Source organism: Stegodyphus dumicola, chromosome 1, assembly GCF_044657685.1.
Source record: "Stegodyphus dumicola isolate Sdum_Otavi_A_Nest chromosome 1, ASM4465768v1".
In the NCBI taxonomy this organism is placed as follows: Eukaryota; Metazoa; Arthropoda; class Arachnida; order Araneae; family Eresidae; genus Stegodyphus; species Stegodyphus dumicola.
In genome coordinates this window covers 247,197,334-247,321,036 of record NC_140768.1, presented here as the reverse complement: position 1 = coordinate 247,321,036, position 123,703 = coordinate 247,197,334, and the positions used below count along the sequence as shown (strand labels likewise).

Genomic DNA, 123,703 nt, shown 5'->3' with positions numbered 1-123,703 from the left:
AGCTTATTGATACTTTTCTCATAACCCTGTTTGATAAAAAGGTTTCTAGATTATTTATTAAACATAAAGATATAACTTCAAAACAGTCCCAAATTCACTCTCATTTTCAATACAGTCATGTCACATGATAAAGTTATATTAATATGGGTAAAATTTTAAACAATTTTAATGTAAAATATGCTTGATAAGATGTCATTCTTCTCATATACAAGGTGTGTCAAAAGGGCGTTGCCAAACTCAATATGCCGGTCTGTCATACTATGGCAAACAAGATTTACATAGGAACTTGTCTCCGGAAATGCGAATGGCGACCGCTAGAGGGCAATGTTCGCAGGCGTAGAAGGGATGAAAGAAAGGATGTTGAAAGAAGTGTTAATATAACTTTTTAAAAAAACGTGTTTAAATCAAAGAAGATGTTCAAAATTCCTTCCTTTCGCCGCAATGCATACATACTTCACAACGTCCACGCATGCATTCATGAACCCGTTCAAAATAGGCAGGTGTGTCATGGACTAGTGCTGCCGCTTCCATAATCCTAGCGAAGAGATCCATGTCCAATGTTAGGTCGTCTCGTTCGCCATCGACTTCATGTATACCCACAGGCAGAAATTTAGGAAGTCATGTAGAGGGATCATGGTGGCCATGCGACTGGTCCTCCTCTGCCAGTCCAGAGATCTGAATATGTCCTATTGAGGTATTCACGCACACTGCTGCTATAATGTGCAGCGCTCCATCTTGCTGAAACGTCAATTATCAGATCCGGCAACACTCTTTCTAAAAAGGGCGATAGTCTTTCCCATCGAAGCCTTGGGGTAATAGGTAAGGAGCAATTAACATGTCACCGACAGTACCAGCCTTAACGTTAATGGTGCAAAGTTATTGACGTCCATGGGCATGTGTCTTTCATGCACCACGTCCATGTTGTGCAGGTTCATAATACCATGCCGTGTAAAAGAGGCTTCATTGGAAAACAAAATCCAAGATGGAAAATCCGGTTGTGCGACCAGTTTGTGCAAATACAACGCATTGGGGATAATCGTCATCGCACAGTGCCTGTACTGTTTGGACGTGGTAGGGATGTAGTGTGTCCTCATGCAATATGCGCATAAATAACGTTCGGTTGTACATCGTTCATAAATAACTTCTACACGCAAAACGCGTTCGGTTGCTCGGAGACATGTTTGCGGATTTGTCTCAAATTTCCGTAGCACAGCTTCCTCTACGAGAAGTGTGCGTTCTCGAAAGACGTGGCTACTTGCTTTGAAAGCTCCTGCTCACGCAATCTGCGATTCAGTTGTTCAAACAAAGCCCGACTTAGCCAATGTCTATTTGGGAAGCGATCAAGGTACATTCCCCCTACCGCGGCTCGTCCATTTCCATCCCTGGCACCATACACGTAATGCATATCGGCGAATTCTGAATTAGTAAACCGATTCAACCTTCTCCTGCAAAGTCGTCGCTTTAAATGGTCACACTTCCCATTCTCCCATAAGACTGCCCTCTAGCAATCGCCATTAGCATTTTTGGACAGAAGTTAATATATAAATCTTTTTTATCATGGTATGATAAACCAGCATGTTAAGTTTGTCAGCAACCTTTTGATATATCCTGTATAAATTTATGCATATCCTAAAAAACGAAAAGCATAAATCAGACGGTAATTTTTAATTGTGTGTAAAGATGGATTAGCACATACAAGAACCAAAGGATATAGTTGCACAGTGCAGCTAAGAATGCTATTCTACTGAAACATAAACATAAACAACTGTTGCCATTTACACAAACTCAATAGTAAAATAAAGCATGTTGCTGGTAACAAGATTATTTTAAAAATCATAACATAAAATTAAGCAGTGAGAAAATAAATAAGGCAAAAGAAAAAATATTAAATATACATCCAACATTAACTCCCATTGCATTAACAATAGATTATTCCCGATGCAATGGCAATGCTAAAAGTTTTACTGCAGGTCTTTTAAAATAACCATTAACAGTTTTTTCTGTAACAACTCTAACATTGCCATCCTTTCCAGGATGAATTTCAACAATACGACCTAAAGGCCAAACACCAGGAGGCATGTTGTCCTCCTTAATTAATACAATATCACCTACAGACAAATTTGGAAGTTGTTCCTTCCATTTGTATCTTTGTTGTAAGGAATTTAAATACTTATTCTAATATCTCTTCTAAAAGCCTTGTTTCATTTGCTGTAATAATTCCCATCGTTTTAATAAAGTGGGTTTGGGAATATTAGAAAAATCCTGTTCTGGGATACTAGTAATAAAATCCCCAGTTAAAAAGTGTGATGGAGTCCAAGCATCTAAATTAGCTACATCATTGTGATTAGTTTTAGATAACGGGCGTGAATTTAACGCAGCTTCAATTTGAGTTAGTAAAGTAGTTAATTCGTCAACAAGATAGAAGGGTAACTAACCCTTTATTATTCCAATAAGATTTAACAAAACTCCGCCTGGGAGTGTACAAGCAAAGCCCGCACTTGGACTTGAACTTAAAAGACTAAGAATTAAACTAAAACTAAGATTAACTAAAGAAGTATAGCCGAAGCTATCAAGGTTCAATCAGAGTGGCCCCTTAACTTATTTTACTACGAAGCTTTAGCAAGGGCCTGAGTACGGCCGAGCGTAATAACAGCTTTGAGAGAGAGAGAGAGAGCGGCCAAAAAGGCAGATGCGCGTAAATCAGAAACTCTGATCCACTCTGACTCAGTAAGTAACTTCGTGGTTTAAATACCGCTTCTCCTCATTAAATATTCAGCAATTTCCAAAACTATGTTCTGGCCGGAAGTAGAAAGTTGAAGTTAAGAATTTGACAGGAAAGGAACTTTAACTTAAAACTTAACTGTTAATAATATTAACATAATCCTTACATAGCTTCCGACCAGACTTTAAATACTCGAAAAATAAGGTCTCAAAACGACCTTGTTTAAGACTTTAAAGTCTGAAAACTTACGTTAACTACACTCTTCCAACTTTTAAATTAACTAAATGACTTTAAAGTTTCGTTTTAGGGCCAACTTTACAACAATTCTAAAAGCTAGACTAAAGCTAGGAAAAATAAAATTTACAATTGATCCTTTCTGGACATATATCTTGACATACATCTTCATGAATGGACACTTTATTCTCTTATAACTATGTCAGGTCTTGATCCTTCCATATCTGGAAGGAAATGTCATTAGTAATGCATTTTACAAAGCTTTTCTTTAAATCCTAACTTTACGCTTTTATTTCATCATTTGGCTCTCATGCACTTTCATTCATACTATAGTTTTATTTCACTCACGCTCTCCAGCAAATGTACTGAAATGTACTTAAGGTCTTCTATGTTGTGTTACCGCGAACAAAACTACCGCTATACACCTAATTTTGTTAAATTTGACACACCAGACCTTTCAAGACTCCCTACACGAAACCTCTTTCCTAATGTAGTAAGCGAAAGCTTAGATTTGACTTTTAAACGTGTTAACTGGAGAGCCTAATATTAAACACATATATATAAACATTCAATTCTTCCACAATTCCAATACACAGAGATAAAAATTTATTTTCTATGTCATTTTAACTTTACGATATTTCAACACAAAGATTAAACATTTCTACATGAACATGAACATTTAAATATTTACACATCATTTTTGAATTCATTTTACATCAACAGTCATAGTTGCTTAATTACAATTTACCAATATTTTCACGAAATCTTAACTTTATGTTAACAGATTTTAGTATTCTAATAGTCTTCCGACTAAACTTATTCACAATTTACTTCTCGCAACTTGCGAGTTCTTAACAAAAAGTATTTAACTCTTGTAGCTTCTCTCCAAATTACTAACATAAAAATCTATGCTTACGAACATTTACAATCAAAACTTTCGCTATCTGCGATTTAACTTTTCTAAGCATCTTTAGCAACTTATAACAAGATGATATAATTTGAACTTCAAAGAAAAAAAAGCAAAGAAATTTTCCCTTTGTATTTTTTCTGTATCCCTGCATTCTGACGTTACAGAACTGTTCAAGTGTAGGGAACCTGATTACCTCCAATCTTCTTCTCGAGCTTTGATGTTCCGCTCCGTTTAATTCCACTCTTTTTCTTTTTTTTCCCCCTTGTCTAGGAATCTGGGACTCTTGCGGGCGGGTTGCGGATTCTGGAATGCCAATTTCCTTTTTTGCTCCAGTGGAGATATCCGTCCTTCAAGGTCTTTGAATCTTCTCTTGGCCCTTCTAACTTGTTGGTCCGGCACGGTTGTGTCTACAGGTCTTTTCTGGCTTTTCGGTCTCCATGCTGGTCCTCCTTGAGCCTCTCTTGTAGTTATTGATGCTGAAAACTATGCTTTACGTCTAGTTTTCATTCGTCGTTGAATTTTCTCCTTTCCTGGAACCTCGTCAGCAGGCCTTCCTCTTGTAGTCAATGGTACTTGAGTTTTTGCAGAATTCTCGGTTCTGACTCGTTGATCTGTCGGTGCTAACTTCCTCCTTTTTTGTGCGCTTGTAGCATTACTGGAATGGGTTTCCCTGGTCGAAGTTTGCTGGCTCTGCTTTCTTTTTTGTGTTGGGGGACTCCAGCTGTGCTCCTGAGCTGGCGGGCTTCTCTCCTTACTTCCAGGATCCTGTAATAAATCCTGAAATATTTTAAAGTCAGTGCGGCTGTAATAAGGTTTTTTACTGATTGATCTTTGCAACCAGTTGTTGGCCATTTTCGGCCTTTAAATAAAACGTGGCTTCTCTTATTCTTTCCACCATGTACGGCCCTTCAAACCTGGGCTCAAACTTCGCAACTTTGTTTTCTGGTGCCGATGATAACGAATATTTCAACTTACGAACTTTCTGTCCCACTTTATATTCAAATTCCCTTCTATTTCTATCGTAGTAGATTTTTTGTTTTTAATATATCAGAGCTTTTAATTGCTTCGTCGATAATTTTCTGAATGTCTTTTAACTTGAATTCTTCTTGTCTCTGTTGTACAAAGAACAGCTTATCCAAAGGCGTTATGATTTTTCTTCCTAAAAATAACTCCGCGGGGGTCTTCTGCGTAGTATCGTGCTTTGCGGTTCTCAAGGCAAAACCTAAATCATTGACACAGCTGTCCCAACGGTCATGAAAATTTTTCACATTTTCCCTGATAATTTTTACAATATTCTTATTTACGCGTTCCGCTATATTCGACTGCGGTCTATATGGTACCATTTTTACATGGCGTATGCCAAGTCCTGTGAACAAATTTTTAAATATACTATTAACAAACTGTTTTCCGTTATCTGATATTACTTTTAGTGGGGCCCCGTATTTTAATATATATTTATTTAAGAACGAATCTGCGACTATTTTAGCTGAAGCTCGTTTAAGAGGGACTATTTCTACCTATTTTGAAAAATGGTCAACGATTGTTAAAAGATATCTGTTTTTATTTATTTTTGTTTTAGGGTAGGGTCCGAGCAAATCTATGCCAACTATTTCATTTGGAAAAGTGGTCTTTATGTTTTTTAAATACCCGGCCGGGCTGTAATTAACATCGTTTATTAATTGGCACACATGGCACGACTTAACATATGACGTAACAACTTTCTGTAACTGCGGAAAATAAACCGCTTCGCGTACCCTTTTTAGTGTTTTTCGTATTCCGAAATGTCCGGCAGATGATAGATCGTGCAACTCCTCTAAGATACTTAAACGTAGACTCGCTAGGATTACTGGTCGGTATTCCTGATTTTCCTTCGTTACCTTTGTATAAAATAACAATTTGTCGATTATTTCGTAATGCTGTGCCCTATTGCGAATAGCCGTTAAATCTACATGTTCAAATTTTTCAGGGTCTTCCAGGTATGCGTAAATATCTTTAAATTCCGGGTCCTTTTTCAATTCTTTGACTATTGTTTCACGGGATTCAATAACTCTTGAGGTGAGCATAGCACACTTGATTGTGTTTCCCTCTTCATCAATTTTTATTCGCGAAAGGGCATCGGCGACCAAGTTTTCTTTTCCTGGAGTGTGTTTTATGATTAAGTTGAACTCTTGTAATTTTAAAGTCCACCGTATCAAGCGAGGCGATAATTTTTTTCCTGAATACAAGCGACCCACTGCCGCATGATCTGAGCAGACCGTTATCGGTGAACTTCCGAAGTAGACACGAAACTTCTGAACTGCTAATAACACAGCGAGCGTTTCTCGCTCAGTAGCGGAATAGTTACTTTGAGTAGCATTCAAAGTTTTCGAGAAAAAAGCTATAGGTTGCCTATTTTGGGAGAGCACCGCTCCAACTGCATAATCGGATGCATACGCTGAAATTTCTAGACCTTGCTCGCCTTCTGGGAATTTAAGAACTGGGGCATTGATTAGGGCATTCTTTAGTTGTTCAAACGCGGTGTTCGCCTCGGCTGTCCAAGAAAATCTACTTTTCTTTCTTTTTAGCACTAGAAGAGGCTCAACTATTTTCGCAAAGTCCTTTATGAACATTCTATAATAGGAACATAAGCCCAAAAATGAAGACAATTTCTTAGCTGTATTTGGGGGAGGATAACTTTAATTGACTTAATTTTTGAATCATCAGTCTCTATGCCCTTATTAGAGATTTTGTACCCGAGGTATCGCAATTCTTTTGCCGCGAACTTGCATTTTCTTGCATTTATTTTGAAATCGGTCTCGTTAAGTAAGGCAAAAACTTCTTCCAAATGTTTCAAATGTTCCTCTAATGTTTCGCTGGTAACTATGATATCGTCAAGATAAATAATTGTACTTTTACCTAAAACTGGCTTCAAGACTATGTCCATAGCTTTTTAGAACGTAGCTGGCGCTCCGCTTAAACCAAAGGACATTCTTAAAAAGGCATAGACGCCTGATTTTGTTATGAATGCGGTCTTCTGAACATCCTCCGGCTTAACGGCGATTTGGAAGTAACCCGAAGTGAGGTCTAGGGTTGTCATGAATTTAGTCGAGCAAATGTTTCTAATTATTTTTCAATTATTGGTAGGGGATACGTGGGATATTTTGTTATACTGATCAACTTACGATAATCAACTGCAAACCTATACGTGTCCGGGTGTTCAGGCGGTAGTCCGTTCTTTTTTCTACAAAGGACCACCGAATTTTCTACAAAGGACCACCGAACTTGGGTACGAACTCGTGCTAGGCACGATTATTTTGTTTTCTACCATTTTTTCAATATGCTTCTCGATAATTTTTTCTTTCGTTTTATCATATCTATAGGGTTTCGACCGCTCTGGAGGGGCATTCCCAGTGTCTATGGAATGATTAACTACCTGACAAAAACCAGGTTTGTCGTTAAACAAAGAATTAAATTTCCTTACCAGTCCTTCAATCTTCTTTTCCTCTTCCAGCTTCAAATGTTCTAAATGCAATTCCGGCATGAAAACTTCATCTTCTTCTACCGGGTCCATGTGCACCGGAAACGTAGAATTCTGAAAATTAAGATTTGCGCCGGATGCGCGTAAAAAATCGATCCCCAATATAACCGACGTGAGTAAATTTTTCATGACTAAAAAATTAATTTTTAGAACCTCGTTTTTAATCTGAACATGCAGTGCGGTTTCCCCCAAACATGCGCACTGTTTGCCTTGGGCGGCAATTACTTTCTGTCCCGTAGCTTTAAACAGTCTGTAACGACGAAAATGCTTTTTAAAAAAATTCTCCGATAGGAATGAACATTGTGCTCCTGTGTCCAGGAGTGCAGTGGTTGGTACATTATTTACCAGAATCTGTACCTCGGGCATAGCTAGATTATGTACCACCACCGTATTTAAACAAATTTCTGAGGGGTCTTCTTTCCCACTCGGTGACCGTTGCCCTTCTCGATCACCGGTTTGCGTTTAAATTCTGGTTACCTGCCGCCTCTTTTCGCTGATTTCTATATCCACCGCCCTTAGATTTATCTGCGCTCTTGTTATTGAACTTTTCACTTTTTCCCGTCTGCCGATACGCCTTGTACTGAACTTGTGGTTTCTTTTGGGGAGTAAATCTTGAGTACTGGCCAAACTGACTTGCACGCGCTTTCTCCGAGTTTCTTCTACTTTGGAATTTCACTGCAAGTTGAAATAGAACTTCTAATGTTTGCGGCTTAGGCACTTCTAGGAAATCTTGCGCTGACGGTAGAATACGAGGTAGAATCAGTTCGATAATTTCTTTATCGGACCTTTTTCCGTATAATAGATTAAAAATATGAACTTTTCTTAAAATGAACTCCGTCAAATCCTCGAAACCGCCTTGGTATTTACTATACAATTCTGATTCAAGCTTCGCACGATCTTTAACGACTGGAAATGCTTTTAGTAATGCAGACTTGAAATTTTCCCAGTTATATGATTCAGATCCTGGGTCCCCCAACAAGAACTTTCCTATACTCTTCTGCCAGCTAAGGGCTTGACCTTTTAAGGCTGTAGTAGTGATGATCACTTTTTGTAGCTGATTCACAGGGTGTAAGGTGAAATGTAGGTCCAATTGCTCCAAAAATGTCAGGACTGAGCCCTTGCCGTCAAAAGTTGCTGTTGGTTTCATAGATGCATGCAACGTTTCAACGAGGAATCCAAACCCTTCTACTGGATTCGTGGATGTTGTAGGGACCTGAAAGGTCAGAAGGGTCAACGTAAAGTTCCCGTTCTAACGACATGGTCCGTTAAAAAAAAAACTTTTCGGGCGCCAAATGTAGTGTTCCTCTCTTTGGAATTCTAAGTTAATGTTGAAAGTGAGGAATCTAAGAACTGATAAGCGAATAATCGCTTGCGTTCGGTGACAAGAAACAACAAGATAGAAGGGTAACTAACCCTTTATTATTCCAATAAGATTTAACAAAACTTCGCCTGGGAGTGTACAATCAAAGCCCGCACTTGGACTTTAACTTAAAAGACTAAGAATTAAACTAAAACTAAGATTAACTAAAGAAGTATAGCCGAAGCTATCAAGGTTCAATTAGAATTGGCCCCTTAACTTATTTTACTACGAAGCTTTAGCAAGGGCCTGAGTACGGCCGAGCGTAATAACAGCTTTGAGAGAGAGAGCGGCCAAAAAGGCCGACGCGCGTAAATCAGAAAATCTGATTCTCTCTGACTCAGTAAGTAACTTCGTGGTTTAAATACCGCTCCTCATTAAATATTCAGCAATTTCCAAAACTACGTTCTGGCCGGAAGTAATAAGTTGAAGTTAAGAATCTGACAGGAAAGGAACTTTAACTTAAAATTTAGCTGTTAATAAAATTAACATAATCCTTACAATCATTCTTTTCAAATGAAATTTTATGGACTTGATCCCTGAGTCCCACAAACCACCAAAGTGGGAAGAAGCAAGTGGAATCATTTTCCATTCCATAGTATTGAGCCAAATAATTTTAAATCAATTCATTGCTGTTAAGTGAAAGTAGCAGAATGTGGAATTCGGACAATTTTTTTTTGTCCCAACAAAGTTCGTACCATTATCCAAAAATAAATATGGAGGAGTACCACGCCTTGATACAAATCGCCTAAGAGCAGCAATGAAAGAATCTGCAGTTAAGTCGCTAACTACCTCAATATGGTAAGTTTTGGTAGCTAGACATACAAACAAAGCTATATAACCTCTAGTGGTCTTAAAGCAACCTTTGTAACATTTCAAAATTACAAAACCGGCATAATCAATACTTGTGCTAAAAAATGGTCTCTCAAGTGTTACTCTTTGTTTTGGCAAGTTTCTCATTAATTGATTATTAGATGACAATTTATATCTGTGACAAACAATACATTTATGGATAAAAGACTAAATAAGTTTCTTACCATTTATAATCCAATAGTTTTGCTTTAATGTTAGCTAGTCAACTGTGCCCTGCATGCATATAAGTTACATGATATTGTTTAACAAGTAACAAGGCAATCCGGTGTTGACCTGGGATGATTATGGGATGCTTAACATTGAATGATAAGTCAGAATTTTGCAGCCGACCTCCCACCCGTAAAATACCGTCATCATCCAGAAAAGGAAAAAGTGAGTTAAACACTTTTAGAACTTAAAAATGAATTATTTTTTAGATTCTTTATATCTTTATGGAAGTGCATAAACTGGATCCATTTAATGATCGACTTCATAGCTTCTTGCCTTTCATTAGATGAAGGTACTACTGCAGCATTTTTAACCCATTATCTTCAGAACCAAGCACCTGTTCTTTTCATATAGAAATAAATCTTAAGCAAAAAGAAATTACATTAACTATTTTAGATAAAGAAGAACAGTTCTGAAATAAATTATCCAGAGTATCTTTAGTCAAATAAGCTGTTGTACAAAAAATTGATTTTGTTCCTTGTTCAGCTAAGACACTAGCATCACTATTGGTCTCATTAAGTGACAGAATATTGTAGAGGCCACTTTGAACTACCGAAAATAAATTTTATTTCATTCTTAGTGTTCGATAGTTCAAAGTGGCCTCTACAGTACAATATCACGATTTTAGAGCTATTTAAATATTCTGTTTGACTGAGAAAATATAAATTTTTTAAAGAAATATTTTAATGCACAGATTAATATTTTTTAAAGAAATTTCCTGTTTCAACTGCTTTGATGTACCCAAAGAATAAAGTCTCCTTTATTTCTGTTTCGGTGCATAAAAGAGATAAAACTGGCAGAGAGAAAGAATCTTCTTTCTTTTTAACCTAAATTCGTGAATGGATTATTTAGACCAAAATTATTTGGTGGAAAAAATATTATTAAATTTTATTATTCAGCTGCAGGAACTTTTGTTATGAACTTATTATATATTACTTAAAATATTTGTTATGAACTTATTAGCATTACTTCCATTCCTTTGACTACTGCTGTCTTTTGAAAGGTGCCACATCTTCGAGTACCAACAATATCACAGAGGAAAAATTAATGTATCTTCACAATGAGAGCAATCTTGTCCTTAGCCTGCCCCTGAAGGGACTGCAGCAAATATCAAGATCTTGCTACATATGTTTCAAAATATGACAAATATGGCCCCGAGATATTTGGAAACTTACAATTGGTGAGGTTCTTGATTGACATTCAATTTGATTTCATAAAATTTCCTCGCTACCTTACCTAACAAAAATACTAAGGTGCACTATCACAAAATGACTGCAGAGATCTAAATTCCCTATGAAAATTCACAGTGCTAAAAGGAAGTCTTTGTTCGGTCTACAAAAGGTGATGTCACCCATGCACACTAACTTTAGTTTCACTAAAAAGTTCTAATTAGCTTCATTAACCGCTAGTTCTATTTAGAATCTAGCATTCAGCGGTCTGTCACCTAAAGCTCCATCCACAGAGCTTTGATATAACAATAGTGCCAAGTCACAAAAGCTCCATCTTCAAAGTTTACTGCTTCCAAATATCGTCAAGACTTATTCTCTAAACATTTCTCCCAAAGCTGGACATTGCTTGTTTTACGTATTCACAGGGAGCAGTCAAACTCATCGGTGATATAGCATCTCATTATCGAGAACGTTGCAAGGGTACACTGCAGGCAAAGACAGATGCAAGTATAACAACTGCGATAGAAAGAAAGGCAAGAGAAAGTGATACTCCCACCTCCTTTGATTTCGGCTTAACATTCTAACCTCCGTTATACGGTCCAGAGCAGCTATTCTTTAAACTGGCTATTCTAAATGAAGATTACCCTCTATCGAATTTTAAGTTATACATTATATTGGAAATTCCAATATAATGTACAACTTAATTGTATAACTTCCAATAGCACTGTCATGTCGCGAATTTTAATTATTAATATGTTTTTAAGTTATTATTATTCTAATATTTTTATTTGTATTCATGTATATTTTAATCTGGAAAAAAGTATTTTTAAATTGTTAAAGCCTTATTTAACTGGTAGTTCTTGAAAGCGTAGTGTAACAACGACAGGAAACGGTTGCAAGAGTCATCTGGTTTATTGGTTTATGGCCTTTTTACTAACAGTGGAGGAAGTAGGGTGTTGTGTTGTCGCCTTTTACTAATGGCGTTCGAAACGAAAATCGTCTGCTTTTCGCTTTGTTAAGTTGCAGTTCTGCTTACTTCAAGACAGTGGGGGTTGAACTAAGTTTAGGTAATCGGATTCTCGTAAAGTTTAGTTCCGCTTGTTAGTTGGGAGGTCCATTTTTTTCTCACGTTGTGTGTACAAATGTTTTTCGGAATGCATTGTCAGATTTTCTGGAGTTTGATTCGTCATGGGTGTATCATTTTCTGAGTTTAGATAACGTACAATTCCGGCATTGAGATTTTAATTTTATGATTTTTGAAAGCCTATGAACTCACAGAAGCGGAGAAACCGAGATTTCCTGGGTGCTTGCGCCAGGCTGGAGCTCATTATTCGGATTCTGATTTTCAGGCTAATAGGAAGGAGAGAAAGAGGGGGGCTTGACCCCTTTCGGGTCTTCCTCTCGCGAGAGCCGGCTATTGCGTCGGATTTGGAGTCTGATTTGAATCCTGTGATGTGAAGTTAAGTTGAAAAGGAAAGATCGGGACGTTTGTTCTGTTGCGGTCTTGCCTAGCAGCGGATATGATTTTCTCTCGGCGTTTAGCTGGCGAGAATTTGCGTTGGCATAAGGCGTAGAGCTCAGCATACAATTTTGATTCTCTTGTTCCAAGAATTGTAATGCAGATTCTCGTGGTGATCCTGATGCGGCATTCCTGTTTTTCCCGACTTCCTAATTAGATTTTGTTCCAAAGGTGCTCTATGTTTTTGGTTGGTTTCGAGGCTTCCAGAATGAAAGAGACTCGTGTAGGATTCGTCTAAGGTGTGCGATGCTGTTTATTCTGCCTGTGTCAGCTGCGTCGATTTTTTCATCCTTCCGCGCTCTGGAATTTATTAATTATAAGGACAGCTTCAGTGGTGTTTCAACCAAGTCATCTTTAAAATTCACAGGAACTGTCTGTCTCCATTAACGAGGATTTGTGAATAAAGGACAGCAGGAATTAATGTGGTGCTCGAGTAAACTTTGGACGATCTGTGGAGCTGTCAAATCGCCTTATTAATCAGTATACGAAGGTATTCCTGAGTAATGGGAGTGTGCGGTCACTCCGTGAGTGATTTGTTTTTATGTCTACCTCTCTATCTTTTCAAATTACTTAAACGAAAATTATTTATTTTATATATGTAAACTACTAAATGATTAGAATATTTTGAATGACCAATTAATTTAAAGTCTGCAAATGAAGGTTTAAAGATTTGTTTTACCAGCTTAATTAGTGAGCTATTGAATGTCAAAAATAGTAAATTAATATGAGTATGTTAATCTTGGAATGAGATATGTGTTATTTTTCATCTTAAGGTATACTAATTTTTGTAAGCTGTAATTGCGTGTGACATTATGTGTTACTTTTCATAGTAAAATATTACTGATCAGTTATCCATTATTTAGTAATATAATAATATTCAAGAATTTAATAAATGTGTTTGATATATATTTTATGTTTCATTTGTTTAATTTAGTGTATAATTTACTGTGGTTTGTCATGTCCCTCCATTTGTTTGAGCCGGGAGGCTTTTAAGAAACATGGAGTTTTATTGAATTTAGGTTATTGATTTTTCCCTAGTCGGCTTCACAACGCGCCCTATTGTACTAAACCAATACCAGTATACGATTGATTGTTGTCGATATGATCTACGATTGTTTATTTGATTGATCTTTTGATATTGTTTTGATTATGTTTTTTTTTTTTTTTTTTTTTTTTTTTTTTTTTTTTGTTAATTTGTCCGGCACCATAAGTTGAGTTTAAAGTTTAAAAAAGGTATTAAAACCCCGAAATTTTCAGATATTTAACAGGACATGCTGAGGTTTGAACAAAGTAATACAATTATTTCATTATGCACTAATTCCCAAACAAAGCCACTATCAAATATTCTCAAATTGAAGATCAAATTGAAGAATTGAAGAATATAATAAGATCTATAGTTGGGAAATAATACTTTATTATATTCTTCAATTCTTCAATTTGACGAAGGTTTTCTAATAGAACTTCTGTATTCACTGCTGGGAAAAGTGTTGACGTTAAAAATTTTGTTAGATATACATATATTTGTATTACATACTTTATATCAGTTGTTATAATATTCACAGGCGCGTGGCCAGGGGGAATGCCCTAGGCGCCCGAACACCCTCCCACTTCACCACTACCTATACTTAAAAAAAGGTGCTAAATAATTTCAAGAGATACTTAAGTTTTTAAAATATTGCTTTCCAACTTCCCAAAAACATGATTCATTTGATTAACAAAGAATGACTGGAAAGTCTGCTATTTTCCATTTAGGAGTAAGATCAGGAAACGACATCCTTTCTCAGCAAACAAGTGGTAGGAAAATACTTCGAAGGTTAGTTGAAAAGTAAGTCGTAAAGCTTTAGTTCTTTTACGGTTTTGAATATCCCTCCGCATCATGTCCAGCTTTCCCTCTAGCTATAAAGCTAAATGTCAGTAACGGAAAAAAAGCCGTATCCATTCGGACTAAGCATCTAAAAGTATAATGGTTGAAAGAAAATAAGTATTTAAAAGAAAAAACAGAAAGAAATAAGAAAGAAAAGAAAAAATAAGCTGGGGTATTTACTTTTGAGTTCTGCTACTTATTATTTAAATATTGCACAAAAAAGGGAAGGAAACACAGTAAAATAATTTTGAGTGACTGTTTTTCACATTAATTCCGAATTTCAGTTAAGTTAATAAATATAGCAAAAACCAATTTGCCCTTCATTGCCCAGAACCTTTCATTTTGGCATTTTCTGTTGTTCACTATAAACGGTGTTTCGCTTTTCAAATTGTTGCCACCAAATCTTAGAATTATATTTAAAGAAATTAAATAAAGACTCTGCGTGAATGTATGTATGTTTCTCGCATTGTGAAAAAACAGCGCTACCTAGAGACATCAGATTTTGAATAACGTAGTCCTTTACTCGAACATGGGCAACTGAAAGTCCAAATTTGGAGTTTGAAATTTGTTTTAATATCTATTTCATGTTTTGTAAAACTTTAACGAATTTTTGATTGACAAACTCAACGATTTCAAAGCGAGCAGTGGTAACACTGTACGGGGGGAGGGGCACTTTTATCTCCAGCGCGCGAGACTGTGTATCATAAATTCTGGAGATACGTTCTTTTTAATTTATTTTACGATATTGCTGTTGAATTGAGTTTTATGGTTTAAGTGCGAAGAACATGATATTTTATAAATATCATGTTCTTCGCACTTAAACTAGCACAAAAAAAGCTAAAAACGCCTCTATTTGCGTAATATAAAATCTGAAAGCTTTCAGATTTATTTATTTATTTTGTACCCGTCTGTATTTGAGACAAATAGTCATATAATTACCGATTAAAAGGAAGTGTAAAACAAGAGAATTTAAATATAATGAAAAACGTATATAGCCCATTAGTGGGCAAAATGCTTGCTGTACCGTGCTAATGATTGCTGAACCGTTCTAATTTGACATAGGTTAGAATATCAGGGAACCAGCTAAACGAGCTTTTATGGTATTCCTTATATATAAGGTAAATACAAACCAGTTTCCCTTAGAAAGTCTTCCACAAATGGGATGGCATCCTTTCCCTATGCCAGTCTAATGGGAAAGCATGCCTTCTCATAGACAGATAACCTTTGTATGCTTTTCCGTATTAATTTAAACAAACAGTAGCAAACATATATGAAATACTACTTATATTGATAAAAATTTGATGCAAATGTAAGATCACATACATCGTCAGCATCAAGCCGAAACCACTAATCAACAACATTCCTTTCCTAGGGAGATAATTTTATTGGCATGGGCTTTATTTCGCAAAAATCGTTGTTCTACACTATAGGTCTAACATGCTTATCAAAACGAAATGCATTTTACTTTTTGATCACCATGCAAAACAGAAAAATAGCAGAAAAAATTCAATTGTATTGGCATGGACTTTATTTTGCAAAAATCGTTGTTCTACACTATAGTTCTAACTTATCTAAAACAAATGCATTTTACCTTTTGATCGTTGTGCAAAACATAAAAATAGCATAAAAAATTCAGTATTAATATTAAAGGGTATCACCGTTGTCCTCGTATCGGAATGCGAAAATATTGTTCAGTTTTTTCTGGTTCATTTACATCATATAATAGTTTCGATTCATGTCCTAAAATTTTAAAATGATAGTTATACATTTTAAAACTCTATAGTATAGAACATCGATTTTTGCAAAATTCTTAAAACTGCATTTTTTTGCAGCTTCTGTTCCTTTTTAAGGCACATAACTCTTTGCTCTTTTCCTATGTTTAAGAACAAAGGCGTGTTGACGAACAGAACTGAGGCATTTTACTAAATTGTGGGAATGACTATAGGAGGTCCAATTAGGCCTTACGGGTAAACTATGAGGGATCCGGTCAAGTTGATCATGAGAAAGTGAAAAGTAACGCATCATACCTAACGTCTTCAAAAGTTACTGTGTTTCTCCTACAAATTTTGTTGTGTGGTTGTGTTACTAGAAATAATGCTTTAACTTGTGTTGAGTTAATATGAATCCCTTAATATGGGACGCCCTGAAAAAGAAAGCATAAATTAGAAAAAAGTGTAAAAAAAACTGAGTTTCTTTTCTCCAAAAACTTAAAACTTGTACATTTCTAATGAAGTGAACTCTATCGGAAGCATGTCTGTTGTGGGAAAAGAAAAGCGATCTTGCTCCCTCATTTGAAAATTCTGACTATTATATAATTATATATAATATTTATAATAATAGATGTAATTATACCAAATAAAATAAAATTTTAATGCATTCACGCAGTATGTGCTATTGTGTATTTAAACGTATTTATCTAAACTGAAAATTTTGGTAAGTGGTAAAATTGTTCAATTTTTAATTACCTGCGGTTATGTATTGTATTCGAAACATTACTGTTTTATTACTGTTTTATTATCTTAATTCTATTTAACTATACTATTCAGAGATATCATACAGATAGTTAATGCTTCCAAGTTACGCAGTTACAGGAAATAATTTTCATAACAAAATTATTTCTTTAATGTATCATATTAAGTAGGGGATAGTTATTTTAATAATTATTTGAAGTTTTTCTTCTAAGAGCAGCACTAATCACAAAAGAAAGACTAGATTAAAATTTGCTAATAATGTCTCAACCGATGTTATACCATCTATAAAAGTGATCGGTATTTATAGAGCTGTAAAAGGAAAATGTCTTATACTTATCCGTGTGCTGTGGCATATTTCTTGCTCCTATATCAAAGAATTTAATTGTTTAATCTCCTATGCTCTGTTAAAAATTGTAAGAAATATGAGAATCATTGATGTAGTGACGGGATAAAAGTACAAAGACCTCTTTCTAACGCTTTTGCATTGAAGAATCAACTGTAAACAAGTTAGCCTGAGCTGCTTCTGTCAATTAAAAAGACCGACGCGATATGTAATTTGATGAAAAAGTTTAAATGTGATCGAGCATAAAGTGTTATTGAATTTTTCATAAAATCCTTCTCCATAAACTAATAAAGTCAGAATTAAAATAAAAGTTTAAAAAGAATTTTATACTGAAATAATAATCCCAGAAGGCAATTTTTTTTTTTTTTTGGGGGGGGGGGAAGGGTAAGATATCATTATTGTTTCCAGTTATATATCCACATATTCGAATACAATTTATCAATAGGAAAATATATATTCCATTTTATGTTTTAAAAACAAATTAAATACAAGGAATCCTCTTTATGGTGACCATCGTCTTTAGAAAACCACTATAAAAGCAATCGGCATATCGGAGAACGACGACTATTTACTTAGATCAAAATTGTCTACAATAAAAGACTGTCGTTTTTTTTTTTTTTTTAAAAAAAAAGACAGTCTTTTTTTTTTTTTAAAAAAAAAAAAAAAAAAAAAAAAAAGACTCAGTATTTAATGCAATCAAATTTCACACAGATAAAATAATTAAATTTTATATTCAAATAATAAATTTCAATGAATCGTTTAAATGAAGATAGCGAATAGAAAAATTGTAAATCCCTCAGCAATATTGAGTAGAACATAAAAAGCGCAAAATCGCAGTTATCTGTAGCTTAGCAATTGTTAATTCTTATCTTGCAGGGAAAGCATTACCTGAAATCCATTTTTATTTAAATTTAAATCATTGTTTTAAATTAAAAATATTATTACGTATATTGAGATAAAAACTAAAATGAATGTATCACACGAGAAGTTTCAAACAGTGTTTTCAGTATTCTTCTTATGCTGTTATTAATATATTCGCTCTTCTGAGTAGTATTATTGAATGGTTAAGTTTAAATATAACTCTATTTTTACCTTATAGTGTCTTACGTTTTGGTGGCTAATAAAATTGCATTTTTGGTTACATTAAACTCGTATGAGCAAGTCTCCCTATATAAATTAAGTGGACGAAAATAATATTAGACCTTCTCCGTACAAGATGAGCCATGTGGCATAAGGCGTACCATAATTTTTATCAAAGCTTTTTCGATATAATTGAAGCCCTAGGGCATACTGTGTGCTCAACGCAACCAGATGCTCATGTGCATAATCAATGGGGTGCGCAATGTAAGCGAGATATTATGGCTCTGCTGAATTCAATCATTTCATTTACTTCCATTGTAACATTCATACCAGCATATCATTATCCTATCTCATTTAGAAAGAACTACAGTTAAATTTCAGAGACGACTTGTTGATATTGTGGAAACCTATAACATGGTCCAAGAAATAATTGAGTTTTATATTTCTGAGAGTGAAAATGTAGAAAAGAGTTTTGAGAGTAAATTTGATCATGCTGGGCAAATGTGTAAAAAATTAGATGTAGAGTTTAAACTGCCATGAATCATTCGAAAGCGAAGTCTATCGAAATAATGCTCATTGCAATTCTGTGTTTAATTATTACAAAACTATTTTGGCAATCCTTTTACTTAACCATCTCATTTTCGATTTAAATCTCAATTTTCAAATTTAGAAAAGATTGCGTCATCCCAGTTTTGCATATTACCACTAGTTTACGCTTATCGTGTAAAGGAAATTGCTGTAAATGAAGGTGACATATAAAGATGATTTATCCTCTCTGAAAAACACACACACAACTCTTCTAAAGGAAGAGATGAAACATTGGCGACGGATTATATCTATTCCCAGAGCAAAACTCCCAAACGCACCAATTTTGGGTTTAAAAGCTTCGAATAAAATCTTTTTCCCAAATAATCCCAAATAATGATGTGCTTTTGCCCATAGCAGCTACACTGCCGATAACATCTTGCGAATGTGAACGTTCGCAGGTGCTTGAAGAGGTTAGAAAATTATAATAGAGTTATTATGACGGAAGAGCGCAGAAATTCTTTGGCATTAATGAGCATTCATTATATCAAAGAAATATCAACTGACAAAGTTATTGATATATTTGCCAGTTTACAGCCCCGAAAAATGGAATTCGGGAATATTTTAATTGCCGAACCAAAATGAAAGGCCTGAAAAATGTTTATTATATAATTATATATAACAGAAGTTTAGAATTTATATATTTATTTGCCTTTATAGTTGTATTATGAAACCAAAGTAAGATGAATCTCAAAATTATTTTAGTAATAATTTTTAATTAATTTAAAAACAAAAATATTGAGTTACGCATTTAATATGTTTGTAAGGTAATAATTATAAATATGATAGTTAAATGCAATATATCCATAATTATGTTACATAATTTTATTAGTAATAAATTTCATAATATAATTATTATTTATATTAAGATCACTGCCATTAACATAATATATTCGTCACGTAACAATTACCTACATACTTGAAGGTTCTGTAATAGAAAACAGTATAGTCATAGGAGTCATAACGGGTACCCTCCCCTCCCTCCTCCGTAATTTGAGCTGGCTACGCCCATGATTCATACTGATTTGTCAAAATATACTTTTAGGGCCAACATGTCTACGAAAAGTTACTTGATTTCCTTTTGAAATAAGGTAAGTTTACAAATAACTAATCACAAAAGCAATATTTTAGTGGAATAATCTTCATTTTTTCTAGTATCTAAACGCAGCCAACAAAAAATAACAACAAAATTTCACATTCTTTTTCTGTTTCATTAAGATTTTTTTTCCAACTCTCTGAAGTGAGCATTTTTATCCAAACAGTTTAGAAATTAAAAAATAAATACTTACAGTAAGTATTTATTTGTTACATTTGTCTACACTTAATTATCATTAATATTTAATTAATATAAGCTCAATAATTTTGTATAATAGCTTGCCTTATTCTCCTTTGCACTATAATAATACACAAATAAATATACTCAAGTAAAGAAGATAACAGTTTTAGTTATAATCAATTTAATGTGCATATTTCTTGGTATACATTATACTTTAATACATAAGCAATACTACTTTTCTTCTGTATTATTTCCTGCTGATTCATCGAAATTATTACTAACCTTGTTCTAAGGTTTCTGCTTTGAATTAAGTATAATAAAAGAATAGCTGTTAAATTTCCTTGATTTCAGCGAAAGTAAATACTAGACCTAAATGCTTATAACTTTTCCCCAAACATGTCACGTATATTTCTTCCTAATATTTTAACAATATTCAGCCAAACAAGTTGTTCTCATTTATATTTTTTCAAGGATTTTAAATTTAAGAATTCTTTCAATTTGTAGCAAAATCTATTCCCCACAACCACTTGAGTTTTTTTCCGACCTACAGATAACCAGAAACTGAGAGAAACTCGAATTTACTTTCCGTTTCTCGGCACATCCTCGATTTCGGCACATGTGGAAACCTTGTAAGATCAAAGTGCGAAAAGTAGGCAAGGGAAAAGGAAATTTCACTGATTTAGCGGGCCATTAAGTTTTCCGTTAGCAGTTTTGAGAGTGGGGACAGCTGTGCATTCCAAGAAAAGATTTTCCTTCTTCTTTCAAAGAAGATACTCATCAAACAAACTGCATTTCCGATACCAAACTCTGAAATCTTTCAAGCTTTCCCAAGCGTATAAACAGTAAGCTCAAAACAAAAATTCAACTCATTCTCAAAGCGATGGCAGAAGATTCGGTTTGATGGAATTCATTAATATGTTGTCGATTTTGAAGCGGTTTTAATGTGCCTGAACATTATTCAGAGCTAATGTCCTCTTCGACCAATTATATCTCTAAAATAAATATTTCTTAGTCTTATGTACATAACATAAGTAAATCAATATAACAAGTTATACTAATACAGATTTACTTTTATGTACATTACCAATAAATGCATGCAGCTGTCGTCCCACGTTAAATAGTTGCTCTAAGTTAGGTTAGCTTATTTAAACATGGAAAAGCACACGAGGGCTATTCGCGTAATGGGAGTGAAATCGTGAAAGATTCTGTAATGGAAACTGCCTCATATTCAAGTTACACATGGATAATGCCCAAAAGCCAATCATTCAGCTAGCCCGGGATCGAACCCGATTCGAACTTTCAACATTCAGCGGTCTTAACCACTCAGCCGCTGGTTACGCCAGCTTACTTTGATAAATCACACAAGGTTTATCTACATTGGAATACATTTAATTCAGTATTACTATACAAAATGTAAATAAACTTCTTTCAATATTACACATGCATGGATCATGTGTATATCAAGGAAAAAGCATCAAGGAATTTATCGATTACTTAGTATACGCTACTACAAAACGAATAATGGGTCAATTCACAGTTATTATTTTGGTCAATACTGGTTTTTATGGTAATATTGCAGTTACCAGTATGTAATTATTAACACTCATTTAACTGAACACCTACATTCCAAGTAAGTTCTTGTTTGTTTAATTACAGTAGATTGTTGTACATGTTTTTCGTTTTTGTACTGTGATATATGTTTTTTGTTTCCTCTTATATATATATATAAGAAGACAAGTGGTAAAATCGCTGAACACTGGTTGTTTGACCCAAATTTTAGAGACATTAGTATTTTTGGAAAAGCCGGAGAGACGAAAAGTTAGCAACCGCCTTCGCCGGGAATCGAACCACGGACCTCTGGATACCGGCCCAGCCTGCAGAACCACTACACCACGAAGGCACGCTAAGAAGGTGGGAGAAATACCTTATATACTCCCTCTTTTAAAGGGGGGCTGGTGTATTTAGGGGACCCAATCACCAAATCCTGGGTGAGGAGAATCATCATCCACGACCCTTTTAGTTCGGGCGCCACTTTACAGACATTAGGTATTTTTTGGAAGCCGGAGAGATGAAAAATTAGCAACGCCTTCGCCGGGAATCGAACCACGGACCTCTGGATACTGACCCAGCGTGCAGAACCACTATACCACGAAGGCATGCTAAGAAGGTGGGAGAAATACCTTATAAGTTTAATTCCAGGGGAAAAGTCTGCTGCATATGGGTTTTCGCGGTTTTTCTAGTGTGTAAGGTGGATACGAGCCAGTTTCTAGTGTGTAAGGTGGATACGAACCAGTTAAAAAATCCTCTATGGAGGCATACCTACCCTTAGGCAGATAATCCTCGTGTGCTTTATTAAACCCCAAACAATTCAATCCAATATATAATTCAACACATAGTATTTTCTGTAACATTGCAACTATTTAAAATTCGCATTTTCATTTAGTTTATGAGTTTTTACCTGAGTAACAATACATCTTAACGCATAGTGATATTTCTAAAAAGTGCTTACTTGTGCACTTCGAATTTTTGTCCGTACATTAATAGATTTTCATATACTATTTTATTTGTGTTATGAGCCAATTCATTAACTTCTATATATTTGCTGGTATAATCTTGCCAATTTATTTAAGGCTGAGTTCTCTTATTTCGCCATTTTGTTATCAATGTACTTTGATATTTATTTGTTTATATAAAACCACTTACAGTATCTCGAAAACAATATTCAGTTAAATGTGCCAAACTGACATAGAACCCATTAGTAGCCTACGCGTAATAAGCTCTGCCGAACAGTGCCTCTTAGTTCTCAACTCTTCAAAAACAGTAACAGCATTTTCAAAAGATTTTCAAAGACTATTCCATCTTCAAGCTTTAAGTTTCCTGACAGATTACTTTTTAAAATTAAAGTCAGCACAGTAACAGAGACTTAAAGGTGACAGCGAAAATTAGTACTTACACAACGCAACCATCTGGGCACAATTTGCCGATTTCTTGCGGATGAAAGGGTAAAACTTAGTTATCGGCTGCAAGCTGGCAGTTTTAGAGAATTTATTTACCTATTTATTTTTTAGGATTCACAAAGCATCAGTATTTGTCGTAAGTCAATAAATATTATTAGCATACAGTGAACATAGAACCTCAGTAAGGGGCTCCCAGACCTGGCTAACTCGTGGCTGCCTTACACAGTTAAAAATGCCCCAACCGCCAGAGGCTAACCGAGAGGGCGCCACACCCCTCGGTCAACCCAGGGTAATTTCAAATATCCCATTGTATGTGTTAAATAATTCAATGTTTATTAAACAAAAACAACGCTCGTGCAAAGTCAGACACCGTACCTTCCCAAGTGTTGACCACGGGGAGCCCATCCCCCTCGGACAACCTTCGATATCTGACTATGTATCGTTTCCACAACCAAGAGGCAGACTAGACAGTACCAGTACGGTCTCTGCCAAGGCTGAACCTACCACTGAATAAACGATGGCTCTAGTCCTATGAAGACAGATTATTTACCCCAGAAGTCGAGGCTGTTTAGACAATGGTCTAGCCAGTTTCTTGGACAGAACGCAGGGTCTCCTTCCATAAAATGGTCTCCGGAAATTCCAACCCAGTCGGCCCCAGGGATGGAATCCGGCACAATCAGCCCAGCCGAACCTTGCTACCAGCGGGGGCAACAAACAGGACTATGTCGGATACAGACAGGAGAGGTTATGTGGTGTTGCATCACTGCCCCCGTAGCTGTACTTACTCTCAGAAGGTCTAGATCGAACCCCGGTTGTCCTGCAATAAAATGTTAAGTTCCGGAAATCCAATCCTTCCCAACTTGTAGATTTTTTTCCCTTGCGCTGTTCCTCTATTCAGCTACGACCTGTTTTCGCTTAAAAAAACATCAGAGAATCCATTCATCCTTTCAAGCATCTTCATTCCTTTCAAGTGTCTTTTCCTCAGTCTGGCTATAATAGTGGAAATAACACGGTTACAATTTAGTGCAGAAATGGAATTCTTCTTGATTGGTTGGGAGGTCCGTCTTCGGCTGGCAATTGCGTCAGCATCGGTAAGGGTTAAGCTGTTGGAAAGTTGAGAACTATTTCGGGTGTCTTTGGCGAGGCCATCAGCCTGCTCATTTACGTAAATATCAACATGCGCTGGTATTCACTGTAGTGTGCAGGTCCTTTGGCTGCAGTAGTTTTGTTCATGAGCATAATAATGTCCTGGGTAAGTTTTGCCCTTTAGGATGATTTGAAGCACAGATTTAGAAGTTCTGGGCTGCGTTGAAATGGTAGATATCTAAAGCCTTTTTTATGGCCAAGAGCTCGCAGGTATAATTTGGGACAACTTTATCAACAGGTATGGGATTCAGATTCACCATTAGCATGAATGAAATAGATGCCAGCGCCACCCTTGTCCAGATCTGAGACGGAGGAACCATCTGTATATGCAATAGCCAGATCTTGGGCTAAATTTGAAAGTTCATTGATGGTGTGGATGCCTTTCTCCTTGATTATTGCAGCTGGCTCTTTTTTGTTACAAGGTTGGAAGAGGTTTAAATTTATAATTACTTGCGGGGAGGTACTGATAGAGAGAAGAGGTTCTTTAAGAATATCAATATCTTCGTGCTGTAAGTTGATTTCTCTCCTGATTTCATTGTCGAATTGTAGGGTGGAGGGCCGTTTCAACCTATTTTTGGCTTTCCCCGCCTTAAAGGTTTTGCTGGAGATATGCAGATCTTCTAATTTTCTTTGTGAACTTGATGATGGCCAACTTTCTTCTGTTTTCTAAGTGGGTTAGGCCGCATTCAGTTCCTGCGTTGTTGTTATTTGTAGATGAGACGGCACGAATAATGATATTAGATGCTCTGTACTGAACAGTGTCAATCTTACTCTTTGCAGAAGAAGAGGCAGGTGCCTAGATAGACATAATCTTTTCACAATCGAATGGAACTGCAGTCCAGATCAAAGTTACAGCACAAGATACTGTTACGAATATTGTATATATGTAAATAATTTTAGCGAAATTATACGTGAAATAGAAGTATCTTTTGTATAAAGTAAAATGAAATGCTTGAAAGAACGATGCTCTGCCGAAAAAACAAGATTACAAGGACAAGTTTGTTTAGGTAAATGTCTATCTTGCTAAATTAGCGATATATTGCCAAGCTTGCAACAGGCGACTCATTTTTGTTGCCAAATTTGGTGACCTTTTGGCGACATCTTGGTCCTGCCCATGTATAATTGCAATTGGATCCCGGATCCCGCACGTCTTTAACGAATTTCATAGCAGTCAAACAGGAGGACACTTCGGAGTAATAAAGATCCATATAGAATTTGAGGAGTAATGCAAGGGCTGATGTGCAAAATTGGTGCCAATCTTGGCGAGAAATCGCCAAAGTCGCCGAATTTGGTGAGATTTTGCTCCGGTCCATATGTAACTGTAACTGGATCCCGAATTCCGCACACGGAATATTCAACTATCAGTTTAGAGGCACTGCGATCACCGAGGCAAGCGGCTGCACGTTCGCAGTCCTCTATAAAAAAGTGAATAACATTCCTTTCCCTTTAGTGATTATCAATTAAATTTCTTCAAAACAGTGTTTTTTCTATAAAACCTACACCTTTTCCAAAGATTTTCAGCTCCGATGTTGATGAGAATGAAACAGCAGACAATGTGAGGATATACTACGAAAGCCTGGAATTTTAAGATAAGTACATTTCCTTCATCAATTAATTTTAATTTTTCATCAGTTTTTAGCATTAAACAGTACTTGAATTGTTCATTGCTTGTGGGCTTCCTTTGTGGTTACAATTCCAAACAGACGCCAACGTTATCAGTTCACGACGTCTGTCACCACCTACAAAGCCCCCTTATCTTGTTTTGAGGAATCTCGTGAGATGGAAAATTGGGGCTTTGGGGCATCGTGCTACTTCTATCTCGGATCTTTTGGTTTCCCTTTTTTTAGATCGCTTAAATATATTTTCGCTTTTAAATAATATTATACCTCACCGATTTTTTTTCTCATACTGTTCCTTGCTATCTGTTAAATGTCCAAATGTAAGGGATGGATTATTCTTCATTTAACAAATTCTTAGAATTATGAGCTTATATCAATAACAGTGTGCCTCAATGTGTTAAACTAGCATTAATTAACTAGTAATAAATTATGATGGTAAAATAATTAAACTTGTAATAAAGTATGATCGTTAAATTAATAAATACTGTGTTTAATTTATGCTTTTAATACATATACTCTGTAATTAACACACACATATATATATATGTGGGAGTCATCAACGTCCAATGCTGAATTAGAATACCAGGATTATGACGTCATCAGTATACCATCACAGCCCAGCGCAGTAAGAATCATCCCAGACAGCGCTGAGACCTGGTCGAGAGTGGAGGGCAGACGTGAGCAGACGGCTCACACGTCTTCAAGAGTTTATAAACTTATATTGTGCTTTCGATGTTATGCCTTTACATCATTATGTTAATCCTGCATACCGTTAACTTCATCTTTATATACTTTTCTTAATTACTTTTATTTCTTCCTATTAAATAAACCATTTAAATATTACTTCGTGCTCTCATGCTGTGAATTAAGTCAAATTCTACATATATAAACATATATACTTTTTTTGTGTGTGTGTGCGGTTGTGGTCTTGTATTGTGTATGGTTCTATGTTCTTTGTCTGTTGCTGTTTTTTGAAAAATGTATGAAAATGTTGGAAACGAAAATAGCATAAGTTACTTTAGTTAAATTAATATATGCTTTTGTCTGATGTTATGGATCTTTTGCTGTTGTGTCTCAGGATGCAAGCATACATATTACTTTGTATTCCATGCTAAATACCTTGATATGAAGCATTTTAACACTGTCACCTTTTTCCCCTTAGTATCACATCTATTCATCATTACCAAACACACTCACCTGTGAGACACTATTTATAGTAAATGAAGACAGCTTCTTCTCCTTTTAACTACACTCATTGGACACAATCGTATTTTAGGATATTTTCTACTTCTTTTCCTTTTCTCTCTATAGGCCCTTTTTTCTCCCTCTATTATTATTTTTTTTTTTGGCCATTTATTTTAAATTTTATTTTGTCCCATCTTTTCTTCCTGACCTTTCGAACTCGTGCAAAATGTACGAAGTTCCTTTTTACTCTCCTCTGAAATACGAAATTGCCCCCTTTCTATATACCTTTCCTTCGCACCTAAGCTTGATTTTTCGCTCATCGGTGCAGAAAGACTTAGCGGGTGCAAAACAAGACATCTGTCTACTTTGTCTGTCTGTCTGTCTAAGTATCATTTTGTTCTCTAAACAAAATCTAATTCTCTATCACTAATGTGCCTTTAAATTTCTTTATTTATTATTCTCATAAGATTCTAGCATTATACAATAGTTAGTAATTGCTTTAAGTAATGTGGTTCTTTTTTTCGTAACTATTCCGTAGAGACGCCACATTCCTTATCAGTAGTAGTTCTTATCAGCAGTTTCTTTCTTGCTTAGGAATTTCTTGAGCATCGATGAATGTATTAGCTTGTGATATTTATAACTAAGATCACCCGACTTTTTTCAGTTCTCAAACTTAGAATTATGAGCAAATATATATACAGTGTGCCTGAATTTGTTAAACTAGTAAACTAAAATAAAATACAAAATAACTGAAAAAATAAATTACGAAATAAAAATAAAATAAATTACGACGGTTAAATTAATAAATAAATTTTATATTTAATCAATATTAAAAAATACAAACTGTATAATTTATTTATTTATTTTTGCTGATATGCTCTCACACTACGCATCGACTTATGATTTTGTCAAATGCTGTGCGTATCAGTGGTTTGAAGATTCAGTGGTAATCCAACTTTCTAATAGTGTGGTGGTTCATAGTATTACATAAAACTTCAATTAAGGCAATCAATGAAATATAAATTGATTTAATTAAATATATCACAATATCAGAAATCTCACATCATCACTGCGTCACATCTTCCATAAACTAAATACACTCAATGGCACTCTCAGCGCCCTCCAGCGTTACGCGGGTCTTACTGTTCTCTCCGCTTAAACTCCGATGGAGTTTACATTTCAATTTTCAGATACTGAGATAAATTTAAAGTCAATAAAATTACACTAAACTAAATATTAAATTGGTAAATTATTAAAATATATAAAACAAAATAAAAGTTTTCAAGTGTTTTAGTCACACTTCAAGTCACAAATTCCGCAATCAATCGTCGAAGAAGTAGGATGGAAAGTTTCAGTAATTCTGAGTTAGCAGATTTGCATCTAACATATGAAGCGGCCGATCGTAATGGACAAGCCAATGCGCCTATACAGTGAGTAGTACCCGATCATTAGATGGCTCCACAGTTGCATCAAAGATTGTGAGTTACGGGATCTTTCCAGAAAAGTCAAAGGAATCAGAAACGAAAGACACAAACACCAGAAGTAGAATAGATGATGCTCTGTTATGCAGAAAGGAATCCACATATCAGCACACGATCGCTGCAAACGGTCGGATGTCAAGCGAATAATTATACACTTTCAGTTACCTTTTGCACAATTGTTTCTGCAAAAGCTTGTTAATGCAGATCCCCTTTCCTTGCTTCATAAGGAAAAGAAACTTGAATTTATACAATCCCCCACATGATGAGTTTGTGTAACACAGAGCCGTTTCGTGGTAAATGTCCGGGACGACAATGCACAAGGATCACATTGAATTTCCCTCCCTTTTTGTCTAACAGATATCAAACTCCTGAATATTTCTCAACCATGTGTTGCTGCAACTTTTGGATGATGAACAGCTTTATCTATCAATGCGACCTTCATTGTGGTTCCAGCACAAGAGGTTTCCCTACACATTTCAACCATAACGATCGTAACCACATAGATGTTACATTTGGCCAACAGTGGATCGTACCCACTGGTGTGGTGCACTAGCCTGCTCGATCATTGGTCTTGGTTTTATGATCTGACAGAACACATATGAAAACACTGGTGTCACATCTCCATTATCAGTGCTGAGAAACTGGCTGCACGTATCACAGTAGCTGCCAGGGAAGTCTGAGACATTCAGAGAATCTTTCAGAATATTCAGAATTGCCTCCAAAACAGCTCGTACAAGACACTTCTACCACATTTTTTTTATGTCTGTTACTTTTGTGAATATACATTTATTAGTTAAATGCATATTCACTCCTTTCATTTCAGCTTTCTTTCTACATTACCAGATACATATGGTATTTCCAATTCTACATTGCTATATTATTAAAAGTAATTTTAATGCACCCCACCTCCACCACAAATTTGTTACCTGGCAGTGAAACAACCTGTATATTAAGAAGTATGCATTTAAACCATTTAACAATTAGTCTCTCAATACTCGACTGATAATTCCACCTATGGGAAACCAGACGGTTTTCTACTGTGAGTAGGGAACTTTATGACGATCTTTTATGTCGCTTGGGAGATAGCTGGACTTTTTCTATTGGACTTGGAGCATGACTATGCTCGTACAGAGGTAAAATTAGCCTCACCTTCATTTTCAAGTATTGGTCGTATGGTGATCAAATTGTGAACTTTTATTTTTCAAAAGGCCTTAACATGAGATCGTTTTAGGTACCTAGAAATGCTATTTTAATAGCAGAACACCAATATAATCCAAGCAAGTAACCATTTTAAGAAAAAAAGTGTTTTTCTTATATATATATATATATATACAGTCAAAAGTCGTTAATCCGGACTCGTCGGGACTTCGGCGACTCCGGGTTATCGATTTTTCCGGATTATAGATCATCAATTTAAATCTGGTAAGATGGCGTGCAGAAATTATAAAATTAAAAACATGAAACCATAATTTATGAAATAAAGAACAATTATGATCTAAAGGGTATCAAAATTTACAAAAAAAAAAGCTTAATATTTATTTGTTTACTTTATTAAACATTTCTTTCAATGTAAGTTGTTTAAGTTGCTTCGTTTTTTATGATAATACATTCTCTTTAATTCTATAAACAGACATAATTTCTTGTTCAGTTATAAAGTTTCGCTGTTCAAGTCCTATAATTGCTGTGTCGAGAATACAGACTAATTTGTCAATCGAAATTTTTTCGTTTTCAATAACCTCTGTCACTTTCTTCGCTATCGGAAGGGAATTATAATGACGAGGAATTTGATTTAAATCATATCAAAGACGGAGTACATCGAGATGAAATACTACATTTAGTAAGGAATTATAAGCCAAATAAAATAAAAACTTCTGCCCTGAAGATAAGGATAGTGCTGACAGATCAACTTCCAATTCATTGCGCGCTGCGGCGTTAAAGATAAACAAAGTTTAGATAAACAAACGTTAAAGTTTAGATAAACAAAGGATATGCCTTTATCCAATTTTTGCAGCAATTCCACTTTTTGTTTAATAGACTTCGAAACATACTTTCGCTTTGTAGATCTTTTACATATTAGTAAATATATATCAAAAATCTATTTGACATAATCGAAAGTTCAAGCTTACTTTTATAAAACTGCTGTAACAGTCAGCAAAAAATAATAAGCCGAATCCAATTCGGAGATTAAGGAACAACGCAATCTGCAACATAAACTGAATTAGATAATTTTAGCTTAGCTTATACCGTCCGTTATACATTAAACGTGCATTCGTAAACATATTTTGCGCACGCGCACACGTATATTCGCAGCCGTAAAGGTCTTACGCGCATGCGTCAACGCAACGCATGCGCCGAAAGTTTGTAGCTTTGAGGTGAGGGTTATATATCATTCCGGATTATGTATGTCCGAATTAACGACTTTTGACTGTATGTATATATATATATATATTCTGGGACAGGTAAGAAGCCTCGAGAGGCCAGAAGCCTGAAACAATTATCATAAAAAAAGTACATAATGATTTTAATGAGACCAGCTAGGATCATTTCATAAAAGTATTCAATATTTCTTATTATATACTTTCTTATAAAGGCAATCAATGAAATATAAATTGATTTAATTAAATATAATATATCACAATATCAGAAATCTCACATCATCACTGCGTCACAACTTCCATCAACTAACTGAATACGCTCAATGACACTCTCAGTGCCCTCCAGTGTTACGCGGGTCTTACCGTTCTCTCCGCTTAAACTCCGATGGAGTTTACATTTCAATTTTCAGATACTGAGATAAATTTAAAGTCAATAAAATTACACTAAACTAAATATTAAATTGGTAAATTATTAAAATATATAAAACAAAATAAAAGTTTTTCAAGTGTTTTAGTCACACTTCAAGTCACAAATTCCGCAATCAATCGTCGAAGAAGTAGGATGGAAGGTTTCAGTAATTCCGAGTTAGCAGATTTGCATCTAACATATGAAGCGGCCGATCGTAATGGGCAAGCCAGTGCGCCTATACAGTGAGTAGTACCTGATCATTAGATGGCTGCACAGTTGCATCAAAGATTGTGAGTTACGAGATCTTTCCAGAAAAGTCAAAAAAATCAGAAACGAAAGACACAAACACCAGAAGTAGAATAGATGTTGCTCTGTTATGCAGAAAGGAATCCACATATCAGCACATGATTTAGCAAATTTCTAGAGCCCAGGTTTTTGAAAGGCTCAGTCAATATGTATATATATATAGAAGAAAAAAAATTTTTTTGGTTGTTTCCTTTTAATATACCTTTTTTTTTTTTTCCTTATTTACATGTACTGTTATAAATAGTCCACTGTATGTAAAATACATTGTGTTGACTAATTGTAGAGTGGGAATGAGAATGCATAGTATATAGTAGTCAAGTAAATTAAGTTCTAATAGATGGTCTTATTGAGCTGAGGCAGTTAATGAATTAATGCTTTTTTATTTAAATCAATCAGATTAAATAGAAAAAATATTTTAGAGAACTGTGTTTGTTGCTTTTCAGTCACCTGAATGTTGAATATCTTACAATTTACTGATGGCAGCATGCTGGTGCGTGAAGATAAGTATTCTGTTTGAGGCAGTGGCAACATATTGCTTTCAAATAGCCAAATCTGCATATTAAAACTGAAAGATCCTGCATTCGCTGAATAGCAACTCTGGCATTTAGGAATAAAAATGTTTTATTTCGAACAATGTTGCCATTGCTCACTTTCAAATCACTGAGTCTGTTAAACAAAACTTCATTACATTTGAACAAAATATGAAATAAATCAAAAACAAATTTGAAATTCAGGCTTAGATGAGAAACCATGTTTTGGTAGAAGACTACATGCATTATATAAATTTGATGACTCTAGGTGCCATCATTTTTCCACAATGCAAAGCACCTTACAAACATTCTTCATAATTTATTATCTCTTTAAATAATATATAATAAACACATTAATATTTGATGACATATTTAAATAATACATCACGATAACATATGGTGGATCAATTTGAAAAATTATTCGGACGCAAAATTGATACGAACAAAAAGTGAATTTTGAGACTAATACCTATGGTGCTAAAAAAAAGACAGCTAAAGCAGATTATCATTCAGCACTAAAAGTCTGTATATATTAAATTGAAAAATAAATATGCAGATGTGATATTCTAATTTCTAAATCAAAGCCAAGCACATGAAAGTATGCAGAAAATAGATATACACCTGTAGCTAAAACATTCTAACTCTTTTCAGCCAGCATTATCCAGAGTATCATAACTTTGTTCCTTAATATATATATATCATTTATAACGAAAGGTAAATAGTTTACGCTTTTTCACAAATGCACTCGCATTTAGTTTTTAAGAAGCTTAAATATACTACAGTACAAAGTCCGTAATCCGGATTCGTCGGGACTTCAGCGTTTCCGGATTAGGTGTTTTTCCATATTATAGATAACCAATTTAAATCGGGTAAGATGGCATGCATAAATTATACAATTAAAAATATGAAACAATAATTTATGAAATAAAGAGCAATTATGATCTAAAAAGAAAAAGCTTAATATTTATTTGTTTACTTTATTAAACATTTCTTTCAATGTAAGTTGTTTCATTTTTTGTGCTAATACTTTCTCTTTATTTCTATAAACAGACATAATTTCTTGTTCAGTTACGAAACTCCACTGTTCAAGTTCTGTAATTGCTGTGTCGAAAATACTGAATAACTTGTCAAACGAAATTTCTTCATTTTCAATAACCTCTGTGTCACTTTCTTCACTATCGGAAGCGCGCATGGGTAAAAGCTTTACGCGCATGCATAAGTTTGTGGCTTTGAGGTCAAGATTATAGATCATTCCGGATAATGGACGTCCGGATTATGGACTTTGTACTGTATATACAGCATCTGTCTTCAAACATTACCTTTCAATTTTGACATACCTGCAATCTTATCCTACAGAAGTTATAAGTAAAACACTGGCTACATAAGATCTCATTCCATATAAAGAAGCAATGCCAGAATTTACTAAATGAACTTCTGTATAAATTAACATAAGGTACGCAAATGCCATTCTAGGACACGGCCAGACTATAGCATAGACAAACAAGACAAACTTCTACAGCCCAGGTTTTTGAAAGACTCAGTCAATATATATATATATAGGGAAACAAATATTTTTTGGGTTGTTTCCTTTTAATATAATATACACTTTTTTTCTTATTTACATGTACTGTTATAAATAGTCCACTGTATGTAAACTACATTGTGCTGACTAATTGTAGAATGGGAATGAGAATGCATAGTATATAGTAGTCAAGTAAATTAAGTTCTAATAGACGGTCTTATTGAGCTGAGGCAGTTAATGCTTGAACTGAGGCAATTAAGGCAAGCTCTGGGTTCAACTAAATATATAATGCTCTACTTCATATACCTCGAGATGAATCTCAGACATCTTCAGTAAAAGAGGAATCACGAGAGAAAGCAAGCAAAATTAATAATTTAGAATTAATTTTTTTTTTCAGTTATTTACAGTAAAATTCTTTCCAGAATAAATGCAAGAAATAAAACCTTTCTAGATCCTTCTATGCCAATCCTGATCGTGGCAAATATTTTGATTATTTCTTAAATACATTCATAAGTTATGATGTTTGTTTCCAGATATAAAAGCAGAGGCATTAAATGTGCCAAAAGTAATATCTTATTCTGATTTTGAGAAAAGCTTAATGTAGTAAAGATCATGAAACTTTTAATGCAACTGTTTTCATTGGATTAGTGGCAAAATACCTTTTAACTAAAACTACATAGCAAAATCTACAAAGACATTTACAAGATTTGTATTCCATATAGACTTAGATGACGACATATCAATTAGATCTAAACAAAAAGAATTGGATGAGGAACTGCTCCAATTAATGTTAATTTGTAAAAACCAAAAGTGAACGTTGCCATCCAACAGAAAATGGATCACAAAACACAATTCATGATGGCCACAAAAATAGTATCTACATTTCCATATGTCCAAACCCTTATGCACATATGCCTATCTTTGCCTGTATCAAACGCATGAGATGAAAGGTCATTTTATGTATTAAAGCGTAAAAAAATTATTGACAAAACTCCTTCAGCCAATCAAAATTAACTTCTTCAGCTTTACTGTACATCGAAAGCAAAATGCTTTGGAAAATAGCTATTATGAGGATAATTTTGCAAAACTGAAAGCAGGGAAATTTCTAATTAATTTCAGACTTTTTGAAAAAGCAGTTTTGATATTTGACAAAAAATTTTGTTTTCAAATTTGTAAAATACAATCAAACAGTTCTAATGCTATTGATGTATTCAGACATAATAAAATGCTTGCTTATAATCAGATTTTGCAATATTTTGAATAAGATAAAATTATACGTTTTTATATTTTTATCTCTGTTAGAATAAAAACTAAAATTTATTGCTTTGTTTTACATTGAAAATTATTTTTTAATATTAAACATATGCATTGGTTTAATTAACCCTGGATTTTTTTATTTATTTTATTTACATCATTTTCTAATTTTGGTGGAAGCTTTTTTTCCTGTGGTGCATTTCTTGTGTGGGGGAAGGGAGGTGGTCAGGAAAAATGTAAAGTATCCCAAAATAGGATAATCTGGCAATGTTGTGTAGTAAAATTTGGGATTTTACGAATTAAATAATTTCTGTATTTTGCTGAATTAATTAGATATTAATTTTTTCTCTAAAAAGAAGCATTTATTCGTGTATTTTTATTATAAAGAGATTAATTTGTCTTTTATTTTCGCTTATTTTTTAATATATTGGGATACAGTCTGTAAACCAGTGCCTCAAGTAAAATTTATGTAAAATTTTCTAATATGATAATTTTCTAATATCATTTCTAATAAGGGAAAAATTTAGCGAATATTAATGGATTAATTGTGAAATGTTAGTTTGATTTAATGTAAAGAAACAGGGCCACCTGATATTTGTTTCCTTTGCCCATTTTGTTTTCTTTTTCCTGTCTTCTTTCACTCAGGTAATGTTCCAAAGGTTTCTAGATGCTAGGTCTTCGTTCGGAATTTAGCCAAAGGGAGGTGTACGTGATAGAGTATACTTCTAAACAGGAAGGTTAATGGAAAGGTCGGGAAGAGGTCAGGATTTTGCCGAGCCGAGAGTTTTTTCAAGAGAATTGGCGAATTTTCATAGGTAGCAGACTTGCACAGTAGAGACTTAACCGGTTTCGGGAAACAAAAATTGGACTTTGGAAGCTTCTGAGGGGTGAGTTTTGCCAAGTCTGGAAAGCAATGCTTGTCGGTATTTAGGAGAGAAAATTGGAGTGTTCGCTCTCTGGAATTTTGATTTTTTTTCTTCGTTTGCTGCTGACACTCTTGAGCGCGCTTGGCTGCCGAGTCAAATAGAGGACTATTCTTACGTTCTTGCCCGGGGTGTTCCTTTTGTTACGTTCTTGGAGTCTTTTCGTGGGGAGTCTGCGATATTCGTTCCTTCTACATCATGAAAATCCAAAGGAAATCCATTGCCGATGTTATTTGTCTACTGTAAAGGATTATGAACTTTGCCTCATCCGCTGAATCGCTACGATGACGATTTTTTTTTTAAGTGTTCTCTACGAACCTGTCTGACGATTGACGAGAGAAGGGGGTAAACGACCAACGAAGTAGATGTGTCAAAGGGAGGTGCCTTCCCCATGACGACTCACCGATGAACATTAGAAGGAGAAAAACACCATACGACAGGCCCACTGCCGTTCTCGACGGAACCACAGTCAATGCGTGGGAGTGACCTCGGCAAAAATGGAATGTCAGACTATCCTTTTACCCAGCAGCTAAGTTCCTTTATCTTTTCTCTCTCTTAAGAAATTTTGTTTTCATTCTTTTATTGCTTGATTACTCAAAGGACTCCAGCAGCCCTGTTTCTCTTATTATTTTTCTTTTAATTTGCGTTCATTAGAGATAGAGTTTTGTTAGATTTTTTGAAGTACAAGTATTAATGTAATGAATATCAGAAATTTAGTAATTTTAGTAATGTATAAGGTCTTAATTAATCAAGGAAAAAAAAGGAAAAGTTGATGTACTGTAATGTATCCTAACATAGATAGCCTCTTCGCCTAGTTGGCCGAAGTAAAAGAGATGTATGATTTTAATTACCTTTCTTAAATTTTATTATTATTTATTCCCCAGGGAGTTAAACATTAAGAAATATGTTTTGTCATGAAGTAGAATAGAATTAATAAATAAGAATGCAGTTTGAATGACTATGTGAGTTTTGTGTTATTTGAATAGTATGCTATGCTTATTTGAAATTTTATGTTTTACTGTGATATAAGGATTTTTCATGAAAATAGCAGGGAACCTGATTTCTATCAAAGTCATTTCCAGTGGCAGATCCCGGGTGTGGATACATAAAGCTTCTATTACTATCAAAACTATTGGGGTTACTTCTCAAATTATCCTTGCCGGCCGCATGATTAATTTTAGTAATTTATCTAATAGTCAGTACTCATTTGCAGTATTACTCCATTTTATATTACAACAAGTTGTATTTAAATTAAAAGGTCCCGTGAAACTTGTGATTTAACAGAAATGATTCATCCATACTTTCAAGCAAAATTATCAAAATATTGAAAATTATCCCATTAGACAAATACTAAACTATTAGTAATTCTGTTACTTTCTCAATGAAAATATTTTTAAAAAATGCACAAAACACAAACAAAATGATATAAACAGTCAAAATTTATTTTGTATAGTTGTCATAACAATCTGCAGAATAATCATTTAAGTTATACATTCACAATGTAAAAGAAAACAATAAATCAAATGTTCACTAAGGCACAGTAAAAAGTATACCACAGCAGAACCCAAACATTTTAAGTATCAGTCTGAATAGTTATCATCAGAAATAACTTAGACAACTTGCTCACAAATAATTTACAGAGCCCATCTTATATAGGTTACTCCTCTGACAATAATTAAATCAATGAAAAATATAATGCAAACAAAAAACATGATATATTTATTTTTACAAACAGAAATTTCACACATTAAATAGATTGTGCTTCCTAGCTTTGTTACCTAACAAAATAAAATTCATACTTCATATGCATAATTTTCTAAACAATGAAGATATTTAAATATTAATACTCACACTCACTAGATTTGACGGTAATGTGTTCATTTCAAACTATAAACATTTAATTATTACAAAATGAATGATTACACCAGTTATAATTATTCACGTTTAATAAAATTCTCTTGAATTTTAACAAGAGCTTCTTATAATTTCATTGTTAGCAGCACTTTACAGTAAGTAATTCATAATAATAAAAAAGCATCACTTTCCTAAATTTAGCATAACTAGAGTAATTTTTTTACTTATGTTTAAAAGGTAAGTTATATGGGTGAACACATAATAAAACATACATAGTTTTTCCCTCTACTTAGGAAATTCTGATTAATCATAGACTGTCAGAGAAGTAAATTACACTTAGTTTTTCAATCTAAGATTCAACAGATCCAACAATTCATGCAATTGGGGGGGGGGGGGGAGCAATCACAACACCGACTGATTTCACTTGGAATATTTTGAAAATAACAACACGAACATATTCAAAAGTAGCTTGATCCTTTATATCTCAAGAAACAGCATTTTCAAACACATCACTCAGCTATGTCTTGCCTAAAATTTATATCATATAAAACAATGATATTCTAAGAAAATGTTTTCTTACAAGTTTTGTTCAACATTCAGAAAGACTACAAATAATGAAATTAATACTTTTTAACAAAAGAATTATATTTACAGTATTTCAAAAATTTTACTAGAGAACAAAAAATTACATACGCATGTATATACATACAAAAGTGGGTCCCACCTTCCCATTTCCTTTTGGTAAGTCTACAATATGCGAGCATAAGGTGTCAAAAATCACTCAAACAATAAAGTGTATGCATGTATAAATAAAATATATTAAAATATAAAAAATATTCATGTTAAATTTCAACAATAAGTATCCAGCTTATTTCTCATGAATCTACACCAAATTTCCTACATATTCCAAAACAAAATAATAGCTAATCTGTAAAACTTTAAAAAAAGAGGGTTCAAATAATTTTTCAATTAAAAAATACTGAAATATGGTCACTGCAGTTAAAGATTGTAAACCTCAACAATTACCTAAAATGTGGACATAGTAGACTTTAGCTTCATAAATATTTGGAAGTAGACAAAGGATTTTGTAATACCATTCTACGAATAAAACACATAAGCAGGATACATTATTACTAAACATAATCTAATATTTATTTAACATAATTATGCCAGTAATTAATGATATTGATTCTAAAACGATATTAGGATAATTACACATAAAAATCTACAAAACATACATTTCATAGCAACAACACACAATAAAATGCAGGGATTGGACAAACATACAGAAATATCTCGTCAAATGCAAGTGTTCCGTGTAGTTGTGAGTGCATTATGTCGAAGCTAAATGAATTCAAACATGGGCAAATTGTTGGGGCTCGTATGGTGAGTGTGGTGGGTGCTTTCATAACTAAGGCAGTTGACATGTTTGGTGTTTTAAGAGGTCCAATATCTAAGATTTTTAACTCATACAGGAAAACTGGAAAAAGAGCTTCCACTAAATCATAGTGCAGATAGGAAAATGAGTATTGAATGCTCATGACAGAAGATCATTTAAGAGGATTATGATGAAAAATAAGAGGACTGCAGCCACAAAAGTGACTGCTGAACTGAATGTTGCACTCGTAAACCCTGTCAGCACCAAAAAAATACGAAGGATACCACAAACAGAGTATTTTAGAGCGAGCTGCAATTCGAAAGTAATCAAAATGCCTGTATGAGGAGAAAGTGGTGCCAAAGCCATTAAACTTGGACTGTAGAGCAATGGAAGACTGTCATTTGGTCGAATGAGTCTTGATTCACACTTTTTCCGAATCCTGGGAAAGTTTACATCTAGAGAATGGCCTCCCAAACATATGATAGACTGTTTGCTGCCAAGAGTGAAACATGGCAGAAGTTCGGTTATGGTTTGGGCAGCCATATCACGATATTCCTTGGAACCCATCATTACTATGTAAGGTTACATTACTGCCTAGGATTATTTAACTATTTTGGCTGATCATGTCCATCTCATGTCAAATTCTGTTCCCCAATTGTGAGAGATAACAGAGCTCCTGTTCACTCAGCTCACATTGTTCAGGACTCGTTTTCTGAGCATGAGGGTGAACTTTCACATCTACATGGCCACCATTGTCACCAGATATCAATATTATTGAGCTATTTTATATGGCTATATTTTACTGGGCTATTGTTATGTCACATATTTTAATTATTAATATGTGTTTTAAGTTATTATTATTCTAATATTTTTTATTTGTATTCATGTGTATTTTAATCTGGAAAAAAGTATTCTTAAGCTGTTAAGGCTTTATTTAACTGGTAGTTCTCGAAAGCATAGTGTAATGACAGGAAACAGTTGCAAGAGCCATCTGGTTTATGGCCTTTTTACTAGCAATGTAGGCAGTAGGGTGTTCTGTGTCACCTTTTCTAATGGCGTGTTAAACGAAAACTGTCTTCCTGTCGCTTTGTTAAAGTTGCACTTTTGCTTACTTCAAGACAGTGGGGGGTGTACTAAGTTTAGGTCATTGGATTCTCGTAAAACTTAGTTTCGCTTGTTAGTCGGAGGCTTCTCTAGGCGTTTAGCTGGCGAGAATTTGCGTTGGCATAAGGCGTAGAGCTCAGCAGAGAATTTTGATTCTCTTGTTCCAAGAATTCTACTGCAAATTCTCTTGGTGATCCTGATATCCTGATGCCGTATTCCTGTTTTTACCGACTTTGACTTCCTAATTAGATTTTGTTCCAAAGGTGCTCTACGTTTTTTCGTGGGTTTCGAGGCTTCCAGAATGAAAGAGACTCGTGTAGGATCCGTCTAAGGTGTGCGATGCTGTTTATTCTGCCTGTGTCAGCTGCGTCGATTTTTCATCCTTCCGTGCTCTGGAATTTATTTATTGTAAGGACAGCTTCAGTGGTGTTTCAACCAAGTCATCTTTAAAATTCGCAAGAAATGTCTATCTCCATTAACGAGGGTTAGTGAATAAAGGACAGCAGGAATAATGTGGCGCTCCAGTAAACTTTGGACGCTGAACAATCTGTAGAGCAGTCAAATCGCCTTATTAATCAGTATACAAAGGTATTCCTGATTATTGGGAGTGTGCGGTATGGACTTCGGCCCGTGAGTGATTTGTTTTTTTTTTTATTTGTTTTACTTTAATAATTATCTTAAGCAAGAGTCTTCATGTTAAGGTTTGTTGAAATCTGAGCAATTACTTAAATTAATTAATCGATGTGGAAATTATCAGTGTTCTTAAAGAGAACAAATACTTAAAGTTAGAAGAATTAAATAATGAGTAGTTATATTAATGTACTTGTAAACGAAATGATTTGAAGATTTAAGTAATGAAAAGTTATTTAAATATACCTGTAAACGAATAATTAAAAAATTGGTACATCCAACAAAATTGTGAGTTACGTAATGTTAAAACAAAAAAAAATTAGTACACCTAACATGAGTGTAAGATTTAAAATAAATATGTTAATTTACATCTTAAGGTTAATTTGTAGGGGACTGATCAGTTTACCAAGTTATCATACGTTTGAATTTTCTAGAAATTAATAAATGTGTTTGATATATTTTATGTTTCATTTGTTTAATTTAGTGTGTAAGTTATTGTGGTCTGTCACGTCCCTCCATTTGTTTGAGCCGGGATGCTTTTAAAAAACATGGAGTTTAATTGAATTTGGAGTTACTGATATTTCCTTTTGCATAGGTTACTCACAATGCGAACCTAAAAGTTAAATTGTACTACCACTATACGAATGTTTATAAGAATATTGATATGATATATGATTGTTTATTTGATTAATCTTTGATTATTATAAATTTAATTTTTCTTTGATTTGAGTGTTTTTTTTTTTTTTTTTTTTTTTTTTTTTTTGTGTGTGTGTGTGTGTGTGTGTGTGTCGCAGCACCATGAATTAGTTTCAGTAAAGTTTAAAAAAATATATAAAACAAATTTTCAGATATTTAACAATGGTGCCATGACCTCACGACTGGCAGACCAATAAAATAATTTTTGTGTATATTATTTGTGTATTATTTTATATTTGATTTTTATTTTGTTTTTATGTGTATGAATATTACATTTTGATTATAAATAATGAAATTTTTTGTGCTCACCTAGATGTTTGATCCATTTATCATTTACTTTAAAGCTTTGGTGAGAATTGCATTTGTGTTAATGTGTTGATTTTACTTATGGCATTTTGAATAATTGCTTTGGAGATTTATTTTTGGAAAGATCTGAAATGTTTGTTTCTTAAACTTAATTTTGGTTAGATTTGTGAAGTTGCGCGGGATCAGTGACAGTTTACTTAGGGATTGATTGAATTTTTTTTTTTTAAAGTTAATTTTCAGCTGGAGTGAAGTTTCTTGTTTAACTTATCGGAGTTAGAGTAATTTATTTTCTACCTAGTTGTGAGTTTTGCGAACATTTATTGCTGTCTAAGAAATGTGTGAAAACAGTAGAATAGTGAATTTTGTGTTTTACAGCAATTGTAAGTTGTGAATTTTTTTTCCCGGGGGGGGGGGGGGGGGTTTGGAATTTTGGAAATGTAGTTAAAAGATATTATTCTTGCTCTTACTGTTGGCTTCAAGTGTTTTAATGGTAGTTCCATAGCAAGTTTACTACTGAGTGATCTAACATTTGTTTTAACAGTGATCTTTTTTTTTTTTTTTTTTTTTTTTTTTTTTTTTTTTTTTGACTTTGTCAGTTTTTGAGCTTTAATATTTTATTGCTTTGGTTTTGAATTTAATTTTCTTCTTTGGTTGAACTTGTTGCAGTGTTGTAGTAACTTTAAAAGTGGATGTGAAATGTGTTTTGGAAATTTGAACTTGGATACTTGTGTAAGTGAAATTTTTTAAACTTATATTTAACAGCTATTTTATATTTTAAATCTGCATAAGCACTGCCATCATTATTTACTGAGTTTGCCAAGTTTTTCCAGGAAGAATGGTACATGATTCCCTTGCAAAGCATGCAAGACCTCTATTTATTCATTAGCTGCTTTGAATTCCAACAGCTTTCCTACACCATATTAGATACAGTAATATATTTTTATTTCGGCGTTTCCATATTTTTGTCCAACCACTGTATCTCTTTTTAATTTGAATTTTTCCAAACATTTTAGCTAATTTACAATTTCCTTTTCCTTAGCATCTTTTCTAAGTTTCTTTCAAAAAACAAAACAATGTTCCCACTAGTCTCTGCTTCATTCTCTAATTTCTTGATGTTTCAACAATATACCTTTGAAAAAACAATTTTCTTTCTCCTCACATAATCAAATTCTTTCTGAATAAGTTTGCTCTTCATTTCAGGATTCAAGATTTAACTGAAGACTTCTGTTATTCTAAAGAAATGCATGTGTATTTAGAATGTGCTAATTTTATTTATTTAATAATATATGAATACTGAAAATAAATGCAAACCATCAAGGCCAGCACCAGAGACAATATGGCAGAATCTTAGAAGTTAATGAAGCAATGAGCAACAAAATTTAGGGATTATGGATTAGCAAAATGTTTAGGAATAACACTTTGCAGGACCCACAGAAATTGCACGAAATGGCAAAATGCTTAGATCTACTCCTGTATTGCAATGACACATATATGTAAGCTAAATCTTTTAAATTCTCAGTTCTCAATTTCTTTATTAATAGAAAAAGTCCTTTCTACAGATGCCCGCCCAAGTGAAAAGATTAGAATTAATTTTGCAGTTTTCCATGCTTGTATCTAATGAAAAGATGAGAAAATAAATGAAGATAAACATGTCAAGAGAAAGACTTTTAGGATCAAAGGCAGACTGTTTTTCACTGTTCTTACAAAACTTCTCTAAAGAATAAGAAATTCATTTCATATTTCGTATGAAACCCAATCATTATTACATGTTAATGCCATAAAGACATTTTTCATTTTGTCATATTTTTCTATAAATCTTGCTTTCAAACCCTTCTATACCTTCTGAAGTTCTAAGTGTAAAAATTTTTCACTCGGTAAAAGCAAAAAGCTAGACAATTTTTGAATAAAAAGTACACAAAAGCAAAGTGTAAAGTGAATTTTTAAGAGAAAACTGACACATTTGAATATTCTTACACTTCTTATTCTTAAACTACAAGGGAGAAAACTGTTATAAAAATATAAAAGACAAATAAAATTTATTTTTAAATAATTATAGTAGGTTTTTTATCTCTGCTAAGAAATGCTTTTGAACTGTGTTTTATAGCATTTACGATCTTGTTTTTCAGAATCAAAGTATTTTTAAGTTACCAAAACGAAAAGTAATATTATTTCAAAATATAACATGGGAAAATAAAAAATTTTAACGTTATTTCTTAACTACAATTTTGACAGATTATCATTACTTTAATGATATCAATTTGTTTATGTTTGTAAAGGGGGGTATCACAAAAAATTCTCAAAACTCCGGATAAAATATTTTTTACACAAACTGATCTTGAAATCGTGAAAATGTTGCTAAGTTGCCAAATTTAGAACTGCATAATAAAAGAAAGCATATTTCAAAAATGGGAAAGTTATTTTTGATATAATATTTAATAAACTTTTCATTCTCAAAAACGAACTTTCATATGTTTCAATAAAGGCAGGGACATATGTGTTCAAAAATTCGAGTATTGCACAGTTTATATTAAGAAGTATGAAGAAATTCAAATGATAATCCGTCAAATACACATTTGCAAATGATTCACCCATACAATATTCCTCCAAAATGTTAATTAACACTTAAAATGGTTGTCATAAAAAATAGGCAGAAATGTTAGATGAGTAAAATTAAGGACCTTTTGCTGATTTTAGCCAAAATTATGGACTTTTAAGAACCAGGAATTGTTTCCAAAAAGCCTAAGGACTTTTTACTTTTAAAGACCATACGAACTCTGAACAACCACTTCTGCAAAAGACCAGTATTCTGGGGAACAAAAATAACCACCACTACTGAAAGTTGAAGAAAAATAAATGCAACTAATGAAAACCACTTCTCTAAAGCAAACACCACTGCAAGCAGCTCTAAAATTATCTAAAACTGTAGTTTCTCATTTTATAGGCCAATCATACTGGTGTTTACCTAAGCTAACAGAGATATCTGGTACAGCGAACATAGTTCCAAAATCATTTTTAATTCACAGCAAAGTAAGCTGAAAAACCTGAACTTCACATATATGGCAGAGCTAGTCGACACATGGAACTGAATCATTAGCTCAGATAGACCTCACTGTGAATGGCCCTTTCGAAGGGATTCACTACATCATGATATATTGTAATACGCTAGTTTAAATTATAACTCTGACTAAGCTCATAACTTTAAGCTAGTTTAAATCACAAATTTGACTGAAAGTGAGAGTTAATCTCAGTTCTTTTGCTTAAGTACAAAGATTGAATTTATAGATTCTTAACAGGCTTTCTTGGATGTGTCAAAGCACAGATTGCATTTATATATCAATAATTTTTTTTTTAAAATCTGAAAAGGTTCAGATTTTAAATTATGTCCAAAGGGGTGGTTTTTTTTAACATTCTGTGTGTTACCTTTATTTATTAAATATCATGTTCTTTGCACTTAAAATTAATAAATTCAGTTCAGGAGCAATATCGCAAAATAATTTTAAAATGAGCATATCTTTAGAATTTCCGATACACAGTCTCATATGCTGGAGATAAAAATGTTTTTTCTGTACAAAGTTGCAATTGCTCACTTGGAAATCTTTGAGTTTGTTAATCAAAAATTTTTTTTAAGTTTTACAAAATATGAAATTGATAATAAAACAAATTCCAAATTTGAGCTTCCAGATGCCCATACTCGCAAGATTACATTATTCAAAATTTAATGGCTCTAGGTACCCTTATTTTATCACAATGACAGAAACATATATACATTTATGCAGATTCTTCATTATTTAATTTCTTTAAATATAATACAGGCAATACTATTTGGTGGCAACAATTTGAAAAGTGAAACAACGCTTGTAGTGAATCAATGCAAAATGCCAAAACGAAATTAACATTCCTTCTAAGCAAATTACCCCTTTGGGCTAAAAACATAAAATAACAATACTTAATTTATATCCAATAGAAGCCGAAGAAACTTCCACATTATCTCTATTTTTAGAAATCTATATAACGAAAAGAAGCCATTAAACTTGTCTGTCACTTGTTTTACTTTTAAACTAATTGATTAAATTTCTTTCAAGAAAACAAGAAGGGGAAAAAAATTAACATACAGTTAATTCTATTTCTCTGGTATATTTCTAAATATGTCATTAAGTTACAGTAACTTTGTTACCACATCCTTCATTCCTTTTAAAACTCAAATTTTTACTCTTTCTTACTTTTTAGTTTAGTTTGACTAAAATATTTCATCACAGTTACGATTTACTATACTATGCCGACTGAAATAAAATACAACTTCCCACACCAGAGAGCAATGAATTTTTGAAGATACTTTACAAGAAAAAAAAAGAACAGAGCTTGTAAATGAGATAAAATATACATTATTAGATTGATATGTTAAATATGCTTGACAAAAAATATAATTAAATAATTTAAATACCATACTCTCCACCCACAAGTAAGCAAATACATTTCCTTTTAGCATAAAAGCTGTAAGATAAGTAATAAATTATCTTAATATCACTTTTAATTATTAGCTTGTACATATAAGATGCATGCGGTTTTTAGAAAGGCAGTTAATGTAGGAAAACTTCATACTATGTCCAAATTAATGTGATATTTATATGAAAGTATGTAATAAATTGCTTAAGAGCACTGAACTTAATCTAATCAAATAGAGAGACATAATATAGTATACTCACAGTTGGTTTGGGGAAGCGTAGCAATAAAGTTTTAACACAATTTCTGTTCTCTACTACTTTGCTTAGCAAGATTAATTTAAATGTACTAATTTAAGAAATAGCTTCCGATATTCAACCAGCCTTGTTTCTTTTTACATGAAAAACAAAATCTTTGCAAGGAAAGCATCTATAATAGGCATGCAACAAAATAATTTAGCGCTCATTAGCTTACTTACTTATGCTCGCATAGTGAACACACACCATTAACTTACAGCAAATGAAAGTGTCATAAGAATGAAAATACTACTAATCAATAATAAAAACAAAAATCTTACATGCAAATTCTATTTGGTGATTTATTAAATATCAAAAATGTAAATAATTATATAATATATAAAATTTCTTAAAAAGTAAAATAATATGAATAAACATTCTTTTGCCATCACCATAAACATACATAACTACATGGAATATTCAATATATGTGACGCACATACTAGTAAATATTTTATAAAAACACTAATCAATACGATACTTGTGTTTAAAATGATTTGGCTTGCCTTTTTCCCCTTTCATTTTCTTCTTTTTAAACATTAATTCAATATTAACACAGTAAATTAATCACTTTAATTCTTGTCCTTCTTTACAATCGAAAAATATTCTATTAAAGAATTTCTTAGTGAACGCATAATGCATTTCATCTGCATTGTATTCAAATACCACAAAATTACTTAACTACCTACTACATTTTTCGTATTAAGAATATAACTCACTTGCTATTAATACCTTTTTGATGATACTAAGTTTTTCCAAGTAGTTCAAACAATTTTTTTTTTTTTTTTTTTTTTTTTTTTTTTTTAATACTCCTATGCCCCATATAAAATAGAATGGCACGTGTTAACCCATTCTGATTAGCATTGTATCTTTAAATAGAATAACGAAATTCTGTTTTTTGGCTTACATGGTTATTTAACAAGACTGAAATTATCTGCATATTTACAAAATATTTGGGTAAACTTCAGGGTTGCCACTCAAACAGGAGAATGAAATTCCCTGACTTTTCCAGGTTTTCCAGGTGCGTTTCAAGAAAATTCCAGTCTATCCGCATAATGTACGTTGGCTACGCTAAGAGGTAAATTATGGTATTACTTGTATTGTGTAGCAAATTCACTTAATTATTCAATAAATCCCAGAGGACATTTATTCTTAATTATTCTTGGTATACTTTGTTTGATAATTTTGTTTACTTTTCCACTTAAGAAACTTAATAAAATTTAAGATATATACATTGGATAACAAATGTATGTTTTATTTAATTATTACTCATGATCATCACCAGTTCAACACGAGGCTAATCCGGTCCTTATAAATCACAACACAATGCTAAATAGTTAGGTTAGATTTTAGGTAAATTTAATTTGTTTGAGGTATGTTCTTAAAAAGCACCTTAACACTTGAAAACACAAATATAATTATAATAGTTCTTGTTTTCTCCATTGAAGATTGAGATTAGAATCTTCCCAATCTGGAATAAAATAAGGCTTTTTTTGCAGACATTCTGCAGCTGAACGAAACAAAGAAATCTATTTTAATAAATTGAGGTATTTTATATTTAGTTCGCAGCATACATGAGAAAAAAATATGTGCATTAAATTTCGTGATGGTATGTCATCATACTGCTAGAATTAATTTCAAGATTATGCCAGAGAAAATTTCCTGAAATTTAGAAATATTATTTACTAATAATTAATAAATTTAGAGGGAAGAAGCATCATTAAATTATACGAATAACATAAAAATAAAGATAATTACTTAAAAATTGAATTAGAATAATCAACGATATTTTAGCGAATATAGTTAGTTATATTACATGGTTAGCCTAGATGACAGATTACTATTTTTTATTTTATTGCAAAATGGCAAGGTATTTATTGAAAAGAAAAGTTTAAAAAGATTTTGCGGTAAAATTCTAGTATACGGTAAAATTCTAGTATACGGCACGATTTTGAAAATTGTCGCCAAGACCAAAATGACCCGTTTACTGCGCATCATCATGTCACCAAATCCATACATGGAGATTATTTTAACCAAAAAACGTCTATGCAAAGAATCTCTAATTCTTTGGTCTATGTAAAGAAGAAAATTTTCCATACAAGTAAAATGCTATTACGCCGCTAGAATGCGGAGGGAAAATTTGCCAAGGGATTTGGCGACGGAACCTGGCTGCCAGAATTTCCCTCTCCGCGATGTGTACCGGAAATTGAGAAACGTGTAAAGAAGAAACGTTCTTTGACAAAAAGAAAGTTACGAAAATCCGTTTTTAAATTATTGCGAAAAATCCAAGAAGAAACGTTTTATCAAAGGACGTTTCTTCTTGGATTTTTCGCAATAATTTTAAAAACGGATTTTCGTAGTTTTTTCCCCTCCCCCCTGAAAATTACTAACCTATGAATTAATTTACTTGCGCCAAAAAATATTTTCTTTTAATTTAGAGTTTAACTACTTGCGCTAAGACTAAACTTCACGGTTGCGGTGCAGTGCGCTACAATATAGCAAGTGGTAAAGTGTCTCATTTACGCCGCTCCGCATCTGCGAGTGCAATCCAGAGCTGTAACTCGAGAAATAAACAATCTCGTTGTTAGGCGACGTGTGCACCATGTTATTTTCATTTTTGCGATAAATGCTTATCGACGTGGTGTTCACGTCGCTCGCAGTTTGAGACAAAAACATCTCGACGTGCGCTAAAAAGACGTGCGTCACGTCTTTTTAGCGCAAGTGGTTAAAGAAATTTTAAAGGATATTCATTTAATGAACTCTTGATAACGTGACCTTCGAACTTTGACACCGGTTTCCAGCTTTGGCGGCAGATATATCACGCACAGCTGTTTCCCTCTGTGATGGAACGGAGCCACGTCTGTTGCAGAGAGGTTTTCCTTCTTTACAATACATATTCTTTGATTCTAACCTCCATGGTACCGTATACTAAGATTAAACCCATTTCGTTTTATACGAGAACAGGTACTTTCTTTAGTTCATGCACTGCACATGCGATTCTCGAGAATACTGGAAACCAAAAGTTGCGGGAAACTTGCTTTGCCTTTCTAAAAGGCAATCAAATTGGAGCTGCGAAAATTGGCTCTATGACAGCAGACACTCACGTGATAGGCAATTCGCCAAAAAGTTATCTCTTCCGACGCCGGCGCAAAAATCGCTTTTTTTGGCGGGATCATTGTATGAACTTCCCCGACTTTTCCAGATTTTGACAAAAATACTTAAATTCCCTGACTTTTCCCTGAATTTTTTGGTCAATTTTCGAATTCCCTGACTTTTCCCGGTTCTCCCGGTTTTCCAGGTAGCGTGGCAACCCTGAAACTTTGTACAGTATGTTCATTCATATGAGTTTCAACAAGTATTAAAATTAATAAAATGTTAATGAGTTCCCAAAACATATTTTAATTATTATATTAATAAAAGATCAGATTTATCGTTTTTTAATAGTTAAGAGTTCAAAAAATTAAGACTTTCTGAATAAACCTTTATATTTCGACATTATACATTAAAAGCACCTGAAACACATATAATAAAATTCAAACGCCTACAGTAATAAAATCTTAGAACAGAAAGAGTGGCTGTCTTCTGTGAAAAGTACTACAAGTAAACTTCAATTTCACACTTCTTCCAAATCATACAAGCTGTTTCTTTCAAACTATTTAGAACCTGAGTTTGCTATTTAAATTGGCACATTTCCCCCTTCCATTAATAAAACAGATTTATTCAAAACATACAATATATAAGGAATACACAAAAACACTCCTTTTCCATTTTTTCTTTTACAGAGTAGCAATTAAATTCACATACTACACAAACAATTTCAGTCAACCTAAATTCTGCAAAGATATGCTTATAAATAACAAAAATATTAAGATTCCATGTCAATCAATTTCAGTATATTTAATGTACATATGACAGTTCTGCTTATTAAAAATATTCGTTATGTTGTTTTCAAGTATCAAAAAACCTCCTACTCGCTGAATCTTGAAAAATCATAATAGATTCCCCCCCATACATATTTCATACATGTAACTTGACCCGGGGGGGGGAGAAGAGAGACAGAGGGCATTTACTACAACCATAAAATTGTGTATGATCACATGAGTGTGAAAAAGCAATAATCCTGCTTTAGATGAATTCAATAAATATACAGTTATAAGAACAACACATTCTGTAATGGCATGAAATGAATATGATTTTACAGTTCACTGTTAATTAAACAACGATCTGTTTAACTATTACATTAAGAAAAATATGCATCATTCATGAGACAACATAATATTAGGCATTTTTATTAAATGCTTCTATAGTATTTTAAATTCTTCAGATTTTTTGCATATTCATAAATACTTTATGCTACATTTTATAGCTTAAACAAAAGCTTTCACATTCATACTTTTAATTTTATTTTAAAAAGATTAAGAAAGCAATTTGTGAGTGTTATATCAATGTAATTTTTGGTTTTTAATTCTAAAAACTACTGAATATTCTAAAATAGGTTTGAAACATTTTCAAGCTGTCCATAAACTTGTTAAGACATCACATGATCTCAATGATACTAATTCGCATACAAAAACCATACTTATTGTTTTCACGTAAGTTCCATAGTCTGCAAATTTCTAAAGGTCATGGAACCTAGGAGCAAATAAATGTGAATTACATTAATCTGCCTCTTCATTCTGCAATTAAGAGAACAAAGATTAATTTATTTATTATTTCCAGAATAAATCAAAGTAAAATTGATCAATTGAGCACATGGAAATAAGAAATTCAGAGAAAATATAGTATACACCTAACAGAAAGTACTAATGCATTCTCACAAAAACAATTTCCAATTTATGTAAATACTTCTAAAATTTTTACATTTGTTCAATCTAATGCTTAAAATTTAGAAATACATATAACAAAACTCGTAACGTATTATAAATGACCCTACAAAGCTACATTTTAAAAGAAAATATAAGGCATTTTGAAAAATATTCAGCATTAAAAAGCAATTTTCATACAAATAGTACATGCAAACATAGTAAACTCAAATAAATGTGTTCAGTAAAAAAATATACATTATTCAATATGCATGAATAATACAGCATAACACCTCAATAACAGTATTTTGAAATTTTCATTCAAAAAAATAAATTAAAATATCAGTTATTTCACTTTAAAAGCAATAATTTCAATTCATCTTATTCAAGCATGAAACACAAATTCTGGATTTTTATCCATAATATCACAAATAAAAGTTTTTGTCCTATTTTGTATACAAATTCTCTTGATTCATTTCTCTGCATAATTTCTCAGACAATAAAAAAGATTACTTAAATGTTTATTTGAAAGAGACAATAAAAAAGATTACTTAAATGTTTATTTGAAAGATATAGAAGATTAATGTTGATATCCTTATTAATAAAAAATATATATATTCACATTACATACGAGTTGCCTTACAGTGACTTCTCAAATATAATAATCAAGCACATGATTTTAGATTATTCTATACCAATTCCATTTTATAGAGAACTATTTATTCAATTACCATCTGATAATGCTTCGCACCTCCCCAAAATAGGAACCAGCTTATCAACGTAAAATTTCTTTGAATTAAGCTAAAATTCATATTTTTATCTGGCATCTTCTGTTCAAAAATTCTCTAGCAGAAAAAGTTTTACACATCAAATTAAAATGCATGCAGCAACAGTCCTAATCTTTCAAATATTTCAAATATTTTCAAATATTTCATAAAACAAGGGGGAAAAATCAAAAACCAAGATTAAAAAAAAGCATGCAACTTAGCAATACATTTTAAAATACACTGTTCCTGGAATCCTAACTAATAAGTTAATTTAGATAATTCCAGTTTACATTCTCCTGAAGTTATACAGAACTAGACAATTAATAACTTATTACTTGCTTCACTATTTTGAACATTGTTTCAAATCTCATACTAACACAACAAAAACAAGCAAACCCATCATCCAACTAGACTAAATCTTTTAATTATACACATATTCTTCACAATTCCTTTGAATCAAATTAACATGACTGGGGAAAAAACTCAAAGTCACTAATCTCTAATGCTGGCAGTACAAAATACTAGCAACTCCATTTTAAGTGCTTCTTATGCTTTTTTAATATTCCTATAGTTATTTTACATAACGCATAATCTTCGAAATGCAATGCTGAACACATTTCAACTCAATAAAATTATACGTCTCATTAAAAAAAAATAAGATTAAAAATATATTATTATGTAAAGAAAATTTGAGTACCACAAAATACTAAATGGTAATCTCGGGTCCAAGAAACATTCTCTACCATTATCTTTCACAACTTGGTCGAGATGCACCTCCATATTGAAAGACTGATGGCTCGGTTATAAGTTATGAGGATGAGAGAAATATGATAATGATATTGTATAATGAGTGTCCACTGTCTTCTGTTGATTTCCTCCTAATAATGTAGAACTGTGTTCCATAAAAATAGAATAGCATGTTTATAACACAGAAATCATGAGATTTTATCTTTTTCAAAAGATTCACTTCATTATGAAAAACATTTTACTTTTTATAGGGAGGGGGAAAGGAGAAAATTGTTTCCTCTAATCGCTAGCTTATTATTACTGTTTTTCAGTGCGAAACTGTTTTGCTTTTTAAAAAAAAATTAATTTTGAACTTTCCAATTTTAGAAAAATATTAAATTGTCAACAGTAAGTTTATATGCTACACTTTAATTCTAAAATAATTACATAATATATTTTAAAAATAACATGTTAGGGAAAATCCATCCAGTGCTGAGCACAAATGTGTGTGACCCACACTTACCAATCACAAAATAGAAAAATTCAAAATGGGATAATTTTCTAAGATCAGAATTTAAATTTTCTTTTAAAAATTTCAGCACTCAAATGACAGTATTCAGCAACATTATTCTACGAACAATATTCAAATCCACAAGCTAAATAACACATCTGTTATATATTCTTTCTTCGAAGTCAGAATTAAAATATAACCTAATTTTCACAATTTTATTAATTCCCACTGTGTATGGATCTAATTTTTATATAAACTAAGACTGCTTAATAATTCTCACAGCTGTGCATACGAAAGGCGATGGCAAAAATTAAGTACAATCACCCCAGTTAACTTGATAATATGAACTAGAGAAGAAATTAAGCCATCAATTAGTCAATGAAATATTTTGTTTAATTTACTGTTGACAAATTTATTTAGTTTTTTGTTTTATTTAAATTACATACATCAAACCCGATATATGCAAGAAAAGAGGAAATTTTAATTCCAAAACATTACACTTCCCATGAAATTTCAATAACTTAATAAAGTGGATAATTCACTAACTTTTGAAACAACGTAAGTAAGCTGGTAACAAAAATACAAGTGAAAATAACATAGCACATGAAGTGACCTTCATCTAAAGAAAAAGTCTCATACTAGTTAACACTTTGATCATATATGTATAATCAAGATGTACTCACAAAGATATTACCACAGCTGCAGGTACCACAGTACTTATTCTAATAAGTTTCCCTATATGATGGATGACATGAGCATCTAATATATGAAATTTGCACTGATGGTGCAAAAAGCTTAAACCATTTATGATTTATGTACCACACATCTGATTATTAGATCTGGATTACCAAATATCTGATTTAAACCAAACAAAACCTTATATCACATTATACACTTTTCATGGAAAAAAAATAAGATTTTGGGAAGAAATATATGAAATAAGCATTTACATCTGATTATTAGATTAATTAAGTACACAAATAAAAATCTCAAATGAAGATAGACTCATTCCCTTCAAAGCAAATATAATTTTGAAATACATACATACATACATACATATATATATATTACTGTAAAAGAAGTCTGGTAAAATCTAGCTTTACCAAAGTGGTAAAAGTCTGAAGTGTGCTTTCATATGATTCCATTTCGGACTTTTACCAAGCCTCTGCGGTAAAACCTAGGACTTACCAACGCCTTCTGGCAAAAGCCCGAAAAGAAGGATTTAATCAGCTCTGAATAAACCTAAGCAAGCAAATTCCGTCACAACACTTTTCTGTTGCCGTTCCTTCTTATTTGCGGCATTTGCAATAGCTTTGAACAAATTCAAATAAGTGGCTACGATCTAAAATAGAAGCAGTTTGTTTCCATTTAAACATATTTTGCGTTCTTTATTTTGCTGACAAGAAACGAGTGATGTTATATGAAAAATGTTTTACGACATTTTGTTCAAATCTGTAAAAAATAAGCGCGATACCAGCTTTTATTTAACAAATGAGAAATATTCTTGTTTAATAAATGAAGTGGAAGAAGCATGCTAACAGCTTTTACTTGACAAATGAGAAATAAACTTCTTTAATAAATGAAGTGAAAAAAGCAAAATTTGTGATTGAAACGTTATGATATTCTAAATATTGGAGATGACATACTTATAGCACCACTATCTGCAGAATAAGCAAAAATACTGTATTATGTTACAATTGATGAAATCTTCAACGTCATACACAATACTCATATCGCAGCTGGCCGTAAGGAACTGAATCGCAAGTACAAGAATGTCCCAGTAGTATCTATCGTCACGTATTTGAGACTATGTGAACCATGTCAGAAAAAACAAAAAATGTGAAAAGGGGGATTGTAATCAAACCAGTTGCGCGTAGCAAAATCAATTATCGATGCCAAGTCGACCTAATAGATATGCAGTCCAACCCTATAAAATTTGATTTAGTGTATATAATCTTACAAAATGCATCCTACTCCAAAAGTCTGCACACTAAAAGCGCATCACAAAGCATATCACAATGGAATCAAGTGTTCACCTTAGAAATCTATGTTTGGTTGCCCTATGAAGCTGGGACTTGCTCAGTTTTTCCACATAATTTTGTTCAAGGCCACAGAAGAGGACTCAAAAAAAATTATAAATATTAATAATGAATGCATGGTTAATACAAAAGATGAAGGCACTAATCTTGAATGAACAGTTGATTTAGAATTGCAAGATAATAAATACATGTGAAAAAGAAGTCGATAATGATGGAAGTCAATCCTGAAGTTCAAGTTGAAAGAAAACATGAACCAGGTATATACTCTGATACAACAGGTGCAATTATCAACAAAGTTCAAAATGTGAAAGCGTTTCGAAAGACAGCTAAGGAAGGACTTGAGAAGCAGGCAAAGTAGATGAAGATTGCGTCTACTAAAAACTTTTTGAAACCTAGTCTAGGACAAAATGTTAAAATAACAGTACCTGATATTGATAGATCGAAAACGGATTCAAAATCAGTAATAGCCATTATTACAGACATTAATGTTGCTGAATTTTATGTTTTTTGGTACTCTATTTGGTAATTTAAAATTGCTGTATGCAAGAAACCAGGTTACCTTTTACAAAGAAAATTTTTTCAACATCGAAGAAGTTGGTACAGGAAAAATAAGTATACATGAGGTAGTATAAAACTTCCTTTAATTCGAGGACAAGGACTCAAATGCAGCTGTTCAAAGATATGTATTACAAAGATGTGTTTGTGCAAATCAGTTGATATACTTTGTAATTTAAAATGACATAACAGTCAACCTTGTTATACCAGGTAATAAGAAGTATCAGAGGTATTAAAGAAAAACGTACTACTTTTTTTTTTTATATTTTAAATTTCATAATTTTTATTAATCTTTTTCTCTGAGCTCTTAATTTTTTTTAATTATTGCCAATTTTATTTTTAAAAATTATTAAAATCTCTTCAGTAGTTATCAACAGAATTGTGCATTAATTCAGTTTTTCCCTTGGGATCTTATTTGTGAAATGGCATAAATATTGCATTTTTTTTTTTTTTTTTTTTTTTTTTTTTTTTTTTTTTTTTTTAATTTCTTTTTATTCTTTTATTTTCTTCGAATGGAAAATCTTATCATAAGCAATCCCTGATTTCGGGCTTTTACCAGAAGGCATTGGTAACTCCTAGGTTTTACCACAAAGGCTTGATAAAACCAAGGACCGCAAAGTCCAAAATGGAATCACATTAAAGCATACTTTGGACTTTTACCAAGCCACTTTGGTAAAAGCTAGGTTTTACCGGTAAAACCTAGGATTTACCAGACTTCGGATTTAACAGTAGCATATATATACACAGAAAGAGCTTTTGTTGAATGAAAACAGATCATAAAATTTAAAGTAAGAGAAAATTAATATCAATAAAATTCAATTTGAATACATTAAAAATTTTACAAGCTATTGTAAGACACAACATGAAGTTACTTTTTCACTTCTCTCTGCTTATTTCTGCAATAAAGTCAAAATAATTTAAATTTCTACTACAAAATTATATTCTGAAATTAATTTATAAAAATTAGTATTTACCATATTTTTTCCTCATTTTGTAAATTCACTCAATGGGTAAACAAACTCAGAATAATTTCCTTCACCAAATGATTAAAAGCCATTACCATAATGAATAAAAATGAGATATGGGGGAAAATACTTTCTTAAATGCTTCAAATTTAACAGCATAAAATTTTTATTTGTCAAAACTTATTAAACAATATGGTAATAAAACTAAATGTAATACATAATTAACACTTAAAGCAAAAGACTGCAATATTAAATACTTTTACTTTTTCTCAATGAAAAATTTAGAAAACATATTTTGTTATTATTTAACAGCAGATGTACAGAAATATATATGTATGTAATTTTTTGGTTGCCTTTTTTTAAACATGAATGTTATATACTTGAAAAAAAAAAGCAATTAATGTAATACTTTAAAATATTCTTAAAGATTACAGCAGAACCCCTTTTAGACGAACTAACAAGATTTAAACTTATTTCACATAAAGTTTTTGGGTGGTTTCCTTATCGCCTGTTAGGTTAGCTTTCATAAGAAATGTAAATGATTAATTTTTTTACAAAACATTTTTGAGACAAAACTATTATTTTTAAACATATTTTGCATAAAATAAAAAGTCAAAATTTCTCATTTAAATTACATACACAAAATTGGTACACAGCATTAATAATTACCAAAAAATGATTTTTACAAAAACTGAAATTTTTCTATTATACACCATAAATGCAGAAATTTAAAACAATGAGTAATGAATACAAATAATACAATTGTTTAAATGCATGAAAATTCATATAAAAGTAAAGACTAACTTGTAAAAACATGACATTAAAAATACTACACAATAACAAACACTAAACTTCATAAACAAGGAAAGCATCATATCATATATATTTTCTCAAAATACTCTCAACATCAATGGCTCGTAATTGATAGATATTTTCAGAGAGCACAAAACATTTAAGCGGGATTTCTACAAAATGTTTCAGTAATTTATTATAATCTTTGATGCTTCTGTTTTTGGTGTTAGTTCAGCAAGTTTTAGATAACACTTTTAGTATAAAACATGTTTAATTGACATAATTCAAGAATGAACACAAATACTTACAAGTCATCGTAAGAAATTTATTTCACAATTTAGTACTCTTTGCATTATAGAGCTAACTAACTTTCATTACAAATTATGCAAATTAAACAAAGGTTTTAAAAAATTTTAGGTGACTGATAATTGCATCCTCAATGTTATTTTTTCCTCCAATTCAGTTAGGTTAAGCAGGGTTTTACTGCACTCGAAATCAATAATGAACAAGAACATGATGTGAAACTTACTAGGTTAATACACAAATACTTTCAGTAGAATTATCACAAAAAAATTTTACATGCATTCAAATTCTGCTGAATGTAGCAAATTCTAAAATAAATAATAAATAGAAGGATGGCAAGCAATTACTCATTAAATGCATAATTAGCTAATAATTTGCCCAATATTTTCAAAATTATAATGAAATTGTGCATAATTTATATATTTTTATAGTATATAAATTATGTAAAGTTTTACATATAAATATTATAATTTTTTATATAAATTAATGAAATAAAATTAATTTTGAATGAGCATAAATTTATCAAAATTTCTTTCAGTATTTGAGACATTCACAAAATAAAATCATTTAACCAAAGAATATTTGAGCCTGTTATATGAAAATAAAACTAACATATTCAGTATATTACAAACCATAAAAGAAATAATCTAAAATGCTGTAAATTGCATTTTTTAAATCAAATCAAGATTAAAGAAAATCCATTTAATAAAAGTACCACAGAACAAAACTGTTCCTGTTGCCTAAAAATATGTGTGACTAGTAAAAAAAATATATATAAATAAAAAAATAACTGCACTTCATTACTACATACTTACTTCACATGGATAAATAACAGGTACCAAAACTGCTTTATAGTAAAAAATATGAATAGCATTACAAGGTTCTGAAGTATGTTTGGTAGGAAGTCATCAGAAGTATAAAGGCACTCAAGCAGATAACTTCATAAGTAACCTACATTTTAAAATGTTTAGACACAGTGAAACTTTGATCACCAAGATACTTATAAATATTCTAAAGTTTCTTGTAGTCAGAGAGATTATGATCAAGCACATCATAATTTCAGAGATCTGTAAATCAGATTTGCTAGTATATCAACATATATACTGTAACTGAATATTAAAAGTAAAATATAATCCAGCAAAATATATAAACTTGGACTTTTACCAATCGATTAAAGATTTATGATGTAACCTGACAAAATATACTTCGGATCAGTTCAGTCTGTAGTTTTTCATGTACTGAACCTTTACATGAATGACAAATATTATTTTATCTTGCTTTCACTAAAACAAGATATGTCATGTCTGTTTAGATAATGTCTTATTAGCTTTTTTACAGTAAATAATAGTAGGAACTTTCTTTCAGTGATATTGGGGAAAAAAACATAACCTATAAACAAGCTGTTCATTACAGATGTTTGAAATGACATGATTTTAATGTTATTTTATAACTGACTGAGCTATAAGAATTCTTGAAGTTAAAATTTATCACAACAAACAATTTTTTAAGTACAGATAGATTATTATTACTGCTGATCAATAAACATTTCAACTCCTCTTTTAGTAAAAGTTCAAAAATTATATACAGTCAAAAGTCGTTAATCCGGACTCGTCGGGACTTCGGCGATTCCGGATTATCGATTTTTCTGGATTATAGATCATCAGTTTAAATCTCGTAAGATGGCATGCAGAAATTCTAAAATTAAAAATGTGAAACCGTAATTTATGAAATAAAGAACAATTATGATCTAAAGGGTATCAAAATTTGCAAAAAGAAAAAGCTTAATATTTATTTGTTTACTTTATTAAACATTTCTTTCAATGTAAGTTGTTTAAGTTTTGCTTCGTTTCATGTGATAATACTTTCTATTTAATTCTATTAAACAGACATAATTTCTTGTTCAGTTACAAAGTTCCGCCGTTCAAGTCCTATAATTGCTGTGTCAAGAACACCGACTAATTAGTCAATCGAAATTTTTTTATTTTCAATAACCTCTGTCACTTTTCTTCGCTATCGGAAGCGAATTATAATGACGAGGAACTTGTTTTAAATCATATCAAAGATGGAGCATATCGAGATGAAATACTACATTTGGTAAGGAATTATAAGCGAAATAAAATAAAAACATCTGCTCTGAAGATAACAATAGTGCTGACAAATCAACTTCCAATTCATTAGGCGCCCGCCGCCGAGCAGCGTGAAATTGATAAACAGATTTCGGATTTCAAAACATACTTTCGCTTTAGATCCTTTACATATTAACAAATATATATTGGAAATTCTATTTGATATAATCAAAAGTTTAAGCTTACTTTTATAAAATTGCTCTTACAGTCTGCAAAAAATAATAAGCCGGATGCAATTCGAAAATTAAGGAACAACGCAATCATCAACATTAACTGAAATAGATAATTAGATAATTTTAGCTTATACGTCCATTATACATAAAATGCGCAGTCGTAAAAGGTCTTACGCGCACGCGCGAACGCCTCTGCGCATGTGTCAACGTTGCGCATGCGCAGAAAGTTTTTAGTTTTGATGTCCGGATTATAGATCATTCCGAATTATGGGTGTCCGAATTAACGACTTTTGACTGTATTTTACAACATATTTATGGCTTTTACTACCTATGTTGTTAAGAATATACCAATAAATTATAAAGTTTACTTTGAAATATGTGAGCTTCAACAGTTATATTCATATATGCTATGCATGATCTTAATTTCAATGACTATACTAAACTTTCATTTATTGGATTAAATTTTGAATGAAACTTCCATTTAAAATTTGTCCTAAATATAGCAAACCATTTGTATTTTAAAAGATTCTCCTAATCCAAAGATTAGCGGAATCCATTATAATTACAATAAGAATGACTGTCAATAGATAATCAAGAACGGTTTTCAGAAAATCACATAGAACACAAAAAGAAAAATTTCAAGAAAAAATAAAATCTCAATATCAGAACAAAACTCATAAGACAGAAAACTACTTTACATAAAACAAATATATTCTCTTAAATGAAACAAAGTTTCACTGCATGCAGAGTAGAGGCAGTGCTGCTGTCTTGATGAATGAAAAACTATACTATGGAACTTGAGGCACAAATCAGCAACAGCTATTCAGCTGCAAAGTGTTGTTGTTAAGGCTTCCAACACCATGTGCCTAAACCAGAAGGATGGAACAACACATTTGGTGCATATTGCCCAGGAGGTCCCATCCCATAAGGGGACCACATACCCCCATTTGGAGAGGGGGATGAGGTGGCCCACGAAGCAGATAATCCATATTGGCTCACGCTAGCTGGCACTGGAGAGCTAGCGTGAGCTTGTTGCTAGCATCGCCTAGAGTGCCAAGAATTCTTGTACTCGTTGTAGCTGACAGTTATTTTCTCACTTTGGTAACGGGTAAGACGGATTGATTTCCTCACATCATTAGTAATCACACCTTTGTAACCACCTTTCCTGAGCAAGGAATCTATAGTTTGTATATGGTCCCATCCTGAAATTTAAATAAGATTACTAAAAAAGCAAATTAAGAAAATATCAGCTGCAGTTATCTTAAGTATCTGACTAACTTAAAACAGCTGTAGTAAGAGAGTTTAAAAAATTTATTAAAATTCTTAAAATCTCCATGAAAATACATTTCAACATAACTTTATTGATGCAAGAATCAACAATATGATTCAAAGCCAGCCATTCAAAAAAACAACATATAACACACATGAAAATACCATTTATAGATAACACTACATTAGGCATTATTTATTAAATGGTTATTTTTGTATGTCTGAGTTGCAACACTTCATCTTTATAACAGAAACAAGCTTGTCAGAAAATTCATTCTCTCTTTACTATGCACTCCTTTATTACATTTTTATTACAAAAATTTTAATAACAATTCTGTTGATTATTGAATGGTTAGTAATACTGCAGGTATTAACTATCTTAATTTCAAGCATACTAGGCCTTTGAAAAATTATACAGTCAAAAGTCTTTAATCCGGACTCGTCAGGACTTTGGCGATTCCAGATTATCAGTTTTTCCGGATTATAGATCATCAATCAAAATCATAAAAACTACCTCGTATTTAGTGTAAGTATATTGAAACAATCGATTTCGAGGGCAGCTAAAGGTCCCTCCTCATCAGGAGAGAGAAATACCTAGAAAGAAGAAAAATAAAGGGGAAGGAGTCTCAGAAACACGTGGTCCTTATCAGCACGGCACGTGGTTATAACCGGATTTTTAATCAGAGTTACACTGGCCGCCTACTTTTACTGAGCCAGGCTATCTGATTAAACATATAACACAAAGGACAAGAAAAATTAGCGAAGTTAAAAATAGGGAGCGAGGGGCAACTGCACCTTCACGCTCAAAATCTGAACTTCGAATAAAGGAAAGCAACCACTGAACGGATTTTTATACCCTCTGGTAGTACCAAACGCAAGGAGGTAACGCCATCTATCGGCAAAAATAACTGAATTAAGATAGTAGAATTTTAAAGGCATTAGGAAGGACAGGATTGGACTTCAAATCATTAACTAAACATGCTAAATCTTTGTGAATATGAAAAGCCTCAAGATAATAAAATTCACCTATGGAAGAAGCCTTTTGGATAATTTTTGCAGACCCAAAGTCAAAATTATGGTTAAATGTCCAACTATGATACGCTATTGAAGACTTGTTGATTTCGTCTTTTCTGACATAAGATTCATGTTCCTTGACACGAAACTTCAACGCTCTTTTTGTTTGGCCAATATATCTTAAACCACACTGACACGATATACTATAAATTCCCCAAGAATTCAAGGTAGAAACGCAATCTTTTAGAATCGAAGGGTGAATTTTATTAATAGGGGAGAAACCGACTTGAAAATTGAATTTCTGGAGAATCCGTGCAATTTTATAGCTAACAGAAGGATAAAATGGAAGCACAACAAGGTCATTAATATTATTTCTAACAGTGGAATGTCTTCTTTGATGGGAATCTGAAAATTTTTTAATGGCTTTATCAATAACCATGGGAGAAAATCGACGGTCAATCGCAACTGCTCTCAAATAATTAAGTTCATTGGTAAGCAAAGATTCAGAGGAACAAACTTTAAGCGCGCGGAATACATAATAGTAAAAAGAAGCCATTTTTTGCTTAACAGGGTGGCATGACTTGGCATGGGGTGGTAAACAAACTGCAAAGGGTTTACGGTACACAGCAGTGCTAAAATCAATTTCATTGCGGATTATAAGAATATCAAGGAAGGGGAGGGAATTGTTGGATTCAATTTCAAGAGTGAATTGGATGGCTGGATCAATTGAATTCATAATAGATAGAATCTCGGATAAATCTTCTTTATAACCGTCAAAAAGTGCAAGAGTGTCGTCAACATACCGAATCCAAAGATGAAAAGATAGTTTATCAAATAATTTCATCTCAAAATAGTGCATATAAAATGTCAGCAAGTACCGGACTGAGAGGATTACCCATAGCCAATCCTTCAACTTGACGAAAATATGCATTTTGAAAAACAAAGTGGGTTTGACTCAGAGAGACTTTAGCAAGCGAAACCAACTCATTAATTTCAGTATGTGTGAAGTGAAATTCCTGAAGCCTAGTCTCAAGACAATTTAGTGCTCCTTCGACCGGAACATTAGTAAACAGTAATTTGACATCAAATGAAAGTGTAATGGAACGAAGTGGAGAAATGTTTTTAAGTTTATCAATCACTTCAACAGAATTTTTTACAGTGTGAATATTGTTAGCAAGTAGAGGAGAAAATCTGGAAACTAAATATTTGGCCAAAGGATATGAAGCAGTACCTATGTTGGAAACAATAGGTCGAAAAGGAATACCGGTTTTGTGGACTTTTGGAAGAGCATAAAGCCTAGTGCAATTAGTAATAGGTGGAATAAATGTCAACTGCGTTGGCAGAATATGAGAAGATTTGATAGCACTTTTAACTTTCGTGAGGTCCGAAGTTGAAGGATCTTTAGGGATCGAGCAGTATGGGCCTTCATTTATCAGTTTACAGACTCCAGTAATATATGTGTGTTTGTCCATAACAACGATCTGTCCACCCTTATCACCTTTAAAGATAATGATATTAGTACCAGAATGAATTTCACGTAAGATCTCATTTTCTTTTTTTGCTATCGAACACATAAAATTCTACTATCTTAATTCAGTTATTTTTGCCAATAGATGGTGTTACCTCCTCGCGTTTGGTACTACCAGAGGGTATAAAAATCCGTTCAGTGGTTGCTTTCCTTTATTCGAAGTTCAGATTTTGAGCGTGAAGGTGCAGTTGCCCCTCGTTCCCTATTTTTAACTTCGCTAATTTTTCTTGTCCTTTGTGTTACATTTTTGATCAGATAGCCTGGCTCAGTAAAAGTAGGCGGCCAGTGTAACTCTGATTAAAAATCCGGTTATAACCACGTGCAGTGCTGATAAGGACCACATGTTTCTGAGACTCCTTCCCCCTTTATTTTTCTTCTTACTATGCATTTCTTTCTCCTGATGAGGAGGGACCTTTAGCTGCCCTCGAAATCGATCGAGTATTTCAATATACTTACACTAAATACGAGGATGTTTTTACGATTTTGATGGTCACATTAGCGTGTTTCTCTTCTAGTCTATAGATCATCAGTTTAAATCTGGTAACATGGCATGCAGAAATTATAAAATTAAAAATATGAAACCATAATTATATATGAAATAATAAGCAATTATGATCTAAAGGGTATCAAAATTTACAAAAAAAAAAAAGCTTAATATTTATTTGTTTACTTTATTAAACATTTCTTTCAATGCACGCGCGCATGCGTAAAGCAGACATTACCCATGGTCGAAATTAGAAAATTGCACCCAGAAAACTATTTGATGTGTATTCGTGATATTTATAATGAGAGGAATTTTATTTAAATCATATCAAAGACGGAGTACATCGAGATGAAATACTACATTTAGTAAGGAATTATAAGCCAAATAAAATAAAAAAATCTGCCCTGAAGATAAAAATAGTGCTGACAGATCAACTTCCAGTTCATTGCACGCCGCAACGTCTCCCATCCCCCCTCCCCCCCGCTCGTAAATTTTATCAAAAGAATCCATTTTTGTTTTCACAAATATTCTTAGCCATAGACATAACAAAATTTGTCATAAATGATGTTTCTAAAAGGAGTAAAAGAAATAACTTTTGTATTCAATAGGAAATAAGTTCCTATTAAAAAAAATGATAGTATCTCATTAATTCTTTAAGACTTGATTGATTTATTAGCATGTATGCACTTTTGTCGCCACCATTTCCGAGTTTATATTTCTGAGTTGACTTGAGAATACTGTCGTCTTTCTGAAGAACATGTAATACATTGTGCATTTAAATATTTGTGAAAAAATGATGACAAGAAAAAAAATTAGATTTTTTAAAAATAGAAAAATGGCTAAGATTAACTAAGCGAAAAAAATGATTCACAAGTGATGGATCCAGGACAATCTACTAGCACTATGAATATTGAAACGAAAAGAAAAATTGTTTATAGAAAATAAAATGAGAGTTATTTATCATTTGAGTTTACTTGGAATGGAGATGAAATGGATCCTCAACCTCGATGTGCTGTTTGCGGTGAACCGTTAGCCATTCAAAGTATGAAACCATCATATCTTAAAAGACATCTTGAGTCTAAGCATGCCTACAAAGGATAAATCTGAAGACTATTTTAAGAGGAAATTAACAGAGTTTAAAAATAGTAAACAAATAATGAAAGATTTTGTTTTGGAAGCTTTGAAAGCTAGTTAGTTACCTAGTAAGCCCAAGAATTGCCAAAACTGGGCAGGCTCAAACTATTGGAGAATACCTTATATTACCAGCAGCTAAAGATATCATTTTAACATTATTCAATGAAAAAGCGGCTAATGAATTAAATAATATTCCGTTAACAAATGATACAGTGAGTTGACAAATTTATGAAATGGCAAACTCCATAAAAGAGACACTTATTCAAAAAGTAAAACAGTGTGAGTATTTCACATTACAGTTGGATGAAAGTACTGATATAATAAACTTTGTTCAATTATTAGTTCACATACATTTCGAAGAAGATAAACGAACTGCTGAAGAGCATTTATTTTATGAATTTCTACATGATATAGAGCAACTGCAAATGAAATTGTCTTTTTGAATTGACAATTTTACATCTGAGAATGACATTCCTTGGAATAAGTGCATAGCCGTGTGCAGTGACGGAGCTCAGGCTTTCACAGGAAAACATTCCAGTGTTATTTCTCAAATACAGAAAGTGGCATCTAAAACTAAATTACTTCTCCATTCCTTGTGAAGCTTTAGTAGCCAAAACAATCCTACAAAATCTCAAAATCTTTTCCTGTCATTTATGAAAAGCCAAGATTTAAATTCAAGAATATTTACAATTTTATGCCAAGAGATCGGCAGTAAACATGAAAGAATTTTGTTACATTCCAAAGTGAGGTGGTTATCCAGAGACAAAATTTTTTAATTGTTTTTTTGAACTTCGATCAGAAATTCAAATTTTCCTCTGTGATCCAAAATTTGAATTGAAAAAATATTTATTCAGTGAATTATGGTTGGCGCGTTTAGCATATTTAGAGAAAATTTTTGCAAAGTTAAAATGAGTTAAATTTACTATTACTAAGAGTGTTTTACCATTAGTGATAAAATAAATGCAATGATAAAAAAAACCAAGCTAATAATCAAAGAATTGGATAATATTCTAAGCTTTTTACAACTTTTGGAAAGTTTTCTAACAGAAAATAATTTGAAAATAAAAGAATTAGCATCCGTCATTAAAAATCATTGTTTTTCCTGATATAACATGTATTTTTCCGAGGATTATGAAAAAGAAAATTTGATTAGAAATCCCTTTTGCTGAAATGTACATGAAATTTTATCTTGTGAAGAACAATTGATAGAAATTTCCTATGATAACTATATAAACTCTTAAAATCCTATATAAACTCTTTACTGAAGATTTCAAAAATAAAACACTTGTTTAATTTTGGCTGAATCAAAAAAAAAAAAAAAAAAAAAGAATTTAAAGAAATTTCAAATACAGATATTAAATTTTTGTTGCCTTTTTGAGCAATCTATTAGCACGTACAAGGATTTTCTTCCATGATATATATGAAAAATAAATAAAGAACAAAATTAAAAGTGGATCCTGAAATTGATCTCTCTTAAACAGGCCCAAATTCCCCACTAAATTTTATAATTAAAGTATTATAATTTAAATTTTGATAATTAAAATGGTAACCAATTTTTAATCTAATATTTTTATGTGTGCATATTTAATACAAATATGCCAACAGGTTGTGCAAATGGCAATATATATTATATATTAATATTTCTATTGAGCAATTGAAAAATAATCATTGCAAAATGTAGAAGTGGTACTAAAGTTTTTAATTTTTTTTTTAGATGGTATACGTTCATTCATCAAAAGGTTGAGAACCACTTATCTAAACCCAAAATAAGAACGATAAAGATATGAGATTTTAAATATTCCATTACACTAAACACATTTATCAAACTCTAACCTACAAGAAAATATTTTTCTTGAAACAGGCACTGATATACAACATATATTGCAACTGGCATACAGTCAGTTGCAATAACATCAACAACTCAGAAATCTAAGTTTTATTACCCAAGAAACTTAATAAACAAAAGCAAACTTTCTTGACTTTCATTTCATATTAAATTTTCAATGCTATAATTCTAAATATAAAATAAGGTTAGTAAATAGGTTTTAAATATCACAGTAACCATGTTTTCATGTTTCATCAAATCTTAAAACTAAAAAGAAATCATTTTTATTGATCAATAATGGCTGACTGCTACTATATTACTATATGATAGAAGGAATTTTCATATGAATTATGAACACATAAAAAATAATTCTATATTTCATTAAAGGGGAAAAATAAAAAGGAAGTAGCTAAATTAACTGCAGATACACTTGGTACACAAATATGTATTCAGTAAGTTTGTTACAGAAATTAAGACAATTTATTTGTGTAATTCAATGATAATGATAAAAATATTGAAAATATGTTTATGTACATCAAAAAATTTTAGAAGATCCCCTCACACAATTTAAATCAATGAAAAAAAAATTAATCTTAAAAATGAAAGCTAATGCTAACTGATGTACATCACATACTATGAAGCTTATGATGTGCATAAATGTATACGTATCACAACTAGGTTCCAAAAATTCAATACAGCTAAAATCAATTCAATAAAGTGAAAATCAATAAAATGAGGACAGTTATTTTTTAAATATGAAAAATTATTAAATTTTTTTAATTCATGCATTCCTAATTTTACTGAGCAATACATAATTATAACTGACTAGAAGTGCATTACATCTGTAAAACACTTTTCATTGAATCACTTCATTAGAATACTGCATGTATATTGATTTAGCATAATTTTTTCAATATCAACAAGTGCATATGAAAATCAGCAGACACTTTGGACATTTGGAACAAGAAAAGGGTTAAATGCTTTAAAAGACAGATGCGTACTAACATATATTTTCATACTTTGATGGTGCAATTCCTTCACATTTTGAAAGACTAAAATATATTAAGCAATTAAAATCAGTATGTTCAAGCTGCCTCAGCTGGTAAGTGTTTATTTTTTAATTTTTGAAAATGTGTAGAACATGCTCATAATAATTATATTAGCTAGGTTATATATATTATCATAGACTGTAGATCACAAAATAAACAACAAATTTCAAAAAAATAAAAAGTAGACAATAAAAGAAATATTCTCACAGGGGACCTTAAAAAACTATTATGCAGCTGGTCAGACATAAAGCCTAAGAGAAGTTGCACTCTCAATATCAAGATATTGTGAGCAAAATAGCGATACTGTGAACAAGAGTATCAATATATTTGATGACATCATAAAGTACCAAAAAAAATCTATTTAATGATATTTTAAAATAAATTCAGGTATTTTATATTTATTAAGTAGCATACATAAGCATTAAATTTCATGACGGTATGTCATCATACTGCTAGAATTAGTTTCAGGAATATACCTGGAATTGGAAAGTTTTATGAACTAATAATAAATAAATTTAGAAGGAAGAAGCCACATTAAAATAATTTACCTAAAGATTAAAAACTTAATTACAATAATCAACGATATTTGGCAAATATAATTATATTAAATGGTTGGCCTAGATGACTAATTACTTTTTTTATTTAATTTATTTTACTGCAAAAATAACAAATAAAGCATTTTAAAAAGAAAAAAAATTTTTTTAAAGATTTTGTGGTAAAAATCCTAGTATATGGTTATGGCCTTGCCAAGATTTAGAAAATTGTTGCCAACACCAAAATGACCCGCTTAATGCTTATCATAACGTCACCAAATACGCTTATCATAACGTGCATACTGTATACTTGGATTAAACCGATTTTGTTTTTCAGGAGAACGAGAAGGTATTTTCTTTAGTTCAACATGCATTGCATAAGCACATGCAAACCTCTCGATTCTAGAGGTTACTAGAAACCAAAGTTGCTGCAAACTTGCTTTTGCATTTCTGAAAAACAATTTGATTGGAGCTGAGAAAACTGGCTATATGCCGGCTTCCCAAATGCACATGATACATAATTCGAAAAGAAAGTGATCGCTTCCGACGCTGGCATAAAAATCGCTTTTGGGGGGGGGATTGCAGCATGAAATTTCCCGACTTTTCCAGATTTTGTTTAAAATATTTAAATGTCCTGATTTTTCCCCAACTTTTTTAGTCAATTTTAGAATTCCACGACTTTTCTCAGCTTTCAGGTTTTTCAGGTAGCATGGCAACCCTGTTTAACTCAAACTACTAAACTAAGTCAAACTGTCTCCAGAACGGATTGTGTTTAAAGTTCAGATTCCACTGTGTGGGCTGGCCATTTCCTTTCCAATAAATAATTGTTCTTATCAAATTAATGAAAAATATCACATTCATGTTTCTCTTTATCTGAGCAATTAATAAAAGATCATCAAACCTTTTAAATATCAAACTGCAAATCTGTCATTCAGTTACAAATTTATAAGATTCTGCATAATTAAAACTAAATTAATTATAGTTAATGAATTATTAAAAAATGCATAATTTTTCATTTCATCTGAAAACAAATGGTTGTAGAAGTGGGTCAATCAAGAAAAGGCACACCTTGTTCGGGAGCAACTTCAGGAAGGTATGTAGCTGTTCGTTTGTAGCCTTTTTCTGTATTAAATTCAATACGTATACCATGCATACCAATCTAAAAAGAAATTTTAAAGTTAATATATATTGAAAATTTAATATATTTCTGCTAAAGACAAAACTGTGGATATTAATATACCTAATTTCCATTACAAAATTTGAAAGCTGCATTTCTAATTCAAAAAAATAAAGGGTATATTAAAAGAAAAGAATATACAAACTATAAAGTATATTATTTTAATTATAAGAGAAATAATAATAAAATAATTATAAGAGAAATGAATATGACTGAATAGATAATAAATTTTGTTTTAAGAAATACCATAATTTTTCATTAAACAAATAAATGCCTAGATACACAATTACAATAATAAATAATATGTCAATATCATGCTGTAAATAAAAGACTTTTCTCCTGCATTTAGATTATTATACAAGGTCTGTAAATTAAATAATGGCAACACAGGTATAAATAAATTTTTAATGAACTTACAAGTACAATTGCATTACGTTCCTTCTATGTAATCACCAGCAAAGCTTATAACCTTTTGCCAAATGTCAGGAAGCTGTTGTAGACCAGCGGCAAGGTGTTGATTGTTGATGTAAGCGACCGAGCGCCCTACTGCGTGAAGTACAGATGAAACGTCATGAAATCGGTGACCTCGGAGGGGTTCCTTCAACTTCGGAAACAGATTGAAGTCATAAGGACTCATGTCAGGTGAGTAGGGAGGGTGTTCCAGGATTTCCCACTGCCACCATTGCAAAAGGAGAGTGACATTGTTGCAACATGGCAACGAGGGTTGTCATGCAATATGATAGGGAGATTGTTGTGCAATAAACGTGGACGTTTGCGCAGCATAGCCAGACGCAGATGGTACTGTAGAAATCAGCAATAATAATCTGCGTTGAAAATTTGTCATTCACGTACAGCATATGTAAAAATCATACCGTCCCAGTCGTATGCCATAATCAGCATAGCCTTCACCCGAGTGGGTTCCTGTCAAAATTTCTGTGGATGTGGCGAACCTTGGTGACGACATTCATTTGATTGACGCTTTAATTCAGGTTCATAGGCTCTTTCCCATGTCTCATCAATGGCGACAGTATTTTGCAGAAATGCGTCTCCTACATTGCAGTATCTCTCCAAGTGGGTGCCAGCCAGTGCAAAGCGGTGCCATTTTGTTAGTCGATGTGAAACACAGCGGGAAGCAATTTTCCTCATGTTGAGAGATTTCATTATGCGCCACACCGTTTGATGACTCAGACCAACCTCTAAGGATAATTCTCGGACAGTCCATCGGCGGTCTATAGTAAGCACACCGCTCAGGATGTCAATCATGTCAATCTGCTATTGAGGAATGGAGGGCTGACCTGTGCATTGCAAATCTGCAGTCTCATTCAGACACGAAAGAAATGCTTGAATCCATCGTGCTACTGTCTTATGCAGCAAAGCATGTGTACTACAGACTTCTACTAATCCTCGATAGCATTCTGTTGCACTTCTGCCACGGGCAACCTCGATTTTAAGCCACGACCGCTGATCACCTTTTGAAAACATGCTTTAGAGTGATGGAAACAAAACTGAACAAAACTGCTCACTTTAACGCCACACAACAACTACCCTTCTGAGCAGATCGACTGTTTTTTGCACTCTACACATCGAAAACAGTACCGCGTCACCACTCACATATCCTAATTGCGCATGCCTGCCCTTCGGCGAGTTTCAAGGTTAAGTTGCCACTATTTAATTTACAACCCTCGTATTTATAATAACTTCATAATTTTCTGTCTTGGTAACAATCAGCACTGAACAAACATTATGATAAATAGTCATTATCTGCATATGTTAAACCATTTATAAAAGCTTGTTTGTATGCATGTCAAAATGCAAGCAACTAGCAATTTACCAATCTGCAAAATAAGTTAGATATTAATTATTCATTCCTAGATAGAAAGGAAGTCATTCACAATTTTGGACCAAAGTACATAATATACGACATCATAAACACCTTTTATTACTTAAAATAAGAGTGAAAACTGTTTAAATTCCTGACGTTCATTAAAAGTTACATGAATCTAATATATTATAAATCAAAGTATTCAGAGATATTCAATATATTAAATATATAAATTAAGAGTATGTATAATACTTTTAAATCATCTAGTTAAACAATGGAGCATTTCAATAGTAGCCACAAAAAGAAATGCAATATATAAGCGAATTTAGAATTTATTTATTTAATAATGTTTAATATTAATCAATAATGTAACAGCTATTATTACTGATAACCATTTACCATCTGCTGATCAAATATAAAATAATATATTGCTTTTTAAATTCAATCACTTCATCAATGTCTCTTTATTGCTTTTATGTGAAGTTTTATCACATAACAGTCTTCCATATATGCACACTTTTTTGGTACAAAATTAATGTATCAGCTATAATTATTAAAAAAAAATAAATAAAGGGCAAGTACTATTGGGTTATTCTCATGCACTAATAAATTTTCATCTTCTGGCATTATTTCCTACCTGATAAGAATGAATTCAAGATTAGCATATACCTGTGGAAGTACATCAATAACTGTGGAAGTTAAGCAAATTGTGGAAGAGCGTCAATTAGAATGGCTAATATTACACTCTTAACAAACCCTGGATATCAGTATAGCCAATATTCACAAAAAAACTCCTTCACAAAAAAACTTCTCAGATCAAATCACCATGTAATGCATTTACTGCATAAAATACACAAAAATTTAATGAAAAAGGATAAATGCAAACAGCCCCCAACACACCCACATAATATTTATTGCCTCTAGCAAAGTTAGACATTTTGTAAATTCTTTGTTTTGTTTACATTTATTCTTAAATGTTCAACATATTTCCTGTAAATTATTGGCTTGTAAATTATGAATCATAATCCATAACTTTACAGCCCACCAGCGTCCAATGTCCATACTCTTGTCATATACAATGGAAAATCCTTCAAAATTAGGTGATTTTGTTTGATCCGATCACACTTAAATTGGCAGCCAAATCAGTAATTCTTTCTGCAACTGCATTTCAAGAAAAAGAGCCTTGAAAAGGCTTCACATTTTCCAGATAAACAATTTCTACAGCTTTAAGTACATTCCTTGATCAAATCACCTTCAGAGAAAGGTTTCGAGTGTTTAGCTATCAACTCCAACAAGTTATAACTTGCATGCACTGCTACTTCACTTTTTTTTAATACTTTACTAAACATGAATTGATGTTTTTCAGTTCCAGTTTTAAATGCGTTAACTTTTCTTGTCTCATGAATCCCTCCCTCATAATCATCATATTTTAAACGTTCATAATGGAGTTTAATGTTATATAACTTTTGAACTATAATAACATTATTACACATCAAATAGACTATTTTATTTTTTCCTTCACAGCAAAAATATTCCAATTCCCACTTTTCTTGAAAATTTCAGTGTTCACCAGCAGTTTTCCATTTAGTTTTACTACAACTTGGCTTTGACAAAGTCATGGGTACTAAATGCCAAAAACTAAATATCAACTGTTTGCACTTTCTCCTTATGATAGGATTGCAACTGTGAGCATCAGTCGACAGAACCTTAACAAGACGCATCTGAGAAACCAGCAAATCAGTTATCTAGAGCGGATCATCCTCTTGGAGCATTTTAGCTAAACAAAGAAGAGAAAAATCTACTCAAATAAAGAGAGCTACTTGAGTCACTTCAAAAGCATGATTGGTGTGTCATTTAACAACTCTCAAAAACCAATGAGCTATGTGCTAATGTGATGGGAGAAAGTACTAAATAGAAAATGAACTTGGGCATTCTCTATGCACACGGGCATAACAGTCAACTTCACTGTGACAGAGAGGGTGCCAGGCCACACATATAATTCATTGTGGGCTGCATGCGGCCTGTGGGCCCATGAGTTCAACACCCTTGGTGTTGAGGTTTAGTAAAGAGCAAGCAGATTTTATGTCAAATAGCATAAGTTAAAATGAGAAGTAAAATCATAACAGCATGATCCGTAACAGAAGACTGGCCATTGCTATTGCTGCTGCTTGCCTAGAGAGAGAGACTTACTCATCAGAACAGACCTAAATGCTTGATGTTGACATATGGGCAACCAATAAGCCATTAAAGCATCTGAAGTGATTGTTTTGTATCATTTTAAGTCTCACGAGCTATAAGGAATAAGTTTTGCATAATTTTTTTACATTTTTGTGTTGTACGAGGGCTATCCAGAAAGTAGATTAAGTTTTGGAATAAAAAAATAAACAAAGTATAGGAAACAAATTTTATTATATACAGATGAAAGCCACACTCAAATACTACTTTTCTACATAGTCACCATACAAATTAAGGCATTTATCGTAGCGATGTATGAGCTTGGAAATTCCTTCGTCGAAAAATTCGGCCGCCTGCGCCTTCAACCACTTCGTTACCTCTTCTTGCAGCTGTGCGTCGTCATCAAAACGCTGCATAGCCAGCCACTTCTTCATTGCTGGGAATAGGTGGAAGTCGCTCGGTGCCAGGTCGGGACTGTACGGCGGATGAGGAAACAACTCCCACTTAAAAGATTCAAGAACTTTATGAGTGACATTTGCCGTGTGGGGCCGGGCGTTGTCGTGAATCAACAAGATCTTAGAGCTCAACATTCCTCTGTGCTTGTTTTGAATTGCTCTTCTGAGTTTTTGGAGAGTTTGGCAATACCTTTGAGAGTTTATTGTAGTGCCTCTTTCCAGGAAGTCCACCAAAATTACACCTTTTCTGTCCCAAAAAACAGTCGCCATCATCTTCCTTGCCGACATTGTTTGCATGCATTTCTTGGGTTTTTGGGGAGAACTTGTGTGCCCCCACTGCATTGATTGCAATTTCGTTTCACAGTTCACATGTTTCACCCATGTTTCGTCACCAGTAACGATGCGATCGAGTAAAGAGTCACCATCCTTATGGTAAGCGTCCAAAAAGTTCAACGCTGCAGCCATTCGCTGATTTTTGTGGTCCTCTGTCAAGATTTTTGGAATCCATCTTGCACAAAACTTGCGGTAACCAAGCTTTTCGCTGATGATTTCGTGCAACAAACTTCGCGAAATTTGTGGAAAACTCAAAGAAAGTTCCGTTATTGTGAAATTTCGATTTTCACGGACTTTAGCATCGACTTTTTCGAGAAGTTCGGCGGTCACTATGCTGGGTCTCCCACTTCGATCTTCGTCGTGAACATTGGTTCGGCCATTTTGAAATCTTATGACCCACTGACGCACTCCACCTTCAGTGATAATGTTGTCCCCATACACTTCACGAAGCTGCCGATAGATTTCTATCGGTTTACAGTTTTTTGCAGTCAGAAACCTTATTACTGAGCGCACCTCGCAGCTCGCGGGATTTTCAATTAACGCAGACATTTCAAACCGTCACAGTATCTGAACGGAGCACAGCACGAACCTCTCACTAGCACGGCTAGATGCAGACTGAGCTGCGCAACGCTCTGACCCCAAGATGGCCGCGCTAGCCCCGCCCCTAGCGGACACAGGCGGAAACGTAATCTACTTCCTGGATGGCCCTCGTACTTTGTGACCACAGTAAGGATTAATGAAAGGCAATAACTCGATTTAACACACAGAGATAACTTTTAAGGGTGAGCAATTTGTTACAAATAATTAAATTAGGTAAATTAGATAGATATTCTTAGACATTATAGATTTACATGGCCACCACTTTTTTATATATATATCTAAAAATATCTGTTACAAAAGCACTATTAAAATTATAATCTAATAATACTTCACAGTTTAAAACACATTAATTCAAGACATTGATTCTTAAACAGATCACATATTTAAACATTAGCAGCAAGACATAACATATATTATCCTTTTTTACTTCCTTGTACGACATAACAAATATTTATCCTTTTTTACTTCCTTGTACGAAGTAAAAAGGAAGTATTGTAATCGCAAAAAATCCAATTTAGATAAAGTAAGCTTCGCAACAACAAAGATAATGCCTTTATTTATTATTGCGAATTAAATCATGCTTAATCCTTTCTGGAATTTTTTCGAGGAAATAAGTATTTAACCTTTTGAGGGCGGGGCTTTGGTGGCAGTAAAAGCCTTGAAAGGACGGGGAATCTTGAACCGAATGCTTCCCCCCTTTAAGAAATTACCTCCTATTTGCAACAAAGATTCTAATGTGTCGTTTAATGGATTCTCAGAGGGGTGCATCTATGTCACAAAAGGAAGGGAAGTGTAGGGATTAGTGACCAGATTTCAAGATGCTTTTCGGCACCGAGAGAAAATTTCATATTACAGTTGTTTCGGATTGAGACTACTGGGAAATGTGTAAACCTCTGCTGAAGAAAATGAAATTCTTTATATTATAGGACATTACTTTCATTTTCATAAAATTTTGGTTTGAATTTTAAATTACACTGCAAAACTATGTGCATACTTGCCAACCTATGACATTCAAAAATCAGGAGATTTTTTTTAAGAAATCAGGAGATTTTTCACAATGTTAAAAAGACTTTTTAAATGATAAAAATATAGTTTTTAATAATGAATTAACTTTAAATAGTTACTAAGTCTTAAATGCAAGCAAAACAAAAATACCTTAGACATAAAAAACATTTTTATTACTTTCATCGTTTAAAAAAAGAATTTAAAAAAATTTTTAAAAAAGGCACTTTAATCAGTTTTCATACAAATGTTATGGACAGTGGCAGATTTTGCTCTCGTTAAGAAAGAAACTTCATAATTTTGTTCATAGCAATTGCCATGTAGGCCTGCTTTCGCTAATAAAACTTTTTCTAATGTGTCATCACTAATATTAGATCTAAATTTAGTTCTCGTTTTCGCAACAACACTGAAAATCCTCTCACACTCCGCATTACTATGGGGAACTGTCAAGATGGCCAACATAATTCTAGAGGGTTCACTATATTTTAAGATTCCATCAGCACCTTTCAATTTTCCAATTAACCTCCATTGGGTGTCAATCCTAGCTGATTTTATAACTTCATTCAAGTTTTCTAATTGTAAACTGCAAAATTGCGACTGAAGTATATCAGTAGCAACATCAATATCATCTTTCATGACTAAACGAAGTAACACAGGAAATCTGTTCAAAAAGTACCTTATATCAGAAAAAGATGCATTTGCTAGAGCAGAAACATCAGCAACTTTAGCATGCAAAAATCACTTCATCGTTGACTGGAAATTTATGTAGTGTGTAATCACATACTCGACAGAAGTAACTTCAAACATGAAGATAAAACTTATTTTTGTTTTCTTCTGAAAGTTCTTCCACTACTTTTGTAGTTGCAGCTCCTTTTACCAAATCTTCATCTTTCTTCTGATTTTCTCTTCACCATAAATCACATCATATATAGAATTACAGGCTGGTTTTACAAACTTTGATAAAATGTCTTTAAACAGATCATAAATCATTGATTGCAAAACATGAATTAATGGAATTCTGCTTTGTAGAATTGTGTTCAGAACATCGAATGCTGGCAAAATGAATTGTAAAAAAAAGCAAAACGCTTTGTTAAGGTCCGAAGAAAAAAACATAAATATTCGTTCTTCACAAGATAAACTTACAGTAATCGGAAAATGTTTCGTGTGTTGAGCAATTTTTTTTTTTTATTTTGAGAGAAATTTGTATCAGCTTTACGCTTATATTTTGCAGTATTATTTTGAGAACTGCCAGTTGAATTGCTGAATGATGCAGAAATTACTTTATTTTTCTCAAATTACCCATTTTTAACAATGGAAGTAGTAACTACATCTTCATTTACTTTAGGTACTTTATAACTTTCAATAGAGCCTTTTATCTTTACTCTCGAAGCATTTACTTCTTCTTTAAAAAATGCAAGAAGTGGGTTCCATTGATCGAGGATTCTAGATAAGCATTTCTTTAAAGACAACCAGCGTGTACACACGTTTCAATATTTTTCTCATTTCAGTATTATGCAGCTGTTGGAACTGTTTCAATTTTTCCTTTCTTTTAGAACTCCTTTCAAGATAATAAATATCAACAATGTGTTCATCTACATTTAATGGTAAAGAAGCTGTCCTTTTTTCAGCTGCTAAATTTAAGAGGTGACAGGTGCACTTCATAATCTGCAAATCTGAATTTGCCTTTCTTAAGATGCCTGCAACACCAGTCATCAAGGTGCATTATCGGCACCAAGCGCTAAGGAATTATCCAGAGGGACAGCATTTTATTTTAAAGTTTTAATAATTAGCTGTGCTATATTAAAGCCTGTCGAATGTCCTTCTAAAGTGGGGACAGAAAGTAAACTGCACTCAATTTCTGAAGACTCTGGATTAAAAAAAGAAACAACAATTGGATACAGTTTTGAATTGGTATTATTGCTTCCATCCGTAGAGAGGCAGAACGGAGCTGTTTTAATGCAATCAATAACTGAAGATTTATTTTTCAAACCCATTTCTTTAACAATTGCACCTGTTTTGGTCCTTGCACTTCTTAGCGATTTCACTATCGGGAAACATTTTTCTAAATAAAGCTGCAGCGTGATCCGATGCATTCAGTGGCAGGTTGTGCTCCAGTAAAAAGGCAGAGAACAGACATTCTGCATTAATCACTTTTTGGTCTTTTGTTTCCGAAGAAAAATTTAATTTTTCGTTTTTTCAAAACAACTCATGTTGTCCTTGTGTTTATGTGTACGCACATGTTTGAGAACATCTGCCTTTCCACCAAGCGAAATCAAAAAATCGCAACGACAGATGGTACACATCGCAAATTTATTACATTTCCTTGAAGAAATAATGGAAGGAAAGTCAACTGTGTACAATTTTTGAAACGTGCACGAGTATTTCACCTTTCTCGCAGACATATCAAAAGACGATAATTTCTAAAACTATTTCCTAAAGGCACGGGCACGTGTACTCACACAACTCAGGACAAGATGAACGAAATAGCGAAAGAACATCCAAAGAACAGCCAACGGCCTTGAGCTTGCTTTATGCTCATTGGCTAATATATGCCAGATGACACGCAGTGGAACTCGATGCCCATTAGAGAACTGGAGAACGATGTTTCTGGATACGTATGCTGTCAATCACAAAGCAGAAATTCTCATCTGATTCACAAGGTTTCATTTTAGATATAATCTAGAGAAAATTCAGTTGCTTTCAGACGTCCAAAATCACTTTTTTTTTGTTCATATAACGAAGTTCCATAAAAATCGTGAGAAATATTAAGAATAAGAAAAAGTCGGGAGAAATATATTGTAAATTGGGTTGGCGGGAGAGCGGTCGAAAATCGGGAGTCTCCCACCTAAATCGGGAGAGTTGGCAACTCTGTATGTGTCTTTACTAAGTGCTTACAATAATTATTTCTATCGTATCTTTATATTAATGTTATGTCAAAAAAATATTTCAACTATTTGATTATTTCCTTGGACAATTTAAAATTTAACCAGTCTTCATCTCAGTCTTTTTTTTTAATTGATAAATGTCCTTATAATTTTAAATTTGTTTTGGTATCTGTCTATTATCAAATATAGCTAGAACTTTGAACTTTCTTCCATACAGGGAATAATTAAAAAATAAACGCTTAAAGCTATAGAAATGATTAAAAATAATTAAAAAATAAATTTCAGTGGAACTGTTAAAATTATGCTCTATAGGCATAATAAAATTGTAATTTTGCATAATTGTTCAAAATCTGCTTGATAACATACTATTTAAGAAGAAAACTTTCAGCAAATTAGAATATAACTGGTTTAATTAAAAATAATTTTACTTTATTGTAGACTGTTAGTACTGCAATGTCCAACTACGTAAGTGCTACTAATTAAAATTCAGTTCTTTTCCAAAATTAATGCATAATAAAACAGAAGTTCAAAAACTGTTTGTAGAATATTTTAGTTTTAAAAATTTGGGGAAAAAAAAAAGATTACTTAATCATGTACCGTTTTTATACTGTTTATTGAAAATTAGTAAGTGATATATTTCAAGTATTAATAATAGAATGAATTTAAGTCATTAAAATATCAAATTATTTAGTATGCAAACCCATAATTCAAAATGTAAATTCAATTTATCTAAAACTAAATTCCTAGCCCCACTAAGGGAACTCTGGTATCAAAATTTAGGTAATTTCTTAGTGCAAAGAGTTTTTCAAATTGATGGGAAAATTTTTTGTAATGCATAGTGTCTGCAAAAACTGGAGGACAAAAGTTATACGATGATTAGCTGTTGTCTTCAATACTATATTATGTTATTCTATACTATGCTACATAATTTAGCACATTAAGAGAAATTTCCAGATAATTTCAGGTGCCCAGTCAGCAAAATTCTCTCCTATTTGACATTGTCGTTGCATGTGAATTTTTCTATTTCCTCTATTGTTTAAACCAGTTCATTTCAACTCCAGACTGCCTCTGTAGCAGCTTGACGTTAACCATAGCAGCATATTTTATATGGTGGAATTTAAATTCTACAATATATTAGCGAGTATCTTTACTTGCAGTTACTCAAAAAAACTTCATTGTCAGGTCATGCGAAATCTATACTGACACAATTGAATTAACTGTTTTTTTTTTTTGTTTTTTTGTTTTTTTTTTATTGAAAATTTGGCAGCTATTTATTGGTTTCATTAACACCTCGGTCATTATGCTGCCGTATCAAAACTATTTCATAACTGAGTGCCCAAGGTATACCCCCAGGGATTTGTCTTGAACGTACTTGCTGATTGATATATGTCCACACTTGCCAACCTGACACTGTCAAGATGGCCAACATAATTCTAGACAGTTCACTATATTTTAAAATTCCATCAGCACCTTTCAGTTTTTCAATTAAACTCCACTGGTTGTCAATCCTAGCTGATTTTATAACTTCATCTAAGTTTTCTAATTGTATATTGCAATATTATCAGTTGCAACATCAATACCATCATCTTTCATGACATCAATGAAGTAACACATGAAATCTGTTCAAAAAGTACCTTATATCAGAAAAACATGCACTTGCTAGAGCAGAAACATCAGTAACTTTAGAATGCAAAATCACTTCATCGTTGACTGGAAATTTATGTAGTATGTAACCACATACTCGACAGAAGTGACTTCTAACATGAAGATAAAACTTATTTTTGTCTCTTTCTGACAGTTCGTCCACTACTTTTGTACTTGTAGCTCCTATTACCAAATCTTCGTCTTTCTTTTGATTTTCTATTTCACCATATATCACATCTTATACAGAATTACAAGACAAAACACAGACTGGTTTTACAAACTTTGATAAAATGTCTTTAACAGATCATAAACCATTGATTGCAAAACATGAATTAATGGAATTCTGCTTTGTAGAACTGTGTTAAGAACATCGAATGATGGCAAAATGAATTGTAAAAAAAAGCAAAAAGCTTTGTTAAAGTCTGAAGTAAAAAACATAAATATTCGTTCTTCACAAGATAAACTTACAGAAATCGGAAAATGTTTCATGTGTTGAGCAATTTTGAGAGAAATTTGTGTCAGCCTTACGCTTATATTTTGCAGTATTATTTTGAGAACTGCCAGTTGAATTGCTGAATGGTGCAGAAATTACTTTATTTTTCTCAAACCTATTTTTAACAATGGAAGTATTAACTACATCTCCATTTACTTTAGGTATTTTATAATTTCCAATAGAGCCTTTTATCTTAACTCTCGAAGCATTTACTTCTTCTTTAAAAAATGCAAGAAGTGGGTTCCACTGATCGAGGATTCTAGATAAGGATTTCTTTAAAGACAGCCAGCATGTACACACGTTTCAAAATTTTTCTCATTTTAGTATTATGCAGCTGTTGGAACTGTTTTAATTTTTCCTTCCTTTTAGAACTCCTTTCAAGATAATAATAAATAATCAACAATGTGTTTAGCCACATTTCTTCGTAAAGAAGCTGCCCCTTTTTAGCTGCTAAATTTAAGAGGTGACAGGTAATGCAATCAATAACTGAAGATTCATTTTTCAAACCTATTTTTTTAACAATTGTACCTGTTTTGGTCCTTTGACTTGAGTATTTCTTAGCGATTTCACTATCGAGAAACATTTTTCTAAATAAAGCTGCAGAGTGATCCAGTGCATTCAGTGGCACAGCCACTGAATGCAACAGACACTGTAAAAAGGCAGAGAACAGACATTTTGCATTAATAACTTTTTGGTCCTTTGTTTTCGAAGAAAAATTTAATTTTTCGATTTTTTTTCAAAACAACTCATGTTGTCCTTGTGTTTTTGTGTACGCACATGCTTAAGAACATCCGCCCTTCCACCATGAGAAATCAAAAAAAAAGCAAAGACAGACAGTACACATCGCAAATTTATTACATTTCCTTGAGGAAATAATGGAAGGAAAGTCAACTGTGTACGATTTTTGAAACGTACACGAGTATTTCACCTTTGTCATAGACATAACAAAAGATGATAATTTCTAAAACTATTTCCCGAAGGCACGTGTACTCGCACAACTCAGTACAAGATGAACAAAATAACTAAAGAACATCCAAATAACAGCCTTGAATTTGCTTTGTGCTCATTGGCTAATATATGCCAGATGACACGCAGTGGAGCTCGATGCCCATTGGAGAACTGAAGAACAATGTTTCTGGATATGTATGCTCTCACTCACAAAGCAGAAATTCTCATCTGATTCACAAGGTTTTGTTTTAGATATAATCTAGAGAAAATTCAATTGCTTTCAGACGTCCAAAAAAAAATTTTTCTTTTTTTTTTTTTTTTTTTTTTTTTGTTCGTATAACGAAGTATTAAGCCAAGTTCCATAAAAATCATGAGAAATTTTAAGAATAAGTCGGGAGAAATATACTGGTCACTAAGTGCTTCCGATGACATACCGAAAAGTGTAAACAATAAGTTTTTTCTGATTATGACACATGATAAGAACTCAGTCAGCTATTGCTTGTTTGTTCATGTTGTGGACGGAAAAGCTGAATACAAGCAAACTCAGGTTTGTCCTCTGCACAATCCAAATTTACACCGGCCCAAAAAAAAAAATAGCAGCAACTATATCATGGGTTCATGTAGACAGGCCTTAAAATATGTTTAGACTGTTTCTGCAGCATAATGCCAATCAGTTATTTTTTAAACCATTACTTAAGAAAATAATTAACATCTTATTAGAGAACAGCAAGTTTTTGAACATCACAAAGGCATGGGAAATTTACCAAATTCAAGATTTTTTTAAATAAAATTTATGACATAAAAATTGCAGGAGGAAAATGTTGCCTAATTTAATTACATTAGTTACGGGTGTAGTTTGCCCCCTCATCTACCATTGGCAACGTAAAGAATATATTCAGTAGTGACAATAAGAAACAATCAAAATATTCATCAACTTCAGGTTTTATTAATTATGAATAGCTAATTAATACTTAAAAATCTACTGAAAAATAATGAATAAACTTTACTGTAACTTTTCTTGTAAATATATAGTGTTCACAAAAATCCTTGTATGATCTTTATTTTTACAACTACAGATAGATACTTCCACTTTAGTTTTATACTGAGAAGAACAATTTTTTTGAAAGACTTTCAAGCTAAGGATTACAAAATATTATGATACTCAAGCAGAGATTTTAAGAACTGTGAAATTTTAGTTATTTCTTGAAAAAATCAAGACAGTATATTTACAGAAAAATGAATTTGCAAACTTTCAAAATTTCAACAGAATTTTCAGTTTGCATGTTCAAAATATTTAGAAGATTTTGCTACTTTAAAAAATTATTTGGATTGAAATTCTATGATCCCCCCACATAACTGCATTTCCCTCATTTCACTAATGCTTTCTTCTAAAAAGGCTTTTCTATTGCCAAGCCTTTTTCTCTTTGAAGGGGAGGGGGATATGTAAGATAAAAATACATAAATGAAAATTATTATTGTAACAGTAACCCCTTAATTCTCCCTCTTTATTCTGAAAATCATAATTTCTCTGGATTGCATCATTACTAAATCAATCCATCTTGCATGGCCTAAGCAATGCTGATGACATGATTAATTCAGAATGTAAACTTGGAATTTTAAAAACTAAAACATTTCTGGACTAAACCAAAACCTCTTCCATACTGGACAAATGCACACTTTTAGCTTGAATGATACTTCGCTATGCTCTCTTCCTATCGCAATAGTATAAAAACTGTAAATGTTCTGAAAATAGACACGATTACATCTCCAAGTAAATTATGGCCAGAAATGCCAATTTGAATAAAAATAGAATTTAATCCACCTCGACTGCCTCGTTTCCTACTCATTAAGGATTTAACATTCGATGCAATCAGAATTCTTATTTTTCACTATGGATCTGTGTAATCAATATTTCTGCATTTCTATGTCTCAGTGTTCCTACATCAATCAGTATTTCTCTAAAATTTGTTTTTATGATACATATGTAACTAACATATTAAATGATTAAAATCTTATATTATTTTAGGCAATAAAATGAAATTAAAATTACTTGATAAATATTAGAGCTTCATTTAAAACACAGTGCAAAAATTACAAATAATTAGTTAAGTATTAGAGTTCAAATGGGAACTGCAGTTTATTGTCGTAGATGAAAACAATGAGGTGAGTTTAGCAGTTTTACATTGAGTTTGTTTATGATTTACAACAGCAAAGTTATAAAATGCTCTAAATGAGTAAAATGAAAGCAAAAACGAAAAAAAAAATTCAATACTCTCTTCACTCCCCCCCCCCATTTAGCATTTTTTTCGCATTATTGTTAGTACCAAATAACTTTCAAAATTGCTTTAAAAAATCCAAAGGTTATAAGGAACTTGTTAACTAATATTTCTAACTGTTAAATGGAGATCACTACATATTAAATCTATATTATATTTTGGAAAACACCAAAGCAAAAACATCTTTACTCATTAAAAATGAATTTATTTTTTAAAAAAATAAAGCAATAAGTTGACAAAACAAAATGAAATACAAATTGTTGCCATACATCAGTAATACACTTAAACTATGAGCCTTACAGACTAATATAAATTCATACCTGCCAATCTAGATAATCTTGTCCATCTTCAAAATGACGAAGGATTGAAACTGATACATGTAGCTTAGGAAACTCCTCTCGGGTAATTGGACTGAAGCGACTATCACGGAATGCACTATAAAATTATTTAAAAGTTAATTTCATTTTGATAAGCATGAATTATACTGGGAAAAACAATAGTAATGTTAATAAATAACATTTATAATTAACCAAAGAATACAAGCACAGAGAGATTACCTTAAAAAGATGGTTAGTAGACAAAAAAATTAAATTCATATGATTAATTAAGAATTCAAAAACAGATTCCATGTAACTACTCATTAAAATATGGATATATAAATATATTAAATAAATTTTTAATTTCTCCATTTCTACTATACTTCTGACATTTATGATGTCATTCCTTAATAATATGTCATTTTCAATAAATGTTCATGACTATAAAGGGGGCATTCCTGATGGCATTCCATAATAATAAGAATTCAAAAACAGCTTTCATGTAACTACTCATTAAAATATGAATATATAAATATATTAAATAAATTTTTAATTTCACCATTTCTACTATACCTCTGACATTTATGATGTCATTCCTTAATAATATGTCATTTTCAATAAATGCACATGACTATAAGGTGGCATTCATGATGGCATTCCATTATAATATGTCATTTTCGATAAATGTCCATGACTATAAGGTATGTTTAATACCTTCCTACACAGTGATAAAATGGTGGAAAATAAAATTTATAAGCTTATTATTTATGAAAATAATTTGTAATTTGCATAATGCAGTAAATACTGGCAGATTGGTTAAACACAATTTCAATAATAATACTATGGACACTGACCCACCTTCAGATTCACAATGATGAATTGATGTATCCACCAAACATTCTTTATCCACTTATTTTATTAGGTAACATGAACTGGTGTATTCATAAGAGTTACCTTTATTTGGAGACAAGTGGTGAAAATAAACTTGATGCTATTATTATGATCCATTATATAAATAACAATATACTTATTTACAGTTTTCAAAAAATTGCTTTCAGATTACCCAAGGAAACTGCATTCCTCTTGGGAAATATCTGGGCAACTTCAACTAGTTATATTTTCTTACTGTGCAAGTTATCCTTGCCTATATAAATACAACAGATACAAGTAGAAGTCAATGTACTGATGACACATTCAGACCTTTTTTAATTAAATCAACAAATTACTAACATATTTTATGGCATCTGATCAATAATCATATTTAATAATTATATGCATATTCACCATAAATCTTTGCCAGTTTACAATCATGACCCAATTCAGACTCATCCGTGTTTTATTCCAATACATTTTCATATACATCATTTCTTTTAAATATATTTATAACATTTTATTACTTTTTTTCTTATACACATTTTCTACAGTGTATTAATATTTTACATGTTTTGTGAGCTACAAGATTTCCAACTGCTAAAATGAAACATAGATGACAGCACACTGAAATATGATACTGCAAATCATTCTGTTACGAGCATATTAAGAAAAGTATTAATAAAAGGCCTGCATAAAAACTGTAACAAATATTTTCCCATTCTTAATTTTAAATTTAATAAATTAATTTTAAATTCATGAAAAATTATTAGCTGATATTATATGCATTACAGCAGCTCATCTAAGCCTTAGTCTCATATAAACTAGCTTAAAAACTACTTACGTTCTAAACATAAAATAAATATATAAATGGCAGATGTTTTGTGACTAGAATCTGATAAGAATTTATAATAAATTTCAAGGCTACTTGCTGCATCCTTCTTATAGTAGCTTGTCCATGATCTGCCAAACTACACACATTACAGTATATGTCAACAGAAACATAACATTCTTTCAATAACAAATTACGAATTTTTAAATTCATATATATCACTGCTGCACTACAGGTCTGCAGTACACTTATCCATACTATTTGATTGACAGCTTGAAATATCTATCCGATTATAAATACGATAGATCTCCTTCGTAGCAAATACTTTTAGCATATGCTATAAAAATACTGCTCTGAAGACACCAAATCAAAGGCAAACTACTTACTAAAGGCTGCAACAGATTACCCAAGAAATTTGTAATTCTAATATCAGTAAATCCAATAAAAGATATTAAAAAAATTAAGAATTTTGTGAAGATGTGAAAAAAAAAATCTGATATTTTTAAAGATAGAAATTAATGAAAAAGATAAAAAGGCTAATATTTTTAATCCAAAAGAAAAATTAAAGAACACAATTCTTTTTGGTTAAATTTAACTGGTGAAGGAAGTCCTGTTTTTTAATTATATTTCATCATGTACTTCAATCATAAAGTGAAAAAGAAAGTTTACTGTAAAAATAATAGCTAGATATTTAGCACATCTTTACAGTAACTGATAGAGAGAAAATTTTGAAGTTTGAAAAGTTCTTCATAAACACAGCAGTAAAATTTAGAACTCAATGGGATCTTGAATTTAAATAAAACTTATGCAGCAATGTGTTAATAGCACACTAACAGTGTGATGCATTAGTTTCCATTCTTCATTTCTCCTATTTAATGAGCAGTGGTCGAAGTAGCAGAAGGCTGTGACATCATGCAACTTCTAGGAGCATCCATGATCATTCAACATCCTTAAAAGAGGTAAATTTTATATATTCTATTTCATCTGAAGAGAACACTAAGTGTAATAAATTCAAGAATAGAAGCTCTGCACTGAAATATGTAATTACAATATATTAGTAAATAAATTAGCATGCAATAAATTTAAAACTGAAAAGCCACTTTGCACATGCTGCAAAACAACAAATCTTGTATAACATTTAATACTTGTTTAAGTATTAAAGAATTTTTTAAATAAATATGCATATTACTGTGCATTAAAAAATATTCAAGATATCACAGATTTAACTCTTTCAATACAAGACCCAGTTTGTCCCACTCCAAAATATCAAATCTATTATAGGGAATATATAAAATAGAAGGTTATTATTTTTGGTCATTTCCTCAAGAGCATCATAAAGGTAACTGGGGTTGAATACTTCTGAAAAACTATACCCCTTAAATACCTAACACATGTATATTTATTAGTCTTTGGAAACTAATGCTTGAAAATAAAAATTTTGAGCTTAAGCACCAAAAAGGGGAGTAAAAAAGCAGAGGCAGTCTAAAAAATATAGGTTACTTCCCATTATTTCAGCATGTATATCAGTTGAAAGGGTTAAACAGTGACAAAATATTAAAACTTACAATAATTTCAAAATAATGTTTAGCAGCATGCACACAAGATTTTACAAATATAGCTTTATTAAAATTTATGTATACAGCTCTGTCTTAAAAAATATTTTAATTTTCTATTTGAACAAGGACATACTTAAAAACCTTTATGCTAAAAATAATTCTCTGAAAGTTAAATTTCTGAACTAAATCAAGTAACACCTCTAAATATATGGTAAAATATATATAATTAACTAATGAACTATGTATAAAATGTAGACATACATATTAAATCGGTGGTTCTCAACCTTTTCTAATGTGAATCAGAACCCTTAAAATTTCTTATTCACGTGTTCATTCTAAAAAATAGGGATTTTTTTTTTTAAATCAAGCAATCTGTTATTAAACAAAATGTTCACAATAGTTTCATGGTACTTACGAGACCTATGTTAAACATTCTTAGCTTTCTTAATCATTTAATTTCAACAGTATTAAATTCAGTCCTTGTAACATACTCTTTGTTACAATCTGAATCAACTAATTTGAAGCGATCATTTAATTTCAACAGTACTAAATCCAGTCTTGTAGCATACTTTTTGTTACAATCTGAATCAACTAATTTGAGGCAGAGTAAATCTCTGAACCCAGCCTAAAACCATGAAATTCTCCTTTTCTGATTGAGAACTTGTGTCATAAATTATTTTAAATACAAATTTATCTAACTGCAGGAAATTGCACTATTACACTACAGGAACACTATTTTAATTTGCCTTTATTGCAACACCATTTTGAAATATATACAGTACTTTTTTTTTTTTTTTTTTTTTTTTAGCTGCAGGTGGAAACAGCACATAATATGTACGGCAAATTGCTAAGAAAGTAAGTTTAAACTTGAAGCTCACGACAACAGTATTACATATAAGCATTATTCTAAATAATTATTTTGCAAAGCAATGAGCCATATTTTGATAACAGTACTTTTACTTATTAAACTCATTCACGCATATTACTAAATGAGACAAATAGTTTAGTTACATTACTTGAGCATTTTTAAGTTTAATAATTACAATCAACCATTTTTTTAAATTATTTTAGCTTCACAAGAATAACTGATAAAATATGCCTTATATGATAGCATAATTATATGCATTCATAAAAACTGCTCTTTAATGCTTCAGTAAATTTGCAAAACTTATTTAACAAATAATCTATAATTACATTTTGTGTTTACGGTGGATAACAAAGATACAAATTTTTTAAACAAAGATACAAAGATTTGCCTAAAATGAAGGTATCGCAAAACACAGAAATGGATATGTCCAGAGCTATGAAATGTGGCAAATAGATTATCCAAATAGCATCCATATACAGCTCAATATACTTTTCAAAATTCAATTTTAAGTTTTTTATTTAATGTTGAAATGACATATCTTTCCTTCATGATCAAACTGATAAATAGAGAATTTCTCTATTTTTCTACTGGACAGAGTAGTGGAAAAAAAATTACATGACACTTATTCTGCATTTCTAATATAATTTAACAATTTTGGGAGATTTGACAAAAATCTACAATTTATTTATTTATTTTTTTCCTTACAATTGCACTCTATTTTAAAATTCCAACTTAGAAAATTAGTATATTACTTTGATTTAAAGCAACACTTTTTATTCAGATGTTTTAAAATGTAAAATTAGGATGTTGCTTTAATTCAAATCAAATATTATAGCATATAATTTCTGCTTTGAAACCATTAAGTCATTTTATCTTCCGTTCCCCAAGAATAAGATCCCTGAATAAGCTATCAAAAATATTTTTTTAAATGTTGCACTGCTAATGATTTAAGCAACACTAAAAATGATGTACCCCAGTGCACAAGTTAAGGTTAACACTTGAAAATGAAGGCGAGAGCAAGAATTCAAGATTGGAAAGTGAATATGTCAGAAGTTACAGAGTATCTATAAATGTTTCTCAAGAAATTAGGTAGCTTATTATGTTTATATTAGTAATAAATTAAGTAAATAAAAGGTTAAAGTAGACTTTAAGGTACCCCTTGTATTATGGCGAAGTTGTTGTTTCATTTATGGTAGCCTGAGTAGTTCAATGTTATGGAAACCCTATTGTGACATAATCGGGTGTATGATTCTGGGAAATTTTGAATCATGGGATGTTTTGTAAGCATTTTGTGGTGTGTGTTGGTTTTATTGTTTAGACGGTAGAATGGCTGAATGTAGTAAGATTAATTTGAAGTTTCTGTATCATTTGGAGCGAAAGGGAAAAAAAGTGTTAATTGACTGGTGTGTAAATGAAGGTTTACTTAGTAGCCATTATAAGTGCCCTGTATGTAAGAAGGATATGCGTCTAGTCGAAAGTAAAAACCATTTAGATGGATTTAAATGGGTTTGTAGGAAGAAAGGTTCAGATGGTCACTATGTGAAGTGTTCGATCAGAAAGGGTACCTGGTTTGAAAAAAGTCATTTGAGTATGATTGATATTTTGATTTTTACATGGCTCTGGGTGTACAAAGCAAACTCAAAAATCATCAAGACGCAATTGAATATTAACAATAATAAGGTAGTAATAAATTGGAAAATTTTTTGTAGAGATGTATGCATGGAGAAAGGTGAAAAATTGGGGGTGAGGGAATTGTTGTTGAAATAGATGAAAGTAAATTTGGGAGGCAGAAGTATAATAGAGGTAAACGAGTGGTGGGAAAGTGGGTGTTTGGTGGAATAGAATGAGGGACGGGAATGTGTTTTTTTGAAGTGTTTGAGGATAGAAGGAAAGAAACGTTATTGGATGTAATCGAACGAAATATTTTGCCAGGTTCAACTATTATATCTGACTGTTGGAAGGCCTATAATTGTCTTTCTGATCATGGGTTCGTTCACCTTTCAGTACATCATGCACTCACGTTTAAAGATCCAGAAACGGAAGCTCATACAAATAATATTGAAGGCATGTATGTGGAGTGTGGTGAAGAGAGATTTTCGGAAAAAAGTGTCATCAACAGTCAGGAACTACGCAGGATATTTTTAACTCGTATTTTTGTGAATTTATGTGGTGATGCCAATATACGGATTCAAGTTAAGATAATTATAGGAACTTTTTGGATGCTGTTATGGAATTTTGTGTGCCACAGACTAAAGACGAAGGAACTTCTAAATAGGGTAAGTGAATATTTGCTTTTGGTAGTGCTTAAATGTATAACATATTTTTCCTTTTTTATGTTATTTTATTGTTTGGTTTAAAATGTAGTTTATTGAGATTATGTATTTTTGTTTGCCTGTATTGTAGAACTGGGTGCTCCTTTGATTTTTTAAGTGAAAATATATTGATGTGTACATGGACAAAGTGAAGGGAGTGTGCAATGCAAGTTTGTGCAAATTCTGGGATTCTTTTTTAGATAAAAATAGGTTGACATGTACATGGATCAAGTCAAGGGTGTGCACAATGCCATCTTTTTGCAATTCGGGTAATTTTGTTTTTAAGTGAAAATAGGTCGATGTGTACCTGGATACTGAGTTTGTGCAATCGTTTGTCTTATTATTTTGGCTTTGTGTACGGGCAATTTTTGGCTCAAAAATCGCCACTTTGCAAGCCAAAATAACGAGTCAAAGAACTGCATGAACTCGGTATCCATTTCGCCAAGGGGTACCCTAAACTATACTTTTACAAAATAAAATTGTTTATTTTTAATATCTATTCTAAAATCATTTTTACCTTTTTGTTATTTTTCCAGTTTTAAAATAAAACTGGGCTTTAATTTCACGGTGGCTATTTTACTATTTTCAAATTTAAAATTCTACTGCAGTTGAAATTCAAAGTAATTCAGTATGTCTTTTATGAAATCTTCAGGCTCTCACAAATTATTAAAATAATTCTGAATATCAATTAGGTGATTTTGAGCATTTTTTATTTTTAATATATTGCATAATGACTTTACTGCATCCTGATTTCAGATGGATTCCACTGTCATGTGGTCTCACAGAAACACCATAACCAACAATAACATATACTTCTCTTCTTTTTCATTCCTAACACTTCAGGGGATTGAATATTTGAGCTTTTAGAATATTTCAGGTCTTCTAAAAATACTTCGAAAGCACATTCTTCATTTCATTTTCATTCCTATTTTATTAATTTCATCTTTTTCCATGGTTTTGGAAATTATCCCATTCCCCTAAAGTTCCTTGCCTTTTTCCTTAATCACTTTGCTTTTATACAGCTTGACAACAGTTTTCATTTTTACTTTCTGCAAGCACTTCACCGTTTAAAACACAGAATTTAAAATTTTATACATTTTACTGTTAATTCACCATCAGTGAAAATTTTAAGGAACTTTTACATGAAAGCTCATGGATTTGCTAGAACAAGATTTAATGAATATTGCAAAAACCAGATACAGCAGTACTGATTAGGGTTCAAATTACCTCTGAAAAACTTTAATTTATTTCAGAGGTGATAATAACTTAAAAGGCAAGAATGTTGGATTCATATAAATTTACAAGCTGAAGTGCAGTTAAATAAGAAATCATTAATTCTGCATAACATACAGCATCATGTACTTAGTTGCTTGTGTTCAACCCGGGCTGCAGAGTCGGTAGGAAAAACTCAGACTCCCTCATATATATGAAAACATATACATATGTGTTGCGGCTTATTTTTTTAATATAAAAGAAATAATAGATGCTACAGAAAAAAAAAATTGATGGTGTAGCAAATTATATTAATTAGCCTTTATTATGAAATGGAAAACCTGGCATTAATAATTTCTAAGAAACAGTACAGCTTCGAAAAGATCTTCATTAAAGGACCATAGATCCGATTTGATAAACTTCTGTCACTTATTTTAAGTGTAGAAGTATTAAAACCATGCTTTTCATATCTTTTTTTTAATAAGTAAATAAGAGCATTTCTCTTCGGACAGCACAAAAATATAGCCTTCGATCCATTGTTTATTTTTCAGCAATATTTTAAAGAAAGGAATACTTTTAATCCTGCAGACGATATTAAACCTTATTCTAATTTGATGCCAGTCACATTTGTATCTTAAAATTAATATTTAAACTCATGGAGAAAATCAAAATCATTACAAAAATGTGTAAAAAAAAACCTCTGCACATACATGTACATGAAATAATGCAGAAATATTGATTGCATAGACAGATACTGAGGCATACATTAAAAGACCCATAATGAAGAATAAACTTGGAAGTCATGTAGATGCATAGTCATGACGACATAGTCATAGCAAACTTAGATAATATTCTTTTTATTGTAGTTAAACTCTTTGCAGCCACAAATAACTTGGCATATCAATTATCCCTGTTCGAGAACATTTACATTTTTGATACTGTGACAGCAAAAAGACAGCAGTCTAGACAGGTTGAAAAGAGTATAGCAAAATGTGTAATAATCGAATAAGTAAGTAATGGGTAATAATCGAATAAGTAGTAAAGAAAATATGTAATTATCGAATACATTGGCTTAGTTTAACAGGAGAAAGGGTTCAGTTTGGAAATTTTGACTTAAGTCCTGAATTAGCTACGTCACTGTCATTATGTAAAAGATGAAAAGGGAAAATATCCAAATCAAAATGAAAAATTAAGGGCTACTGCAAATTAAAAAATATGGGTAATCTATATTTTAGGGTACCGCTTGGATTATTGTCAAGTTTTTTTTCATTTATCACCAAGTTGTTTCATTTACAGTAACCTGAGTATTTTAAGTTGAATGTTATGGTAAACCTATTGTGACACGATTGATTGTAATGCGTCACTGTGGTGATTTTGACTTTTGGGAAAATATTTTTCATTGTTTACTTATGCATTAGATGTCGCTTATTTTCTGCTTTACATCATAAAATGCCTGCTGGTGGTACGATTAACCTGAAGTTTCTACGTTTCGGAATGAATAGGAAAGAAAACATTTGATTAGCTGGTACGTAAATGAAGATTTAAACGGCTTCGTGCACCTCTCAGTAAATTACGCAGTAAGATTTACGGATTTACTACGTAATTAATTTGGGAAACTGAGCTCATATCAACACTATGGAAGGTATGTAGGGTATAATAAAAAGGCATTTTTGAAAGAAATGCTTCCAACAGCACAAATGATATTTTTAATTTTTACTTTTGCGAATTTATGTGGTGATGGCAGTATACAGATTCTAGTTCAGATAATTTCAAACAGTTTTTAGATGCTACTAAGGACTTCTATATGCAACACACTGAAGACAGTGAAATTTCTAAATAAGGCAAGTGGATAATTTCTTTTTGTACTGTAAAGTGCAATTTATTGACATTATATTTTTTTATGTTTTAATTATGTTTTATTGCATTATGTTTCGGATGCTACTTTACTTGAAAGGCATTGCATGTAAACAAGAATAATGCCAAAAAATCATCAATTTTCGCCAAGGAGTACCCTGAAATATATTTTTCCCAAAAATTTTAATATACATATATGTATGTTGTATGATCTTAAATTCACTTAGTGCAAAATCAAGTTATTCTACTACTTGTGCAATTGCTGCAAAGTAAGTTAATAATAATTTATTTACTAAAGAAATATTGATTATATTATCTCTTAAGATTAATTTTAGTAGAATTATCTAAAAATAGTAAGTTTAATTCCGAAAATTGTGTTAAAGTAACTTGAATGTAAATTGTTAAAAATGCTTAATGGGACTTGAATTAAATCATGAATAACAAAATTTTAATTGTAAAAAGAAATTAAATTAAAAGCAAGTAATCATTGCCATTGATCAGAAATTAGTTGACTTTTCAAGGGGAACAAACCAACCCCCATTCAATGAACAATAATTAAGAAATAAAATATGAAGGTGTTTCGTCCTTTACTCAAGTAATAAGGCGATGCCAAATGGGAAATTTAAGTTAGGCCAAATATTTATGTGAATTGAAGGGATCAAGAACCAATAGAGAGCACTAAAGAACTCATTCTGATTAAGCATTTCGCTAATTCAATTTTGAGTGAAAAGCAATTTTTTGCAGTAAAATTGATAAATTACTTGAGTAATTGTCCCCGACATCCTCATGTTTATGCATTTTAATTCAAAACTATTAGTAAAAATTAAACATTGAAAATTGGCATTATGAAAAAGAACTCAAAGTAATTGAAATAAACATTAGAAAATTAAATATAATGCAATGTTTGCAAAAACAAATCAAAAAATAAAATTTTAATTTAAAATATATATAATAAGAAAAGGGAATGTACATGAAGATATAAAAGACCAGAAAAAGCATTAATTAACTTCCGTTCTTTCTAGTGGGAAGTGGGCAAAGTGTTCCCTTCACATCTTACTCAGAAGGGTTGCATTTCTGAAATTCTTTATCGGCAGCGGGGGCTTTGAATTATAACAGTCAGCAAAACTTGTGTGAAATAATTTATGCTTGTGAAGTGACTAGGAATGCTTGAGGGATGTATGTTGTGGAGTTCTTATCTGAGTGAAACCATCTGTTAAAATATTTTAAATATACTAGTGAATGGAAATTAATTAATTTATGGCTAATTGTCGTGTCATAACGAGGAAGAAATTAAGAAAAGGAAAAAAGGAATTTTCACTGTCAAAGAGCTATTTGACAGACTACAGGGTTCGTACACATTTCCTTACATGAAAATTAAGGACTTATAAGGACCATCAAAGAAAAAATTAAGGACCTATAAGCAAACAAAAAAAATGAACAGAATAAAGCAATTATCCATACAACCGACTTCATGCTTGTAATTTCACTTTAAGAAACTAACAGAAGTGTGTATTATGCACTATTATTAAATTCAATTTAATACTTACCATAAAACAATTTTGAAAATTAAACTAACTCCCTACAAGTTATGAAGTAAATAACATTAAATTAGGGATATAATTTCTTAAAAAACATGTATAAGTGTATTTTACACTAATAACAGTCACTATTTTGGAGATTTACACGATTATTATTTAACTTATTTGATATTTATTTAAACACAGTCAACGACTATTATAATCACAATGTAAGAATATTTTGCAGATTAAAATAACTGATTTGTAAACATACAACTTATTTCCTTGGTTTTTTGAAAGATACTAGAATAATAAACTGTACAATAAAAGATACAAAACATTTGTGCTTTTTTTAAACCTGAAATCTTTTCAGCTATTTTAACATCTAATTTATTTATGTCTATTTCCTTTTCTTTAACTATTCTTCTAAGTTCATTTGCTTTGATAAACAAATCAATGTTCCTGCTGGTCTCAGCTTCATCTGCATCTACTTCTTCATTAACATCTTTAATGTCCCTTTGAAGAAATTTGTTCTTCTGCTTCATATAATCAATTGCTTCCTCAATAATATTTTTTTTTTCCTCTTTGAATTTTCAGATTTAGTTAAAGATTTTTGTTCTTCTAAATACTGAACTTCTAAATAAAAAACTCCATTTCTTGCAGAAGCTGCTGCTGATCTCATTCTTTATTAATTTCGATATTAAGAACACCTCCAGAAAATTTTATGTAATCAAATACTGTGCATTGAAAAATGTATGATGAGTCACTTAAATTTTCAATTTCAATTGCTTTATTTACAGAAAAGCTCCTTTCCACAGAGGCCTGTTCATGTGACAAGATAAGATTACTTGTCACAGTGAATACTTGAATAGCGAAAATATACATTTTTTACTATATATATAATTTACTATATATATACTATATATATATATATAGTATATATAATAAATTATATATATATATATATAATTTATTTCCTAAGCAATATTGATTAAATGATTATATTATCTCCTAAGTTTAATTAAAGTAGAATTATTTTAAAAGAGTGAATCCATACTGGTAAGTTATATTTTGAAAGATGTATATATATATGTCATAATAAAAGCAAAAGGAAATAACGGAACACTGTAGATGCATGATTAGACCCATACTGAAGAATTTGATTGCGTAGTATGCTAGTAATGCTATCTTGGTAATATCTAAAGAACTTGGCAGTCGAGGCAGTTTTAATTCCATTTTTATTTCCAATTGATATTTGTGGCCACAATCACTTGGCACTAGTCGTGCCTTTCCACACAAGATTTACATTTTTATATATTGTTAAAGACAGAAAGCAAGCCAGCGAAATTACATCTTAGCAGAGTAAAGAGCAAAGCTGAAGTGCGTAGTTATGAAGGATGGAAGCACGTGAAGAGAAAAGTTTTGGTTTACAATGACAGTTTCAGTTCTTAATTATTACGTCATCAGAGTTGCGCCGATCATACAGTGATCTAGAAATGACGCAATGCAAAGAAGTTATTACGATTTTAGAATAGAGAGGAAGAATTAATGTTTATAGTTTAATCTATAATTTTGATTCATATATTTTTATCTTACATATTCCCCCCTTCAAAAAGAAAAAGGCGTAGCGACAGAGAAGCCTTTTTAAAGAAAAAGAGTTAAAGCACAAGCAAATTAAAAAAATATAAATAAATAATAAAATTTTGATCCTGTAAAGTATAATTTATAAATATCAATTTTTTTAAATAAATTTTTAATTTTTAGAGTCCTATTGAATTTTTCAGCATTTCAGTCCAAAAGTCTTTTTGTTTGAGAGTTCACATAATCACAATTCATCAGGGAAGGTTCTTGTTATTACAGAATATCACAAAAACTTTTACATAATCATTTCTTATAATTAAATGTAATGCACATAAATATTTATGATACTTATTTCCATATTGATAAATTATAATTTAACATCATAAATAATAGGATTAAGATTTTCGGAATTTATGGTTTCACCGTTATCATCTTTCATTTACAATTCCTGATTTTACCAAACTGGAAGCCTCGCAATACTTCTAAACAAACATATCTATCAATAGGGCTGTCCTCTTGAGCTAACCAGTGTGTTCTCTGCACTAGTGGCCCAGGGTGCCTAGACAGTTACTTGAAAAGGTTTCCGTTCCTTGCATAAGGTAACTGGCCTTTGAGAACTGCACTAATACATTCCATATTAAAAAATATAATAATAATAATATAAAAAAATTACACACACTCATAAAATGAGAGCCTACAACAATATCTTACTTGAAGAGGGTGAAGGGAACAACTATACAGAGGTAATTACAGGCCTCTGCTTAGGAACCCAGTACTCTCTCGACATACACTATACTTAACATACAATCACTCATAAATTTAACATGCATTTACCATAATTTCATATTACATTTCTGTAATAATTTCACTTATTTTTTACAATGTAAGATAAAAATATATGAATCAAAATTATAGATTAAACTATAAACATTAATTCTTCCTCTCTATTCTAAAATCGTAAAAACTTCTTTCACATTATCTTGGATTTATCACAAAACGATGATTTGAAGAGCTGAATTAAATTTTCCATTGAGGTTTCAGGCTGCAGGAAACTATCCTGCCGGCTTAATTGTCATAATAAAAGCAAAAGGAAATAACAGAATATTGTAGATGCGTGATTAGACCCATACTGAAGAAGAATTTGATTGCGTAGTATGCTAGTAATGCTAACTTGGTAATACCTAAAGAACTTGGCAGTCGAGGCAGTTTTAATTCCATTTTTATTTCCAATTGATATTTGTGGCCACAATCACTTGGCACTAGTCGTGCCTTTCCACACAAGATTTACATTTTTATATATTGTTAAGATAGAAAGCAAGCCAGCGAAATTACATCTTAGCAGAGTAAAGAGCAAAGCTGAAGTGTGTAGTTATGAAGGATGGAAGCACGTGAAGAGAAAAGTTTTGGTTTACAACGACAGTTTCAGTTCTTAATTATTACGTCATCAGAGTTGCGCCGATCATACAGTGATCTAGAAATAACGCAATGCAAAGAAGTTATTACGATTTTAGAATAGAGAGGAAGAATTAATGTTTATAGTTTAATCTATAATTTTGATTCATATATTTTTATCTTACATATATATATATATATACAGTACAAAGTCCGAGATCTGGACATGCAATATCTGGAATGATCTAAAATCCGGACCTCAAAGCCACCACCAACCAATTTTTTAGGGCTTTTTTGAAGGGAAGGGGTATGCTTTACGCACGCGCATTAGATTTTTTTTCCTCATCATAAAAAAACATGCCGGAAATCTCGATTCTTAATCTCAGTTTGGCGCTAAATAAAATATCTCATTATTGAAGAAATAATTATTTTAGTATAAATTTGTGTGATTAGTAACTTGACTCCATAGCTGCGTATCTGCTTGGCATAATCTCAAACCGAAACATTTGTTAATTTTACACCAATATTTTATATCCTTGATGCCGAAATCGCGAATCATTATTTATTGTATTTTGCTTTCATCACCGCATGTTTATCAATGGATGACAACTTGAGTGATGAATCATGCAGCGATGCCAAATAACAGAGTATTATCGGATTACAGATTTAAGTTTAATGCGCTAAAATGTTGACAAGGGGAGATTTAGCAGAAATTTCTTTCCTTATGCTAAAAATAGATTTTGTTAATGATACTCATAGGACAAACGATTATATTAAGTGCTATTTGAATTAAGAATAACTGATTTGTTATTCACATAAAGCCAGAACCAGCGCCAGAGCTCGCATGGCCGCACCAGGCGGCAGAATTTAGCGAAGTTAAACAGAAGTTTTTCATAGCGATGACAATGCCCAATCATCAATCAATTAACGGAGGGCGAAATCTGTAGTATGGTTCTAAATCCAGAAAATACAGCTACCGATAGTGAAGAAAATAACAGAGAGGTTACTGAACGAGAAAAAATTTTGATTGACAAGTTATTCGGAATTCTCGACACGGCAATTACAGGACTTGAACAATGGAACTTAATAACTGAACAAGAAATTATATGTCTATAGTATTAGTCTAAAGTATTAGCAGAGAAAACAAATCAAACAACTCACATTGAAAGAAATGTTTAATAAAGTAAACATATAAATATTAAGCTCTTTTCTTTTGTAAATTTTGATACCCTTTAAATCATAAATGCTTCATTATTTCATAAATCTCGATTTCATATTTTCAATTTTATAATTTCTACGTGCCATCTTAGTAGATTTAAAATGATATAATATCCGGAAAAATCTCAAATCTGGGATTGCCAAAGTCCCGACGAGTCCAGACTTCGGACTTTGTACTGTATAAATATATATATATAATACGGAATGTATATTTTCAGTTAAACTTCTACCCAATAACTTTAGTAATTCATGAAAGTTAATTTTGCGTCTAGTTAATTCAGGAAAATTAGTTTCAATTAGTTCTTTTCAGCTTTAAAAATATTAAAAAATTTTTAATTAGTTATTTTCAACTAATAATTGTATCGCAATTAGCAAAAATTATGCATTACTATCAACAACATAGGTTTAAACCAAATACTTAATTGTCTATTGAAGCTTCAAAACGTATTTCCGAACTTCATATTTTCTCGGCTAGCGTTACCGAATTTGCCCTTGGCGACCTAAAATCAAAATGGAGCCAACAGATTTCCCGAGAAATCGATAACAGACCCTCTGCAGAAATAAACTCATAATCCCGATATCCCATACATATTAGTATGTGCAAAAGAGAATAAACTTTGTAGAAGGTGATAAAAAATTAATTTATGGCTTAATTGAAACAAACACAGAAATTAAGCTAAGCAAAACCACGTAAAAACAAATTGAAATGATAAAACAAAACTTAATTTTCATGTGAATTTTCAGCGCTGATTCTCCCATTCTAGAAATTTCAATTTCTTTCAGACAAAGACCACATTTAAGGATTGCCATCCATCAATATCCAGTCTTTGTAGTCAGCTTGATGAAGCCACAGTTTATCGAAAATGCACTTTCTAGGCATCTCGTTCCTATTGGCGTCGGAAGGGTTGTGGCCTTCCAGGTTGGAATTGCTCTAATTTTGGTAAATATTTTCAAAATTCCCCCCCCTTTTTTTTCTCGAGCACCTTCATCATCACTTTCGCCTCTTAAACAACTTCCAGCTTCACGCTTTCGTCACAATCTGCCTAAATTTATGGATAACACCTGTTTCGAAAGATTGGGTGAAAAGCCAATCAGACACCGATACTTTCATTCGGGAAGCTAATTTTTTTTTTTTTTTTTTTTTTTTTTTTTTTTTTTTTTAAATCATTTGCAACGCAAATACGCCAACAGATTGGTTAAGAGCCGTGTAATTTTTATTCCATATTCATGAGAAATCGTAATTCACACTTAGAATGGCAATCATTAGAAATGATAAGAAATGTCAAATGAGCAAAATTAAGGACCGTTTATTCATTTTGGCCAAAATTAAGAACTTTTAAGGACCAAAAATCATTTTTGAAAAAATTAAGGACTTTTAAGGACCGTACGAACCCTGGATTATGAAATAGGCCCATTTTTTAGTAACAGCCCATTTTTTTAGTTACATTTTTTTAGTAATAGTCTGAAGACAATTAGCTTTTTACGTTATATACAGCTTTGTAATTACATTATGTACAAATCTTTCAACTGATAGTCATCCAAATTATACCGCCTTCTCAGGTTTAGGAACAAATTATCATATCCCTATCAGTTAAATGATTTAGAGTGAGTATTTAACACCTGTTCTTTTAAGGCAATGGTTAATAAATTGGTTAGGTATTAGATTATTTTTGAGACTTTTAATAAGGAGCAAAATTTCGCATTGTAGATCTATCGTATCTGTGCAGATGATTTAATTCAAGTCCCCATTAAACATTTTTAACAATTTACATTCAAGTTACTTTAACACAAATTTCGGAATTAAACTTATTATGGATTCACTATTTTTAGATAATTCTACTAAAATTAATCTTAGGAGATAATAAAATCAATATTTCTTTAGTAAATAAATTATTATATATGTGTGTGTGTATGTACAAAACTATTTTACAAATAGCTATATAGTACTTTTAAATTAAGAATTACAAAAAAAATTTTTGTTCTTATATATGAAATATTTATAAATAAAGTTATGGATATTATGATAAATGCAATAAATAATAAGGTTAAATATAATGAACTCTCTCAAATCCAATTGCCTCTAAATCATTAGTATTTCTGAGAACATATATAATCATCAATATCAAACATTACCTTTCCTGAATCACGTTTATGCATGCTTTACTGCAATGCAGAAAAATTCCATTCAGTACCACGTTTCAAGTAAATCAACCAATCAGAAATAAATAACGTTTGCAGAATAATCTTTACTTACTACCCTCTGAGCTTTATCCGGTCATCAGAAGTTTTGCTGCTTGGCATATATTAGCTTATTATTTAAGATATTTTGCTTTTTTACTTTATTTAATAATGTAAACATCATCTTAAGGAATGTAAGTTTACGAAAATATGGACTAAAATAAGTAATTATACAAACTCAATAAATGCTGTTTAAATACCGGTCTTCAAGACGGATCTAAAATTCTGTGCCGTTCAGAGGGTTAATAATTATAATTTGCATTTTAAATTGCGGAAGTGCATTTTCTTTTGATATGTTGATAATGTTTTCCGATTTATGATAAATATCGATCGTTACAAATTGTTTTTAAAACATTGCAAAATTTGCCAACTTGCACTAATAAATATTTTTCACTCGTGAAAAATATTAAATTGTGTCAAGGTGGTTGCATTAATATCTAAATACCACATTAACACATATATGAATTAATATTCAACAGTCTAACAATGATATAGTCTAACCCAGTGGTGAGCCATGAGAATTTGTAACAGAGCCACGAGGTGGGTAAAAATCCTAAAATATTTGAACTGATGATTACTCTGCTAAGGGATGATGGTCTGATTAAAGTCGCAAAATTATTTTTTGGGGTCATTAGCAATTTTATGGGGTTATTATTTACACTGCCATAATCTTTGAATAATACTGGTCTAAATAATACAAAATTTGACATAACACAATGAAAAAAATATCCACTTTTTCTTTTAAAAATTAAAGGCACTTTTCTGTTATAAGCACCAGATTCAGAAATGCGTATACAGTCAAAAGTCATTAATTCGGATACCCATAATCCGGACCTCAAAGCTACAAACTTTCTGCGCATGCATTGCATTTACGCATGCGCAGAAATGCAACGCATTTACGCATGCGCGTAAGACATTTACGGCTGTGCATATGCGTGTGCGCATGCGCATAATACGTTTACGCATGCGCGTTTAATGTATAACGGACGGTATAAGCTAAAATTATTTAATTATCTATTTCATTTAATGTTGCAGATTGCGTTCTTCCTTAATCTTTGAATTGGATCCGGCTTATTATTTTTTACAGAATGTTAGAGCAATTTTATAAAAGTAAGCTTGAACTTTCGATTATGTCAAATAGAATTTCCGATACTGGAGCTCCCAAAGGATCTACAAAGCGAAAGTATGTTTCGTTGTGAAATTGCTGCAAAAAATGGATAAAATGGATCCTTTGTTTATCTAACCATTCCGAAATCTGTTTATCAATTTCACGCTGCTCTGCGGGGGGGATGCCGCGGAGCGCAATGAATTGGAAGTTCATCTGTCAGCACTATCCTTATCTTCAGGGCAGATTTTTTATTTTATTTGGCTTATAATTCCTTACTAAATGTAGTATTTCATCTCGATGTACTCTGTCTTTGATATGATTTAAATCAAATTCCTCATCATTATAATTCGCTTCTGATAAGTGAAGAAAGTGGCACAGGGGGTATTGAAAACGAAAAAATTTCGATTGACAAATTAGTCGGTATTCTCGACACAGCAATTATAGGACTTGAACAGCGGAACTTTGTAACTGAACAAGAAATTATGTCTATTTATAGAATTAAAGAGAAAGTATTATGACATAAAACAAAGCAACTTAAATGACTTAAATTGAAAGAAATGTTTAATAAAGTAAACAAATAAATATTAAGCTCTTTTTTTTTTTTTTTTTTTTTTTTTTTTTTTTTTTTTTGTAAATTTTGATACCCTTTACATCATAATTGTTCTTTATTTCATAAATTACGGTTTCATATTTTTAATTTTAGAATTTCTGCATGCCATCTTACCAGATTTAAACTGATGATCTATAATACGGAAAAATCGATAATCCGGAATCGCCGAAGTCCCGACGAGTCCGGATTAACGACTTTTGACTGTATATATATATATATGTAATTATAAAATAATTTGAAAACAAAACATAAACATGTTTAGTTATTTTTGTGCTTTAAGCTGTAGAAAAATTATCATTAAAGACATAAAGTAAGAAACTTAGAACTAATATTTTACAAAGACCAGAGATTGAAATTCATAATTAATAAATTTCAAATAATCATAGTAATGCAATAATAAATTAAAATTTTTTTTTAAACCAAAACATTCCAAACAGACAAAACCCCTCTTCAAAAATTATAAAATTAAAAGAAAAATGAACAAAAACAGAAGACGAATTCAATCAATCTCAATGTTTTTCATCTGTGGGGGGGGGGGAAGAGCCTTGAAATTAATTGTAATATCTCTTCTACAAAAATCCATGCTTTATATATATGCATGTATGTATGGATGTATGTGTTCATGCATGCCAGATGTGTATATATATATATATATATATGTATGTGTATACAGACACATATGCATACATACACATCTGAACTTGGTCCCAATAACAGGAGAGTATCAAACTAAATAAGAATTATACACAAATAAAAAATTTCTTAAAAAATAAAGAGAGCGAAGAGAAGCTAATATTGCAATAATGCAAAGGGAGTTGCTACCTCTTCCCAACTAAAGCAAGTCCTGAAGTATGTAGAATGTTATGAAAGCAAGTGATACATAGCAAAACCAAGCATTATCAATAAAAAGAGGCAAAGCTGCTCAGAATGAGAAATTAAATTTAAAACAATCCTCAAAAACAACCATTCAACACAGCTCCAGAAAAAAGGATTTTGTAATATTTGGTAAGACAATGATATTTCCGTTCCCAATAGAAAATAATTTTGGTTTAATTTGGTTTACTAAAATAATTTTGGTAATCAAAATTAGATTTAAAGAATTTTATACCTAGACAAAATTGAATTATCTCGTACTTATAGCTGTGACATTTATTTAATATAAAATCCTTCATTTCTGACACAAAGTCAAAACTAAAAGTGAATTTTGTTCTTTCCCATAAAATACTAATTTAAACTGACTGGAAAAGAAAAATGATAATATGAAATTTAAAATTAGGCATAACAGTAATCTTAGGTTGATGTAGATTTTGAATAAATCTCTACAGAGTTCAATGACAATTAAATAAAGGACTCTTCTTCTATATTTAAAATTGAATATTATAATCAATTTTGAATAATTCAAATACTGAATTACACATTCAATTTTACTTAATTATACAATACAAAATAAACTATACAATAATGAATCACGTGTTCAGTTTTAACTAATTCAAAACAACATTATGGGAGCAAAGGATGAAAATTAAAATAGATAACTCCTTCTAATTAAAATAAGTCGTGAAAATTTCATTCTTGAAAATTCCTACATCATTATATTTTCCACATCCTTTATTACACCAATCAAATTTACATTTAGAAAATATGAACTACATAATCAAATTTTAATAAAACTAATCACATTACCTTTAATTTTTGTTTCTAAGCTGAAAACTGTCTAACACATGGCAAAAAAATTGCATAAGTTTTTCTTCAATAGTTTTTATAATTTTAGTCAAATTCGACATAGCACACAGTATATAACTTTACTCCCCCTTCCTTTATAAGAAACTTTGTTTTGATATGCAAATGTATTTTATAATGGCTCTATCATCTTAAAATATTCTGGAATTATATAAGGATGAAAATGTCTTCACCACATGAGATAATCACCACTGCCACATTTCATGACTCTATTCATGATCTATATTTGACTTCGGTGTATTTCCAGCTAAGGAATTTAACTGTATATTACATAATCAACTAGTATTCGTATCCTGCATCTAGAAGAAATCATTTGTACCCATTTGTATATCCTATTCTCTCTGATCATTGACATCATCACCTGCTTGCCAGTAAAACAAATCCATACGGGTGTAATCTCTTTACTGCCAAGTAATTACAGTATAAAACTGCTTTTGATGGAGGAAATCCTAAATAGTGAAATGTTTTGTGTAAAATATAATTCTTACTTTATTATAAGTACTTTGTAACTTGATATGTCCTGCTGCTTTCAACACCTGATTTCATATAACTTAATTTTGCATTTTCAATATTGCCAGAAGTCAACTAACGAAAAGATGTCGCCAAGTTTAGGCACCACACACAGGAAAGCAATCAATAAATAACAGCACTTTTAAGTAATGGAAATATTTTTTTTTAAAAGTACTTATTTTTAGTTTAAATAAAAAATACAAATTCGTACTTGAGTTGTAATTTATTTTTCAGGTGGCCTCAGCAATAACAGCTAATATGGCATTAAGTATATTATCACAGCTTTCATACTGTCACTGGCCCACCAGCGGCCGAGCGGTAAAGTCGCTGAACATTGGTAGTTCGGTTCGAGGTTCGAATCCCACAAACAGGCTGGCTGCATGGGCGTTTTCGTGGTTTTCCCCATGTCTAACGTGTATACGAGCCAGTTTACCTTAGAAAGTCCTCCACGAAGGCATCCCTCCCTTTAGTCAGATAGCCCTCGTGTGCTTTGCCTTAATTCAATAATCCAATCCATTCATACTGTCACCACTTGAACTCAGGTATGGTGCAAGATTTTACCAAGCCATACAAATATGCTGATACCATATGAATCCGATAATGCCATACAACCACTGATTGCCAATGTGATTAATTTCCTACTCATTTTCGCAAATTCTGGTGGAGGATGAAATACTCTTTCCTAAATGAATTAAAGAGCTTAATTTTCATTTATGTTAAATTTATAATTACCATTTTAAATTTTTAAAAAATGATTTCCTACATGCAATAGAAAAACAGCTAAATAATTCTTATTATTTTGGTTTGGGGTTTGAGGAAATCTTGCAAGCAAAAATTTTAAAACCGAGTTTAAGACAAAAAAACAATCACCATTTCTCTATAAAAACCGTTAAAACTTGGAATACTACAAAAAGCACATATATGAAAAGGGTGACATTGGAACCTAAATATTTGTCATGCACATGGTTGCCTGAATAATTAATTGTTATGCACATGGTTACCAGAGTTTGGTGTATTCTGAAGCTTTAGTGGTTTCTATTAAGGTGGTTCAAATAACACATTAGTACCTTACTAAGCAAATAAAATACATAAGCTTCCCTGTTTCAGAGAATGCTTACAAAACAAAAATACTAATTTAATATGGATATCTGACAGCTTAAAGGTTCTTGCATAAAATATTATTGTGGGATGATCATATAAGCAATAATAGCATTGATGAATACCATTCTGTGTTAAAAGCTCAAATTTAATACCATGAAGAAATGAAAATTCAAAACATTCATCTAGGAATAAAACCTAAAAAATAATTTTCCTTAAAATATCCAACTTACCTAGTTACAGCATATTCTCTGAGACCAGTAGCTAAATTCATGGAATTGAATGTTCCTATACAACCTCGCAGTTTACGATCTTTACCAATTTTCCATGTGACAAACAACGGACTAGAAGTTTAAAGGAAATAATCCACATTAAATAATTTAACAGCAGATAAAAAATAAAACAGTTAACACAAAGACTACAATAAATAAACTAAAATTTCAATGAAAAATTTTTTTATATATCCACAAATTGGATGCTTCATATAAAAATTCAATAAAAAGTCAATTACCCTATAAAAACAATCTTTCAATTACAAATTTGGTAATTATGTCATTATACAAATATTTAAAATCAATAAACTTTAATAAGTAATGCACAGACATGTTTTGATATATTAGCCATTTCAGTGAGAATCTCTTCTTTCTCCTTTCTTACTTCTTTTCCAAAAGAGTATTGCTTAGATATTATCCATTACTTGTTTCCGCATGTGAAGACTAATTACAAAATAAATAAAAGGCATTACAATTAAAGCATTGCACATAAATTTTTAGTTCTTAAACTCTCATCAAAAATCTAAATTCCGGGGAAAGTGTAGAATCACCCACTGCTTGGTGCATTTTTAAGAAATGCACATACTCGGTATCCATGTACACATTGACCTATTTTCACTTAAAAAAACATCCCAGAATTGCACAAAAATGGCATTGTGCACTCCTTTGAATTTATCCATGTACACATTGACCTATTTTAAGTGGGCGATTCTGCACTTTAGCCTAAATTCCTACAGGAGTAATATTTCTTAGAAAGAAAATTTTCTTTCTTTTCTTCGATAGAAGAACTATTATTATTCATTATACTAAAACATCAGTAAATCTCAAAGTGTAATAAAAACTTCCTAATTTTTCTTCCAATTAGTATGCATCATTTCAAGACAAAAATTTATTCTTTTCTCATCAACTTTATTCATTTCTTCAGATTTAATAGCACATTAACTAAAACAGTTACTTACGTTTCTTATTTTGTTTGATTAACTAAATGCTACCGATAGAAATGCATGTGCAGTAATGCACTATAGAATGCTGTGCTCTAGATCAGTCAGTATGGTTTCCTAATATTTCTTCATATTGTAAACTATTATCAGAGAGAAAGTAGGGAACTACTCTGATATGCGCCCTCAAGTCGCCCTTCACGCTGCCATATTACTATCTAAATTTTTTGTCTACACTTTGAACTTTTAGCCTAAAATGTCTCCAAAAACGCGGTTTTCGCACATGCAAAAACTACGTTTTGAACACACAATTTAGCTAAAAATCCGAAACAAAAACAAAAAATTTAGATAGCAAAAACGTAAAGTTTCTAACCAAAAATATTTGACAAGAATCCATGTACACAGCGACATATTTTAACTTAAAAAAACATCTACGAATTGCACAATGTAGGCAACAAACGAATCTACAAACTACGCAGACCTCGCTTTAATAAATTAACATAACAACAATAAATTTCAAAGAATACCATGTACACAGCATCCTGTTTAAACTTACAAAAAATTCTACGAATTGTACAAGTTAGGCAAGGAAGGAATCTACGATCTACGCACTCTTCGCTTTAATAACATAACAAAAATAAATTTCAAATAATACCATGTACATAGCGTTCTGTTTCAACTTTAAAAAACATCTACGAATTGTACAGTCTAGACACTAAACAACAAAATAAACTAAAATAAATTTCAAACAATTTAAAAAAACAACAATAACGACAGAAATTCATACTCAAGAACCAATGAACATAACATTCTACAAAATAAGAACAAGGATAAAATAAAATGCACTTACCATGAATTAATGCGTTTTCGAATAGCAGAAATATAAATTTCATACCGCCTTTAACATGCCGCCATGTAATTACTATCGTATTTACATGACAGCCAGACACACTATCCAGAAAATTTATACTATGGTTCACAAATAAATAAAATCACAAATCCCTACTTCTATCACGCACTGCCATTAAAAATAATCTCCCAGACCCTCTTTCCACAGTTCCAAATACCCACTACCCCTCAACAGGATAGCCACAATCATATTTCCTTTTGTCGAACTTCAATTCAACAACTACCATTTTATCTTTCCCTCCCATTTTCTCAGACACAGAGGCGAACCAACGAGCTCCATCGAAAGATTTTTCAATGTCAACAGGGTTGCCATAGAACACGCAATCGCGCCAAAAACCAGCGCAGAACACATATCGCCACATTTGGTGAAATTAGGGCATATATTAGAGTTGTACCAAAAGTAGACTGCTACATACTACTATGCAGGGATCTCTAATTTAGTTGCTATCAGTGTATATAGCATGAATAACCAAACTTCAGGTTAGCAACAGCTGCATGTTGGAATTCAGGAAAGTTCAAAAGTCACAACTAGATTCTCCAAAAGAAATAATCCATGTTATATCATTTCAAAAGTTGTGAAAAATGTATCAAATATAAATGTCTGATTCTAAACAATCATTTAGTGACAGTGTGCATTCAGCATGTGACAACTTTTTTTTTTTTTTTGTACATTGAGTACTTTTAGTTTACCATATTTCAAACATATGTTTTATATGCTTGAGAGCCACTCTATGCCCACTCCTGGTACATATTTAAATATATATTTTTTAACAATCCTAGATCGAAGATAAAAATATCGGGGAAAGGGCAGAATCACCTACTGCTTGGCGCGTTTTTAAGAACCGCCCATACTCGGTATCCATGTACACATCGACCAATTTTCACTCAAAAAAACATACCAGAATTGCACAAAAACGGCATTGCGCACTCCCTTTATCCATGTACACAACAACCTATTTTCACGTAAAACGTCAAAGAAAATTGTCAAAAATACAAGCCTTCTTATTCTTGTAAAAAGCGCCAAACAAATAAGTGGACAATTCTGCACTTTACTCAAAATATCACCTCATTCTCAGTAAATGTAAAATAGCAAATGCAAGAATTATATATATATTAATAACGTAGAGCAACTTCATCCTCTAAAATTAAGAAATCAAGCAAACTAAAAAACTTTTAGAGATGGTACTAATAATAATTATGCGTTAAAATGAATTATTGTTGATAACAGGTAATGGAAGATGCAGTTGTCTGCAGGTAAGGAAGAAAATAAACATTTGGTATTTATCATAGCCCTACATTATATATTCTCTCTCAGCCTGTTTCAATTCAAAATTAAGATTTGTCTTTTATTCCAATGATGTGAAATGTTTAAAATACGTATCAATGTGCTCGAATACTTAAACTGATATATATTTTGCAGTACTTGACAGGCAATCACATCTTACATACCAGAACCTCTCTCAGCCTGTTTAATTCAAAATTAAGGTTTGTCTTTTATTCCAATGATGTGAAATGTTTAAAATATGTATAAATGTGCTCGAATACTTAAACCGATATATATTTTGCAGTACTTGACAGGCAATCACATCTTACGAAACATTCTTAAACAAGTGAACTTTCACAATAAAAACATGTTTTTCTGAAAGCATTATATAAAACAAATAATGAATGATATTTTTTTATCTTTTAATGAATGTTGGGTGTTCCCTAACCCCTCCTTCATACAGTAAAAAAAAGTACTAGCATACACATTTTTTACAATTAACAATAACTTTCATACAGCAGAGAATACTTGGAAAATTTTATTTGTAAAATTCAACCATAAAATGACAGTGATTTCAAAGGAAAAAAAAAAATCTAAAAATTTGTGCATTTCAAAGAAGAGTAATACATTGTCCTACTTTTTGAAGGAGGAAAATATTCTACAGTATTTTTATTTTCACATAATTCTGGGCTAATTAATTCCATTTTGCCTAGAACTATATAAGGTCAAATATGAAAGGAATTTTTAATTTATATTTTTTAGATTTACAGATTTCTTCTAATCAATAATAACCTTGGAAACATTACAAACCTCAGAAAATGTGATTCTGGATTTATTATAAAAATTATAAGACACAGTATAACAAAATTGATCACTGGCCACACCAATAAATATGCAAGTATTACATATGAATGCTTATAAATATCAAAATATTACTACTTCTACATTAAAATAACTTTGTATCTATAATAGAAAATGTGAATTATCAAAAATACTGAATTATCATCTAGTGCCTCTGAAAAGTTTCCATTTTAAATTCCTTCAAATGTTTCTACATAAAACTACATGTTTCTAATTTTAAAACGAAAACTTTTTCAAGTGAATAAATGACAGGTTAAAAAAAAATGCATATATGAAATTAAGAATTATAATTTCAAAAAAAAACTTTCTACACTTTTGCTGTTCCAGAAAATAATAGGACAAGGCCAAAGACATCAGCAAATGGCCTTCACAGCGAAACCAAGCGATTATAAAACAATTGAAGAAAAAGTAGTATCATGTTTTATTCTTCCTATAAGCCAAAAATTCTGTTAACAAATAAACATATATGATGAAAAATTACTCTGATGATCTAAGAAGCACAGCGAAATAAATTTAGCGTATTTTTCTATTTCATTATAAACAAAAATTAAAAGTAGGTTAACTACTTACTAGCTTTCATTGGGGAAATTCGGTGTCTTCGGTGATTCATATTGATTCAAATGACAATATAAGACATCAAAGCAGAAAAAACACATTTCAACGCATGCAACCATTCCATTTCTGTACATACTTGGCTCTGTAGTGTAAGGATGAACGATTGTTCCATTGCAACAAGGATTAAAATAATTTTGTTTCTCCTTCTTCCCCCCACAACAACCAGCAGCCATGACTACAAGCAAGCGACCAACTGAACAAAGAACATATTCAGTTGAGCTGCAAATTTGCTGACAAAACAGAGAGCTATTCGCCATGATGATTTCAACATTCCTCTATCGACTAACTATTTATTGATTTTAATTAAGTGTTTCAGTATCAAATCTGATGCCAAATATTGCAAAGGTTAAATGCTGACTAAAAAAAAACTTTTATAAATAAAATGTTCTGAAAAATACGCAAGTTATACAAAATGCCCTTGGTAAAGAGAAGAGCTTCTGGAAGTGAAATTATTCCATGTTAATATCGTACCGTAAAGCAAAAAATAAAACACAAATGACAATTTCAAAAAGAATAACAATTAAATGGGAGAACCATTCTAGCGGATTTCTGAATTTAAGCTCACTGGATTTCATAAAGTGGTCAACTGGGATTTCCATTTCCTATTTCCGCAAGAGAAGGTAAGGTCACGTGTGTTATGAACAAGAAACTTCGCATGTTCTGGGTTTACAATGGAAATACTTGATTTTCGAATTTAGAGCTATTGGGAAAAATTAAAAAGTACTCTTGGATGCGAAATCTCTCTTCTTGATGTCAACAAGAATAGTCTTATCTTATTTAAGGAAAAACATGTGAACAATATTTTGTCTTAAAATAATGTCGGAAGTGCTTAATATGTGTTACGGCACTGTGTTAAGGCAGAATCATAATAAGCTGTTTCTCATTTTTTCGAGTCAAGGCTTTCTCCGAAAAATATCCAAGAAAGCTAATCCGATTTCACCGCGAATTCGCTACAGTAAACAAAAACAGTTTTCTAAACAAACTCATAAAACAACTGAATAATTCAACTTATAGACATATGGATCGAACTATTACTCTGTTAGAACACTTTGCATTTCACTATCTTGTCAGTAGATGGCTGCACCAGTCCAATACATTGGATTTGAACTTAGCATTTCAGTGGCCTGGTGATAGCTCAGACATTGGTAAAAAAATCAATTTAAATTATTAAAGAAAAGTGTAATAATTATTTGTCATTGCTAATAACTGTAATAATGTGCATTTAATTTTTTAAATTAAGTGTGTGAATTTTCAGAACATTTTTGTTTTGCTGTGTTATTGTTTTTAAATTTTCATATGTAACTGTAACATTGACTAAAGAGTTTTGTTGACCATGTGTACATGTGTTGGTGTGGGGAATCTGCGATCACCGAGGCAAGCGGCAGCACGATCGCTGCGCTCCGTAAAAAAGTGGAAATATTTCCTTTCTTCTTGGTGATTATCAATTAAATTTCTTTGAAAAATGTTTTTTTCCCCTACAACACCTATATCATTCCAATGAATTTCGGCTCCGATGTTGACGAGAATAAAACAGCGGACAATGTAAGGATATACTCCAAAAGCCTGGAATTTTAAGATAAGTACTTTTCTTTCATGTAAACTAAATGATATTTCTATAAATAAGTGCCTTTAAATCAATAAATCTTAATTTTTCATCAGTTTAAAGCATTAAAAAATACTTGAAATTGCCATTGCTTGTGGCTTCCTTTGTGTATCAACTGCAAATAGACGCCAACGTTATCAGTTCACGTCTGTCAACACTTACAAAGCCCTTAAGGAATCTCGAGAGAGGGAAAATTTGGGCATCGCGCTATTTCCCTCTCGGATCTTCTGGATTCTCTTTTCTTTTTAGATCGCTTGAATATAGTTTCGCCTTTAAAAAATATTATACCTCACCGACTTTTTCTCATACTGTTCTTTGCTATCTGTTAAATGTCCATATGTAAGGGATGGTTTATTCTTCACCGCCTTAAATGAATTCTTAGAATATGAGCTTATATAAATAACAGTGTGCCTCATTGTGTTATACTAACATTATTTAACTAGTAATAAATTATGATAGTAAAATAATTAATCTTGTAATAAATTATGATAGTTAAATTAATAAATACTGTTTAATTTGTGTTTTTAATACATATACTCAGTAATTTACACACACACATATATATATATATATATATATATATATTTTTGGTGTGTGCGATTGTGGTCTTGTATTGTATATATTGTATATGGTTCTCTGTTCTTAGTCTGATGCTGTTTTTTGAAAAATGTATGAAAATGTTGAGAATGAAAGTAGCATAAGTTACTTTGGTTAAATTAATATATACTTTTGTTTGATGACCTTTGTTGATATCTCAGGATGCAAGCGTACATATTACTTTATATTCCATGCTAAATACTTTGATACGAAGCATTTTAACACCGTCAATAATTGTTTTTTCCCCAGTCACACATCTATTCACAATTACCAAACACACTCACTACACAAACACACATGTGAGACACTATTTATTGTAAATGAAGACAGTTTCTTCTCCTTTTAACTACACTCATGGACACAATCGTATTTTAGGATATTTCCTACTTCTTTTCCTTTTCATTCTAGAGGCCTTTTTTTTTTTTTTTTCCTCTATTATTTTTGGGCCATTTATTTTAAATTTTATTTTGTCCCATCTTTTCTTCCTGGCCTTTTGAACTCGTACAAGATGTACGAAGTTCCTTTTTACTCTCCTCAAATGCGAAATTGCCCCTCTTTCTATATACCTTTTCTTCGCACCTATGCTTGATTTTTCGCCCATCGGTGCAGAAAGACTTAGCGGGTGCAAAACAAGACATCTGGCTACTTTGTCTGTCTGTCGGTCTGACATGTGTTGGTGTTGGATGTGCTCAAGGTGGACGTCTGTAATTTTTTTCTGTATAAGTTTTTAGTGCTGTTCATGATTATGAATAAAAGTTTGCAATGAGTTGAACTAATATCTGGTGACCCGTGTTTTATTAGGAATGTTAATGTTTTAGTTTGACTTAAAATTGCAAACATGCCATTGGACAGTGAATCTGCATCTACTTCAAAACTTGAAGCTAGTAAAGTAAGTGTTAAGATACCGCCATTTTGGGTAGAGAAACCTGAAATGTGGTTTTTCACCGTAGAGGCACAGTTTAAAATCAGTGGAATTACTTCCGAAGACACAAGATTTAATTACCTGGTTGCACAACTTGAACCCAAATTTATAGAAAACATTTGGGACATCATTCGAGATGACACGCCAAACAAATATTCAGTCGCTAAAGAAAGACTTCTGAGCACTTTTAAAGAAAGTGAAAACAAACGCATCAAGCGATTGCTAGCTGGACTAGAATTGGGAGACCTAAAGCCCAGCCAACTACTCCGAAAAATGCGTGCCCTTGGAGATGCTGATGATGTGTCTGATAAAGTTCTGAGAACTTTATGGATGGAGAAACTGCCAGACCAAGTAAAAAACATTTTAATTGTTAGTGATAAAGGTACTGATAAGTTGGCCACAATGGCCGATAAAATTCTTGAGATGAATCCCCGGATAGAGCTTGCGAGTGTGGTCCAAGAAGCTGGCCCATATGATATGTTGCTAAAAAAATTTCTTCACTTGAGCAACAAATTGCGACTCTGAATGTTCAACACACGAGAGACAGACGACGAAGTCGAAGCCATCAAAGAAATAGGAGTCGCAGCAGATCCCGCAAGCGTTTTGACCCAGATGGAAAATATTGTTTTTTCCATTTCAAATTTGGAAAGAAATGCTACCCTGATAAATGCAAACCTCCCTGCAGTTGGAAGCAGCCGGAAAACTGCAACTAGCAGTAGAATCAGCGACAAGCCCTGCTGCTACTGGAAACATTAATTGCCGCAAATTTCGCCTTTTTATCAAAGACAGAAAAACAGGAATAAAATTTCTTATTGACAGTGGAGCAGATATCAGCTTGATTCCAGCTGATACGAAATCTAAAAGTACCTGCACTTCATACAAGCTATACGCAGCTAACGGAACTGAAATCCCAACGTTTGGAAGTAAGGTGTTGACCGTGGACCTCGGACTACGTCGCCCATTCCAATGGCCATTTGTTGTAGCAAAAGTAAACAGAGGCATTTTAGGTGCCGATTTTCTGAATCAGTTTCACTTACTGCTTGACATTCGCCAGAGAAAATTAATTGATGGTGTGACAAATATGTTTGTACATAGTGATGTAATGTCAGTAACTGAAAATACTGCGATTAGCACAGTGAGCAATTCTGTAAAATTTTCTGAGCTGTTGCGAAAGTACCCTGGTATTACGAAGCCCAATTTATTGAACACCAAAGTGAAACATAAGGTCCAGCACTATATTGCTACAAAAGGACAGCCAGTTTACTCTCGTGCTCGGCAGCTTGATGCTAAGACACTGAATTTGGCAAAACAAGAGTTTCAGTTCATGTTAGACAATGGTATAATCAGGCCATCTAAATCACAGTGGGCTAGTCCTCTGCATCTGGTTACAAAGAAAGATGGAACTTTAAGACCCTGTGGTGATTATAGACGTCTGAATGAGCAGACTATCCCGGACAGATACCCGATTCCTAGGATTGAGGATTTTCATTTAATCTTGAGTGGGAAAACAATTTTCTCAAAATTAGACCTATTCAAAGCATACTATCAAATACCCATAGCTGAGGAGGATAAACCAAAAACAGCCATTATTACACCATTTGGACTGTACGAGTTTAACGTTATGAGTTTTGGTCTCCGAAATGCTCCCTCAACCTTTCAAAGATTTGTACACGAGGTGTTTCGAGGGCTTGATTTCTGTTTTCCTTATCTTGATGATGTTTTAATCGCCTCGTCATCTGAGGATGAGCATAAAACACATCTGAGCTTAATCTTCGAACGGCTTGATAAATATGGCCTATGCTTAAATGTGTCAATGTCCGTATTTGGAGTTAAAGAAATTGAATTTTGGGGGTATCTCATTACGACTTCTGGTTCGCAACCTCTGCCAAACAAAGTTAAAGCTATTCTTGATTATGAACTGCCATCCACTCTTCATGGCTTAAGAACGTTTTTAGGCATGGTAAATTTTTATAGGAGATACTTGAAAGATGCAGCGCAGACCCAGGCCATGCTACATGAAATGCTTAAGGGAGCAAAGAAAAAAGATAAAAGTAAAGTACCTTGGACTGAAGAAAGCATAAAGCAATTTGAGAAGTGCAAAACTGACTTGGCTAATACTGCCCTCTTAAGTTATCCAAAGTCTGAATGTCCATTATCTCTGTGCACTGATGCCTCAGATTGGGCAATTGGTTCAGTTTTGCAACAGTATGAAGATGGTAACTGGAAACCAGTTGCATTTTATTCAAAGAAGCTGAATGGGGCTCAGAGAAAATACAGTACATATGATCGTGAATTGCTTGGAATATATCTCTCTGTGAAGCAATTTAAATACATGCTGGAAGGACGAGATTTTCAAATTTTCACTGATCATAAACCACTGATTTTTGCATTCAAGCAAAAGAAGGATAAAGCTTCACCTAGGCAGCTGCGTCAGTTACGGTACATCTCCCAGTTTACTACAAATATACAGCACATTAGCGGAAAGAACAATATTGTAGCAGATACTCTCTCCAGAATTGAAGAGATATCTGTAATTGATTATGAAGAAATTGCAAAGGCACAACAGAATGACCCTGAGTTGAAAGAATTAATTGCAAGTAACACCTCATTAATTTTCAAGGAATATGTTCTACAATCTAAAAATGTCCTATGGTGTGATACTTCAGCTAGCAATATTCGCCCATATGTACCTCAAAGTTTTCGCAAGAAAATATTTGATCATATCCATAGTTTTGCACATCCTGGTGTCAGATCCACTGTAAAACAGATAACTGCCAGATTTGTATAGCCCAGGATGAAGAAACAAGCAAGTGATTGGGCTAGAGCTTGTCTGCAGTGCCAGAAAGTTAAAGTAACAAGACACACCAAATCGACCTTTGGTACATATCAAGAACCTGATGCCAGATTTAGCATCATCCATATTGATTTGATTGGGCCTTTGCCACCATCTAATGGTAAAATTTACTGTCTAACATGCATTGATAGATTTTCCTGTTGGATGGAGGTAGTTCCATTAGAAGAGATCACTGCAGAACTGGTGAGTAAAGCTTTTTATGACCATTGGGTGAGCAGATTTGGAGTGCCACAGTGTATTGTTACTGACCAAGGTCGCCAGTTTACCTCCCAAATGTTTAAAAATCTTGCTGCTATTTGTGGTGCTAAAGTTCTGCATACAACGCCCTATCATCCCCAATGTAATGGGAAAATAGAGCGCTTTCACATGACACTAAAGGCTGCAATAAAAGCTCACAATAATGTAAAATGGAGTGATATGCTACCCACTATTTTGTTGGGTTTAAGAGCTGCTATCAGAGATGGTACAAACTATTCTGTTGCTCAAATGGTATATGGTACCAATAGCAGGCTTCCTGGTGAATTTTTTGAAAAACCCAGTGTCCACGTTGAACCTGACACATTTGTGTACAATCTTCAGCAACAGATGGCCCTAGTAAAGCCAATGAAGTCTGCAGATACATGTCAGTCTTATCAAAAAGTTTTTGTACATAGAGATTTAAGGACCTGTACTCATGTGTTCGTTCGAGTTGATCGGGTGAAAAAACCACTAGAGCCTGCATATGATGCCATTTCCTGTAGCAGAAAGACATGATAAGTATTATTCTGTGCATATTAAAGGAAAAGATGTTAACATCTCTATTGATAGGCTGAAACCTGCTTACCTTATGAATGCAGATAGCATGCCAGAACTACCGAATCAGCTTCTTGACGATGATGTCAATGGTGGATCCTCAAAGGAAATGCATCATAGTAATTTCCCAACAAACACTCGTTGTGGTAGAGAAATAAAACTTCCTGTTAGGTTTCGAACTTAAAACTAAATCACAACTCTTATCTCTTGTTACTGCAAATATTATTATTCATGATCTACTTCCCCAATTAAGGCTAATGTCATATCGTATTTATCTCCTTCACAATAATGTATACTGATTTTATAATTTCTAATTCATGTATCTTCTGTAATATACCAGAGTCATAGTGGTGTAGATATTGAGCAATATATTACTGTTCATGAATATATTCAGATATACTTTCCATATTGTTTTTACTGTTCTAGAAATTTTTGCTTCAAATTCTATATGCATGTAATAGCTGTAAGGGTTGGTATTATTGTGTTTTGGAATACAGTGTGTTTTTGCTTAGGCATAACATCTGCATTACCTCCTTAGAAGCTATCTTATAAAATACAATTATTGTTTCAGTTAGAATATTTCAGTGCTATATAATGTAGTGCATATATATCTATGTATTATGAGCTATGTCTTTTTCACTAATTTGTTAATGTTAGATTGCAGTATTGAAAATTAAGAATTTGAGCTGTATGTAAATAAGTAGTATTCTAATCATGTTGGTATTAGGCATATATGAGCTTTAGAGCAAATATAATTTCTATCCAGCTGCAGTTTAATGCAGTACTAATACCTGTTTTTCAGAAAACTAATAATTTTCAAAGAATATTAGTTGCTAAGGTGTATATTCAGGACAGTGTTGCATTGAGTCAGTCAGGAGTGAGTAAAATAAGAAAAGTGCATTTGGTGTTTAAAATACCTGCTATGAAATGTGAAAATTTTAGTAACACTGATCAGATTTTTATGTGTTAACTATTTTCATGTCACTGAAAGCATGTCATTGAATTGTTCAGTTAAGCCCAGATATGGAGTATGTATGTATATATTAACTTTGAGATATAATAATGAAATGTATAATGAATGTATAGAATATTGAATGTGGTATCTACAATTATGTGGATTTCCAGCATGGAACAAAAAAGATTAGTGATATATCTTGAAGTTCCAGCTACATTAATTATTATTTGTATTTTAATTTGCTATAACCTTACAATTCAGAACCAGATGCAAGCTTAGAAATTCGTTCTTTTATACGTGAAGTGCATTTTGATCATGAGATGTAGTGATCACGTTATTCGATTATTGACCTTACCAATGCAATATAAGTATCGTAACTTAGTTACTGGTGACGGAGTAATGTTAGAACACTTTGCATTTCACTATCTTGTCAGTAGATGGCTGCACCAGTCCAGTACATTGGATTTGAACTTAGCATTTCAGTGGCCTGGTGATAGCTCAGACATTGGTAAAAAAATCAATTTAAATTATGAAAGAAAAGTGTAATAATTATTTGTCATTACTAATAACTGTAATAATGTGCATTTAATTTTTTAAATTAAGTGTGTGAATTTTCAGAACATTTTTGTTTTGCTGTGTTATTGTTTTTAAATTTTCATATGTAACTGTAACATTGACTAAAGAGTTTTGTTGACCATGTGTTTTTTCCTTCACCGGGAGGGCGCTGTGATCACGTACGATGGAGGCAGGATCTTGGAAGAGCTCCTGAATTTTTAAAGGTGTTTTCCGGAAAATCTTCATTTATTTCAGAAAATTTTCGCGAATATCCTCTGCATTGTCTCGTTCTCAAAGCTGGGAGTTCTCCTGTACCTGGGGGGTCTTGTCTTCCTTGCAATCTTTTGCAGCACTAAGACGGAGCGTTGAGATAAGTAGAACTTCTTTTCTCTAAGCTAAATCAAATATCTGTCACTAAAGTACCTTTAAATTCATTCATTTATTATGATCATTATTATTATTATGCTCATTTTATTATGTTTTGGCATTAAATACTTAGTAATTGCTTTAAATCATGTGGTTCTTTTTTGGTTACCATCTCGTAGGGACGCTATCCTTATCAGTAGCCCTTATCTGTAGTGTTAGCCCTACCCATTGGGGCCCCTTTGAGGAATGTCTCGAGAGCTAAAAACACGATCTCGGGCCTCAATGAATGTACAGAGTTGTAGTTTTTGCTCCTTTAATCTATATTTCCTATCTATTTAAATTAAAAGCATATATTAATACAGTGTGCCTCAAATTGATAAAATAGTACACATATAATAAATTATGACCATTAACTTAATAAATAAATAAATTGCTTATTTTTAAAAAAAAATTAATTAATAATAATAATAAAAAAACTCCGTAATTTATTTACTTATTTATTTTTGCTGATATGTTCTCGCCTTGTTTTGGATTTATGATTTTATCTGATGGTGTTTTCTGAATATATAAATATGTTGGAAACCGCAATAGATGATGTTACTTAGTTTAATGTATAACTTTGCATGATATTATATGTATCTTCATCTTATGTGTCTTCTGTTACTGTGTCTCAAGGTAGAGGCTAATATTAGTTTCCATGTAAAAAAATAAAAGTTTAAATTTAAAAAATTTTAAATTTTAGTTTCCCTGTTATAGCAAAAGTTAGCTTCTAAACTTGACTTATACTGTTATGTGACTGGACCCCCAAAATTTATTATTTTATTATTAATTTTCCCCATCTTTACCTCTATTCAGCTTTACAAAACACACTCATTACACACACCTGGAAGACTGTATTTAATGTAAATGATAACAACTTTGACTACACTCATGAACACAATCGTGTTTTTTTTTTTTTAACAAAATTCTCTTACTTCCTTTCCTTTTCTTTCTATAGGCCCTTTTTTTTTTAATTATAAATAATTTTTTTTTCCTCTCCATTGCTTTTGGGCCATTTATTTTTTACTTTATTTTGTCCCATCTTTTCTTCCTGGCCTTTCGAACTCGTATAAAATATACGAAGTTCCTTTTTACTCTCCTCTGAAATACGAAATTGCCCCCCCTTTCTATATACCTTTCCTTCGCACCTATGCTTGATTTTTCGCCCATCGGTGCAGAAAGACTTAGCGGGTGCAACAAAAGACATCTGTCTACTTTGTCTGTCTGTCTGTCTTTTTCCTTCACCGGTCTGCGATCACCGAGGCAAGCGGCAGCACGATCGCTGCGCTCCGTAAAAAAGTGAAAAAATTTCCTTTCCTCTTGGTGATTATCAATAAAATTACTTTGAAAAATGTTTTTTTTCTACAACACCTATATCATTCCAATGAATTTCGGCTCCGATGTTGACGAGAATAAAACAGCGGACAATGTAAGGATATACTCCAAAAGCCTGGAATTTTAAGATAAGTACTTTTCTTTCATCTAAACTAAATGATATTTCTATAAATAAGTGCCTTTAAATCAATAAATCTTAATTTTTCATCAGTTTAAAGCATTAAAAAATACTTGAAATTGCCATTGCTTGTGGCTTCCTTTGTGTATCAACTGCAAATAGACGCCAACGTTATCAGTTCACGTCTGTCAACACTTACAAAGCCCTTAAGGAATCTCGAGAGAGGGAAAATTTGGGCATCGCGCTATTTCCCTCTCGGATCTTCTGGATTCTCTTTTCTTTTTAGATCGCTTGAATATAGTTTCGCCTTTAAATAATATTATACCTCACCGATTTTTTCTCATACTGTTCTTTGCTATCTGTTAAATGTCCATATGTAAGGGATGGTTTATTCTTCACCGCCTTAAATGAATTTTTAGAATTATGAGCTTATATAAATAACAGTGTGCCTCATTGTGTTATACTAACATTAATTAACCAGTAATAAATTATGATAGTAAAATAATTAATCTTGTAATAAATTATGATAGTTAAATTAAGAAATACTGTTTAATTTGTGTTTTAATACATATACTCAGTAATTTACACAATATATATATATATATATGGGTATGTGCGTTTTTTTTTTTTTTTTTTTTTTTTTTTTTTTTTTTTTGTTGTTCTATGTTGTTAGTCTGCTGCTGTTTTTTGAAAAATGTATGAAAATGTTGAAAATGAAAGTAGCATAAGTTACTTTGGTTAAATTAATATATACTTTTGTTTGATGACTTTTGTTGGTATCTCAGGATGCAAGCATACATATTACTTTATATTACATGCTAAATACCTTGATACGAAGCATTTTAACACCGTCAATATTTGTTTTTTCCCCAGTAACACATCTATTCACCATTACCAAACACACTCACTACACACACACACCTGTGAGACACT

The 123,703-nt window shown here is 32.1% G+C and overlaps 1 protein-coding gene across 2 annotated transcripts; it reads right to left on the bottom strand.

The window, feature by feature from the left end:
• Positions 1 to 37,255: 37,255 nt before the first annotated feature.
• Positions 37,256 to 112,839, bottom strand: LOC118187560 (nuclear protein AMMECR1-like). Of its 2 annotated transcripts, none has more exons than XM_035357809.2 (5): positions 112,590 to 112,839; positions 108,009 to 108,119; positions 85,263 to 85,377; positions 70,201 to 70,291; positions 37,256 to 61,498 (listed from the first exon to the last, which is right to left on the bottom strand). In XM_035357809.2, the coding sequence occupies exons 1-5, from the start codon at positions 112,805 to 112,807 to the stop codon at positions 61,332 to 61,334; spliced, it is 702 nt and encodes a 233-aa protein (XP_035213700.2). In that variant the 5' UTR covers positions 112,808 to 112,839; the 3' UTR covers positions 37,256 to 61,331. The 2 variants fall into 2 exon arrangements, with proteins under 2 accessions (XP_035213700.2, XP_035213706.2); XM_035357815.2 differs by having other exon boundaries at positions 37,256 to 51,169; positions 112,590 to 112,838.
• Between the last annotated feature and the right edge of the window lie 10,864 nt (positions 112,840 to 123,703).

What these genes read in the sequence shown, in the direction of transcription:
- LOC118187560 (XM_035357809.2), bottom strand. Translation starts at nt 112,807, where the DNA reads ATGGCTGCTGGTTGTTGTGGGGGGAAGAAGGAGAAACAAAATTATTTT. An exon ending in AGAGAATATGCTGTAACTAG is followed by an intron (nt 85,378 to 108,008) that starts GTAAGTTGGATA and finishes ATAATTTTATAG; the next exon opens with TGCATTCCGTGATAGTCGCT. An exon ending in TGAAGTTGCTCCCGAACAAG is followed by an intron (nt 61,499 to 70,200) that starts GTGTGCCTTTTC and finishes TTTAAATTTCAG; the next exon opens with GATGGGACCATATACAAACT.